This window comes from Primulina tabacum, chromosome 18 (genome assembly GCF_025594145.1).
Source record: "Primulina tabacum isolate GXHZ01 chromosome 18, ASM2559414v2, whole genome shotgun sequence".
Classification (NCBI taxonomy): Eukaryota; Viridiplantae; Streptophyta; class Magnoliopsida; order Lamiales; family Gesneriaceae; genus Primulina; species Primulina tabacum.
In genome coordinates this window covers 22,455,874-22,600,052 of record NC_134567.1, presented here as the reverse complement: position 1 = coordinate 22,600,052, position 144,179 = coordinate 22,455,874, and the positions used below count along the sequence as shown (strand labels likewise).

The window sequence follows — 144,179 nt, the reverse complement described above, 5'->3', positions numbered from 1 at the left end:
ATCAATGAGCTACGCAGCGATAACAGCAACACGTCGGTGGTCAACTCCGAAGGCAATATCAAATCCATGCCAACGAGCTTGTCCACGAGCCCAATCATCTTTAGGCCATGCTCATGGACCGAGGCCCCATCTCGCATGCGCAAAGTGATCAACTCCTTGACGGTAGCATGCCTAGGAGAACGTGTTTGCTCTCCAAAGAGCTCCTTGAGGTGCAAATGAATGTCAGCAGCACTCTTTGCATCCTCAAAACGCCTCTGCAACTCATCATTCATAGAAGCCTGCATATAACATCTGGCCTTCAAGTCATGGTCACACCAATCCTTGTAAGTCTGCAATTCCTCAGGAGTGCAGCTAGTCGGAGCCTCAGCAGGGGGCGACTCAGTCAGTGTATATGCAATCTTTTCCGAGTTCAAGACGATTTTCAGATTTCTTAGCCAACTGATGTAATTAGGTCCGGTTAATACGTGTTTTTCGAGTATGGCAGAAAGCGGATTGCGAATTGAAAACATTGTCAAATTTTGTACTGAAAAGTAAAACAGATAAATGTTAATGACTATTTTAAAATATTTAGTAAGATATAAAGTATGGACTTTTACTTTATATTTTGCTCCCACTGTTTTGACATTTTCACTACCCTCTAGTGAAAACGGGAAACTTCTTTCCTCGGTAGGTACGTAAGGTCCAATTAGCGAATTATGATCCCGAATAATATCAGCCAATCATAATCCCTAAAAGGTAGTTTCCAATTGCATCACAATGCAACCCTCTACGTAAACTTTTGTCTCACATTTGATTAGGACCCAATAATATGACGTCGTTCATCTTCACGTGTCAAGCCTTACCCATCGATGTTGAACCTTAATGGACGGTCGCCATGAGTTCCCCCAATAATATGAGCCGAAATCATGGGAGTTCCACGTAGTTCACATCACCATGTCAATGGATGTCACAGCTTTCCGGCACCCAGGGCCCCCCCAATAATATGAGCCGAGCCTCGAGCACGGGTAGCGTTCATCATGCACCCATTGTCGATGGAAGACATGGAAATTATAAACAAATTTATAATTTCCCTTTTCGGGCTTGATATCAATTTTGAATCTTATTCAAAATGAGGGTTTTTAATTTTGAAAGGTCTCATCATTAATTTTTATTTAAAAGCTCGCCATGTTTGATCATATGTTTGCCGGATTCATGCAACTTTGTTATTATCATAATAATAACGCACATACTCATTATTTATAACATATCATGCATATATTATAAACAGTAAACAAACAAGGATGATCAATCGCCCCAATACTAATGGCCCGTGTGAGCTAAACACGGGCCTAGGTCCAATCCTAGGGTAATGCAAGGGATGCAAATGCAACTATTAAATTAGCTTCCAATATTTACATGTCTTCGATCTTCATAATCATCATGGCCACCATCTTCCAAACTTGATCATCCACTATACTAATATTTACAAATAAATATCCATGGCAAATAGAGATACATTTCCAATTCCACATTCTAGACAATTGATTAATTTGATTGTTGATTTATAAGATAATCATCTCATCTAAAAGTTAGGGATTTCACCTAAAAGTTTTGGAGCCAACGTAAAAGTTTCCCCAATTAATATGTAAATATCAGTATAATATTATATATGGCTTTAGAATTGACTGAAAATATGAGTTATGTTAGCTTATTTTCCGAAAATACTTCGTTTTCTTATGAAAAACAACCAATATTTAGGTTGCATTTCGATTGATATATTTGATTTAGATAAATGGATTTGACTTGGAAAATATTTTGATGATGAATTCAATTCACTTTTTTTTAACTTTGAGAACTTGCAGCCATTATCTTTGATGTCTATGGGTAAACTCATAACATCAACGCAGTAGACTGAAAATTACACTGATCAGGCAAACCATATTGGATAAAATACAAATTCTGTGTGGAAGGTTCAAAGCTGAGATGACAGATGCAGAGAGGGCCGAACTCATGGCCTCTTGGTAGGGGTCAATTGACATTTATTTTGAATGTATTTAAAATCCATAAAATAATTGTTGGTCTCAAGTGCGTCATCTTGAGATAATAATGTGAAAATAAAGTGTAAAACTGGATACCGAGATTTATGTGAAAAATCACTAAAAATTATTAGGGTAAAACCACAGGTAAGATGAAAATAATTCTATTATAATATTTTATGGTGTACAAATACTCACCGTATTTTCAAAGAGAACGCACACTCTCTTAATACAGGAGAACAAATACATCATCAATATTATATAACTAAGAACTCAAATGTATGAGATGAGATAAATGAGCTTAGAATGAGATGCTCGGGATAGTTTGAATTATGAGAGGAAACACCTATTTATAGATGCTAGTCATTCATATTAAATTCCCTAACCGTGCCTTAAATTTTTGGACCTGATCTTTTTAAGGTCAGGATAACAGCAAAATAATAAAATCATCACCAGACCTCTTGAAATATGTACAAAGATCTGCACTAACTGTTGTATCTAAAGCTCGTGATAAAAAAATCAAATCTCTTATACCAACACCTCGGCGCCTGTTTGAGACCGTACAAAGATTTGTTCAACCTGAAAACCAAGTTTTTTTCGAATTTTTCTGCAAAACCTTATGGCTGGAGCATATAGATTTCTCCTTCAAAATCATCATGAAGAAATATCGTTTTCATATCTAGATGTTCTAGATGTAGGTCAAACACCACATACAATTCTAACATCACTTTGACCTTTGTAAGTCAAACCACGAGAGAAAATATCTCATTGAAGTCATTATTTTCTTTCCGAGCATACTTTTTTACCATCAAGCTAGCATGATATCGCTCCACTGTTTATTGTCATCACGCTTGATCTTAGATATATATATATATGTTACCAATGACTTTTCTTCATCGTGGTAGCGTAACAAGATTCCAAGATTTATTTGTGTATAATGCTTCCAATTCTTCCAGCATTGCTGTCATCCACATGGATACATCTGAGCTTCGAGTAGCCTCATGGAAATTCTATGGATCACCATCATTTGTTAATAGACAACATGTAATATTGCTTTTAGTGACATAATCTGAAAGTCAACATGATGGTCTTCTCTCTCGAGTTGACTGTCTTACTTTAGAAACCTTAGACTCAACATGTTCTTGTTCCTCATGCTCTGGTGCTGCTTCACAAGAAAATGAAAGGGATCGATTTTAGGTGCCCGAATCGCAACGGAAGCAACAAAATTTTCGAAAATCATATTTTCTAGCATAAAATTTCGAGCACCTCAATACTAGTGTGTAGCAAATACAAAAACACAAAAATATGACATTCATAGTGTGTTTAGAAATTATACCTATCAACCTCAAAGATTGATGTAATGGCTTCAACCAAGTTGTAAACAACATGGCTCTTCAAAGGCAAGACAAATCTATAAGCTCTCCTTGGACTCCTTTCTTCAAAATCAAGCCCACCACCAACTAGGTAGATTTCCTCATATTTTGCACCAGAAAAATAGGAGGATTTTTCTTTTGAGAAGAGTTTTCTTTCCTCAACTATTGAAGAAGAAAAGGGAGAAAAATTGAAGGAGAATTATTCCCCAAAATTTCGGCCAACACAAGGTAGAATCAAGGGGAGGATGACTTGTCTTGGTTGTGGGAAAAGATAAAGCAAAAGGTTGCATGCCATGCAATTTTTTAATAAAAAGTATTCCCCAACTCTTCACCTCCCAAGCATGCAATGTGACTTGGGCTTGTAACTATTACAAGGCTCATGTACTTTATTTAAATGTCTCAAACACATTTGAGTCCATTTAAAGTTTACTTGATTTTACTCAAGCCCACTAGTTTAATAATTATTTCTAATTGGGCTTTACAAGGCCCAATGTTATTTAATTAATCCAACACTTGAATTAATTTAATTATTTGGACTCTACTAGGCCCACTAGTGTTTAATTAATTCAACACTTGAATTAATTTAATTTAGTCCATAATAATGTTTATGAAAATCACAATTTTCAAATACATTATTTATTTGGCCAACTTTTAATTTAAGAACACATTCATAAATTAAAAATTACATTTCTCTCATAGAAGTCATACTTTTATTTTTCCTCAAGCTTATAAACTCCTTTATAAGCCGTTCAACACATTGAACTATTTTACTTCTCAACGGGATCTAGAAAACTAGTATTTGTGTGGCCCTCAATGGTTTATTGATACAACTAGCCGTGGGTTCACATCTCTATGTGATTCGGACTAAACATGTCCTTATATGAGCATATCTCAATTGCTCCATTCTTACTTATCAACTCTTTGATAACAAGAATGTCAGAACTCAAGTCTGATAGTACCCAACCAATCAATGTTAAACGCCTAGCAGCATCGCTTACATGATTCCCTAGGTATCAAATGATAGTGCATGCAAGAACCATTCAATTATGGTTAGCGTACAGTACGGTCCCTTCAACTCATATATCCCAACCGATTGGACAACCATTGGTTTATCGAGAGTTGTCAATGAATCGATACTATGTGTCATGTCGTAGTTGCATCGATGGTGTAATCTATGAAACCCCTTTCATAATTACCACCATACTCTGATCAGAGATTTCAACCTACATACACATGAGAACACATAGGATATCCATACCCGAAGGTAAGCGGTGAATCCCCGACTACAATGCATCGACTCCTATATGTTTCGACAGAACACCCAACCTTGCCACCTGATGACCCCATGAGAGTCAGGTAAACAAATCAAAGTGTAATTCTAGCACATAGAGTCTCAATGTTGTCCCAGGTCATAAGGACTAATGGTGTACAACCATAAACTAGGACTTTTCCACTCGATAAGTGAGAACCACTTGGAAAGTTCTTTATGGAGGGTTGTTCAGTGCACTCTACCAGGAGCACCTATCTGCATGCTCGGACATCACAATGTCCCCTACCAATGAAACATGGTACTCACATCGCAGATACTAGTCTCGAACTCGAGCGGCCTATATCCTTCTTAGTTGCGGCTGAATCGACTAGGAACTGTTTAGAATATACGGTATTCCAAATATGAGTTTCATGATACTCATCATATAAGCATCTCATATTCTTTCTACTATTTGTATATTCAAGGGCTTTATCTATGCAACTAGCATGGGTATACAGATAAAGATGTGCCAAAATAATAATTTCAAATATTATTAAAATAAAGATTGTTCATACATAGAGTTTCATTGTGAACACTCGGCCAACACTTGGCTCGACGGGCACCTACTCTAATAGAAAATTGATATTCGTCTGTCTTATTTTCCACCTGAAATAAAGTAGTTTTTGAATTTAGTGTACATTTGTCTCCTTTTACTTTATCTTCTTCGAAGATTAGTTCCCTACTGATAACAAGCTTGTGGATAATAGGATCTCACAAGCGAAACTTCTTTACTCTATCAGCATAACTCAAAAAGATATATTTTCTGGATTTTGAATCAAACTTCGATCTTTATTGCTCATTGTATAGAATGTACACAAGACTTCGAAATGTATGGAAATGATAATGATCATACGGCTTCTCAGTCCACATATCCATCGGATTCTTCAAGTCATTCGCCAACAAAGGAGAACGATTGACAATATAACAAGCGGTTTTCACTTTTTCCACCCAAAATGACTTTTCTATACTTGCAGTCCTCAACATAGCTCTTGTTCTGTCCAATAAGATTTTGTTCATCCGCTCTGCCACTCCATTATGTTGAGGTGCGTAAGCCGTCGTGAAGTGTCTTTTGATGCCCTCATATTGACAAAATATATCAAATTCGTCACTGATATATTCTCTTCCATTGTCAGTCCTTAGACACTTGATTTTATTCTCAAGATCAAGTTCAACCAGGGCTTTGACATAATTGAAGATCTAGAAAACATTTTATTTCTTCTTGATTGGATATACCCAGCATCTCCTAGAGAAATCAACAATGAGCGAGAAAAAGTACCTCGCTCCTCTTAGAGATACAACCGTGCTTGCCAAACATCTGAATGAATCAGCTCCAATATGTTTTTGCTTTTGACAGTGGAAGTATCAAACTTTAATCTCTGTTGTTTACCGACAACACAATGCTCGCAAAAGAGTAGATACACTTTTGTAAGCAGCGGCAGCTGATTCCATTCTTAAAGAATTTTCAACCCCCGTTCTAACATATGTCCGATCTTTCTATGCCATAACAGTGTTAGTTCTTCTCGTAAACCAATTGATGCAACAACTTGTTCCGGCTCTTTGTGTCTTCTCCTAAAAGTACATATAGATTTGCAGCAACATTTTCCGCCTTCATAACCACAAGTGAGGCCTTCACAATTTTCATGATCTAGTTCTTAATATGAGTTTTGCACCCAATATCATCCAATTGCCCCAAAGACAACAAATTCTTCGTCATTTCTTCCACATTGTCTGTCATTTTCCTCGGTCTATCTCCCATAACCGTCAATCAATCTCATTTCTTAAAACTGTTTGTATATTTATTTTCTACAACATAATATTGTCAACATTGAACTTTGTTATCTAATACTTGCCCACCATTATGTCTATAACAATTTAGTAGACTGAACAAAATAATATTGTATTAATAAAAAAAATCCAAAAAAACTTTTCTAATGTAGAAGATCAGTCTAGGCTACAACGATAGAGCATATTCATAATTTTAAGAAAAAATTTTAAATCAAAACTCATATATCATTTATTGGTTTCAGGTGCGGTATGTGGAGATAATAATATATAAAAAGTATAAAACTGGATATCGAAATTTACGTAAAAAAATCTATAAATATTATTATGGTAAAAACCACAGACAAAAAGAAAAGAATTTCATTATAATATTTTATGGTGTACAAACACTCACTTTGTTTCTAAAGAGAACACACACTCTCTTAATACAGAAGAACATACACCTCATAAATATTATAGAATTAAGATCTAAAATATATGAGATGAGATAAATGAGCTTATAAATGTCTGAATGCAAAAAATTATCATATCTTTCGGCCAAATTTGCAACCAAATTTGACAAATATCTTGCCAACTTATTTTGACTAAATAAATATGCTTGTCCACAGTCATCCACCATTCATAGTAATTGCATTTGAAATAGTATGATTTGGTATCAATTCGATTTGAAATTCACTTCGATTTTTTCTATTCAAGTAAATCTAAAAATTTGAAATCAATCTATCCAATCACAAATATTATTTCAAAATTTTGTTGTAAAAAAACATCTTCGTCCATTTTTTACATTCCTATATATATCTATTAGTTTAAATAAAGATAAAGACCCTTATAATAAATAATTTTGAGGTATTCGACAATACCTTTTTTTAAATTTAAAATTCCCTATTGTTTTAAATCTCTCTCCTATTTTAAATGATTAAAGATGAATACCTATTTTCATAATTCATCATTTATAATTTCCCCTTATTTCTTTATAATTTTATAGTATATGTTTTTTTTAGTAATTATCCTTTTTTTTTCAATTCATATCACATTATATTTCATCCATAATTTTTCGAGTATTTCTGTTCAGACTCTGCGTCAGGTCTCCCCAGCGTGCATTTTAGTCAACATTTGCGACTAAACAAGCTGACTCTGCGTCAGGTCTCCCCAGCATGCCTTTATTCTTTTCATGATATTTAGTGAGACAAAAAAAAAATGCTAAGAGCAACTCTCGAATTTTTGGATTCCTCCCCGATGCATCCATCACGATCAAGATTGTAAATGCAAAGTTTAGCAAACTGCAAGCAGAACCAAATCTTGAGGAGGGTGCACGCATATAACCAGATTGAACCTCAAGAGATGTGGAATCGACTTGCTTGGTATTAAAATTCCACATTTCACTCAATGCAATTGACTTCAAAGTATATGCTGCAAAGGAATGAAGGCTTTAAGATAAGTGACAAATTCTTGAAAAGGATGAATCAAGCTCCAAATTTAGTATCCACTCAAACTGGTTTCTGTGCTGTAAATTTACATTCGAAAGGTAGCTAACAAATTTAGCATTTCAAGTGTCTTTGCTGGTGCCTACTTCAGCAAACAATTCAGCTTCCAAAAATGACATCCGGGGGGGTGGGACAATCTTACCATGAGGGATGGAGACAAGACTCTGAACTGGACCCATTACAGCAGAATTTCAATACTTACAGGGACCAGACTCGTGTGATTAAAGTTAAGAATTGCGATCAGCACCTCGGCTCCTGCTTCATACATAAGATACTTGACGACCCAAACATCATGGGCTGCAGCACGAAGAGAAAACCATAAAGGGGAAAAATAGTAACTACCATTACGAATGGAGTAATAAGTAAGACAAGTTCAGCACATTTAAATATAATTCGAGATGTTCCTTGATTCGATATGATAAGGGCGAGTTCATTGTTGGCGGGACATGATATAAATTTGTATGAGAAAATGATATAACTACAAGTGCATGAACAAGAACGTTCAGAGAAGTAGATAACTTTCATTCACAGCACAAAATAAAAAGGTGCAAGGAGCTCAGCCGAGGGCACACACTTATATGCCGATCCAAGTCAAATTAATCACAGTAGCTGTATTTCCGTTCAGATACACTAGCATAAAAAACAAATGCACACGAGAATACTCTGTCTTGCCTACTTGGGGTGTCATAGAGAGATTTCAAGTTAAATCAGCTCCCATCCTTGGCAAGGATGTCAAAGTTTGCCTACACTGCAAATATGTATGAAATGAATACCAGCATCTATTACATTCCATTTCATTATAGAGATTTTATTTAAGAATTCAAAACTATGTCCATATGTTATATAGAAAAAATCTTTCAATTCTTAATCTTTAAGATATTCATAATTCAACGCCGACCTTCACCAACGGTAGCAAAGGAAGTCATATGGGACTTGGTCTCCTTGTATGTAGATTTTGACGAGGTTTAAACAAATATTTAGGTTCCTAAAGTTTCCAACTGAAATCGACTTGTGATTTCAATAGGGAACTTATTATCCATTATTATATCCATATAGAATTCCACGACATTCTTTGCACAAATCCAAAGATACATGACATTTTTATATTAAAAAAGTGAACATACCGTCAATTGCTGAAATTACTTTAGACAGAAAACAAGCCATACCTGAGACGAATGAGGGAAAACACTACTTGCAAGTTCCTCATTTAATAGCACAGGAAGAGGTGGCATTCGGCTCATAATCCCAGGCATGTTACTCATGCTATAAAAGTAAAACAGATCCACTAAATATGACATGATGAAGTGCAAAAGAAATGTCGGCTAGATTGATAACCACAACATACTCATTCAATATTGTAGTTATGTTGTTCCGTGTATGAAAAAAGAGATTAACATTCTCCTGCAACTGATAATAGAACGACAAGATCAGAAGAGGCAAATGTATGCAAAGATTAAATTAGGTAAACAAAGGGCAACAATTTGCTAAAAGAGGAAGAGATCAATGTATATATCATGTTAAACAAGGTCATCTAGTTAGACCAAGTTTCTTCCTGTGTATCATTATTGGATTTGTCTACTTCTCCAACAGTCCTTGATCAAATTTACTTATTTAACGTTGTCAACTAAAATTCTCCTTACAACAACCAATGTTGCAGTGTGATTTCAATGTAGCTCAAATGACCGTGTTTTGCCATGTCATTTAGTTTAATAAAATAAATTAAACTAAAGATCAATCAGCTTATTTCTTAGCCATAGTTTAAATATCTCTGTGAGATCAACAAACACATATAACACGTCCAATCTAAATTCTAATCTCACCATGTTGTATACTGAAAACCACATAAAGATCATTCCGTGTCAAAAAGCATTATATTGTTTATTCAGTAATAAAAGATGTTAAAAAATAATGTCAAGGTGCTTCATGTGGATCATGACTCCTCTCTAGTACGGTCATTAGGGTACTTGCAGGGTGCATTTTACAGGCACAAGATATTTCACATTACACATGCAGGGACTTCTCTCGCCTACTTCAATATTTAAGTTCCCGTGGAATATAAGTTTTATAACTTTGAAGGTTAACCACCTTCTCCATAGGAATCAAATATTCAAGATCTTGTTTTCGAAAGCAGACCACAGCGATTTCAAATCTGTTTGTGGTATCCTGATTGTTACAGAGATCTTGGTGAAACAAACTTTCGAGCCATGACATCGAGTACACAGAAAATAAGAAAATCACTTTTGAGGATTGATAAACCAAGGTCCTTACATCTTCATCAAAGATGCACACGTGCTCAATTCAGAGGGCCAGCTTTTCGAGTTCAGATATATTTGTATCTTCCCGTACTTTCAGATGGCCAATTTTTTAGTGTATATACTTGATTTCTCCGCACATACAAGAGGATAGCATGAAGTTGATTCAAAATACACTTTTTAGCAGTAACATTACTAAGGGATTGATCAAATGAAAATTATTAAAATATTCAGCTACAAGATTGTAACCACAAATATTGTTTATAATAAATTATATATTTGTTCATAACTTTTCTGGTCTTTTATACAGGGATTTGAATTGTTTTGTGTACAAACTACAATAAGAGGTGAGAAATTCCTAGCCGGTTAGAATCAGACATACCTAATTATTTGCATGGAAATTTATTTAGATTTTTCCGATAGTTAAAAGCTTTTTAATAAGCTTTCCTTTATTCCTAATACTTGACGACAATATCAGGGGATCATATCCTGCAAGTCTGCGCGTTAATTTATCTATCCCCTCTAAAATTCTTTTATTCACCTTATGCCAAAATGTTATCTTCGGAAACTCATAACTCGTGTCACCTACGAATGATACCTTATATCGAAAAGGAAGAAATGTGTGTTCACATACGTCTAAAATAATTTAGCAATTTAGAACAAGCTGGCTCTAGTTTCCTCCTGGAATTACCTTGAGAGCTGAAAGATTAGCAGAAATTTGACCGAAAGCTTGCTTGTTTTCTTCCAAGAGATGTCTGGCTGTACCACTCAGTGCTGAAAGATATATAGAATGAGTTCGCAATAGTAATATATTCCCTTAAAATCGATAAAAGGGCATCTGAATCATCCCCTCTAGACACAAAAATGAACAAGTGTGCTCAGTAGTGATTGTTAGGGAAAGAAGCAAAAGATGAAAATTTGATTAATCCAAAAAGTTAGGGAGCCAAACCTTCTGAAAACATTAAGTTACTTTGATTGTGATGGTTTGAAATGAAAGAACATGAAGCAGCATTCATTGATGAAGCTGGAGACATATTATTCCTCAAAGATGAGTCAATCAATTTATCCTGGAAAAATAGGTCAAGTGTTAGAGCGAGAGTTTTTCCAAAACAGGGAGAATAATTCTGAATTGTGGATATTCACACACAAACAAAACATCTATAAGCTTAATAACAAATATCCACGCTCTTTTGCTGGCCAGTTGATAAAACAAACATAGAATCGTTAAAACTTGATATGTAAACAATCTAGTGATTGCTCACAGCAACTTAATCATCGGCATGGCTACGTCAGAGAAGAATGAGATTCAGCACCAAGCGAGGGTAACACTTGCCAAAACAACTAAAAGGTAAGGAAAAGGTACACCAATTGATAAGACCTAGTATTTCAAGCATTGATCTTCTCTCAATCAGTGATTTGCAAAACCAAAATTTTCATTTTCCAACTGTAATGTCGCTATTTCACAAACAATTCACCTGACCAAGACCCAATCAAATCCTATCAACAACAAGATCCAACTGGGATCAAACCACTGCTACCACCACTTTGCACCCTGCTAAAGCCGCCAACTCCACCCCCTCCAAACCAGAAAAGGGGATATTACACCACCTCGCCACCATAGAACCAATAAGACATCCTACCAATAGACAATTGCAATCGTGCTAATGCTACAATCAATAAATTGTTGAGCTTCCGTAAAAGCTACAGTAAGCAACTCACTCCACATCTCCTGTGTGCTTGCCAATCGCCAGTAACACTTGATACTCTCTCTTCAGCTTCTACCAAATATTGTCTCATATATCCATCGGTAGATCCGGCTTAAACCCTCAAAGACAATCCCAGTCCCCAGACAACAGATTATAGTAAATTCAAAAGTATAATATAACCAGCATTCCTAAAGTTGATTACTACATCTGTCATGATAATAGAGCCATAAGTTTATACTGATACAGGCTGATATGAAGTCAAATATGAATATCAACTTAAACCAGCGTTGGTTATGAAACACTATATCCATTCAAGAGCATGTTTCAAAGATTCTAAAATCTGATTCAAATATTCAAAAATAGATAAATTAACTAAATCTCATACTGATCAGCTTCGATTTCAGATGGAGTGTTTAATCATCTAGTTTTAGGCAGCGGTAAATCGGATAATTGAACATACCAATTGACTAACACAGCTAAAAAAGTTCTAAACAACCTAGTTTTTCAGTGATGATTTTCAGATGCAGTGTTTAATCATCTAGTTTTAGGCAGCAGTAGATCGGCATAATTGAACACACCAATTGACTACCACGGCTAAGAAGGTTCTAAACAGCCTAGTTTTTCAGTGATGATTAATTTAATTAGATTAGAAAAACAAACTTTGCTGAAAGTTATGAAATCACACCACAGCCAATGAATGTCAAAAACTGAGTTAGTTAATGTACTGTAAGCAAACCTAAGAAAACATTACCCTCTGATCCTTCACTTTCTTCACCAAGCTCTGATCCTCATGTTTTCTTCTCTTGCTCTGACAAGAAAATGTAAAATCATCGAAAACAAGGAGGCAAACATTCTAGGGAAACATTCTTCCACATAAAATGAAGCAGAACGGTACATATTATTATTAGATGCAATCTCTACAAGAATTATGAACTCACCGCCATCCATCTACATCGAAGAGCAACGTCCCGTACAGTTTTGTCGCCAAGAGAGGCGGCAATCTTAATATACATCAGAATTTTGGGTTCATTAGCATACCTTCAAGCAGGAATCAACCATGTGAAAACAGGGTCAAGCTTTTGGAAACTAATAGCAAACAATTGGAATGCAAGATAAGCTCCAGATGTAAGATCTGGACAAGTTACACCACAAGTCACAAATTGTAAAGAAGTCCACATTACGTGGGAAGAAAATCAAGGCTGAAATAAACAATCAGGCTAACTATAAATTAATAAGAATTTTGTGACTAGGTGACTAAAATGCAATGTTGTCATAGAAGCACTACCATGAATCCATATTCTAAAGAAATGGATGAATACATGACAGTACAGGAGTTGAATGACAGATGATCAAAGGCTTTATACTCACATAAAGAAAAAGATAATGATCCCCTTGATAACTGCATAGAATTTTTTCATCAACAGCTGCCAATTGCAGTAATGATTCACGTTTAATTATCCTTTTTACACAGCCATTTAAAAGATTCACACCTTTGGATTTTAAAAGTGAAATTTACAGGCACTACAATTCCCATTTGTATTTGAGTAATAGCAACTGATGCAAAAATCTCACAAAACAAACATTGTCATACAGTGTGTTGCCTAAAAGTCTACATGCTTCTACGAGGCAACTAGATTATTGTAAATCCAGTTTCCAAACCCCAGGAAAACTTTATTTCCGTTACGAAATATGTAGACAACAAATAAAAGCCTAACTCGAACAATGAAAATGATGGATCATAAACTTCTTTAACGGTGACTTACGAAATACAAACTACCATATTGACTAAGAATGAAATGCCCCAGCATACACAAAAGACGTTAGACCAAAAGACAACGAATCAGAGGTAAAAGCACCTCAAGTACACGTTCCGAAATTGGAACAAACAGCACTCATTTCTATTCTGCTTATGCAGAAAGCTTGAGGACTCAATAATTTGGCTGTTAGTTTGAGAATCGTGTCGTGTTAGTTTAATCAATAATTTTGATTTAATAATTATATCCTTATGCTGGGAGGTTCTTTCACGTGCTATAGCAAAATAGGGGCTTTCTTGTATATTTGAGCTCTGTAATTGCAGAAAATAGCCGTACTCTTATAACCTGGTGTGGATTACCGAGTGCAGATAAAATCGGTCATTTATAGTTCTCTCTCTCAAATCCTCTATACCTATGCCTGCGTCCTCAATCTCTCTGTCACTCCAGAATATAATTAAAGCTTTAGCAACTGTTAGTTTCTTGGACCATAAACAAGCAATATGAGCACATGGTACAACAAAGTTTCCAGGATTTCACTTCCGCGATAAGCAATACGATCACAAAGTCAAATTCAAGTAAATAAACAAATATATATTTACAGATTTCCCACGATTAGAAAGAAAGTACCAACATTTGAAGCCCTTCCTCCAGCTTGTACTGCTCCTCAATGCCCCATTCGACAGCCAACCCCGTGTCGTGCTTCAAGCCCAGGAACCGAATCAAGCAGAAGCGTCGAAGAGCTCAAAGAATTCGGAGAACCCCCAGATGAGAAAACCATCCCTCCTCCCGTAGCCCCATCACTCACAGCTAAATTCATAATTCCCCCAGGATTTCCATAATAATTTCCCATGGAAATCATTTCACAACCCCCCGAACCGCTGCTGCTGCTGCTCATCACACCTCTGGGTTTGAACATTACGCCCTGCTGATGGTAATGGTGATGAAACCCGGCGTTCGATTCAGATGTCATACTTTTTATTGCTGCATAAATAGGCACAATTACATCACTTCCAGAACCAAAATTGCTTTGACTTTCCGAAAGTCTGCTGCCAGAGGCTTCGGTCTATGAAATTCTTCGCATTACTGAGCACTTGGACTTCAGCTAATAGGTGAATGAATCCAGAGGAAATTGCTGGGAGATAAAGGCGGTGAGCAGTAGAAAGACAATCGTTTGTGAATTGAAAAATATGGCGAGGAGGATGATGGTGGTGCTGTAGCTTTATAAAGTGGGAGATATTTTTATATTTTTTTGGTTTCCTTCTTTTTTTCCTTCAAGAAATAAAAATAGTCATATAAATTGATTTGTGTTGAGTTTAAATTCCGTAAAATACCAAATTTTAGGTTTCGTCAAATAACTTAGTTTTTTTTTTTTTTTTTTTGTCTAAAATCACTAAATCTATCATATGATTTATTTAGCATTGATGTTATTGTATATAATATATGTGACGAAAATATAACTCATATATTACACACACTAAAAATGATATCAATCAATAATTCAAAATTACTATCAAAAAGTTTGTGGTTTCGTTTGATTTTGTTTACATAGTTTTAATTTCTACAATAATGTTTCTCACGAAAACTTGCGGAGCGTGTCAGGTATGTGATCATACCAAATATAGAATGATCTGATTTCTTTATCAAACGTTGTGTGTTCTGATTCGAACGTTAGTTTTAATTCCCTCGGTATGGCTTCAAAGCGAAAAATATAAACTTAGGAATTTGATGTAATTGTAGAGAAAATCCATGAATAACATCAAATTTAATTACGTTATGAACATAAACAACATTTTTACAAGAAAGTTGGAGGAATATATCAAACTCTTAAGAAACTAGAACGCTGGAAATTAAAAAAATAAAGATAAAAACATTGAGAAAAATTGAATAAACTTTGTTGCTGCTTTTTGTTGAATGTTTTTCGCGTGATTTTTCTGATTCTTCATCTCGGCTTTTGTTCCACTCCACTGAACAATTTGGTCATTTTTCATGATCATTCATCGTGGATCGTGGACCAACTCCTCCTATCATAGTGTTCAACTTACTCATTCTTAGGCTTTTCTACTGGGCTTTTTTGGATGAGAACAAATGTCTTCAAATAAGATGACTATAAATAAAAACATATCAATTTACAGTACTAAAATTTTATTTTCCTATTAATCCATAATATATATATATATATATATATATATATTTATAAAATTATAGGAAAGTGGATTGGTTTTGGTTGTTAGCTACTTTAAAATTATCGAACTTGTTGTGAAAAGTAAAAATTTATGGTAAAAATTTAAAATCTCAAACTCTCAAAATTTACCAAACTACACACTTTATAATATTTTTCTCTCTACTCAATTGTGAATTTCTTCACAAATGATAGGTCTATTTATAGGAAATCTTTACAAATAATCCAAAAATAAAATACATCATTACCTACATCATCACAGACTAATTTTCAATATTTACAACTCTTATTTTCAACATTCAAATATTCAACATTCAAATATTCAATACACACATTTTAAATATTATTTTTCAACATTTAATATATTATTTTCAACACTCCCCCTTGTGATGATGATCATGATACGAAGATGTCTTCATTACGTGTTTTTGTACTGCCTCGTTAAAAACCTTACTAGGAAAAACCCATTGGGATAAAAACCACAATAAGGGAAAAAGAGTGCAGTCACGTAAGCTCCCCCTCATGTTGACACGAACAATTCTTCACAAATTTCGTAGATTGCGCATCCCAATATTATATATGTGCTTTATGAATATTGACGTAGGAAATGCCTTTGTGAAGAGATCTGATGAGTTTTCACTTGATTGAATGTGACGAACATCAATACATTTATTCTTCTCTAGCTCTTTGGTGAATGCGAAGAACTTAGGAGGAATATGTTTAGTTCTGTCGCTTTTTATGTATCCCTCTTTCATTTGAGCAACACATGCAGCATTATCTTCATATAGTATCACAGGCTTCTCGTCGAATGATAATCCGCATGAGATTTGGATATGTTGGGTCATTGATTTTAACCACACACATTCACGGCTTGCTTCATGTAGTGCAATAATCTCGGCATGATTTGATGAAGTTGTTACGAGCGTTTGTTTCTGTGAACGCCAAGAAATTGCAGTGCCTCCACGAGTAAATACATATCCAGTTTGGGAACGTGCCTTGTGTGGATCAGATAAGTATCCAGCATTGGCATAACCAATTATACTTGGATTAGCATCTTTTGAATACAAAAGTCCCAAGTCTGTCGTTCCTCGTAGATAACGGAATATATGTTTAATTCCATTCCAGTGTCTCTTTGTTGGATATGTGCTAAATCTTGCCAACAAATTTACGGCAAAAGATATATCAGGCCTTATACAATTTGTAAGATACATAAGGGCACCGATAGCACTTAGATATGATACTTTTGGACTAAGAATATCTTCATCATCTTCACATGGACGGAATGGATCCTTTTCTATGTTTAATGATCTAACAACCATTGGAGTACTTAAAGGATTTGATTTATCCATATTAAAACGTTTAAGGATCTTTTCTGTATAATTTGTCTGGTGAACAAACATTCCACATTCTTTTTGTTCAATTTGTAAACCCAGACAATACTTGGTTTTTCCAAGATCCTTCATTTCAAATTCTTCCTTCAAGTATGACACAACTTCTTGAATTTCCTTATTTGTTCCAATGATGTTTAAAGCATCAACATATACAGCAATAATTACGCATCCGGATGTTGTTTTCTTAATGAAAACACAAGGGCATATTGAATTATTTACATATCCCTTTTTCATCAAGTGATCACTTAGCCGATTATACCACATTCGACCGGATTGCTTTAACCCATATAACGATCTTTGTAATTTCACAGAATAACATTCTCTGGGTTTTGAACTTTGTGCTTCAGGCATCTTAAATCCTTCAGGGATTTTCATATATATATTACTATCAAATGATCCATATAAGTAAGCTGTAACAACATCCATAAGACGCATTTCTAAATTTTCAGATACCGCCAACCTAATCAAATACCGAAACGTAATTGCATCCATCACGGGAGAATACGTTTCTTCATAATCAATTCCAGGCCTTTGAGAAAAACCTTGTGCAACAAGTCGAGCTTTATATCTTACTATTTCATTTTTCTCATTTCGCTTTCGAATAAAAACACATTTGTATCCAACAGGTTTTACACCTTCAGGTGTAAGGACTATAGGTCCAAAAACATTACGTTTATTTAACGAATCCAATTCATCCTGGATGGCTTCTTTCTATTTTATCCAATCCTGCCGATTTTTACATTCACCAAAAGATTTTGGTTCATAATCTTCATTATCATTTATGATGTCGATTGCCACATTATAAGAAAATATATCATCAATTTCTTCTATATCTTTTCGGTTCCATATTTTTCCAGTATTAATATAATTGATAGAGATTTCATGATTCTCGTCAGTTTGTGGTTCTGACAGAACATTTTCATCATCATGTGTTTCTTCAGGAACACCATTCTCTATTTTGTGATCATCAAGTGTTTCTTCAGGAACATCATTCTTTATTTTGTGATCATCGTGTTTCTCTATGAATTTTTTTTTTCGAGGATTTTTATCCTTGGAACCGACTGGCCTTCCACGCTTCAGGCGTTTAATGACATCATGAGTATTTTCAATTTGTTTCTTCGAAATTTCAATTCGAGCAGGGGCATTTGCAGCATGTATATATGATTTAGTTACCCCTTTTGTGTCTGCAAATGCATCTGGTATTTGATTTGATATTCTTTGCAAGTGCACAATTTGTTGTACATCTTTTTCACATTGTTTTGTTCTTGGATCCAGATGTAACAATGATGATACATACCATGTAATTTTCTTTTCGGTATGTTTTTGTTCTCCCCCTAACATTGGGAAGATTTCCTCATTAAAATGACAATCAGCAAAACGTTCTGTGAACACGTCGCCTGTCTGAAGTTCAAGATATCGAATGATTGATGGACTGTCATAACCGATATAAATTCCAACCTTTCTTTGAGGTCCCATTTTCTTTCGTTGCGGCGGTGCAATAGGCACATACACCATACATCCAAAAATTCTCAGATGAAAAATGTCTGGTTCTTTACCAAATGCAAGCTGCAATGGGGAGTATTTATGATATGCACTTGGTCTGATGTGAATTAATGAAGCAGCATGTAAAATTGCATGTCCCCATATAGAAATAGGGAGCTTTGTTTTCATAATCATTGGTCTAGAAATTATTTGCAGACGTTTAATCAATGATTCAGCGAATCCATTCTGTGTATGTACATGAGCAACATGATGCTCAACAATGATTTTCATAGACATACAATAATCTTTGAAAGTTTGGGAAGTAAATTCACCAGCATTATCAAGTCTAATTTTCTTGATTGTATAATCAGAAAATTGATTCCTCAATTTTATTATTTGAGCAAGTAATCTTGCTAATGCAACATTTCGAGTTGACAATAAACATACATGTGACCATCTGCTAGAGACATCAATCAATACCATAAAGTATCTGAATGGTCCACATGGTGGATGGATTGGTCCACAAATATCACCCTGAATACGTTCAAGAAACATTGGTGATTCAGTTTGGATTTTGGCTGGCGATGGTCTTATAATAAGTTTTCCAAGAGAACATGCTTTACGTTGAAACTTATTATTCTGAAAGATCTTCTGGTCTTTCAGTGGATGACCATGTGTTTTTCTATAATTCTTCGTATCATTGTTGAACCAGGATGTCCTAATCGATCATGTCAATTGGTTAATATTGAAGAATTATCTACTACCATGTTTGATTCAATGGGACTTATATGTGTATAATGCAATCCAGTAGGGAGCATTGGTAGTTTTTCAATCACATATTTCTTTCCTGATTTATATGTGATAAGACACATATATTTCTCATTCCCTTCATTCATTGTTTGAGTATCATACACATGGGAATATATATCATTAAAACTCAACAAATTTCTTTTCGATTGTGGTGAATATAAAGCATCATTGATCAAAAATTTTGTACCATTAGGTAACAAAAATTGTGCTTTACCACATCCTTCAATCAAGTCAACAGGACCTGATATTGTATTCACCGTTGTTTTTGTTGGTTTTAGTTTCAAGAAATATCTTTTATCTCGGAGGATAGTGTGCGTTGTACCACTATCGGGTATGCAAACTTCAGCTTTGCTCATAGCATTTTCCATATTTGAACTTAAAAAAAATATGCAATGAAATAAGATTACTGACAATACATATGTAAATATAACACATATCATAATTGTACAATAAAACATTATTATATGAATACATGAAAAATAAATTATTGTACATTTCTATTCTACCATTATATTGTTCATTCTCAGAGAAATCATTGAGAAAATCAGTAGCATCAATATTGTTCATCTCTATCCCACCAACATATTGATCATTTTCAGAGAAATCATTCATAAAATCAGCAGCATCAAAATGAGTTGAATCACTCAAACGGTCACTGCGTTCAGTGAAGTTGCTATCTTTTTCTTTCCCCTTTATCGATTCTTTATAGAGCTTGCAAAGGTGCTCAGGTGCTCGACAAATACGAGACCAATGTCCTGGAGTGCCGCATCTGAAACAAGAACTTTCAAATCTTTTCGAGTGATTTTCATTAACACTCATGTTCTCATGATGCCTTTTCTGTGGGTGGTTCGTGACGCCCTTTTGAGATGAGTTATAAAAATAATTATCTCTATTGTTTTCAAAACCACGGCCTCGACCATGACCACGACCAATTCCACGTCCACGAGCACGACCACGTCCTCGACCTCGACCTCGACCAAAACCTTGTCTTTGAATTTGATTTTGGTTTCCAGGTTTAAATTCATTTTTACTCACAACATTTACTTTTGGAAATGCTGTTGATCCAGTGGGTCGGGACTGATGATTTCTCATTAATAGCTCAGTGTTCTTTTCCGCCACAAGAAGACATGCGATGAGTTCAGAATATCTCGCAAATCCACGCACTCTATATTGTTGCTGTAAAGTTATATTTGATGCGCGAAATGTGAAAAATGTTTTTTCAAGCATTTCCGATTCTGTAACCTCATGTCCACTAAATTTTAGCTGCGAGATTATTTGATACATCGCTGAATTATAATCACTGACTTTCTTAAAATCTTGGAATCTTGACATATTCCATTCATCACGGGCGGTCGGAAGTATAACTTCCCTTATATGTTCAAATCTTTCTTTCAATCCTTTCCACAGAGCCATAGGATCTTTTTCGATGAGATATTCACATTTTAAACCTTCATCGAGATGTCGACGCAAAAATATTATAGCTTTTGCTTTTTCTTGTGATGAAGATATACCATTTTCTTTAATGGTCTCGCTTAGACCCAATGACTCAAGATGCATTTCTACATCGAGAGTCCATGGCATATAATTTTTTCCCTTGATGTCGAGCGCAACAAATTCGAGCTTTGTCAAATTTGACATGGTGGTACTAAAAAATTACGATGTATTTTATTAGTTAATGAATATTGCAATACAAAATAATGGATAAACAACAATTACAAGCATTTGTAAAAATAAAGAAAACACACGAGGAGGATATTCTCCGATAAATAAAAGACTCGTGAGTATGATAACCAAAATAATTAAAAATAACCTTGAGAAAGTCATTTTCTTTTTTCTTCGAAAAATTTGATGAAGAATAATTTTTAGAGAATAGAAGAAAGTTGGAGTGATTGAAAGAGTTTGTGAGATCATATTTATAGGGCAAAAACTAGCCGTTTTGTTACCGTTTATGACCGTTGGTGTACAAAAAAATAAATTTATGTATTTGTATAATTTTATGGTAATAATATGGTGTATATAATATTAGTCATGTTAATAATTATGTATATCATATCACATTATTATAATGATGTGTCATAAGTTATTTTGTTTAAAAATCTTATAAGCTTTTATACTTGTCGTATCCCTTACCGGGAGTGTGGGATGTCGTCTTAACATCCTCCCAGGATTTATAACAAGTTTTTGAAAAATTTATTTTTATTATTTCTAATAATAACATTATATTATATATTAAATATATACACAATAAATAAATAACAGTAAAATAAATATTATTACTTTTGTTACCTTTTTCTTCTGTTTGGAGCTTGGAAAAGTATGTAGGACTTTTAGAGCTTCGTGCTGATAACGTGTTGTGAAAAGTAAAAATTTATGGTAAACAGTAAAAATCTCAAACTCTCGAAATTTACCAAACTACACACTTTATAATATTTTTCTCTCTACTCAATTGTGAATTTCTTCACAAATGATAGGTCTATTTATAGGAAATCTTTACAAATAATCCAAAAATAAAATACATCATTACCTACATCATCACACACTAATTTTCAATATTTACAACTCTTATTTTCAACATTCAAATATTCAACATTCAAATATTCAATACACACATTTTAAATATTATTTTTCAATATTTAATATATTATTTTCAACAGAACTGAGTTTTTCAAAACATCTATTCAGATTTAATTGAGATTGAAACGTCTGCTATTCGTTTTCTTAAAACGTGCTAGAAATTTTTTTTTCTTTTAAAACCTCACTTAGCATCGGCCGAACCATAAAATATTTTTGACATCTTAAAAATAAACATCCAACTGCCATTTAAAAATCCAAAGGAAAATATTTTAAAGCATAAAATCGTCAAACATTTACCAACCCAAAAACATTATTTGAAAAGTATAGCCTATACTATAACCTCTCAAAAATCTCTCATAGCATAAATAAAAGACGTAAAAATATCTTTAACATTACTTAAAATCATAAATAATAACTAGTGCGAAAAACTAGCGTCAGTCCTCGGGTTATGTGCACCTCCAGTCCAGTCAGATCAACCATCAAGACCTCCATTAACATATTATCATAATCACCTGCATCAATCACACCTAGTGAGTCTAAAGACTCAACACATCATATTCTTGATAACAAGTAATACGTAAAACAGTTAACATATAACGGTGAAAAATACTTGTACTTAAAATATCATTTTCATGAAGATGCATAAACTTAAACATTTTTTTAAACATTTTAATGATGCATAAAAACATTTTCATAAAAATATAAACATACTCATATTCATATTCGTATTCATATTCATATGCATATCCATATTCGTATCCGTATTCATATTCGTATTCATGTTCATGTTCGTGTTTGTTGAATTCAGATCGTGATTGTGACTCGTATTCTTGATCGTATTGGCCGATAGATCCATCTAAAAAACCACAGTACTGGGCGGCGGGGACACCAGCAACACTCTCACCGGTCAACTGGGCCTTGGCCTACGTATTAACATATTCGTATTCATATCACGTATTCGTATTCGTATTCGTATCAACGAAAACACGATCGTCGGGCTCCCACTGGGACCATGACCCTCACGATATTTCCAACATATTCAGTAGTCACAATCCCTTCACTTCCTTCAACATGTTATCATCACTTAATAAAAATCATGTATATGCATATCATTTTATTTTTGAAACCAAGCATGCAACATATCTTTTAAATGTCCAATTTAAATCATAAAAAAAAATCATAGACATTTAAAAATCATAACTTAACATATTAAAAATCATAAACATCCATGAACATTTTAAAAATCATATATCAACGTATAAAAATTCATAAGCATGTGAAATAATCATATTAGCATATTCAACAGCAAATAGAGCACTGCCATGACGTTTACTAATTTCTAGGTGTAAAATGACCGTTTTACCCCTGGACATAAAATTTCCCGTTTTTGAAATTTTCTTAATTTCATTGACTCTAACATGTCCTAAATAATTATTTAAGCTTACATGAATTTTTTCATAATTTTATTTGGCATAAATGTTAAACTTTTTCAATTATCTTTAATTAATTGTTTTAACGGTGTTTAATCCCGAAAAATACCAAACTTTAATATAAAATTCCTAAATTAAAAACTTAGACTTCTAATAATTATTTAAGCTTAAACTTAATTTTTCATAATTTTATAAAGCTTAAAACTAGGCTTTTCAATTAACTCGTTAATTAGCGTTTCGTGCGGCGATTAAATCCCGAATAAATCCAAAACTCGTTATTTTGATCTCAAATTTTTAACATAGCCTTTTTATTATTTATTCTACCTTTCTATGTCATGAGCCACCCCCGTGGACACATGGAATCAATTTTGGCTTAATTAATCTCGTTTTTGACCCTTCGACGAACACGTCGAGCCATCTCTCAATTTACTCGAGCCACGCCCGAGCCACTTTGAGCCAAAACCTAGCCAGCTCATCTAGGGACCCTACTGTGCAAGCCCAGCCCAAAATCATGACCCTATCCCATTCAAAAAGCCTACTGAACTTGACCCAATTTTGCACTATCATGGAACTCACGCCTATAGATTCCTAGTGCCACTAGAACACCTCCAGCCGCCTAACCACCGACCACCCATGACCATTACTGCCCCTAGACCAGCCCCAGACCCGAGCCACCCCCAGCCCGAGCCCCTGAACCACGCACCATCCTCCTGAAAAATCCAGCAGCCTGCGCGCGTCTCAAGCTATTCTCACGTTTCCAGGTTTTGATCGTGCCTCCCTGAACCATACCACACCAGCCCATGTCCCAACCCTGGTGCATCATCCTTAGACCCTAAAGAACCCACCTGGACCCCTAGAACCTAGCCCTAAGCCCCTGACCCCAGCCACGCAGCCCCCACGCTTGCTGGTCTCTTCTCACGGTTGCTTGGGGAAGAGTCCTTGTGCTCTTGGACTCTTCCCTAGCCATCTATCTCGAGTCCTAGCGTGGCTAGGACTCCTCTCCTGACCCAACCACGTCCTAGCCAAGCTTTGGTCGAGCCAAAGCCAAGCCATGCATCCCCTTTCTTTCAACCGATCACATATGCTACCAATATTATCAATTTGGTTTCCAGTTTTTTTATTACTTACGTTGCAGCTTTTGTGGTGTGTTTCAAGGACCCAAACTTGTGTAAAACAGTGTGTGATCATACCTTGAATCATGGCAGCCCTTTTTACCATACAAAAACATGATTTGGGAATCAAAACTTTGCTTGAAAATTTCACGAGACACACAAAAATGAAAATACACCATGTGTCACTTGTTTTCCATATTTTTTGATGCATAAAAACATAATATGGTGTGATGATGAGAAAAAGAAGAATATGGCGTGCCTTTGCGTTATATACGCTCGAATAAACGTTGACGACGAAGAACGGAGGGACACCTTGGCTTGAACTTGCTAGCACCTTTGAAAATCCTTCCCAAATTGCATATGTGCCGTGTGTGTGTATGAGAGAGGGGTGGGAAGAGTTTTCCTATTTTTGAAAGAGAGTGGCCGATTGTTTTTGGTTTCTAGAATAGGGTTTTTGATTAATTGATAATTTAATACTAATTAATCAACCTCAAGGCTTTTAGGCCTATTAAGCCTCCAAATTAAGCCCATTAGTCTAATTAGGATTTAAATAAAATATTAGCAAAGTTTTTTTTCTTTAATTAACTATGTGAATTTATTAGTCGGGTTGCCAAAAAGCTCGTATTTTAGTTGAAAAACCAACACCGATAAAATTTACGTCCCGGCGTATAAAATCACTTCAAAACCCTTTATTTTCAAAAATACTAAAATCATCAACCATATTTTAAATAATTAAAAATAATTATTTAATAAAAACATTTTCTATTTTTTTTCCAGCCCTCGGTCTCCGTTCCTCGATCGCAACTCGAATAACCTTTAAAAATACGTTTTAATGCAATCATGTAAACAAATATATTTTAAACATGCTAATATGCACAACATAATTAATTCAAGCAATTAAAACAATTAATTAAAATACGCAAAGAATTTAATAATTGCATGCATGTGGTTCGCGTGGACTCTTAAATTTTCAGGGCGTTACAGAGATAGACTACTAAAGCTTAGACTTGGAATAGATTTCCGAGTAGTTTTAAAATTGATAGTTTTTGTTTCCTATAAAATGTAGAATCGTAACCGATTGTTCGAATACCATTTCATCAAGCTCCGGTTCTTGTTGATTTCAGTTTTGTTTTAAACCGATTTTAAATATAAAAAAATTATTTAAAAATTAATGATCCAAAAAATAAATAAATATTTCCTAACTCCGTCAAACTAACTAAAGTTAATCTTATTTACTAAAATTTATTTTAAAAGGGATAGGTTTAGTTTGTATTTGTTAAGTTGTTTAATAATTTAAATTATGTTGTTTTATTTATGCTACTAAGTCTTTAAGGGTCCGTTTGGTACGTGTGATAAGATAAGTAAATGATTAATAATTAGAGTGATTAAAAAATAAGATATATGGATTAATAGTATGGTGAGATAAATAACATGGTGATTCGTATGATTTTAAAATGATGAATTAATTTTATAAATTTTATTGTAATGACCAAAATGCCCCAAATGCTAATTAAATATATATTCTTAAAATAATTGGATAGATAATTAAATATTTAAAATTATAATTTACATATATTAAATTAATTTAAATATATTTATTAGAAATAAATTTGTAAATATGTATTTACTTTAATAATTAAAATAACAATAATATTTTATTAATTTAAATCATTAAAAAATTAGAATTGAAAAACTATTTATTTTCATAAAAAAATTAATTAACAAGATTACAAATTTATAAAAATTTAATTTAAAATAGATTTGCATTACAATTTATTTTCTTTAAAATGATTGAAAATAATAAAAATATATGAAATTAATTTATTAAAAAATATAATAAAAATTAAATATTATATTAATTATTAAATTTTCACTAATTTTAATTTTCATATTATATTGAAGAAAATTATGGTCAATACACAATCTTATCAAAATCACTATTCAAAAATTATTAATTATCACACCCTTTGAGGAGGGATATTTAATCACACAAATAAAATGAATAGTGTGGGCTTTCAATCATAATCAAGGGCCCGTAGATTAATAAAAAACGAACCAAACGCGAAATAAGGGAATGATTATTAAATAATCATTCCCTTATCATGGCTACCAAACATAGCTTAAAAATTTAAGATTAATTTATATTTCAATCATGGTTCCACATAGATCAATTTGGCTTGTAGATGTTACATATGTAGATAGCGCTCTCTTCCACTCAACACAATGAACACATGATATGTGTGCTGAGAGTGATGAATCATAATCACTCATCCATACATCATGGTTGAATAAGCGATTATGATTTATCAATTAAGTACACGTGTCATTGTTGAATGAGTAAAGAAAATACTCATTTGATATCATGAACAAAACTGTTCAATTCACATGTTTTTATTTTTAAGAATCACGGCCATTGCAATTTATGATTCCAAAGGAGCTGTTATCGACAATCTCAAAAGTATGTCATTTTATCTAAATTAAAAACTGATTTTAACGATTCATCTCGAATTTGTAAAATCGTTAAAATCTGAAATATCAAGTGTCAACTGCTCTTCTAGATGAGACATTTTTTTAAGTGTTATGGAAACCCACGATCAATGTACATTGAGTAAATCTTCAGTCAAATCGCATGTCCTGGACATGAAGTGTGGGGACCCGGACGCTAATCAGTTCTTAATCGTCATCAGGATCAATTTACTAATCAAGTAATTAGGGTCATAAAATTTTTTTCTTTTTAATGCGGAATGTAGTGAAATCAAACTAATATACAACTCAGTATAAAATAAAGTACAAGTCCTGTACCGTCTACAAATCAGTAAAAACTAAGGTTCAACATCTAATTATCAAGTGCCAAAACCCTATATACATCAAAGTTCGAAGTCTCCACTCTATCACGATCTCTCCTCATCTCCTGGACCCTGATCCTGTCCCACCTGTTGTCATGTACACATACAAACAAGACAACAGCCGGATAATTCCGGTGAGAATATAATCCCAGTATAAATCAACGAAACATGCAATCATATAACAAATATAAAGCATGTAACAGATAACAGCAATATGTATCAAAATCTGAAACATAATCAATATCAGACTGTCGACAATGCTCGTAACTCTACAATTCAGACTAGACTCAATCCTAGTCTAGGGATCCAGGTTTCCAGAAGTTGGCATTCCATATCGATCACCAGTAATAGAGAAATTCTGATTCTATCCACATCGATATGGTATCGATCACCAGTAATGGAAGAAGCTCTGATTCTATCCACATCGATATAGTATCGATCACCAGTAATAGAAGAAACTCCGATTCTATCCACATCGACATGATATCGATCATCAGTAATAGAAGAGTTACGATTCTATCCATATCGATACAGTACCGATCACCAGTAATAGAAGAAGCCACATTTCTATCCACATCGATAGCCAATCATCCGGTGACAGACTTTGGCACTATCGCCAATACACTATCTTGTGACATCGTGCAATGTGTCCGTGGCGATCCCGCCACTATCAGGCACTTCTGTCACAAGATTACTCGTCTAGTACCTGCTATCTATAAATCAAGAGAACAAGTACGTCAATCACATCAATGCAAATATCAATGCAATAAAGTAAAGTATGTGATTTAGGGAAACTCAAGTCTAAACCGACTTAAGTCGATCTCCCAATACCACATTGACTTATACCTTTCGTTTGTAGTCTCGGTCTGAAGCAATATCAATTCTGAACTCAAGACTGTCTCTGTAAATCTGAAACGACATATTGAGAATCATAATATCAATATTCCATTCTCGATTCAACACTGACTCTGATTAATCCGGATTTAATTCAAATCACAGCATAACGGCACAATCTCAGTATCCCCGTCAATACCATATCAACATACATCAATTACAAATCATAACTCATATCCGATGCAATTTATAATCCCGTCACAATTCAAATCTGTCTGGTATAAATCAATATACCCTGAAAATTCATAACAATTCCATAATCAGTCCGTTTCTCAGTCTGACTTCGATTCTATGATGTCTAACATAACAAGAACATCATATTTGAATCCTATTCAATTATGACAATAGCATAATTTCAAAAAATGTCAAAACGTAGCAAAACTTACGTCCAGTTGTAGCCTACGTCGATAGGATTGTAGTACTGAAGTCAGATTACAATTCGGACGGACGAATTTCTCACAAAAGGCGTAGGGATTTTCTATAACTTTCCCCGGACCCTTTTCTCGGTTTTCTTGCGAAAGAATGAAGGGAATTGTATTGTATATATATATATATATACACACATCAACGATGTATGCTGAAGCCAAGTGGATCATCCTTCATAAAACACGTCTCGCGCATATGCGCGACATCACTCGGCGCATATGCGCGAGACACTCTGTCTCCGCGCTTCTCATGCACATCGCCTCGCGCATGTGCGCCCAACTCTCTGGACCTCTCGCGCATGTGCGCGTATTGAGGTCGCGCATGTGCGCCCAATGCTCGGTCTCTCATTATGGCTTCCGTACAGCTCGCGCATATGCGCGCCTACTCTTCGCGCATATGCGCGAGACCTTCGGTCCTCGCACCAACAATTCCCACATAAAATCTTCTTTTGTGTCTCGGTTAGCCCCTCTCATAATCGTCTCGATTAAAATCAATAATTGTAATTTAACACGATATTAAATCTCGGGCATTACATGAAGCAAAGCCCATGGGCCTCGCCTAAGGCCATCAAGTCTAGAGGGGCTCAAAAAATTATTATAGGGTAGTGTTAGTGTCTAACAGGGCCGGACAAATTGTGGCCCATTTTACACGTTATATGTTATTTGATGTTTTGTTTTATATTCTACATCATTTTTTATTTATAAATAAATAATTTTTTTATACATTAACTCGTTTAATCTTAGATTTTGGTAATAGGTTTTTAAAATTTGGTTTTAATAGACTAACTTTTAAATTTTTGTTATTTTGGTCTAATCACTTACGTGAAATCAGACAAGCCAGTGATTTCTCAAGTCACATTACTATTTTTCGGTGTCACATCAGAAATTTGATCAAAATGACCAAAAATTAAAAGTTTGAGTATTAAAACCAGATTTTAAAAACTTAATGTATCAAAACAAAAAATCGAACAAGCTAGTAGGCAAAAAATTATTTCCCCTTTAAAAAATAGTACAAAATAAAATATCAATCATACTTCATTTTATGAGGGGTTTAATTTTTTAAATTTGACTCATACACATAAATTATCATGGATGACCCTAATCTATTATAATAATACGCAAAACATGTTAGCTAAGTAAATCGCACTGAGAAAGTATCATACGACAGCTCATCTGATAAAGTGTTGGTTAGAAAATAAAACTTCTGATAACAGATCGAGTGATAACTTATTTTACAAACTTGGACATCCCATTGACAAATAGATGAGACGATTTTACATCCTAGCACATATAATTTTAAACAAAATGTGGTCGAGTCCAAGTAAAAAACTTATGTCTATTTAATCATGACATACAATATTCGATATCCCTTAGTTATGTCTCTCCATTCAAGAAATTTCAAGATTAAATGATCAATAAATTATGGACATCATAGTTGTATTTGTGTCGGATCTTTGTTAGACCAAACTTTTTTTCCGGTATCTGATTCACACAAAAACGTTCATGCATTCCATAGGCCCTTAATTGTTTTATTGGATGAAATTTGGTACAAAATATTAAAAATCTGGTATTAATATATGATATTCGAGTACATAATATTTCAGATCTAGAACAAAAAAATAATTTTTGAGTACTCGAACGTGTATAACGAATATTGATATTAATGACGCGTCTTTTATCGCATGAAAATCAGTACAAAATAATAAAAACATGTTACTAATATATATTCAAGTACAAAATATTCCAGATTTGGTACTAAAATATGATTTTCGAATATCTAAACATGTATAACAAATATTAATATTAATTACTCATGTATTTTTTCAGATGAAAATTGATACACAATATTTTATTATTATATAATATTTGAGTACACAAACAAGTGTAACAAATGTCTATATTAATATAGTCGTTTTAATTTCATAGTCATAAATTTTTTTTGGTGTTCGAAGTAAAACGGTTATTATTCAAATATCATATACTAGCTCCAAATTTAAATGTTTTGCACCAAATTTTATCTAAATAAACAAGTGTGATATCAGAAAGGGCCAAAACAATTTTTTTTTTGAATCAATGATTGCAGGAAAATTTTTTGTTTGAGAGAAATAAAATACAAATATAACTATGATAGAAATTGAATACAAATATAACTATATCGATGTGATTTTTAAAAAAAAAGTCTTCCAAATTTGAAGGCCTTTTTTATTCATCATTTAACCAGAAAGTTCTCTCAAAATTTTGATTTTTAGTCTATCAGATTTAATTCAGTTGGCATGCAGGATTCTTGAAAAATAAAGAACTACAATAAGATAATATAAATATCTAATATAAAAATCAAATAAGGTCAATTAATCAAAATTCTAATTAGGTGAACTAAAAATACAGAATTTAGATTAGGTAAATGCGAGTACAAATATTATGTTTTATTTCAAAAAGTAATCTTTTATTAATCTATAATATTTTATAGATGTATACAATATATCGATCGAAATATAAGTTTTTAGATCTACGCAATAATTATACGAGGAAATATCAACTCGATGTTTTGCTTCACTTTAGTTTCTTAGCCGCAACATAAACGCTTGTTTGAAAAACAACGATTGTAGTGTAAATTTTTTTAAAAAAGATCAAAGATTGTGATGCTTATTTAATTATTGAAATACGCATTTTATTGAAAAAAACTCACTTTATACTATACGTATATATATATATTTTTTTTCGTTTAACTCAAATAGAAATATACACAAACTCCGTCCCAAGCTGCAAGCGTGCATATTTGGAATCCCAAGAGGCAAACTTCAAATTCCCAGGCGGGCAGCCAGCCAGCCAGCCTCATTTTCCGATCAATCTCAGCACCCTATCGCCGCCGTATCCGTCGTGCTTCGCCTCGCAATGCGGTCACCTTTTGACATCGGCGTTGAAATTGGTAGGGTCAGCATTTCAAATTTCCTCAATGGCTACTGAAAATTTTATTTTGCTCAGGGTCCACTAACAAAATTGGAAAAAGTGAAAAAGATAGCGGCCATAAGCGTTTGTGATTAGTTCATCGGGAAACCTCAGCAACCTAAACCCCGGCGACCGTAGTTATTCGTGGGGAGCACGAAAGCAACTTCCAATTCGCGATTTCTATAAAAGAACCAGTCCAGAAACCTAAGCGTCTCTATGTCTCTGTCCAGGTTTCTCGTGTTTTATCTCTTCTCGTGCTTGTTCAATGGCATGAAATAGAATTGGAAAACAAAAAGTGGACGGGGAAAACAGAAACCATGTTTGAAGGGTTGGTGAGGCAGTTGATATTGGGATATCTGGGACTATACATCAAAGATATCCAAAAGGAGCAGCTCAAGATTACCCTCTGGAATGGTAATCTTCTTTCACTCGGTCTCTCAGTTGGTTTTTTATCGATGTATTTACTTCTGGTTTACTGGTCTATTTAGTAACAAAGACAACGTAATTTTGATCCATGGTTTCTCAGGACGGCTGCCACAGTCGCATAGGCTTCCATTCTAGCCACAATGGTTAAACATTTCTTCTTTTTAGTATTATCAATCTTAAAACTTGTGGATATTGCTAAAATTTGTCGAGTAGCCTAATCAACAAGATTTTAAACTTGAAGAGAGTGTTTCAAATAGAGGTCAGAAAGGCCACAAACGAATCTCAACTAACAGGTTGAAAACCTGAAATGTATATGGCTTCACAGTGCCACGTTTTAAAGTCAAGCTACATTGAAGAATGTATTACATAACATAAATGTATTAGAAGTCACACCACCATCGTATAAAAACCACAACTTGGCTAATATCATTTTTAAATGAAAGGAGGATCATAATTATGAAAATGTGGCTAATCCCCAGTTAATCCAATGTTTCTGCCATTCTGGCGCCACTCGAGTGTAGCAGCTGTTATACTGTTTTACTGCTGTCCCATAATTTATTTGCATAAAATTTTATCATAGATTGGAGTTACATAATGTAGCTTTTTTAGTCTGCTACCTTGCTCACAGTCCAGCTACATTGTTGTCATTTTGGCAAGCCAAGCTTGAGATCCCATAAAAATGCGTGATTTCACTTTTCTACATATGTATCTGTTACATCCAGCCTCCAGGACAAATTTTTGAATCACTTGCTACCATATAGTGATCTTCGGAGAGAAATTTTTGATATGTAGTCGGTATATGTATGCAGAGGAAGTGTTACTTGAAAATGTGGAGTTGATTCTTGAAGCTTTTGACTACCTAAGGTTGCCGCTTGTTCTCAAACAAGGTAGATATTCAAGTCAATTCACTGATAGATTACATATGTTTGGATTTTGATTTTATTCAATAGAAATCATATAGTATTGGACATAATTTCTAATGCATTTGGTATGTAGTACTTTTGTTTGTCAAGCTTCTCTTGATTGGTCAGCATGGTTGCATGACATACCTGTTGTATTAATTACATTACTGAATATTATATATTTCAAGTGTAACATAAACGAATATGTTATTTCATTCTGCTAAGAAGCGAAATATCTTACTGGCTTTGCTTGAGGAGAATATTTGTTAAAGAAGAAACAACATATCCCGAGTCGTAGTTAAAAGACGTTTCTTTGAAATGAAAAATATCTCACTGCCTTATCTCGAGGGGGAATAGTTGTTAAAAGAAGAAGGAACAAATGCAAAGCAGTAGATTTTCTGGGGCTAAATAGTCGCATATAGTAGAAATAGAATCACTTTAAAGATTTTGATTTTGAGATTGCTTCCACAAGACCATTTTCTAATTACTTTTATTTTTCCGACAAACTCTGGCCCATAATGGGATAAATTCTTATTTATATTTTATATTCGTGTTTGATTCCTCATATTTGTTGATGAATTACAAAGTGATTTGATTCCAGCTACACTTGTGCTTAGAGGCTCTGGGGTTTATGGTTTTACTATGTCGCTTCCTCTTTCGTTTTCATATGCCGGTAATAAACTAAAAACACGATCTTTCCTTAGTTTTGACTTTTGACTCTTTTCATTAGTAGCACACACTTAATTTCTAAAGCCCAGGGCTGCAGTTTTGGTTTTCTTCTCTCTGATTGAGTAATTTCAAATGGATGTTGAGCACTTTGAGTTTATTTCATTTGCTGATTCATGATGTGTTAGATGTGAATTTCCAAGTGAGAAGTATTCTAGATGCCTTGGGTTTCTCGTTCATGCATTTCTATTGGTTTAGTACACATGCTAAAACACGCAAGGGAATAAAAGTATTGTTTCCTATCAAAAAAAAAACTAAAAACTTGAGTGTTATTTGTCAGGGATAGTGTTAAAGACGTCTGCTTGACTGACATTGTGAGTCTGCTACAATTTGTGTACGAGAAGATAATTGCATACAGTACAGTCCCAATATGATCATAGTTGTCTCAATATGCATTGTAAGGGTGAAATTGGGATATATTATCAATAAAGTAAGTGAGAAAAAGGTCAAATTTAGGTGAAGATGAGAGGCCACATGGTCTAGATATGGATACAGCAATACAGAAAACTTTCGGAACTCACTGATATAGAAAACTAAAAAAGCATGATTCAGCAGTCAGTTGTGACAAGAATTTCATTATATTTAAGAACTTGGAGTTGAGTAAGAAGACTCTAAAAAATGTTTGTACGATGAACTTTAGGCGATGAAGGATGGTATAAATCTTAAACATAAGAACTATCAATACTTGAGACCACTGTTTTTAGAACCGGTCGTGACCAGCCGGTTGGACCGGGAACAGGCCATGTGTCCGGTCTAGGCAATGCCCAAAAATCGTTTTACCGGTCAAAACCTGTCGGACCGGTTCACCTTTTCTTTAAATTTTTTAGAATTCAATTACTTCTATATTTATTTTAGTAGTATTAGAGCTTATTTGAATTTTTTTTTTGTTTTAAAAATATGTATACTTATATTTGATATTTTGATTATATGTATGTATCGGTTCACCTTTTTTTTAAAATTTTTCTAGAATTCAGTTATTTCTTATATTTATTTTAGTAGTATTAAACCTTATTTGATTTATTTATTTTTGTTTAAAAAATATATGTACTTATATTTGATAGCTGGTCCGGTTGATCCACTATTTTAAGGTAGATCGCTTCAATAGCCGGTCCACTTATGAAAACATTGCTTGAGACACGCGATTTTGTCAATATGGAAAATTACATCGCATTAGGTTTTAAAGACGTGTGAAAAACCACAAAATTCAAGAAAACATACCATTTGAGTGTCCGTGTCTCCTAACTATTGATGGCATGGTCACTGACTCACTTGGAGCTTGAAACTTCTTTAATTCAACAAGAAAATGCCGGTGAAGTAAAGCTATTGACATTCCTCTTTGGAGGAAATGTTCTAATTTCTATAATGAACTAGTGTCATCAGCTGGTACTGAGAGATGTGAAATATAATAACAGAATATATTTTACCCTGTTTAAGAGAACTGAGATTGTATCAGCCCCTATGCGCTTTACAGGCTCATGGCTATTTGTAACATGACTGGGTGAAAAATCGAACATTGTTCAAGGAAGTTTTTTGAGGGTGATCTATGTAGGAAAGAGTACAAGGTCAATGGACGTGTCCATGTACGCTTTTGTGCCATGAATTGCTGTACTGGCAATGATGTAGTTTGAAGCAATGAATGATGATGGCTTCATTATCAAGGACCTTGAGGGAAATCATTAGGGAATGTATGAATTAATTTATTGTTGTGGCAGTTTGTTGATAGAACATACAACTTTTGGTGTAAAAATAGTTTATGCGATTTGGGTGATCTGGTTTATCAAGTTAAATTACAAAATTGGATTTCTCGAGATTTGAGAGATGATAAAAAACATTTTTAAAAGATAAACATTTGTACTTGGAATCCATATTATATTTTAAGAATTTATTGGGAAACTGATGTTGGTATGCTTACAGATTTGAAGTTCTGCTACATTATCCCATACACTTTGGTGAATGGCCTTGAAAATTGAGTTTGTTTACATGATTTATGCTTGCTAGCTGTGCTCTTCAAGATTGGGACATGTTTATGCTACTTTTTTCATGTTTTGAGTTGACTTTTTCATTCTATATCAGCGTTTCTAACAAGACCTCAACGAATTCGTCTTATAGGTCGGATTGGGAAGTTGAGCATCAAGATTCCATGGAAGAAACTTGGTTGGGATCCCGTCATTATCATATTAGAGGATATATATATTTGTGTCAGCCAGCGTGAAGACAAAGATGTAATTCTGTCTTAGCATCACGTATATTGAATTAGTCTATGAGACTGTTATTCCATAAATGTGTAAAATGCAATCTATCTGGTAATTGTCACATGGAAAACTTATACCCCCCCTTTTTTTAATCGTTGCCATTCTTTTACACTTTTTGACGGTCAGTAATGGGATCATAAGGTCATTAATGACTATATTTTCTGCCAGTCATTAGGCAGTTTCTTTCACTACCCTTTGGATGACCACTTCTAATTTTTTACTCTGAGTAGTGGTGCATGGATGCTGTTGAAAGAAGAGAATTTGCTAGCAAAAAGGCGCAACTTGCTGCGGCAGAACTAGCTAAGTTATCGCGACGTGTATGTGGTGAGCATTTTCATTTTTGAATTTTATGTCCCTATCTGGTATTTATTGAACATAATAATATCATTGTTGTCATTTTTGCATTGAAAGTCCATTTGACAGAGAAATATAGAATGCAGAGCATGAATGCTGCGGGAGTCATTTTGTAATTTGAGTTTTCCGTTTCTCAATAATATTTTCATCATTGAAAGACAGCCACCATCACCCCATCATCATTTTTGATTTACAAACACACGCTATTACTAGACCTTTAGAAGATGCCAAATACATTTTTTTTGATTGAAAACTATGATTTTATTATAATAATAGAGAAGTTTACAAAGATAGTGGATGAGCGATCCACAAGACACCACACAAATCAGGGAACTACAATATTGTTTGTAACAAATAAATTTCCAATCCCTAACTAGATCCGGTATTAATGGGTGATTAAACTGTGGCATCTTAGTCGTCCAACTCGCAACTCTGAAATTAATCTTCTCCCACACGTAGAATATTCACCGATATATTGGTGAATATTCTACTGTTGCACTCCAACCAAATCGACCAAAAGATACAATGAACTACGAAGTACCAAAAGTTCCAAAGCCTTTCCCGGTGAGGAATCCCGGCTCCATGAGAAACATGTCTTGTGATCTGTTTGGAAAAGTCCATTCAAAACCCAACTCTTGCATAAAATCCAAATATGAGTCGTGAAGGATCAATGCAACAATAGATGATCTTGATTCTCCTCATTTTCCCTGCATAAGCTACACCATTGTGCGCATAAGCATAGCCGGGTTAGCTTTTTGCAAAGCATCACAAGTCTGCAATTTCTCCAAAGCCACGATCCACGAGAAAACTTGAACCTTATGTGGGATAGGTACTTGCCAAATTTTATAGTAGTAAATGAATAAAGGAAAATGGGTAACCGGAAAGAACTGTATAGATAACTAACAGAAAAAACACCAGAAGGCTCCCCCAACCAAACCCGAATGTCCTCCGTGTCCAAACTCAACCTAACTGAATCTAAGACCCCTAAAAGAGTGCTGAACTCTCCCAATTCGACATCGTTTAATGTTCTTCTGTAACGCACATCCCATTGAATGCTGGAATTACCTTGAATATCGACGACAAAGAAGAATGAGCTAATCGGTTTGTTGATATTGGAGGAGTTGAGAAAAAGATATGGAAAACACTCTTTGAATGACAAAGCCCCCGCCCACATGTCCTCTCAGAAATGAATGAGATTCCCCCATTTGAGCATCGCTCTAGTCAACTGATGACAAGCCGTGTAAGAACGAGAGATAAACTTCCAAGGACTTCTAAAGGTCGAGTTCCTAGCCATCCTTACATTCCGCCCATTATCTTGAAGTCCATAAATGCTTACCAAAACTTTTTTCCACGAAGAGTCTCTTTCCACCGAGCATCTCCAGCACCATTTACCTAAAAGCGCCTTATTTCTCAGATGAATATTTCCCAATCCTAGCCCTCCCCTGTCTTTAGGTTTGCAAACTTGTTCCCAAACAACGACATGGCAATGTGCCTCCCCATCGGCTCCGTCCCACAGAAAATCCCTTATCAATTTTTCCATTTGTTTTGCCACCCGGGCTGGAACTTTAAAGAGACATAAAATATGTTGGCATCACGCTTAACACCGACTTTGTCAGTGTAAGACGACTGCCTCGTGAGAAAAATTCCTTCTTCCAACTTGCAAGTTTTGTTGACATTTTTTAAACCATGGGTTTCCAAAATTCAAGATTTCTCGGGTTGCCACTCAATGGTGTCCCGAGATACTTAATAGGCCACTGCTTTTTTTTGCACCCAACCGCTAACGCCAAACCATCGACCTCCGCATCTGAAAAATTTAATCCCAACACAACACTTTTTTCCAAGTTGATTGTCAAGCCCGAATTGATGCCGAACGATTTTATTATTTCCACCAAAGCCATCATATGCCTATCAGATTGGACAAAAAATAGGGTATCGTCTGCGAATTGAATGTGTGAAATTTCTATTTTATCTCTCCCAACTTGAAGTCCTCTCACAACATTCTCTGTCTATGATAGAGTAGATTACAAATACACCCCATCATAATTAAAATGGTGTTCTGGTACTTTTCTGTTCTTTTCTTTTTGGGATGACCTTTTTTTTCATGGTAGAATTGAAAATCTGTATGGAAACAATTAATTTGCAAATTAACTGCCAAAAAACTTCACTGATGTGAGTGGTGAACAGTGGAAATTTACAAACAGAAATATATGATTTTGATGAATCACTCTCTTTTTTTTCTTAAACTTTATTGTGTGCCTTTTTTGGATTCTTATCCTTAATCAGAGATTGAGGATAGAACAGTTGCTGGAGTGTTCTTCTATTATATTTGGTATTTACTTCAAAAGTAGTATTTGTTTTGTTCGGTGGATGATTGTTTCCATTGGGTCACGAAAGGTTTCTTTCTTGCAGATAATCAAACGGGAAAATCGTTTAGCTCATACATCACAGCCAAGGTAATGCATAGGCACAAGCTGCTCATTGTAATTCTTATGTCGATGATGAAAATACTTTAAATCTATTTGTTCCTTTTACCACTTTTTATCTGGCAAAAAGCTGAAGTTCGCTCTCTTAATAATTGTATCGCATTTGAATGAGACAATGGGGGTGTATTTAATCATTCTTGACCCTTCAAGAGAGATAATAATTACATCCGAAGATTTCAATTAGAGAATCAAAAAGCAAAAGTTAAATGGCTCAAAGAGGGAGACCAAAACACTAAGTTTTTCCACTCACTGTTGACTGGTCGAAGGAATAGAGCGATGATCGACAAGATAGAGTTGGAGGATGGGTCGATGGTTTCAGAAGAGGCAGAGATCGAGAACAAAATAGTTGGGTTTTACAAAGATTTATACAAGGCATCGGAAGGAGACGGAACGAGTATTGAGGGGTTGGAGTGGAGGCCAATAGATTCGGTTGAGGCAGAACATTTGGAGGTGAATTTTCCGGAGGATGAGATCAGAGGAGCTGTTTTTGACTGTGATGGATCCAAAGCACCGGGGCCGGATGGTTTTACATTGGCTTTCTATCAGAAAAATTGGGATACAGTTAAAACGGATCTTTTGAAAGTATTCGCTGAATTCTTTGAGGGAGGAATTATCAATGGAGCTACGAATGAGACTTATATCTGCCTTATACCAAAGAAAAAAGAAGCGCTGACCATTAAAGACTTTCGACCAATCAGTCTGACAACGAGTTTATACAAAATTTTGGCAAAAGTGTTGACAAACAGATTGAAGGTAGTAATGAGTAACACAATTGCGGAAAATCAATGCGCATTCATAAAAGGAAGACATATAACTGATTGTTGTCTAATAGCCAATGAAGTTGTGGAGGAGTATAGAAGAAAAAAGAAAAAAGGCTGGATATTGAAAGTTGATTTGGAAAAAGCTTATGATAATGTAAATTGGAGATTTGTTGATTTTGTGCTTAAAAGGAAAGGGTTTGGAGAAAAATGGAGGAAGTGGATTAAGGGATGCATCTCAAATGTCTCGTTCTTGATATTTATCAACGGAAGACTAAGAGGGAAGTTTAAAGCGGAAAGAGGACTCAGACAAGGAGACCCTTTATCTCCTTTTCTGTTTAATCTAGTGATTGATGGATTGGGACGGTTGGTAGACAAGGCCAAGGCGGATAATGTTATAAGAGGACTTGTGGTTGGGAGGGATAAAATCGAAATTTCACACATCCAGTTTGCAGATGATACGCTCTTCCTTGTACAATCTGAAAGCCATCTGATGGCAGCGGTAGCATTATTGAAAGAGTTTTGCAGCAAATCGGGACTCAAAATTAACTTCGAAAAAAGTTCAGTTCTGGGTTTGAACTACTCGGATGAGGATGTTGACAATATGGGAAGAACAATTGGGTGCAAGAAAGAGCAATGGCCAATTAAGTATCTTGGGGCACCTTTGGGAGGTAATCCGATGAAAATGGAATTCTAGGAACCCGTGGTTTCAAAAATGTCAAAGAAATTGGCGAGTTGGAAAAAGTCATTTCTATCAAGAGGAGGCCGGTTGACATTGATTAAATCGGTACTAAGTGCCATGTCAACTTACTTTATGTCCCTTTTCAAAGTACCTAGTCGAGTGGCACAGCTTATGGAAAAATTGATGAGGGATTTTTTGTGGGATGGACCCGATGGAGAGACGCATTCCCATGTTGTTAGTTGGGAACAAGTGTGCAAGCCGAAAGAGAGAGGAGGACTTGGTTTGGGTAACATACGGTTGAGAAATTTGGCCCTTTTAGGTAAATGGTGGTGGAGATGTGTAGTGGAACAAGATTCTTTGTGGAAAAAAGTTTTAGCAAGCATCTACGGGATTCAAGATAATGGTGTCGACGTTAGGTTGGCGAAAAACTCCACTTTGAGAAGCCCATGGAAGTTTATCTCTCGTTCTTACTCGACTTGTTATCACTTGATTGGCACGGTTCTTAAAGAGGGTAATGTCCTCCGTTTCTGGGAGGATAGGTGGGTGGGGGTGTTGTCCTTCAAAGAGTGTTTTCCTAATCTTTACCGTCTTTCATTGTCGATTAACAAGCCAATCAATCAATTTTATTCTATCATCGATTCTCAAGGTGTGTCTAACGTTCAGTGGGATGTGAGGTTCAGAAGAGGGTTAAACAACATAGAGTTGGGAGAGTTCGATGACATTTTAGGGGTCTTAGACTCAGCTAGGCTGTGTGTGGGGTTAGTGGATGTTCGGGTTTGGTTAGGTGATCCTTCTGGTGTTTTCTCAGTCTCATCTCTCTACGAATCTTTCTTTTTAGTTGATTCATTTCAGGTTTTCCCTTACTATTCGAACATATGGCAAGTACCGATAACACTGAAGGTAAAGGTGTTATTTTGGATTGTGGCTTTAGGAAAATTGCATACTTGTGATGTGGTGCAGAAAAGAAGGCCGGGCATTGTATTATCACCCCAGTGGTGTACTCTATGCTAGGAATCTGAGGAAAACCAAGATCATATTCTGTTGCATTGTTCATTTTCAACTAGAATCTGGAACAAAGTGATCCGTCATTTGGGATTTGAATGGATTTTCCCAAGCGGTTCGAAAGAAATGTTTCTCATGGAACCGGGATTCCTAAAGGGGAAGGGACTTCAAAAGTTTTGGTACATAGTTGTCCAGTGCATCTTTTGGTCTATATGGATGGAGCGCAACAATAGAATCTTCAGGGATAGAGATGACTCGTGGGAGGAATTATGGGAGAAGATCAAATTCCGAGTCGCTAGCTGGACGGTCGTCATACCACAGTTTCAGCATTTGACGGTCTCGGACATTGCTATTTATTGTGGGATTTTGATTTTGATTTGCATGGTGTGTGGACCGCTCATCCACTAAATTTGTAAACTCGTTTATTATTATAATAAATCTTAGTTTCTCATAAAAAAAAATAATAATTACAACTAACTTTCTCAACAAAATCCATAAAACCTTTAATGTTACATTGTTTGATTTCTTATGCAGCTTATTCATGCGACAGCTCATCATATGGGCGAGTAATATTTCTTGTCTTTGAAGCTGGTTGTTGTCTGGCTTCTTAGCTACAAGAAATCAGTTTTCAGTATCTCCTCATTATGTTATCTTATTGCAGATCTTTCAAGCCTTGGCAGTATCTGTTTAAACAAAACTGCCACGTGCTTTCTTTACTCGGTGTCATTAACTCATGACTGCTGTATGCGTTCACACATGCGCCTATCCTCACAAACATACACACGATTTCTGCCCTTAACCTTCTTTCTGTCTCGTCTTTACCTGTACACCCTCCCTCACAAAACACTACATTCTAACTCTTGCACTTGTTGTTAGTGCTGCAACTACCTCCATTTCTGAATCCGTGCACATCATATCTCCTTCTCATGGCAAATGGTTTTCTTTATTCAAGCAGTCACCTAGTCTACTCTATCACGCTTGTCGAATGTGATGCGAGCTCCTCTTCTTCAATCAGCTATATGTATCATGATATCTATTGGAGATAACTCTGTAGAGGACATTATCATTTATTTGATCATAAAGGAAAATATAAGGAAATGCTTGTATTACGAATTTTTAGTATTTCTTTTGCTAATTATACTTTTAGTTTCTTATTTTGTCCTATGTAGAAAAATATGAATAAAATCTGTTTCATTGATTTCCTTTTTCTTTTCACTTTATTTTTCGGAATGCAGAATCCAAACACGTGGCAAAGGAATTTGATTGTTTTATTAGATAAAAAAGCATAGGTTTGAATGATGATAGATGGTTATTCTTTCCAAAAAAAATTGATGCCACATTTTCTTGTGCCGATGACATCTAGATTTATAGGTAGGAACAGTAGATTGTAATTATTTTGAGTTGATCTCTTTTGATCTTGTCTTCAAAAGTTTGTTGTAGCTAGGAAGTACAAGGATTATCATGGCTTTTGCCAAATTAATAGGTACTTTGTAGTCACATATTTGTCTTTGCATGGCCTAATTTTTTAATGATGACTTGGGTATGCTTTTTGTTGTGTGATATTATGAGTTTTGTAATCAAATAGGCAGTACTTTCTTTAGGCGTTGATGAAATTTGATTTTTGCCCCACATGATTGAAATCCCTATAAATAGTGGCATCAGTCATGTCCTGCACCACTGGAAGCAGACATAGTACTTTTTGTGGGAAAGAAGATAAATTTTAATCAGTATGTATAACTAGTATAATGCAGTAGATTTTACCTAACCGGGGCTCTTTTCTCTGCTGCCTCATGCTTCCTGACCAGATTCTTGATAGCATTCAATTGTCGATCAGAAATGTTCATGTTCTCTATCTTGATTCACTAACTGCAAGGGTATGTTTGCTTCCACTCCTAAAATTTTGTTCGTGTACTTGATGTTGATGAAATTTTGTGTTATTATAAGTATTTGAAGGTTGTAACTTATACCTTTGTTGCTTCATCTATTCCCCAAACAATTATCTTTTGAACAAAAATATTTGCTTTAAAGATTACCCTATCTAGCATTTCTTCCTCGCATATTAAAAATATGAAGGGCATTGAAGTTGTTTTCCTACGGATGTGTGTTTCTTGGGTCTCTTGCTTCGGGAGTTGTTGTTATGATCTCGTCACCATGATGTTAAATTTTTTTACAAGATATTGGTGTTATGCTGTTGAATTTTTCCCAAGATTTCGGTATACTTTATTGAAAAATTAAGGAAAGTATATTTATTCTACATTCTGGATTTTTTCAGGAAGAAGTTCTATTTGGTTTGAAGTTTTCCAGTTTGACGATTATGAAACAAATTGTTAATGGGTATTGTTTCTTATGCTCTTGATCTTGTTGCCTCCTATTTTACTTGTTCAATTTTTTGTATCACGTGGCTTGTACTTTCTCCTCATTTACGGGGAAGTTAAGTTTCTAGCATATTCTGAATTGAAAAATTATTTAATGTTTTGTTACTCCTAGAAGTATATTATGAGAACCGCAAGATCATAATTTTGGAGAACAAAGCCATCGAGTAGGAAAAGAAACGATTGAAAGTTGAAGCCATAGAACTATACATAATTTGAGAAGTGTTCTCTACCTTATCTTACAAAGTCCCAACATTAATTAAAATAACGTAGCCAAATAGTCTATGAATCACCAGATGCATGAGAATATATATATATATTTTATAAGAAATGATCTTTATTAGAATATTTAATTAGTTGATAGTAAACTAGAACTATAAATGCCCACTTCATAATGCACATTTAACCATTCGAATTGTAAATATGATACCATTTATCGAGTTTTGATGCTTACCATTTTATAGAGATGTATGGCTTGATTAGACAAAAAGTTGTTAGATATATCCTCGATTATTTATCTATTGCCAAGTGGGGACCAACTTCTTTCAGATTATAGAATATGCGCTTGGAGTATTCAAAGTTTTTAAGTTTGTTTTCTAGACTGCCCAAGATGGATTATGATGAATAACTTAGGACAAGGTCTTATTTGGAAGTAAGAATCATTTCAATCTCAATAGAATCAGGTTAGAGGACATTCTTGGGAAATATCCTGTCTTTGTAGAAAAGAAGGGTTGATGGATCTTAGTTAGGAGCATGCTTGGAAAATAATCTAGTTGAAAACATAACGGAACAAACTGGTATTTAATAAAGTTGGAGCCGTGAAATCGAATTCAAGTTTAGTTTGTGTAAGGATGTAGATGCTAAATCGAAACTATTTATAATTAATAGAAAGGCCTAGACAATGATATATTAAGGTGATTACTTTAGAAGTTCTGGTAGAGTTTTACCAAATGACTATATTCCTTACGAGGTAGGAGTTTCTTAGGTGTCTAGGGCTTAAAAGAGGACCCCAACCTCCTCAATTCAAGCAGAAGAGCTGGAGAAACATTTTTTTACAAGGGGCAATATTCAATTTTATGGCAATAAGAGATTATAGCTCGGCGTGTTCACTCTTGAGATCGATCTTTCAAGAAGGTTGGGAATTGGGATCTCATAAAATGTGATCTATTGAACATAATCAGTGAATTTTATTCAGATGGACTCATCAACAAAATCACAAATTGAGACTTACCGTTAAGATCGGTAGGGGGTTAGAAAAAGGTTGATTAAACACCACTGAAAATTTTGAGATTTTGCAAACAGCAAGCTTGATTTCAGCTAGGTTAGCTATTGAAAATTTGAAATAAGGATTCTCAATTAGCTGGGCTTCATAGATAACTTTAAAATGATTTTAATGATGTGCAGAAAGAATATCAGTGAAAGGCTAAGCTGATGGGTAATCAAGTAATAATAAAAATGCTATAATGTAAATAAGTCCATATTTGTTCAAGGAAGTTTAAAGGAAATCCTTTGACACCCCTCCTTCCTTTGCAGGAAGATATCCCTAGAAATTTCGGAGAATACAACAACTTGTACATCCCACTTCAGTTGGGTCCACCTATAGTATTCACAAATCTCACAAATCTGTTCAGATATAACTATCTGATAGTTACTGTAGAGTGGAATGAGAAAAGTTATTTGATTTCTCTGATTATGAAAACAAAACAAAGGTGTTCAACATATTACATTAGACCCGTAATTATCTCCACCAACCTAGTGATATGAAAAAATACAAAAAAATATAAATCAATCCTATCTACCTATAAATAGATAAATCTCTGTTTCTACACCCTCCTCCAATATGGGGCATAGATATTGATCATGCCTATGCCCAACTTGTCAATGAATGCTTCAAATTTGGGTCTGAAATGGCCTTTTGTTAGCACATCAGTTATTTGTCATTATGAGGTAACAAATGGCATACAAATAGTTCCATTTTCAAACTTCTCTTTTATAAAATTCCAGTCAATCTCAATGTGTTTTGTATGATCATACTGGACAGGATTGTTTGCAACACTTATAGCTGATAACTTTGAGTTTCAGCTCTTCAAGAATTCCCTTTATCCATAGCACTTCACACACTCCATCTACCATGGCTCGAAACTCAGCTTCTGTACTGCTCCAGTCAATTGCATTTTGTGTCTTGCTTCGCCAAGTAACAAGGTTTCCCCACACAAAGGTGCAATAACCAGATGTTGATCTCCTATCAGAAACCGATCTTGCCCAATCCGCGTCAGTAAATGCTTCCAAGCTTATTTGATCATTTTTCTTGAATGACAAATCTTTCCCAGGAGAATTTGAGTATCTCAGGATTTTATACACTGCTCCCAAGTGTTCTTCATATGGTATATGAATGTATCAACTCACAACTCCCACAACATGTGTAATATCAAGTCTTGTATGGGACAAATAGATGAAATCCGTACAAGACGTTGATATCGACTCTTGTCCACAGGAACACCATTTGATATTTCTCTTAACTTCCGATTTGGATCCATGGGTGTATCACTGGGCCTTCAATTAATCATCCATGTCTCTTTTAAAAGATCCAACACATACTTTCTTTTTGACGCCGAAATTCCTTTTCTTGACCTGGCAACCTCCATTCCCATGAAATAGCGCAAGGGACCCAAGTCTTTTATTTCAAACTCTGATGCCAGACTTTTCTTCAACCTGCATATTTCTTTGCCATCATTCCAGTGAGTATTATGTCATCAACACATACAATCAAGAAAGCTATTTTCCCACATTTTGTTTGTCATATAAACATCATATGATCAGATTGACCTTGATTGTACCTTTTTTTTTTGATAAACTTTGTAAATCTTTCAGACCAAGCACATGGGGTTGCTTTAGTCCTTAGAGGGACTTTTTCAACTTACAAACCTTATCTTCAAAATTATTTCCAAAACCAGGAGGTGCATCCATATAAACCTCTTTTTCTAATTCTCGATTAATAAAGTCATTCTTCATGTCCAGTTGATATAGTGCATAGTTGTCAAAGGCGAGTGCCTCTCGCCTCTCTGCTCTCGCCGCCATCAGGCAAGGACCCTGATCCTAGGCGCAACGATTCAATAAGACGAGCCCAGACGCTTTCCTGGACTAGCCTTGGAAGTTCACTTAGACGCGCTTCAGCGCATATTTTTTAATTATTTGTTTAAAACAAAAAGCCCAAAGCCTAGCAACCCAACGCTCCAACGTTGGAATCAGAAGAAAAAGCGCTGAACAGAAGAACGATGTGAGGACATCTACATCTAAAACAACCAGAAAAAGACCGATTTTACATCTTTTGGATTAAGAAGAAGAAGAAACTGATGTTGATCAAGAAAATTATGAAGACCAAGAAGAATACAAGTCTGAAAGTTCTGGGGACTCTGATGACGATGGAAGAAGACGAACTTGATTTGGGGATGATTGAAAAATTTTAATAACGTCAGTAATTACTATGAACTTACTAATTATTTTTTGTCTTGAGTGACATTGTGATTTAATTATTTCATATTTTAATATATTTATTCTAACATAAATATTTTTTAAAAATTTTAAAACGTGCGCCTTGCTTCAGTAAGGTGCGCGCCTCAGGCTCCATGGCGCTTATGCGCCTTGCTAAATTTTGCAGCTAATGGGAGGAGAACACAGCTGGTGTTCAATTTTGCTATTGGTGCGAAGGTTAATTGGTACTCAACCCGAACGTCTGTGTGAACCCCTTTGCAACCAGTCAAGCTTTGTATGATTCTAATGTCCCATCTGAGTGGAACTTTACTGTAAATGCCCATTTATAGCCGACTACAACTTTTTCTTCAGGTAAGTGAACTTTTTCCCACATCCCATGTTTTTCCATAGCCTCTATTTCCTCGTAATAGCTCTTTTCCATTTAGGAACCTTTAGTGCTTCTTGTATAGACTTAGGTGCATCTACACTAGACAATTGTGAGATGAAATAATGATATGATGAGGGCAGGTTTTGGCATGACACAAAATTTGAAAAAAGATGTTGACTGCAAGATCTAATACCTTTCCTAAGGGCAATGGCGAGTAAAGATTCAGAATTGATACCTCAAGTGTCGGGCTCGGTAATTTTCAGGTTTGGCTCCGGATTAGATTCTTGACCATGCAAAGGTGGAAACAAGGTTCTAAAATTCGTTAGGCGCTAGTCGTATGCTAGACCAGCGCCTAGGCTGCCTAGGCAGGGACTAGTCGAGTTCATGATAACAAGTAATAAATATGTTATTAATGATAAATAATAGGAAATATGTTTAATATTTTAGTTATTGGGGATTAGATCCATTTATAATTCATTAATTTGGCGCAAAATTAATGAAACTGATATATTTATTTCTTGCCCTAGCCGCCACTGATTCTTGCCATTTTCATTCATCCTCTTCTTAACACATTTTCTCCCGTTTTCGTCGTTTATCATGCCTAGAATCTCATCGGCTACGGAAATTCCTGAAAACCATGACCGCCGAAATCTTTAACGTTCTTCGTCAACTAGACCGGCACAGCCGAAGTCACAACCAGAGTCCTATATCCCTGAGGCCGCTAGGCCGGCCGACTAGCACCTTCTTCCAAATTCATTGCTGGCTCCTGTACAGCAGTACTTCACCCTTGAGGTAGCCTATCTTTCCATCAATTGCGAGTTAAAAGGATTGGACCCATTTTAAAAATTTTTGCCATTCAATTTGTGAACGGAAGTGACCTGGCGAATTGTGAAACCCAGCAGGGTTTACTGGTAATGGTTGGGATATAAGGGTGGGAAGGAACTCCACTTTCAGAAGCCCTTGGAAGTTTATCTCTCGGTCTCATTCACATTGTCAGCACTTGATTGGTACAGTGCTTAAGGGAGGGAATCTCATCCGGTTTTGGGAGGATAGGTGGGTGGGTCTGTGTTCTTTCCAAGAGTGTTTTCCTCATCTTTTTCTTCTCTCTTCGTGCCCTAACAAACCAATTAACCATTTCTATTCAGTCTCTGTTAGTCAAGGTCTTTCAGTCATTCAGTGGGATGTGCGGTTCAGAAGAGGGTTGAATAACATCGAGTTGGGAGAATTCACTTCTCTTATGGGGGTATTAGAGTCATCATCTTTGAGTGTGGGTTTTGTGGACGTTAGGGTTTGGTTAAGGAGTCCCTCGGGTGTTTTTTCTGTTAATTCTCTTTACTCTTCATTTTTTCCGAGTATTAATACCCCTTCTTTCCCTTATTAAATAACATATGGAAAGTACCAATACCACAAAAGGTGAAGGTGTTTTCTTGGATAGTGGCGTTGGGAAAATTGCAAACTTGTGATAATTTGCAAAAAAGAAAGTCATGCTCTATGTCCACAGTGGTGCATTTTGTGCAAGGAATATGAGGAGTATCAAGATCATCTCTTGATACATTGTTCTATTACGAGACGTATTTGGATCAAGGTTATGCAACACTTGGGATTCGAGTGGACTTTTCCTCAAAATTCGAAAGACATGTTTCCTATGGAGCATGGATATCTCACTGGGAAGGGCCTTAGGAATTTCTGGAGCATTATTGTTCATTGTATATTTTGGTCGACATGGATGGAGCGCAATAACAGAATTTTCAACGACACGGAAGACTCTTGGGAGGATTTATGGGAGAAGATCAGATTCAGAGTAGCGAGATGGACACTTACCATACCCATGTTTCAGCATTTTCTTTTATCCGACCTAGTTAGGGATTGATGTTTTATTTGCTTATGAAGATTTGTAGTCTTATCTCATGAGGTGGATTGTGGATCACTCATCCACTTGCTTTGTAACCTAAATTATAATTATTATAATGAATTCATAGTTTCTGATAAAAAAAAAATACAAATAATGAGTGAATTAAACAACACATATGATCCTTAATGATCTGATATATCATTATATCTAATTAACAGTGCTTGATGATGGGCACATCGACTGAGCAAGTTGATGCTCAAATTGTCAAGTGTTTTAAATGCTCCTATGTTTACATCCTTAAATGCTTGAGATTTCAACGTTAAAATTCCTTAAAAATGGATGCATTACTCTGCACAAATCCGTAAAACTAATCTATCTCCCACATTCGCGTCCTGACATTGGGTTTGTCGTAAGCGTTGTCAACCAGTTCATGAACTAACCTGCAAAAAACCACATGGATGCTGTATACCGAATTATGAGATACCTATAAATGAATCCAGGTAAAGGACTTTTCTTCAAAAAATCCTCGGCACGAGAAATCAAAGTGTATTATCGATGCCGATTGGGCTGGATCTCACGCATATAGGCGGTCTACATCAGGGTATTGTACGTTCGTGTGGGAGAATTTGGTAATCTGGAGAAGTATGAAGCAACCCATGATAACACGAAGCAGCGCAAAGACTGAATATCAGGCTCTATCTCATGGAATATGCGAAGAAATATGGCTGAAAAGACTTCTCGCTGAGTTAAACTTGAGGATGGACGACCTGCAGAATTAAGTTGCGGCAATCAAGCTGCTATAAGCGTAACCAAGAATCCTCTGCACCACGGTCGCACAAAGCACAATGAAGTGGATTGACATTTATAAACGAGAAGATTGAGAATAAAGTTGTTGATATCAGCTACTTCCCCACTCGCATGCAAACAACTGATATATTGACTAAGGCACTTCACAAACTTGGCTTTGAGGACTTGTGTCGAAGTTCAAATAGTTAGATAAATCAATAATTGTATTCAAACTTTTGTTGATCCAGACTCTCGGAGAAGACTCCTTGTTCGATTGAACTAGGAAGATAAAACTCTACAAATAAGTGTCTTGTACTCTTTACTTTTAACCCTTATAAACCTGTTCTTCTAAGCCTATGGTTTTTAAGTCCAATTGATGTAGCGGCCACTCCAAATTTGTTTCCCTTGAGGCACTAATGTTATCTCTGATGTTTTATTTTTCGCTGAGGCATTCACCTCCTCAATGATAGCCTTTTACCATTCTGTAACATTTAAAGCTTCCTTTACAGTGTTAGGAATATCCACATTATTTAATTCTGAGATAAAGCTGTAATATGATTTAGATTGGCTTTTGTAAGGCACATGGTTAGACACCAGTTGTTAAAAGTACATGCCTGACAGCTTTTCAAAGAGCCATAGGAAGATCTAAAGGAGCCAGAGAATTTGATTTAATAGAAAGTGGCTCAGGAATATTACCTGGAATTGAAGAGGTTGTGGCATTTGGATCTATTATAATGTCAGACTCCTGGTCATGCGGAAGCATGGCGTTTTGTTTGCGTTGAAGTCATCATGTCCTTGCATCGACGTGCTTAATCTTTCTCTACAAGATGGCCGGCCTGTGTATTAAGTCCACAATGGTGTTGTTTGTGTCGCAGAAATGAGGAAAGTCAGGACCATTTACTACTTCATTGTTCCTTTTCATCAAACATTTGGCTAAAAACACTGGAAGAGTTGGACTTGGTATGGGCTTTCCCGGAAAAAGCGAAGGAGATGTTTATTATGGAACCAAGTTTGCAAACAGGAAGAAAGCATATGAGATTCTGGTTTATGATTGTTCATTGTATATTCTGGTCCATTTGGTTGGAAAGGAGTACAAGAATATTTGAAGAGAAGTCGGAGTCAGTAGACGAAGTCTGGGATAAAATAAATTTCAGGGTTGCGAGTTGGTCGACGATACAGCCGGAATATCAACATCTTTGTATCTCAGATTTAGTTCGGGATTGGAAATTTGTATTGTCGTGATTATGGGGTTGTAGTTTGGTTTTATTTACTTTAATTCGAGCGGATTACTTATCCGCTAATTGTAATCACTAAAATTATCAATTAATAAAATGTGCTTCCTATAAAAAAAAGAGTGTATGATGAAGTTATGAATGACATTTTTGTCTCTATTAGATTCATGGGGTGTTTTTGATTGAGATTTGATGAAATTCAGGTTTCAAAGGGGGATAATTTAAAATTGTTGACACATTCACAGGAGATGCAGTTTAACCATGCAAAGGTCTTAAAGAACCCAATTTATTACATTGCATGGTTGATGACAACCTGTAATGATCTAGATCAACAGTCAAGTTCTCTTTATGAACATATTGTACTTAAGTTGGGTGATTAGATTTTATTTTTGAAAGTATTTTGGAGGATTTTTTTAATATTTAATTTTACAACTCCAAAATTGTACCTTTTTTTATTACTGAATTTGTTTCTTATCGATGAAAACAATTTAAGTGCGAGTGGATTATTTACATTTTTTTCTAGTTAAAAGACTTGAGAATTGAAATCATTCTTTTCCTGAGTACGAAGCTTAAGTTAAGATGGCCATGTAAATGGATTGAAATACACTTGTTGTACCATCTAATTTCACTTCCTTTCAGAATTTATCGTGCAATGCATGAATTGGCATTTTGATACTTGTATAACCATTCAGATCTGCTGCTGCTGTGAAAGCTAAAAGTGGTCAAGTCAACAAATGGATTGAAATTCAAGGTTTAGAACTTTATTGCAGTACTTTTCAAGGAAATAATGATTTAAGTAGGCAGATTGTGATGGATTCCAAGAATAATGAAGGCGAAAGTTTTGATGCTCACAAGTGTTCCTCTATGTTGGCTCCGCTAAATGTGTCATTGTCCCTATCGGTGAGCATATTTCCCCTTGTTTTACTGTCCAAGATAAACCTTGCTATGCATTTTGAGCATCATTGCGTAATAATGTTGATATTGGATATTACACAAATTAATTTGAGGTGCTGCAATTTATAAATATATGATTGTTAATAAATAAGGTTAAACTTCCCACAATCCTAGTTTGAAATTGTTGCCATGTGAACTGGAACTTGTTGGTACACATATATATTTTATTATTAGAAACAATATGTTATTTATGATAAAGAAGGAAAAAGTTTACAAAAAGGCGGACAAGATATTTGCAAGTGCTAAAAGGATAAAAACGATTGGATCACAACGTCAACAAACAGAGCTCCAATCCCTAACCAAATATGAAATCGATGAATGCTTAACATCTGAAAGTTTCCTAGTCCAAACCACAGCCATAAATATGATATTTTCCCAATATTCTTCAGTCGACTCCACTCAATTATCGAAGTTCCTTCAGTTTCGCTCCAACCAGATCGACCAGAAAATACAATGTATTGCCACGTTCCAAAAAGTACCACCTCTCTTCCCAATATGACAATCTGTAATTACAACAAACATATCACGCGCATCTCAGAGCAACCCACCCGAAACCCAATTCATTCAGAGTTTTAGACCAGATACAAGCCGTCTAGGAACAATGCAAAAGCAAACGACCTCGAGTCTCCTCCTCATCCCGGCAATGGAAACAGCAATTCGGGTAGAGTGCACACCAAGGTCATCTGTTTTACAACATATCACTAGTCGGCAATTTTCCCAATGCCACATTCCATGAGAATACTCGAATCTTATGTGAGATCGGTAGTTTTCAAATAGAATGAAAGAAAGGGAACAGAGGAAAAAATTATTGATTGGGAAAAAAACATAGGAAAATTATTGACGGGGAAAAAATACTCAGAGAAAGATTTAATAGGGAAGGTCCCTGAAGAATCCCTTTCCCTAACCCTGAAGTCCATTGCACCCACCTCCAACCTAACATTATCCCAAATGTTCTCTCATATACACATTGATCTATAGAATATGTTCTCGCTGTTCATTACCTACCGTTCTTCGATAATTTTGAAGCTCTACCCAAGCTTTCATTCCCACCGCCGCTCAAACTTTGTATGGCTTTGGAACTCTATACATAAGAGAAAAAGCAAACTCACCAAAAACTGCACCGCTTCTTTGGGGTCTTCCGCGTCCCATCATCAATCAAGCTGCAAGAAGCATGATTTTAATAATATTTTATTAAAATGCCAGTCCTCTCATTTTATTTATCTCAAGTTCTCGTAGAACATATTTAACTTTTTGATTCAATTTAGATCTAGCTGTGGCGCCTTGCCGATACCGGCATCCCAAATCTGTGCATGCCTAATCTCGAGCAAGATTGAAAATACTGTATACAAAATGAAACCGACTTTTATTTATATAAACTCAACCAAATCTCTCTCAATCGAATGAGTAGCAGATACAATATGCAACACATTGAACGGAATGGTTGAGGTGCCTTTGAGCATTTTTTAAATACAAACAGTAATAAGATTTGAAATATTAGTACATAAAAATGAATCTTTGTACATCAAATGGATTATTACATAATGGGATTTGTACTCCTCCAAAATCAAGACTACTGTATGTCCAACGTTCCTTAGCACGTCGTCTCACATCTCATTGCTAAGCGATAGCTGGTGTTATCTTTGTTTTTTTTTTTTTTGACAACAAAAACAGCTTCTATTGTCAATCTCAGAACGGATGCTTTGAAGCATATTGCATTAAAGCTTATTTTTGCTTCTCTAACAACATATCTAAAATACAAACATATTTAAGGAAAGAGGTTGAGTTTCAAATTTAGAAACTCAAAATATCTGGTTGCTTAAAACTATTAGTTTTCAAAAAACAATTAGTTTTTCAAAGTACGTATTATAACGGCTTAAAACTGAATATATCAGGAAAAAAACACAACTGAGTAGAACATAAACATTGGTATACGATACTAATTTTATGTTGGCTCCTTATTTCACAATTGATAATGTCATGAATATTTGTCTCAATCTACTTATTGAGAGGGTGTATAGTGAATACGCCCTTCTTTACCATGGGTTAGACATGTGCTTGTTTTACTTGGTCTCAAAAAAAAAATATATAGACGGAATTACACTCATCACTACGAGTTTTAAATAGGCATTAAATCGCCATTGACGTTCTGAACATTTTAATTCTCTACAGAACTTATAATAATATCTGAGCACCAGACAACACCTTATTATGCAAAATATGTTTAAAACACTGCTTGGAATTGCATATATGGTTTTAAAAGTAACTAGAACTTTTCTTGTCAAAGCATAGCATTTAGGTGGTTGTTACAAAAAAAAGCTATTTTCACAAGATTTTACAGACTTTGGACTATCTGCTTAAGAAACTTTAGAAAAATAAACCCTAATGGTTTTAAGTGCTTACTTGTTATTACATTTCAAGATACTGTTCAAAACTCCGCTTGTCCATGTTTACCTGAGTTCACTTACAATCACATATTTACTCATAGAAAGCTAATGCTGTAGATGTGATGTACACACATGGTCATCACGTGCTAGTGTCGGAGTCGGTAATCTTTCTGCCGTACTTGTCCATACCATCCTCATGTCTCTACCAGCCACTTGTCTCTTTTGGCTTGCTTATTTGTTATCCTTTTCCTTATGCATCTCCTACTGGCTCCTCCGCTGGTTTTCCTATGTGAAATTGAACTTAAGATTTTGGTTAAACAAAATTTGGGTCCTCACGCAATGATTCACGTACATTATTGAAAATATATTATCAGCAATGTCGAGTGTGTAATACAAGTTCAAATGCCAATAGATTTGAGTTAATTGGAAAAAAATGAAGTACATTGAGAGGATTTTTGAGAACTAATGTGATGCATTAGAATATTATTGTTGAAACTATTCAAGATTTTATTTATATTATTATTATTTTTCTATCGTGCAAATATATTTTGGATGCTTCATGACAAATTATTTTATATATATATATTTTAGATTTTATTTATCAGTGCGCCTTGCTTCAATGAAGCGCACATCTCTCCTTGTGCCTTGCGCTTAAGCTCCAAGGCATCCATGCGCCTTAGATTGTAAGAAACAATGGTTTCTCTTATCCTCTCCAAGGCATCCATGCCCCTTAGATTGTAAGAAACAATAGTTTCTCTTATCCTGGTCTGATAGGTAGCTTTCTTATAACAAACTCTGCGAATTGATATAGCTATCATCTATATCTCAGTTACTTCAGTTTGCAGCTATCCTCATGTAGGTAAAAAGATCAGGAAAGCTATTAAAGGATGCTCCACAGTATGCTATCAATATTGAGCTTTCCAGCATGGTGAAATAAGTGTTCTACATCCTTTTTTCAGACGATAAGTTCTTACTCATCTTTGAGATAAACATGTTGATTGATGTTTTAACTGTCTTTGACAGGCAATATCAATGAATGAGGTTCAGTTGCAGCAGATCTTGTCTATCTACGATTATCTGTCTTTATGTCGATTGAGAGAGATGTAAGTTCTGTATAGTCTGTTATATTAGGTCTTGGTGCTTGATTTAGCAGAGGCTTATGATAATGCTTTGTGAAACCATAATCATGTTGAAAATTCTTTCCTTTTTTTATTGGTTAATGTCAAAATGTTTTTATGTGAAAAAAATTTGATGATGCAGATACTGTTAGCTGGCTGTGTGATGAAAATTTGGTTTCCACTATCTTAATTCCCGAATGCCTTGATGACAGTGTGGATGTGTTATTTTTTTTACTTTTTCTTTCATTTGATACTGGATCCTGTTTATTTTATCATAGTATTTGCTATGGGCAAGTTAAGCTATGACAATATTTATAAGATGTGGATGTCACTGAATGTCTTTGTTCAATTTAATTAATGTAGATATGGGCGTTATCGTCCTTGGTGGTTCCCTTTGGAGAAAAGACTCGAAGGATGGCAAAGAGCGTGGTGGTGGTATGCTCAAGAATCTGTTCTTTCTGATATTCGAAAGAAGTTGAGGAAAACTTCTTGGAAGTACTTTGGCGAGAGGCTGTAAGTTGATTTACAAAAAATCGTTTTATCCGCCAGAATGCTGAAAACTAGATAAAAACCCATCTGTATCTTTATTTAGTATTGTGTTGTTCAATCTGTGTGATTGTGCAAATTTGATTTACCTTTTGTCTTACAGATTTGTTCACTTTCCCTGCAGTTCTTTCATGTTATTTTTCATATGAAGGCCTTAAAATTGCACGCTACTTATTTCGATTTTCTCCATTCAGAATGAACCTTCTGCTTGATAACTATTTTGCCAATTAATTTTTGAATTATGCCTGTAGACTTTCTAGTTTTTTATTGACTTGCGGGGGTGATGTAGCAAGTTGACGCAAAAAGAAAGGGTCGAATTAATTGTTTCAGATGTGGACTTCGGTGATTCCACTACCAAGACTTAGAAAAATCAGTAATTTTTATAATGATGCAAACTTCACAGTTACAGAATTCATCTCACATGCAGTGTTCATTTACTCAAGACAATTTAAAGTTGGAAACATGTCCTCCATCTATTCATGAATGGATTTCAAGGTCATTCTTTGATAAAGATTAAGATACTAAGCATATCTCTTTCATCACATTTTGTAAAGTTTGACTGAATAGTATTGAATTTATTTTGATATTTGTCAGAATGGTCAGTGGGTCCCAACAGCTATAGCAGCAAATCTTCATATGCTAGCTTTCGATCAATAATTAGAAAAGTGACTCAAATAGTTGAGTTATTTGTGTTAATTTTACGCAGTCCATATCAAAGGTACTTAAATCATGGCCTACCTGGACATAAGATGCAGTTGTATCAATTATTTATCAACGTATCGTTGGTTCTATTGGTTCGATATTTGCTATTTTCTGAGGATGCCCAATGTACTTGTACAAAAGTACAAAACTCTTTTTACCTTATTTTAATGGTGTTATTCATTAAAAAAATATATATATAACGAAATATACAAAACAAGTATATTTGGACAAGCATGATATTGCAAGCTAAGACTATATTATGGCATTTGTTTTGCTAACTTATGGTGGAAGCTGGAAAACAATTGTGGAGGTGAGTGTTAGTCCAAAGGAAATGGGCCCAACAAGGGAAGATAGCAGGCCCATTATCAAACAAGTTTACTAGAAGGAATTTGAAGGCCCATGAACAGAGGGCGAAGAATATATGAGAGTGAGAGAGAGTTAATTAGGTATCCTGTTTGTTACAATCATTTTTCTTACGTAAGGACTGGCTATTAGTTCTAGCTATTAGCTAGGGAGAGTATGGGATATTTGTACAGAGGAAACTCAGGGTCTTTCTTTTTCATTCAATGCATTTCCATTTCATTATATCAATTCAATACAAATTACATTTCCTTTCTGGTTTGTTCATTTATCATTTGTGGAATTATAACAGTTACAGTTGGCTATGAAGTTGATTTAGGAGAATCTTACTTGGTTGAGGCTTCCCTTTTTGGTGCTTCTAGGGCTCTCATTCACCTACCTACATTCTTACCTATTAACATAGAAACACAAACACATTAACAGATTCCCCACAGCGTGAATTAAGTAATGCAGTTCTATGTATCAATGTGCCTATATAATATGTATATTTACATCAGGTGCCTAGTTGTTTTGATCAGTACCTCTTTTTATACTGGAAATGAACCAGAACATCGACCGTGAGAAAATAAGGTTTTATGAGTAAAAGTGAGAAACGTCAACTGGGTATATTTTCAGTAGATATATTATTTTTACTTTATTCCATTTCTTTATGTGAAGCTAAATGTGTTCATTGTATGTAAAATCCTGCCACTGTTCCGTGATAGACTGACACACGATTGCAATTATAATGTTTCTGATTTTCTTTTCTTCCTCAAGTTGGAATATTGATACTCATGTTTGACTTTGTAATGACAGCAACTCTCGCCGAAAGTATGTGAACCTGTACAAGACGAAGTTGAAAAGCCTTCGGCATGATGAGGTGAGACAGTTTCTTGTATTGGAATTTATGTCCTGTGATCTTTAGCTTATACCGAAGATTTGCAGCTACATATAGTAAATCTATAGGTAAAGATGATTCACTGTATAATAGCATTACAGGCCCTGAGTTTTACTTCTTAATCCCTCTTTTCTAATATTTACTGGTCAATAAGATTATTCCGTGTAATTCTATCCATTTAAATTCTACTTTTTTCTCATATTTTCTGTTGGGAATCGAAGGATGCCATTGAACTCTATGATTTTAAAGTTTCTTTTTTTTGATATGAAACTAAAAATTATTAAGATAGTAGGCCGGATTGCAAAGGAAAGTAATCCACAATTCATGTTTACATATTGAAATAAGAAAAACAGTTCTAAACTAATATCAGCAGCATACAAACTTCCAATCCTTAACCAAATCAGAAATAAATAAGTGGTTAAATTCCGGCAATTTCGTGGTCAAAGTCGCAACCTTGAATTTGATCTTCGCCCATACGTCGTCCAAAGACTCCGCTGAATCTGTGAGTATTCTATTGTTCATCTCCAACCATATCGACCAAAAAATGCCGTGAACTACCAGATACCAAAAGCTTTTATTCCTTTTCCCGGTGTGAAACACTGTCTCATGAGAAACAAGTCCCGGGCTTTTCTTGGAAAGGTCCAGTCCAAACCCAGCTCTTGTAGTACTTTTGTGCAAATTCCAGTCGAGAAAGAACAATGCAACAAAAGGTGGTCTTGATTCTGCTCATGTTTCCGGCATAAACTACACCATTGAGGGCATAATGCTCAGCTAGACCTTTTTTTGCAACGAATTGCAAGTGGGCAGTTTCCCCAAAGCCACTATCCACGAGAAGACTTGAACATTGTGCGGGACCGATATCTTCCAAATATTATAGTAATACATGAATAAAGGGAAAATTGAACCGGGAAGAAAGAATCATAGAAAGACCGAACAGAAAAAAACCCGAAAGAGTCCCCGATCCAAACTCTAAAATCATCCGTGCCCCGCTCCAACCTAACCGTGTCTAATACCCGTAAAAGATTACTGAATTGATCTAATTCTACCTCATTTAAATATCTCCTGAAACGCACATCCCAAAGAAAGTCAGAATTGACTCGAAGATCGTTGACATCTAAAAAGAACTGATCGGTTTATTAGTCGAGGTGGAAATGTGAAACAGAGATGGAAAACGCTCTTTAAACGACAAGACCCCTCCCCCCAAATGTCTTCCCAAAAGCGAATGATATTCCCCCTTTTAACACCGCCCTAATCAAAAGATGAAAAGTCAATTAAGAATGAGAAATAAATTTCCATGGGCTTTTAAAAGCAGCGTTCCTAGCCAACCTCACGTCCCACCCGTTCTCTTCTAGACCATAAATGCTCTTGATTACTTTATTCCACAAAGATTATTTTTCCACTGAGCATCTCCACCACCATTTCCCAACCAGCGCCTTGTTCGTCAAGCAAATATTCCCCAACCCAAGTCCTCCCCTATTCTTTGGTTTACAAACTTGATCCCACCCAACGACATGGCAATGCGTCTCCCCATCGGCTCCATCTCACAAGACATCCCTCATCATTTTTTCGATCCTTTTCGCCACCCTAATTGGCACTTGGAAGAGAGACATGTAATAGGTTGACATCGCACTTAACACTGTCTTGATCAACATAAGTCGACCTCCCCTTGAGAGAAAAGACTTCTTCCAACTCGATAATTTCTTGGACATTTTGGATACCACGGGTTCCCAAAAGTCAACAGTCTTAAGATCGCCTCCCAAAGGAGCCCCGAGATACTTGATCGGCCAATTCTCTCTTCTGCACCCAATTGCTAACGCCAAGGCATCAACTTCCTCTTCCAAAACATTTAATCCCAAAACCACGCTTTTATCCAAATTGATTCTCAATCCCGATTTAAGACTGAAGGAGTTGAGAATTTCCACCAGGGCCATTAGATGCCTTTCAGACTGGACAAAGAACAATGTATCAGCTGCGAATTGGATATGTGAAATTTCAATTTTGACTCTCCCTACTTCCAATACTCTTATTTCATTCACTGTCTTGGCCATGGGATAGTGGATCCCCTTGTCGAATGCCTCTATACCATTGATAAATATCGAAAAGGAAACATTCGAAATACACCCCTTAATCCACGACCTCCATCTTGTCCCAAACTCTTTCTTTTGCATCACAAAATCCAGAAATCTCCAATCAACGTTGTCGTACGCCTTTTCCAAGTCAACTTTAAAGACCCATCCTTTTTTTTTTTCTTCCGGCGGTGTTCCTCTACTATTTCATTCGCGATCAGGCGACAATCCAAAATTTGTCTTCCTTTAATAAATGCGCACTGACTCTCTGCAATTGTATGTCCCAAAACATTCTTCAATCTGTTCACCAAAACCTTAGCCAGAATCTTATACAAACTCGTTGTCAAACTGATTGGTTTAAAATCTTTAATCTTAATTGCTTTTGTTTCTTTGGGATTAGGCAAATGTAGGTTTCATTTGTAATAGCATTAACAATGCCACCATCAAAAAATTCAGTAAACACCTTCATTAAATCTGCTTTGACCGTATCTCAGCACTTTTGATAGAATGCCATTGTAAACCCATCCGGCCTTGGCGCTTTGTTTCCATCGCAATCGAACACCGCTTTTTTAATCCCATCCTCAGAAAATGGATTCTTCAACTCCTCTGCTTCACTCGTATCTAAAGGACTCCACTCCAACTCGTCGAACCCCCCCATCAGATTTCCTGTAAAGATGTCTGTAGAAACTGATAATGTTATCCTAAATCTGTTTCTCTTCCGTAACCACAGACCCATCTTCCAACTCCACTTTATCTATCATTGATATATTCCTTCTATTATTGAGTAATGCATGGAAAAATTTTGAGTTCTGATCTCCTTCCCTCAGCAATTTCACTTTTGCTTTTTGACTTGCCATCATAAATTTTCTAAACGACAACACTTCCAATTCAGACCTCACTTCCTTTCTTTTCTCTTGAAGATTTTCAGACCAAGATCCCCCAGCCTCTAACTCATCCAACTGCTTAATCCTATTAACCACCTCCGTGTATCTAACACCCACATCTCCGAAAACCTCTCTGTTCCATTTAGAAGCTTCAACTTTGATTCCTTTGAGTTTCATCATAAACTTATACCCTTCCTACCCCTGTGTGACCCCATTGTTCCACCATGACATAACCAAATCTTTGAACTTGTGATGGGACAGCCATGTATTCTCAAATCTGAATGGAGCAGGACCCCACTTCAACTTAACGGTATCAAGCAAGACTGGGCAGTGGTCCGAGGTGATTCTGGGTAGTACCGTTTGTCTGAATGTTGGAAAAATGTCCATCTAGCCCCTCGAAATAAGATATCTGTCTAGACGGAGCAGATCCGATCAGCCCTAAGGTTTGACCACATGTACTTCGCGTTCAACAAAGGAGGGGGGGTCATGTAATCCCAATTCCCCAATCAGATTATCGAAACATGACATACTCGTGGTATTGGAAAGGTTGTTCATCTTTTCTCCCGTATTTCTGACCACATTAAAGTCACCTCCCAAGCACCATTTGTTTCCGCAAATAGAATGCAACCCTGCTAATTCATCCCAAAAAATTTTTCTCTGTCTTGATTGAACCGGTCCATAGATGGCCGAGAAACACCATTTGATCTGATCATTCCCTCGAATTTCAATCGACACCGAAAAATCCCCTATGAAATTGTCACTGACCCCACCACTCTAGGATCCCACATCACTAAAATACCTCCAGATCTCCCTAGTGACGGCAGACTGACCCAATCCACAAATCTTGATTTCCACAAACTTGCAACGTACCGTCTGTCTACCACTTGTTGCTTAGTTTCTAAAAGTACGACGATATCCGGTTTTTCCTTTCGAATGATTGTTCGTACCAGTTCCCTCCTTGCTGCACCCCCGCCCCTAATGTTCCAAGAGCAAATTTTCATAAAACAGTCTTAGGACCCTTCGAGGTCGAACCTCTCTCGTAGTTAACCCCGAATCTCAGTCTGTGTAATTTTCTGCTCAAAAGACCTGTTGATTTCTTAACCCCTCCCCAACAATTCACTTCTGGATTTTTTTCCTGAAACTCCATTTCGGTGCCCAAATTGTCAGCCACTGCAGCCCCTTTAGAAATGTCTCACTCGGAACTCGACTTATCATCTAACCTCGTTGCCCCTCCACCTAAGAGACCAATAGACAACCCCAGGGCAGAAATCAATGCTGGAAAACTGGAATGAAGTTTGAAAGAATGGTTAAGGATCGATGAGTGAAATCCGGAAAATATTTGTTCCGCTGAAGGTATCTCATCACGATACAGAAAAGATATTCAGGTTTGGCTAATATGTTTCTCTTAACAATTTTCTTTGACCTTTTAATATTATTAATTAATAATAATAATAGTTCGTTTCTTATAAACAACATTTAGACATAGGGATGAACTTTTGTACTCAAAATTTTATGATGTGTTGAATGTCATGGGTGTCCGACACTTATCTCTTCGGATTGCTAGAAGATGGCCATTGAAGTACGTTAGAGCTGCTCCTACGGTCCTACCATTTGCGCTGTAGGGTAGTTCCTCCTCGAGGGGTAGTGCAGAAGATTATAGATAAATGAAACATTCTTATCCTTATTTGCTTGTATTTGTTCCTTGTTTACTCTCTTAACTCTCTTTCTTTGGTAAATTTAATCACAATCATCAGGTTATAGAAGTAGACGTTCTGCATGAGTTGGAGGATTTGGAGAAAGAAACCGATATAGATGACATTTTAAATTACAGATCTGTTGCTGAACGTGAACTGGAGGTAAAACTTGTGTAATACATTGAAGCTTGTACTTAGTGGATCTCTTCTGAAATTATCGTTCATCAAATTTCAATCCAGCCGTATTTACCTGCTATTATTCCTTTTTGTTCTACATTGCAGTGGCTTTAAATAATTTTTGCACTCCTAAAACCGATTGAGATATATGTGTGTGTCTCTCTACATTATTATATGTGTGTGTATAATATGTATGCGACTGATTGATTGAGAGAGGAAAATGATATTTATTATCGAATAGGATTTAGAGCATATTGCGATTTGACTACATGGTTTCTTTTGTAGGATTTCTTGGTAAACTCTTCTTCTAGCCATAGAATTAATGGTGGAAATATTGACAAGTCTATCGAGGATAATCATCCCTCTAACAAGTCGCGTGGATGGCTGAACTGGCTCTCCTATGGAATGCTTGGAGCTGGAGGAACAGATGATTCTAGTCAGTTTTCTGGTGTCATTTCAGATGATGTGATCAAGGTATCCAATTTCGTTTGATCGTAAAAATCTATTAAAGATGTTATATTCTGTAAAGTTTATATAGAATTGTATTTGAATTATTTTTGGCCCTCTTGAATTATCTTTGTGCAGGATATATATGAGGCAACAAAATTCCATCCTTCTTCCACGCTACTTGGCGATTTCTCTCTGATGGATGAAGTTTACTTTTCTTCAGTGAAGATAAACATATCTGAAATTTGTACCACTCTTCAAAGCATGTATGAGTTTTATTTATATTTTTATTAGTGAAACTAGTGACAACTTACAAAGCTTGGAGGTGTTTTTTCGCATTATTACCCGTAGAGGTTGCCATTGCATAATTTGTACGAGTTGTTTATTATTAGGATTTTTGTAGACATTGGAAAATTTTCTGAATCTTCTTTACCTTAGTGCACTGCTAACTCTAAAGTGGTTATTACCTTTTCTTAAAAAGAGCTGTTCTTGGTTTACCTTCAACTTACTGAACCCTAGTGTTACTGTAGTTAAAAAGGAAAAATATAGGCTGAGAATAGCAGATTTATTAGGGTTAAAAGTAAGGAGTACAAGACATTTATAGAATTCTATATCCCTAGTTCACTAGAACAAGAACTCCTAGTTCACTCGTACAAGGACTCTTATCCTACTAGAGACCTAATCAAATACGAATATTGATCTATCCTATCTATCTAAATATTTAAGCTCAATACTCCCCCTCCAGCTGAGTCGTAGATGTTGATCATGTCTAGCTTGAAACTCAAGTCTTCATAACACAGTCTATGAAGTGCAGTTTGCATGTGAGTGGGGATGTAGCTGAGATCAACGACTTTATTCTCAATCTTCTCGCTTATAAAATGTCGATCTACTTCCATGTGCTTTGTGCGATCATGGTGAACAAGATTCTTGGCTATACTTGTAGTTGCTTGAGTGACACATTTTACTTCCACGGGTCGTCAAACTCCAAGCTTTAATTTTGTGAGTAGTCTTTTCAGCCACATACCTTCGCGTGTCCCGTTAGCTAGAACTCGATATTCTGCTTTTGCGTTGCTGCGTGCCACCAGAAGTTGCTTTTTGCTTCTCCAGGTCACCAAATTTCCCCACAAAATGTACAATACCCTGATGTAGAACGCCTATCAGCTTGAGATTCAGTCCAGTCAACAACATTACGATGTGTGTCAATTGTCTAAAAATACACATAACTCTTTCTCACCACAACCATATAAGCCATCACAGCTCTTCTCTCTGATTCACAGTGACATCTGGGGTCTTTTCTATATGAAAAATGTTGTGGGTTGTCATTGTTTTCTGCTCCTTGTTGGTGATCATACACGAGTCTTGTGGATTTTCTAAATGAAGGATAAATCTGAAACCTCCCACTTCTTTCAACAATTCCATCTCATGATCCATATTCAGTTTTCGTCCCACATCCAAGTTTTAAAATCTGATCGCGCCAGGGACTTTTTTAATTCTGTTATGGGAGCTTACCTCCAAAGTCCAAGCATAGTCAATCAAAGTTCTTGTCTCGATACATCCCAACGGAATGGTGTCGCCGAGCGTAAGAATCGTCGTTTACTGGAGGTGGCTCTCAATCCTTACACTTTTCACTAACAGTGTTCCCTAGCATTTTTGGGGTGATGCTATCCTCTCCGCTACCTACTTGATCAACCAAATGCCTTCTTGTGTCCTCCAACATAAGACTCCCATTCAGTCCCTCCAGGAATGTTTCCCTACTTCACACATGTTTCATGATATTCCCCACAAAATTTTTGGTTGCTCGGTGTTTGTTCACATTCACCAACATCACCGCAGTAAACTTGATCCCCGTGCTATCAAGTGCAGTTTCCTTGGTTATTTTGCAAATCAAAAGGGGTATTAGTGCTACTCACTCGTCACCAAGAAAAACACTCACCCATCACCAAGGAAGTCTACTCTGTGGATGTCACTTTCCTTGAACAGGAGCCCTTCTGTCCCAATTCTTCGATTCAGAGGGAGTCAGCACTACAAGAATCTCATCCCTGGGAACTAGAAACACCTGCCTTACCACAATTGGAACCCACTGTCACTCAATGCTCTGATACCATGTAGTTAAAGACGAAAAAATATAGGCCGAGAAGTGCATATTTATTAGGGTTAAAAATAAAGACTACAAGACACTTATTTATAGAATTCTATATCCCTAGTTCACTAGAACAAGGACTCCTAGTTCACTTGTACAAGGACTCTTATCCTACTAGAGACGTAATCAAATACGAATATTGATCTATCCTATATATCTGAATATTTGAGCTTCAACAGTTGGCCTAATGTTTCTCTCTTCCCTTTCCTCATCCTAGATGCGACTTTAAGCGCCTTTGTAAATACATGGTTGGCATCTACTTGAAGCTGGTTTCTGAATAGAAACATATCTCAAGTATTACTATTCCCCTTCACAGATCTGGAATGTTTAGGAGGAGCTTAAGCTAGAAAGCTGTGAAAATTTCCCACTGAATTTGGAATTTGAGTGTCTTAAGGGCATTTTCTATACACGTGGAACTAAATGGCCAATGTTCATGCTCATAATTAGGAATGGCTGAAGGGGATACTGCGCTTAGTGCTTTTATAACCTAATCTGGCTCAATATTAAATCCATGCTCATAAGGTTTTCTCAAGATATAAATTCATTACCATGATTGACATACCTTTATCTTATGTGGCGACTTATTCTGAATCAATGCTCATTGCTCTACCATACAATTATAATTTCTGATAGTCATGGTGTACGTTAAATTTATTAACATTCTGGCCTTAACTTTAGGGAGCTGGGTAGGTCTATTGCCAATTTGATTCTCGAAGATATTTCGATCAAGGCTAAGGTCTGGGAGAAATCTGCAACCATCACTGCCTCAATCAACTCTGCCAAAATGCTTAATCCATTGAACAGTCAATTGATTTTATTGACAAAAAAGGTTTGTACATTTTACTTAAGTCAAATAAAGGACTTGTTTTGGAACTTCTTTGGTGTATGGGAACTGCTCACTGGATATTGTTTATGTAATTGTTTCTAAAATCAGGAATCTTAGTGTCTCGATTTGTATCGAAATAGATTATACTCAGATGGACTTGATTGCTTTTAGGTCAATGATGGAGATAATGTTCTTGAGAAACAGCACCCTACTCTAAATATCAAAGTTGATTGCTCCCCTCCAACCAGTGATGTTGATTTATTAGTGAAGGTCTGTGATATTTTTCATCTATTACGTTTATTTAAGTTGTCCAAACTCTGACTTCAGTGTTTTTAAGCTACAATATGGACATTTTTTACCTGGAGATTGGTCATATGCTGGTGATGGTGACTTGTAGTGTTTGCATCCAGATTATACTTAATCCGACAGAACTGTATTGTGATTCAAAATTTATGAAGAACATCGTGGAGTTTTTCCATGATTTGCACCACTTCATCTTTCAGCATCAAAGGGTAATAATACAATTCATCTGTACATTTTACATCTCACTCGTTTCACCCTTTTGATGTCTCTGTTGGTTTATCTTCTTTTGATATTTTTTTATTGTTGCTTAGCATAGTAAGAACTAATTTTCTCATGGCAGCTTCAATCATTTTCTTGCCATTATAGTTTTTTCATCTCTTACGACTTGATGTATCTTGATGGCATTCCATGTTCTGTTTATGGGATTTTTCTAACACAATGTATACTAATAGTTTATTATTTTAATATATGTTGTTTAAATCATTGTTTTCAAGCGCATGAATTCATACTTTTATTTTTGACTGACTTTAATTGTAATTCTGTCATCTCATTATTGATATTGTGTAATTTGATCGATATGATAATGGAATATAAGCGATGATCAAGTTCTATCCTGATACTTTAATAGTGGAACCATTGTTTAATGATATAGAAGTGGTTACATCAATTTTCAGAACTGTTGGTTGAAGTAATCAGACAGAATGAATGACATGCCTTAGGTGAATTGGCTTCATGTTCCCTCGCAAATAAGTTTTTATCTCATTATTTCTATAATTTTAAATCTCTTTCTGAGTGTTACCTCTCTGTTTCTCTCAAGTTCTCAGCTCTTTGTTTCTCCATAAATTAATAAGGCAACAAGTTAGTGTTAGTTTCAACTTGATTTCCCAGCTCAAGCCTGGTCTAGTCATTGTAAGAGAATTTGGTTCGAGTCATTGTAAGCTAATTTGGTTGTGCAACCCATTGAATTGTAAAATTATTAGGCAACAAGTTAATATATAATTTAGGAAGAATAATTTATTATTTTTCTGTCTAGAGTAGTCTATTTATTTTTGTATGCTGAGAAGAATTCTGTATCAATGAAAAATTTACTTATTTTCAACATAATTTGGGAGTCTAAGTCACGTTGTACAGAATTTTTTGGGTGCCATAAAGCCTTGCTAGTAATATTTTCTGCACAAGGATGGGAGAAAAAAGGCACACTGAGATGATCGATGATTGAATTAATGCTGTTCTAAAGCATATGGTATTAAACTGTAACGTGAAACTGTAAACCATCTATTATTTCTGATTTAACATTTGATCAATTAGTTGTATGCATTTAGTGAGAATAGAGGTGAAGGGATTGTGCAGTGAGTGATTTCATTTGAAGCCAAATTGTTTCTATGAGTGAGAGGACCTGAATTGGAAGTAAGCTAGTTTAAGGATGAGTTATTTCTAGGAGTTTTTAGTTTTATCTATTTTGGTTGGAGGACCTGAATTGGGAGTAAAACTAGCACACCTAGGAGTCAAACTAGAAGTATTACAGAATTCTGGCAGAAAAAAATGAGAGAGTAGCTCATGGAGTGTCTTAAAGGAGTCTACTTTTCTGTGTGTGTGTACCAATAAATTTATAATTCGCACTGTTTTTTTGTCATTATGATGCTTTGATTATTTGAGTGATGATTTGATATTGGTTATTGCAGATCCTGCTGTCTCTTAATGGCATTGGTGACCTTAAAACGCGGCTTCTGTCAAAAATTGAGTATGTTCTATGTGTCAGGATGTTTAGCGGGTCTTCTTGTCGTTCTTAATATTTGTACCTATACTGCCCCCTTATTTACCACTGTTTTTTATTCCCATCTTTGGGCTGTATAGTAAAGTATATCTACTTTTTTTTGGCAGCTATATCTTATCTAGCCGCAAGAAGACAGTGTGGGATGCCAAAATTTTCAATCTTGTCATCGTTATGCCATGGGAAAATGCACATATCGAAGAACATAATAAGATAGTATGTACCTTTCATGCAATCGCTCACATATTGCAAATTTTACTATATACTTTTTCCTTTCCCTTTTTCTTTGTGTGTATACTTTGCTAATTGTTTGTCACTGGTTCTGCAATCAGGTGAACATGTTAAATTTTTTCCTTTTCCGTGCTGCATATTTTTCGTATCTCAGTTGCAATTTCTAGCTATTCACACCACCTCGCTCCCCTCCCACAGTTCCATGTGATGCTCTCCTTATTCTAAGGAGAACAAGAGTGATGTTTCCATTTTATCCCAGCTCCATTTTCTACTTACTTGTACCTTTGCAGTTCAGTCATGAAAAAATCGTAGCCTTTTGATAAACAAGAAATAGGAAAAAAAACAATATAAAAGAAATGAAGAACAAGAGCTTGTTTAAGGACATGTTTGGACAAAGATTTTTGAAAATTGATCTTTTCATTTATTTAGTTTTTTTGTTTTCCAAATTTTCAGTGACCACATTTTCGTGAAGTTCAAGTAAACTCTTCCAAACATTTCATCTTCCCATACAAGTATCACTCAACCTCACTGTAATATAAAATCCTTCAAGTTTCAAAATCGATATCCAAATACTATTTCAAAAATATTTTAAAAAAATTGATAAAATTATTCTTACACTTTTCATGTGGAAAATAAGTGATTATTCAACCACATACCACCTAAAATTTGGTAGTTATGAGTCGAGGAGCCTCTTGCTGGAAAATTTTCTTCTATAATCTCATAGGACTTACCCACTTGAACCGTAAATCATCCAAGATTATTTTTAACCACATAAACTCTCATATCCCAACCCAAACACCATTGATCTAAATTCATACTCCACACATGACCTTGCTACTACACCCAGAAATGTGTAGTAGCCCGAGGTTGATTTTCTATCAACTAGAGAACTCGCATAGTCCACATCAGTGTAGGCTTCCAATGTCATGTTTTCCCATTTCTTGAACAAAAGTCCTTTCCCAGCTGTTCCTTTAAATATCTTAGAATTATGCGAACATATTTGATATGCATTTCCTATGGATTATGCATGAACTGGCTAGATACATTTACAACACCAGTACTGTCGGGTCTTGTGCGAGTTAAATAAATCAACCTTCCTACAAGTCTTTGGTACTAATTCTTATCCACTTTTGCTCCTTCTGGTGCATTACATAGTCCTTGCCTCGACTGGAGTCTCAAGTGGCTTACATCCCAACATCCTTGTTTCGGTCAATAAATCCACATCATATATATTTTGTGATTTAAAAATTCCGTGCTTCGAATGAGCCACCTGAATTTCCCAGAAAATACTTTAGTTTACCAAGTTCGTTGATGTCGAATTCCTTTTCTTGGCACCATAGTTGTCAATTGCTCGTAGCGCCCCGTAGCGCAAAGGTTGCCCGTGGCTATAGTGCATAGAGAATAGCGTAGCGAGATCTATTTGAAAGTAAAGCGCCACAAATATATAAATATATAATATAAAGCATATGCTAACTCAATTCAATTGTTCATGCTTAAATAATAAATATATAAGTTCAAAGAATATAAAACCTCAATTTTAGAAATAGAAAAATATAATCTAAAATTCATTTTCATCTTCTTCATCAAGATCGAGACCATATTTTTCATTTCAAATTTTTTTTTGATAGGAAACTAAACTTTATTATAATAGTAGAAGTGTTACAATAGAGCGGATGAGTAACCGCATAACGAGTTACAGATGAAATCGAAAAACACTTCCACACTATTGTCATGACCATATAAATTTCCTATCCTAACTAACTCTGAAATAGATAAGTGATTAAACTCTGTCAGCTTAGTCGTCCAATTCGCAACTCTGAATTTGATCTTCTCCTAGACGTCATCCATGGGCTCCGACAAATCTACAAATATTTTGTTGTTCTTTTCCAGCCATATTGACCAAAAAATGCAATGAATTACCAAATACCAGAAGCTCGCAAATCGTCTCCCGGTGGGAAGGCCTGGCTCCATAATGAACATGTCTTGTGCCTTACTCGGAAAAGTCCATTCAAGCCCAACTCTTGCAACACTTTTATCTATATACCACTCGAAAAAGAACAATACACCAGTAGATGGTCTTGGTTCTCCTCTTGCTTCCGACATAAGCTACACTATTGCGGGCATAAGACACAGACATACCATCTTCTTTGCACCGAGTCACAAGTGGGAAGTTTCTCCAAAGCCACAATCCACGAGAAAACTTGAAGCCTTTTGCGGGACAAGTACTTTCCAGACATTATAGTAATAGATAATGTGGAGCTAGAAATCAGAAAGAATGAATCGTAGAAAGATAGAACATAAAACAAACCGGAAGAATCTCCCAACCAAAAAATCGTCTGTGCCCAACTCTAACCTAACTGCATCTAAGACCTCTAAAAGATTAGTGAACTCACCTAGTTCGACCTCATTTAAAGTTTTTCTAAAATGCACATCCCATTTCGTTTTCATTTGAAATTGCATTGTGTTCGGCATCATTCTCTTCTTCACTTTCTTCCTCAAAGTCGAATTCATCCTCTTCATTAACAAGATTAAGTGTAGTAGACGTTCCTATTAGCCTTTTCTCTCTAGACTTAGATATGGCCGCCTTCGAGCTTCCTGCAGGTGTAGATGTTCTTATTTACCGGCGACGACGTGAGGTAAGTCCAGCGGCCGACAGCCCGATGTCCGGTGAGCTACGTTCAACAAAAGAGGAGAAACAGTGGAGAATGGTAGGGTTTAGGTAAGGATGATTGGGAGAAATGGAGAAGATTGAATTAGAAGAGGATAAGAAGGGTTGATTTCATATATTATTGGGCCTAAAAATTGCGCAAAATGAGCCTAAAAAAATTATGTATTATTTTTAAAAAATGCCTTACAACTTTTCTTTCTTATAGCGACACCATCGCCTCAAAAGCTATCGCGTTTATAGCGACGATAGCGCTCGTTACCTCGAAGTGTTGTGTGTTTAGCGGCCCTGTAGCCACGGGACTTCGCTTCGCCTCGCTATGCGCAATAGCGAGCGCTACACTCGTTATTGACAGTTATGCTAGGCATTGTTTGAATCTTTGAATTTCTTCAGCATCATTCTCTTTTACTATGATATCATCCACGTATACAAGCGAAATGTGCTTACATTAAACAAGAGGATAAATTTACTAAATTATTTCATGACTTGATCAAACAGAATAACAAGCGTAATGCCATTGTGTCCCTCATTGCTTCCGATGGGAATACTACTATAAATTCTGATGTTGTTATTACAGAATTTGTGGAGTTTTATCAACATTTGTTGGGTACTAAGGAGAATAGGGTGACTCTGAACTAGGATGCTCTCTGTCATGGCCCTCGTGTTTCGAGTGCGTATATGGAGGGGTTGACTGCACGTGTCACTGTTGATGAAATGAGGGATGCCTTATTCGATATTAACAATGATAAGGCCTCTGGCTCGGATGGTTTTGGTTCTCATTTCTTTAAATCATTTTGGAACGTTGTTGGTTTGGATGTTTATGTTGTGCATTAGCTGAATTCTTTCATAGTGGGAGGTTACTAAAGCAATGGAATCATGCGGTTATTGTTCTTGTCCCGAAATCACCGCAAACAAATTCGGTTAATGACTTCCATCCCATATCATATTGTACGGTATTTTACAAAATTATTTCGAAGGTTTTGGTCGACATGCTGAAAAACATGCTAGGGGATGTGGTGGATGTAGCGGAAACGGCCTTTATACATGGAAGGTTCATTGTGGATAAACTGCGCATTACACTCATTGCATATGCGGATTTACTTCTATTCTCAAAAAGGGATATTAGTAGTGTTTCTATGATATGATGGATTGCTTGACTTGTTTTGGTAATACGGCGAGGTTGAGAGTGAATTTGATGAAGGCGAACATATGTATGACTGGCATGATTGATGGTGCGAGGGAGTCCATTTTGGATATGACGGGTTTTAATGCTGGCCACCTTCCGTGTCGATACCTCTGTATTCCTCTTGCATCTAGGAAGCTGCACACCTCATATTTTAGCCTACTTGTGGATGCGATTGGGGCTAAAATTAGCTTTTGGCCGAGACACTATTATATGCCGGGAAGATTAAGTCGATTCGATCGGTACTTCAAGGGGTGGAATGCCTCTGGTTATTTATTCCACCACTCTCTTCTAAATTCTAATATCGTGATGACATTTACAAGATTTGTAGGAAGTTTGTGTGGCCCTTCAAGCACCCTCTTATCTTGTGAACGTGTTTTCTAGACCAAAAGAAGATAGAAGCATGAGGCTTAAAAATTCATTGGCTTGGAACAATGCTTTGATTGCGAAACGTTAGGGAAAATTCATATGAAGAAGGATAACCTGTGGGTGAAATGGGTGAACGAGATCCATGTACTGTGTGATATTGTTTGGGAAGAAAATGGAACAAAGATGAATCTCTTTGATTAAACAAATTTTGAGAATTCGATGTTATTCTACTTAGACAACCCTTGGCTGAGAGTGTAGAGATGTTGCTGGAGAGTTAGTTCGGATGTCATGGTGGTCTTGCTCGAGCTTATGATTTCTTTGTTAAAAAAAAGGGCGATGGCGATGGATATTATTTGGAAACATTGCATACCCTCCAAGCATCGTTTTTTAAACAAAATTTTATTAAAGTAGAAAACTAGCATAGAGGGAGGCATATAAGATATCCGCGAAAACCACAAGAAAGAAAAAAACTATCGCACTCTCATCAATAACATAGAAATTTTCAATCCCTCGCTAGACATGCGTAAAATCATGGGATCTGCAACATCAGTTTTGAAAGCTTTTCGAGGTGTCTATATAGGTAATTCTACATTATCCAAGTTGAGATGTATTGCAGTGGCAACATGTGTCTACAACATTTGGAATGCACGCAGTCAAGCTATTTTTGAGGAAGAAATGCCGTGGCCCAAGGATATCATTCGAAAAATCAAGATCCTTACTCTTCGATGTTCGTCAAGTCATCTGGATATAGGCTCTTGATTCTATTATTATTATTATGTTGTGTGAATATGATCATCTTTGCTTGTTTCTAGAACAGGGGTATTCCTCGTGTAGTTGGTGATTGTATCGTTGGTTCTAGTGGTTCGTTATTTGTTATCTCATGGAGATGCCCAATGTATTTGTACAAAATTCTTTTTACCTTATTTTAATGGGTGTTATTCATTAATTAAAAAAATAATGAAGTCACTCCCCCTATCTTTGAATGCTGCACAAACAATGTATGATCCCCTTGCCTTTGCTTATAACCCGGTGCAATCATTATGTTTGTAAACCTTCCAAACCAGACCCTTGGAGACATTTTAAGTCCATATAGGGCCTTGTTCAACTTGCATGCCATCCCATCTTGGATTTAAAACCTGGGGATGGAGTGAAGATTGGTAAGAAAGGCTTTATGGCTTTATGATAAATTTTGGTAGGATAGGAAAGTATGCAATGGATGTTTGGTACAAGCTCTAGCTTTCATCCTAAGTACTATTGGTAAATCATATCATTTGGCACTGTAAGTATGGGTTGGTTCCCCGGGGATTGGTGATATTACGGTTGCTTCCTTTGTAGGATTAATGGTCGGTTCTGGTTGAACTATCTTGTGGTGAATTTTAGGTGATTGAAACGTAGCTTGAATAGGAGAATATCAAACATTCTTGGGTAAAGTTTCAACTCTTGGCCTCCTTGAATAAACTTGTAGTGGCTGCGTAGTGTCTCGAGTTCCTTGATCATTTCATCAGGGTTTGGATTGTCAATGGATGTTGATGAAATAGTGATAGGGATAGATAGATTAGGAAATTCAAAGGTAAACTTTTAATGTTTTTATCTTCACCCAAAATTTCCCTATGAAGATAGGTATTTGGAAAGTAGGATGTTGATTCATCAAATGTGACATATGCGGAGACTATTTTTTTGTGGGAAAATGAAAACATTTGTACCATTTATGAGTAGAAGAATAGCCAATGAAGACACTCCTAAGAGCTCGGGCATCAAGTTTGCCCCTACTGTGTAACCAGTCAATAGTTTTGTAGATGTAGTCACTAGCAGCGTCAATTCAATTATCCAATGGGATGTCTGATTTAGGAGAAACTTTAATGAGATAGAAGAGCGTGAGTTCATTGTTCTATTAGGGGTCTTACAGGCACTCAGTTGGAGTCGGGTGTTGAGGACTTTAGATGTTGGTTGGGGGACTACTCAGGGTTGTTTACTATTAGATTGTACAAGTTTTCTCGTGGATTGTGGCTTTGAGGAAATTACAAACTTGCGATTTTGTGCAAAAAAAAGTGGCCAGCCCGTGTCTTATGCCCACAATGGTGTTGTTTGTGCTGAAAAGAAGAGGAGAATCAGGATCATTTATTACTGCATTGGTCATTCTCAACCAACATTTGGGTAAAAGCGTTAAAAGAGATGGGTTTTCTATGGGCGTTCCCGAATGAGGCAAAATACATGTTTATTGTGGAACCAAGTTTGCTAACATGGAGATTACATAAGAGGTTCTGGTATATGATAGTTCATTGTATATTTTGGTCCATATGAATGGAAAGAAATACAAGAATTTTTGAAGAGAAGTTGGAGTCAGTGGACGAAGTCTGGGAGAAAATAAAATTCAGAGTCGCGAGTTGGTCGACAATATTGCAGAGTATAAACATCTTTGTATTTCAGATTTAGTTAGGGATTGGAAATATGTATGGTCATGATTATGACGTTGTAGTTTTGGTTTTATTTCCTTTCTATCGTGCGGATTGTTTATCCACTTTTTGTACACTTTAATTAACATTATAATAAATTTTGTTTCCTATTAAAAAAGAATGTGAATAAACACAACAGTACCGAAGATCCTTGGAGTCAAATTGTTTGAGGCAGTAAAGTTGGGGAAGAATTTAATGAGAGTTTCTAAAGGGCTTTTGAAATCAAGGACTTTTGTTGGAAGTTGGTTTATGAGATAAGCTGATGCGAGGACAGCTTCTCCCCTAAATTGCTTAGGGACATTTTTCTGAAACAAGGATGCCCTCCTGACATAAAAAGGTGGCTTTTTTTCCGTTCAGCCGCCCCATTTTGTTGAGGCTATGAACACATGAAGATTCATGAATAACCTCTTGTTTTTGAAAGAAAGGAGAAAGGTTTTGATTAATGTTGTCCCTATCGTTATCGGATCAAAATTTTTTGATTCCAACTTTGAATTGAGTTTTGACCACGTGATAGAAATTTTGAAAAATGGTGCTGATTTCAGACTTAATTTTCATGAGATATATGCAACTCACTCGTATGCAATCAACAATAAAAGACACTAACCATCGTGCCACAGAAACACTAGGTATGTTTGAGGGTCACCAAATGTCGCTATGAATAAGAGAAAATGAGACAAAAGTCTTTGTATCACTGATGGAAAAGATGAATGCTTGTCTTTAGCAAGCTCACATTCGGTGCAAAAACTCATTAACCAACGTTGGAAACATAAATTTTAGAATATGAATTGACGGATGGCCTAAGCGACTGTGATTAAGCCAAACTTTATCTTTATTTGGAATGGTAGAAAAAAACGATAAAGGAGAGGAATTTGAACTCTGGCAGCATGAACACAACTTTCTTCCAGATGGTAAAGACCTTTTCTTTCACTAGCATGTCCACTCTTCGTCTTCGTGCCCGGTTCCTGAAATATACAATGTGATGGGTAGAAAATCACATCACAGTAAGAATATTTGGTGAATCTTTTTATAGAGACTAAGTTGGCAAGGAGTCTGGGAACATGAACATTCTAAGGGTGAGATTATGATTTATGTAAATATCTTCTTGGCCAGCAACTGTGATGGTGGATTCATTTGCTACTGTGATTTTCTTTGGCTAGGGCAAAGGTTATAAGTGATGAATTTGTTAGAGCAAAAGTCATATGGTCTGTGGCCCCTAAATCCATTACTCATGTGTTGAGATTTGAAGCATTAGGATGACAAGAGTGGCTTTTCAGTCGATATGTAGTGTGAATATTGCAAATCAATCATCGAAACAATGGTTGAATGCTCACTGGAGTGCACATCTGTTTTGGAATAATTTTCAGTAGTGTCCTCCATAATTGAGGGAGCAGAGAATTAAAAATTTGGATGATTCTCAAGATCAGTACGATGGCTCTGATACCTTGATGTCTTGACATTTATTTTTGTGACTTGGGATGAGAGTTTGTGCATTTTGCATGCTAATTCCTTGTATTTTGGAGTCATATTCACAATCATTGACTAGGAGGTAGGTGTACTGAGATTTGTTTCCTTCAAAACTAATAATCAGGCATATATGTTTTTCAAACAGATTGGTTTGCCTACATATATATGACATTGGATTAAGTGTTATAAAACATTGAAAATTGGAGGTGGCGACAGTCAGTGAGAACATTCAAAACCCTATATAGGTCTTGAGTGGCTTTTGTTTCCTACAGCCCGATCAATTTGCAGGTGTACACTTTGGATATAAAATTCCGTGCATTTTTTTCCCAATCACCTGCTTACATGTGTAGGGCATATTAAAATATAAAATTATTGATTATGCCGTCTTACATGTTCTCTAGCTTTTGGAACAAGTGGTCTCAACAATTTTTATGGTGACAAATTGAATTATTACTTTTGTGGTATACCGTATACCTTAAACTTAATGTTTTATATTTTACTCGTTTTGCAGGTGTTAGAAGCAGGATCTGTATCCTTTGTATCCAGAGCTGAAACAGAATTTTTCGGTTTTCACGAGGGAAATCAGTTTCATCTTCTGAAAGAAATAATGAATTCTGGCGTTGGTCCCACGAAAGATATTTTAATAGGGTTTCAGCTTCAAGATTTGTACGATTTCTTTGAAATCCAAATATGTGATATGCAGGTTAGTGAATGTCTTTTCTAAATTGATTATTTTGCCAAGGGTTACGTTAACGTGACGTCCTGCAGATGAAATTATTGATTCCTTCGGCCACAGTTCCTCTTTTTGAGAAGTTTAATGCCTCTACGAGCTTGGCATCCTGTATTTTACTCGATGAACCAGTACTCAAAACATTGGAGGTAGGTGTAAACCCTCCAGTATCTTCATTTAAAGCATATTTTCATGAAGCGTACATATGCTATTCTAAATATTATTATTGTTAAGAAATTGTGCACCGCCAGAACCACCATTTTTGCATTCCCGTTTAAGAAAATGATCAATAATTAACTAAGACTGATCTTTGTGGGAAAATATTGCTGTAAGTAATTACTTTTCAGATTTCTAAAAATAAATTAGTTTATGGATTTATTAATCTCACTAGGATCATGGGATTCATAGGTATAGGTTTGTTTACCCACTTTTTTAGTTAAGTGTATATCTTTATATTTTCCTCCGACATTTTGCCAAAAAAAAATGATATTTTGGATTTGTGCAACTATGCGTTAAATGGAAGTGTATGTTTCACGATTGTAATAAAGTGATAAAGTAAGAACATTCCCACGGTGCTTAGTTAAATAGTTAATTGCTAAAATTATATCTTCTATAACTCTATTTGAACTACAAAATAGAGTGATTAATTTCTAAAATTATATCTTCTATACGTTTATTTTAACTACAAAATGGAGCGAAGGTTTAGTTAACTAAACTAAAATAAACAGTAAGGCAATCAAGATTTGAAGATTCAATGAGATCAAGACAATTTACTTTCTTCCCTCATCAATTCACTTGTGTCTAGCCTACCCTCTCTTAGTTGATTTTGTCAATTAAAGATATATTTCATGCTGGAAAAGAAAACAACAGCCATGGAGTTATATTACTTCTATCTCATTTATAGAAAATGGTACAAGTGTCTCTTATTTGTAACCTACTGCTAGCAGACTTGAAGCTATAGGACTCTCTTTAAATCTAGAAACAAACTATCTCAATCACAGTAATCTAATCCTATAAGTTTGTTTTTACAAAACTGATAAGATAACAACAAATCATTATCATTTTGTGATACATTTTATCACTCCCCCGCAAGCTGGTGAACAGAGGTTGTTCATTCCAGCTTGGCAGTTATCCTTCCAACTGTAAGACTTAGGAGTCCCTTGGTCATAACATCAGCTAGTTGTACTTTGGTCGAAATGTAAGGTGTACAAATGAGGCCACTTTCTAGCTTCTCTTTGATAAGTTCCCACCTAAAAATATGCAAAAACCAGTTGTTGATCTCCTCTCTGATACTGATCGATCCTGCATAATCTGCGTCCATGCAAGCTTCTAAGCTTATGTTTTCTCCTCTTTTGATTAACTGCCCTCCAACCAGTGTTCTAAATGGTGGCCGCCTAGGCTTGAGGTGGCTATCGATCGCACACGCACCTTCACCTTAGGAAGTTTTGTAGGTGGTTGAAGATGAGCCGGGGTGGGCAGGAGGCAATCAAAAGTCAACAAAAATTTAAAAACCCTTAATATTAATACATTATTCACTTAATCTTTAAAACAAAATAGCCAACCCAATCACCCACAAGTGCCACAAACCCCACCGCGAACCGCCTGCAACCATTTAGAACCTCCAATCTTTATTAATTGTCTTGATAGTTGCATTTTTTTATTTATTTCCACCTTGTGTAAATTGTATTATATTTTATGAAGATTATTTATGCATAAACATAATTTAATTTATGCATGTATTGCTTGATTATATATAATTATGTATAAAAAAATAATAAAAAAGTTAAACGGCCTGACTGACCTCCCTGCCACCACCTACTGTCATTTACAACACTGCATCTACCTGGACAAGCCTTCGAATACTTCAGAAACCTATAAACTGCTAGCAAGTGAGCCTTCCTTGGATTGTGCATTGATTGACTTATGAAAAAACTTACTTCATAAGTGATGTCGGGTGAGTGTGATAGATAAATCAATCTCCCTACTAGTCTTTGATATTGTTCTTTGTCCAAGGGTGCATCCTCGATTGCTTCGCCTAATTTTTTATTGACATCTATTGGGGTGTCTACTGGTTTGCTTCCAATCTGCCTGTCTCTTCTAGTAAATCTACCACATTTCTGTTGAGACACTAAAATACCTTGTCGCACAATGCATCAAGACGCATAGAAACATCTATATCGAAGCATAGAATGATAAACTGAACAATGCCTGAATCGACTACTATTTATTCGAAACTAATCTGTGTAATAAAGAATAAAAACAGATGTCGGCATGTGCAGTTTTTCTGTTTCAATCTCTTTTACCTCTTATTTTTTATTTGTTGGTTTTTTCAGATATGTGTTCGAGTCCCATCTGTTACTGCCCACTTCTCTGCTCTCACTTGTGGGACAATTCTGGGATTAGTTGAACAGTTTAAGCTGCCTCATCCTTCATCAGACTCTACTGTTTCACTTGACCCTAGGTTAAATGGCCAGGATATCTCAATGTATTTCGGGTGGTTGTCTATCAATGCTAGTTTGGGTTTCATTAATCTGCTAGTTAATCTCGAAGATGATGTACCTGATGGCTGCACCATGAAGCTCCTTTGTCACATGCTTGATGTTCGGTAAATTGCTTTCTTCGCCTGTTCTCCATGATCAAGGAAACAAAGTAATTGATATTTGTGCAGTTTTTTCTAGCATGTGATCCATGTTTATGGTGAAACAAAAAGTAATTCTTGGTTTTTCTTCTGATGTTTCACTTGGCTTTTCATTCTTTTTAGGGATTGTACCTATGCTTGGCCATTTATAAGCATGCGTTAGTTCTCAAAAGCTTCTATTCCTGTGAAATGCTTTACTTCTCCTCAGTACATCAACCTCTGTTAATTGTTTTTATCTTCGATCTTATTCAGAATTATTATATTTGGTCAAAAGGTGGTTGCATTATTGTATTGGGTGTCAAATCTGCATGAAAGAGTGAAATTATTGAATTAGAAACAAATAACAAATGATAGCAATGCGATTAAGATAGAAGGATTTACTCGATAATTTCATTTGCTAGCACCAACTTAAATATCTATTTACTGCTTAATCATATACTCATATGCTTAATACATAATCATTAATCAATATATGAGTTTATGAAATGAAGAAAATTGTATAGTTGTTGAAGATCTGGGATATTTTAGATAAGATAATTAGGATATTTATTTAAGTCAAACTGTAGATTACGATAAATCTGATGGGAATTTAAATTGATATCAATAAGTTGTATTGATGTGATAGGATATGATAATCTTGTAAATTTGGTAGGGTAATATTTTATATTTGGTAGGGTAATATTTTCTAATATTTGTTTCTCCTTAATTGTTGGGATTTGATATATCCATTGTAACTATAAATATATGTATTATTTTCAATGAAAGATACAAGTTTTTTCTCTCAATATTTTTCTCATGGTATCAGAGCTCTAGGGTTTCAATACATCCTACACTAATATGTCTTTAACTTCATCCGTCTCCTCTGAAGAAACCATGCCAGAAAAAACTCTTGGGCCTGTCACTACTTTTTCCGGTAGTGACATTTCTTCAATCCAGATCACTACCCACAAATTAAATGGGCGTAATTACCTTCAGTGAGCTCAATCGGTAAAAATCGTTATTTGTGGGCGTGGGAAACTTGGTTACCACACAGGGGAATTAAAGCCACCAACGCAATCTGACCCAACACATAAGAATTGGTTGGCTGAAAATTCCATCGTTCTTGCTTGGCTAATCAACTCGATGGAGCCTGAAATCAGTCGGCGCTATCTATGGTTTCACACAGCCAAGGAAGTGTGGGACGCTGCTCGCCGGATGTACTCCGACCTTGGAAATGCATCCCAAATCTATGAGCTCCGATCAAAATTGAAGGATATGAAGCAAGGGGAAAAATCTGTAACGAAATATTTTTCAGACCTCCAAGATATTTGGCAAGAACTGGACCTGTTTCGTGATGATTCCTCGTCATGTGCGGACTGCAGCATCAAGATGAGGATTAATCTTGAGAAAGAACGGGTCTTTGATTTTTCTAGCTGGGCTTAATCGCAATCTTGATGATGGTCGTGGCTGGGTAGTTGCAAGAGACCCATTTCCATCTCCCGACGATGCCTTTGCGGAAGTTCGACGTGAAGAGATGCGAAGAAAAGTCATGTTTTCTGATGATTCAACAATCTCACCTTCTGCTCCTAATGTGTCTGCATTAGCCACACAAAAACTGCATTTCCTGGCCAAAATTTCCAAAAAAGGCCTTGGTGTGATCATTGTAAACGTCCAGGCCATACCAAAGACAAGTGCTGAGCGATTTATGGCAAACCAGCCAATTGGCAGCCCAAGAAAAAGAATGAACAGCATGGTTATCAAGCCCTATCTGTTAAAGAACAACCTGAAAACTCAGAAAAACAATTCCTAGTCTGTTAGTAGTTTGGGTTTCTAGTGAGAGAAAAATTTGAAAATGCTTCCTCCCTTCTCCAACGTTCAAACAACCGGTTCCTTCCTTCTTCCAACCAGCGTCTCCATCTACTGAGTCTTGTCGGTCACACTTTTTCCCAGTCACCGGCGACAGCCGTCGGCCGCCGGCGACGCTTATTCTCATATTTTTTCTGTCCTTTCTGACCAAAATGTCTTGCCCTCACATGACGTAAGTAGGCTGCCATAATCCGACGCAGTAATCCGCTGACTTTCGCCTTACTCCGCCGTCCATCACCAACCATTTCCGACCATTGTCCAACTGCGTCTACCATTCATTCCGTCACCCATCATTTACTTTTACGACGATTATTCTTCGTCCTTCGTCGAACATCTTCAAGCGATTTGTGGCTGTTTATTGTATCAACCCAACATATATACTACTCAATCCTTTCAGCATACATACTTTTCCTCAGTTATTGGTCCGAACATTGTCAACCACTTTGAATATTGAAGCCTTCACCACCATCAGAGATGTTACCAAGGAAGACTAGCAATTGCCACTTTGCTGAGGCAGTAGAGGAGGTTAGAATAGAGCAAAAATTATTTCTAATCTCACTGGGCAGAAGGGGAGACTTCATTAATATCACAGAGAGAACGCGGAATGCGAGTTATATGCTGGATATTGATCGTGACAGTGCTTATTGGATGAGGAAAATTATGGGGGATTACATTACAAATCCTAAATCACAAAATACCTTTAACATATTCAGAAGGGGGGAAGCAGTTGTTTCGGTGCAAAAGTTTGTTAACAGCCGAGGAAGCTACATTGAGGTGTCAAAATTTGAGCGATCCAGTAAGAAGCAGCGAATTATTATTCCAAGCGGAAGATATGAGGAGGGCTGGAAATGTTTGGTGTACTATATTGAAAGAATTTTGAACAACAGTAAGTTCAAAGGAACATTGAAGATCAACCAACAACATCGACAATCCTTGTTTGGTGGAAAGATTCATTCAAAACCTACTGAATCAGGGAACATTGATGTCCACAGAGAATTCCGCCAGTGCTTGACCAAAGAGTGGAACAAAGCTTTGGTAGTCACGAAGGAATGTGTTAATATTTCATGGGAGATGGTAAAGTCAGCCATTGGTAAAGCGGTTGCCAAGAAGATAGAGATATTCCCTTTCAATGCAAATAAAGCAATGTGGTGGCCGAATAGTGGAGAGGATTTCGAGTTTTATCTGAAAATCAAGAGATGCTTTTTCGAGAAGAGGATTTGCTTGACTTTTGAAAGTTGGAGGAGTGACGTCAACACTGATGAAGAAGTTTATGAATGCTGCAATAGTTGGATCAGGGTTGTTGGACTACCATGGGATATGTGGACAACAGCTGTGCTCAAAAGTGTGGGGGATAGTTGTGGGGGATAGTTGTGGGGGATTGGTGGATATTAGTCAAGATACATTTATGCTCAAGGAGTTGGCAGCTGCAAAGATTAAAGTGGTGGGGCTAGAAGGGGGTTTCATTAATAGCTCCTTGACAATTCAGACACTTAGTGGACCTTTGACTGTGCGCATTTATGTTGATTCAATCAACAAATCTGCGTATGAAATCTACGAAAAAAGATCATACGCTCAGGTAGTAGTTGATGGGGCTAGAAAGATAGCGGGTTGGGGCAGAGTGAAAAGACCTATTGAGGAAACCGCTGAAAATTTCAAACAAGCAGGAGATGCGAGGGAGGTGATGGTAACAACAGCATACAAACAGAATACAAGTGTTGGTGAAGATACACAACAAAAATTTACTGGAATAGAAAAGGTATTAGAAGGACAGGTCCATTTCAAACACAAAGCATGGGAATACAGCAATACTAAGATTGTTCGAGGGATAGAAGTCTTTGTTGGCAAAAAACAGGATGGTGATCCGACCTCAAGCAGGGACGGGGGTAAGGGTTCTAAAGTGTTGGGATCAGAACCAGCGAGAAGGAGCAAACATCTCAAAATTCTCAAAAGGGTGAGTCCGAAAGGAGTACATGGTTTCAAAAAAGGAATAGTTCAATCTCTGAGCAACAAATGGAGGGAGCATACATGGCGCTACGATCATCAACATGACATTAGTGAACAAGAAAAGGATTATCAGATTGTTTATACTAGAAGGAAATCATGGAAAAAGCTTGCTTGGTTTAATGCACAGGATGAAACAACAACAAAGATAAAGAGACAGTGGCTGGATGATGAATTATTGCATAAGGAACAGGATACCACATGGGATGACAGGGATTTCATGAAGGATCAATGCCACGGTTCTGAAGAAGATAGTGATTTCAGCGATGCCGGGACTCATATAACCATTACATCAGACACGACGACACACACCAGCTTGGGTTTGGAGGACATAGGGGATCTCTTCGCATCACCCTCGGCTAAGGTACACCACACAACTATTGCTTCCCATATTCATTCTTCCAATCATTCATCTCATTCTTCCAAACGATCTTTCAAAAACAACTCTGGGGAGGGGAGAATTACCGAGGTTGAGGGAGATTTACTGGTTGGTGATAAGTTGGGTATGTTAGGAATCAATAACCACGAGGGTGAGAGGGATAGTAGGGGGTTGATGATATTGGCAGACAAAGATGGAGATTATGGTTGTTTGAAGATGATGGAAGTTAAAAGAGTAGAGATCGGGGATGAGTTGAAGAGAAAAGGACTGCGTAATTTGGGAGAAGAGGTGGTTCCATGAAGATTTTGTCTTGGAATATAAGAGGAGGGGGGTCGGCAAAGAGGAGAGGATTCATTAGAGATATGTTACGAAAGGAGAAACCCGACTTAGTTATTCTGCAAGAAACAAAAAAGAAAGTGATTGATAGAAAATTTATATCCAGCGTGTGGAAATCAAGGTTTGTTGATTGGGTTCATTGACCTTCAATTGGATCATCGGGGGGGATTTTGGTAATGTGGGATCCGAGAGTGGTATCCATCACGGATAATATGATTGGGGAATTCACAGTTTCGGTCTGCATCGATAAAAATAATGATTTGGATATTTGGTGGTTTACGGCAGTTTATGGACCATGCACAGCAACATTGCGGAATAGATTTTGGGATGAGTTGGCGGGCTTGAGAGTTTTGTGTGGAGATAGGTGGTGTTTGGGAGGGGATTTCAATGTTGTGAGATTTTTGAATGAGAAAATTAACAGCCACTCACAAACAACAAGTATGGCTTGTTTTGATATGTTGATTCAGGAATTAGAATTGTGTGACCCACCATTGATGAATGCGAAATTTACATGGTCAAACTTGAGGGCAAATCCTATATGTAGCAGGTTAGATAGGTTTTTGTTTTTGGGAGGATGGGTGGAATTATTTCCACATCATAAGCAAATTGTTTTACCTCGCATTACTTCGGATCATTTCCCAATTGTATTGGAAACACAGAAAATTAAATGGGGGCCCTGTCCATTCAGATTTGAGAACATGTGGTTGCAAAATAAGGCTTTCAAGGATAAATTTTCTATGTGGTGGAATAGCACACAAGTTCAAGGATGGGAGGGTTATAAGTTTATGAGAAAACTTAAGTACATTAAAGAAGCGATCAAATTATGGAATGAGGAGGAATTTGGGAGGAGTGACATGAGGGAGGCAGAAATGATAAACAGAATTGGGAGATTGGATGAAAGGAGAGTGAGGGGAGGGAGAATGCGGAAGGGGTGGCTGAAAAAATTAAGTTAAAATGGGAATTGGAAGAATTGGTGTGCCGGCGAAATAGAATGCTATATCAAAAAGCAAAGATTAAATGGTTAAAACAAGGAGATCGCAACACCAAGTTCTTCCATTCATTGTTGAACCACCGAAAAACAAAGGCAATGATTACTAAGTTGGAAATGGATGACGGAGGGGTCATAGAGGATGATGGTCAAATAATTCAATTCATTGTTGATTATTTTCAGCAACTGTATAGCAAGACAGATGTGGAAAGATTTGGGATTGAAGGAGTGGAATGGACACCTATCGACGATGATATGAGGGTAGAGCTTGAACAACCTTTCTGTGAAGATGAGATCAAGAAGGCGGTGTTTGCTTGTGATAGGTGTAAAGCACCGGGGCCCGATGGTTATACTATGGCGGTCTACCAGGATTGTTGGGATGTAGTTAAAGGGGATTTGACGAAGGTATTCACAGAATTTCATGAAGGAGGCATCATTAATGGGTTGACCAATGAATCGTATATATGTTTGATACCTAAGAAACATGACTCGTTAAAGGTAAAAGATTTCAGGCCAATTAGCCTCACTACGAGCTTATACAAGATAATTGCAAAAGTTTTGGCTACAAGGATGAAAAAGGTGTTGTCACATACGTTGTCTGAATCTCAAAATGCATTTATTGAGGGCAAGCAAATTTTGGATTTTTGTTTGATTGCAAATGAGTTGGTGGAAGAAGGGAGGAAGAAAAATAAAAAAGGATGGGTTTTGAAAATTGATTTTGAAAAAGCATATGACAATGTTGAATGGGATTTTTTGGATTTCGTCTTAAAGAAGAAGGGGTTCGGGGAAAGGTGGAGACGATGGATAAGAGGATGCGTGTCTAATGTATCGTTTTCAATCATGATTAATGGGAGACCGAGGGGGAAATTTAAAGCATTTAAGGGACTTAGACAGGGAGATCCTTTATCACCTTTTTTGTTCAACATGGTTGTGGATGTTTTGGGTAGATTAGTTGACAAAGCAAAAGAAGAGAAATTCATCATAGGATACGAAATGGGCAGAGAAAAGGTGGAAGTATCTCATATACAATTTGCGGATGATACATTGTTTTTTGTTAAGAGGGAGGATCACTTGGGATTTTTGGTGAGAATTTTGAAAGAGTTTTGTGATATGTCAGGATTGAGGATCAACTGGGATAAGAGTGCTTTGCTGGGATTAAATCAAGATGAAGTAGAAGAGGGAGATTTGGCGAGGGGAATTGGTTGCCGCAGGGAACAATGGCCAATAAAATATTTGGGACTCCCTCTCGGTGGTAACCCATTACAAGCGTCTTTTTGGGAACCTATCGTCATTAAGATAAAAAGAAGATTGGCATCATGGAAAAAGGCGTTCTTGTCTAAGGGCGGAAGACTAACATTGATTGCCGCGGTGTTGACTGCCTTGCCTATATATTTTTTGTCTCTTTTCAAGGTACCAAAAGGAATAGCGGGGGCGATGGAAAAAGTAATGAGAGATTTTTTGTGGGATGGGAATGAGGGCGAATCACATTGTCATATGGTTAGATGGGAAAAAGTTTGTAGACCGAAGGAGAAAGGGGGATTAGGCATTGGGAATATTTGTTTACGAAATATAGCTTTAATGGGACAATGGTGGTGGAGGTTTAATGTTGAAAATGAGTCGTTGTGGAAAAGAATAATAAGGAGCAAGTATGGGATACAAGAAAATGGATGGGATGCGGGGTTGGCTAAGAATGTGACTTTTAGATGTCCGTGGAAGTTCATTTCAAAATCATACCCGACTTATCACCGACTAGTGAGATTAGTGGTTCGAGGGGGGACAAAAATCAGATTTTGGGAGGATAATTGGTTGGGAAATTCATCTTTCCGGGAGTTGTTCCCATCTTTGTTTCGTGTCTCCTTGGCTCATAATTTGCCTCTCTCTTATTTTGCTCACTTGATTTTTCCACAAATGCTTTTTCTTGGGACCTTCATTTCCGTCGATCACTACGACAGGAGGAGGTCACGCAGCTATCTTCACTATTAGGCATTCTAGAGGGGGTGAGATTAGAGGAAGGAGTTGAAGATTTTCAGCAGTGGCAGGGGGATCCATCCGGGAGGTTCTCGGTCAAATCTTTTTTCCAATCTTTTTTCGTGCAACATAATGGCGCTCATGATTTCAAATTTTTCAATATCATTTGGAAAGTGCCTATTCCTTCAAAGATTCAGATATTTTCATGGACGGCAATCCTTGCTAAATTACCGACAGCTGAGATGATGCAAAAGAGATATCCTAATTGTTCTCTTTGTCCAAACTGGTGTGTGTTGTGTCGTCAGGAGGTGGAAACACAAGATCATTTGTTCATTCATTGCAAATTCACTCATGCATTGTGGGCCAAGGCTTTGGTGGAATTGAGACTGATTTGGGTGGTGCCGAGGACAACTAATGATTTGTTTAATACGGATCTTGGCTATATGCTCGGTAAGAAAGGTAAGATTTTTTGGAGAATGGTAATCCACGGAGTTACATGGGAAATTTGGTTGCAGAGGAATAGAAGAATTTTCCAAGAGTTAGAAGAAACAACGGAAGATATCTGGGGGAAAGTCAAGTTCACGTTAGCCGATTGGATTGGAGCGGATAAAAACTTTTATGGAGTCTCTACATTTGACATTTTAAGGGATTGGTCCTATGTGTATTGTTAAAATTAGATGGTTTTATTTGGGTGCAGTGGATCGCTAGTCCACTTCTTGTAATGTTAAAAGAACTATATTAATAAAATTTATGTTTCTCATCAAAAAAAAAAAAAAGAAAACTCAGAAAATTCTGCTCCTTTCACCAATGAGCAGATTGCACAAATTGAAGAATATTGTCGACTCATCCGCCAGGCCTCACTTAATCCACCGCAAAGCAAAACTGTTGGTTCTTGTTCTATGACTCAAACTGGTAATATTTTCCCGGCCCTCCGCTAGTATTCCATTGGTTCTTGGATTGTTGATTCCGGGGCCTCTGACCATATGACTAGCGATTTTAATTTATTTTACACTTATAAACCCTGTTCTGCTCTTACTTCTGTGAAAATCGCTAATGGTTCAATGACTCCAGTTGCTGGTTTTGGTAGCATACGTTTATCTAAGGATGTCATCCTAAAGTCAGTTTTCCATGTTCCTACCCTAACTTGCAATCTGATCTCAGTGAGTAAATTCACACTTGACAATAATTGTATTGCTAAATTTGTTCCTTTGTCATGTCAATTTCAGGACCTACTATCGGGGAAGACGATTGACAGTGGTAGGATTCACAATGGCCTTTACTACCTAGAGATTCCTCAAGACTGTCTTCCAACTCGAGTGTCTCACGTTGCTTCTCTCTCTGATTCTAGTATTAGGACAATAATGTTATGGCATCATAGACTTGGCCATCCTGTTTCTCATATCTCAAAAAATTGTTTCCATCTTTATTCAATAATAAAAGTCTTGATTTGCTTCAGTGTGATATTTGTCATTTAGCTAAGCACACTCGTAATTTTTTTCCTCCAAAAACATATACACCAACCGCTCCATTTTCTCTTATTCATAGTGATCTTTGGGGTCCTTTACCAAGTGCTACGTCAAATGGCAAAAAATGGTTCCTCACATTCATTGATGACCATACTCGACTCACGTGGGTGTATCTTATCAATAATAAATCTGACACAAGCAAAATTTTCAAAGATTTCCACAGAATGATTCAAACTCAATTTCATACCCATATTCAAACTATTAGAACCGACAATGGTAAAGAATATTTCAATACCATTCTAGGTGATTATCTGTTGGATAACGGGATTCTTCATCAAAGCTCTTGTGTTGATACTCCTCAACAAAATGGCGTATCCGAAAGAAAGAATCATCATTTGTTGGAAGTCGCACGTGCCCTAATGTTCACCATGAATATTCCTAAGTATCTTTGGGGGGATGCCATTCTCACTGCTGCTTATCTCATCAATCGCTTACCAAGCCGCACTCTTGACTTTGAAACACCTTTATCCCTTCTTCTTAAAAAATATCCACATGTGTCTACTTCAAATAATCTTCCCTTAAAAACCTTTGGTTGTACGGCCTTCGTTCATGTCCACAATCACAACAGAAGTAAACTTGATCCTCGATCCATGAAGACTGTGTTCATTGGTTATTCTTCCACTCAAAAAGGTTATAAATGCTACTGCCCACACACAAAGAAGACCTACGTCTCTCGTGATGTCACCTTCCTTGAAAACACTCCTTACTTTCCTCCACCTTCGCTTCAAGGGCGGAACCTAGATACAGAATCTTGGTGGGATACTCCATCTCTTCCCATATGTAATCCACTCCATGAGATTCCTCGAGACACAAACTCTCCTCAAAATTCTCACACAGATTCTCAGGCACATATCCCAATACAGGAAACAGAGGAAGAATCAACACTGTCACAAGAGTTAAAAGTCTACTCAAGACGGAACAAACCTCGGGCAACTAAAGACATTGTGAATCCTAACAACAGTCAAGAGGATGAACCGGTAGTGGATCCTCAGTCAAATACTACCCTTGACCTTGATCTACCTATAGCAGTCAGAAAAGGTAAGAGATCTTGTACCCAACATCCTATCTCAAATTTTGTATCTTACTCAAATTTATCTTCATCATTTCGTGCCTTTACCTCAAGATTGTCTAGTACAATAATTCCCGGGTCTGTTCAAGAGGCACTTGTTATGCCTGAATGGAGAAATGCCGTCTTTGAGGAAATGAAGGCCTTGAAAATGAATAATACTTGGAATTTGGTCGAATTACCACAAGGAAAAACTACGGTGGGATGCAAATGGGTATTTACTATTAAATATAGGGCAGATGGCTCGATTGAAAGATACAAGGCCCGACTTGTGGCTAGAGGCTTCACTCAAACATATGGCATTGATTATACTGAAACGTTTGCTCCTGTTGCCAAAATCAATACTATTCGAATTCTGTTATCCTTGGCAGCAAATCTTGATTGGCCATTGCACCAATTGGATATAAAAAATGCATTTCTGAACGGGGATCTTGAAGAGGAAGTTTACATGAGTCAACCTCCGGGATTTGAAGAAAGGTTGGGGAGTCAGACTGTTTGCAAACTTAACAAATCTCTTTATGGGTTGAAGCAGTCACCTCGTGCCTGGTTTGAAAAATTCTCTCAAGTAATCAAAAAATTAGGATATGTTCAGGGACAAGCAGATCACACACTCTTCTTTAAACATTCTGAAAAAGGAAAAATCACCATTCTCATAGTGTATGTTGATGACATCATTGTCACTGGAGATAACAATGATGAAATGGAGATGATTAAGTTGATGATGGCAAAACAATTTGAAGTCAAAGATCTTGGAACAGTGAAGTATTTTCTAGGTATGGAAATCGCTAGGAGCAAGAAAGGAATCTCTGTCTCTCAAAGAAAATACACTATAGATCTCCTGAAAGAAACAGGTATGTTGGGGTGTAAACCAAGTCATACACCTATTGATCCAGGGAACAAAGGAAAAATGTTTGAGGGTGGACCAGTGGATAAAGAGAGTTATCAGCGTCTTGTTGGAAAACTCATTTATCTCTCACATACTCGCCCTGATATTGCCTTTGCAGTGAGCTTAGTAAGCCAATACATGCATTCACCTTGCCAAGGTCATCTTAATGCAGTATACAGAATTTTGAGATATCTTAAACAAACTCTAGGAAGAGGATTATTTCTTGAGAAAACTAATGATAGAAGGGTTACTGCATTCACTGATTCTGATTGGGCTGGATCCGTCACTGATAGAAAGTCAACTTCGGGTTATTGTACACTTGTCTGGGGAAATCTAGTGACATGGCGCAGCAAGAAACAGTCAGTTGTTGCAAGAAGTAGTGCTGAAGCCGAGTATAGAGCTATGGCCCATGGAGTATGTGAACTCATTTGGATTAAAAGAATAATGAAAGAACTAAAGATAGAGTTTGAAGGTCCTATGAGGTTCTGTGACAATAAATCAACTATCAGCATCGTTCACAATCTTGTTCACCATGATAGAACTAAACATGTTGAAGTTGATCGGCGTTTCATTAAAGAAAAACTCGAGGAAGGAATTCTAAGTGTTGAATATGTTCCCACTTCTCATCAGCTAGCTAATCTACTTATAAAAGGACTTTCAGAACAGATTCATGAACTTCTCGTTGGCAAGCTTGGTCTCATCAACATCTATAACCAAGCTTGAGGGGGAGTGTAGATTACGATAAATCTGATGGGAATTTAAATTGATATCAATAAGTTGTATTGATGTGATATGATAATCTTGTAAATTTGGTAGGGTAATATTTTCTATTTGGTAGGGTAATATTTTCTAATATTTGTTTCTTCTTAATTAATGGGATTTGATATATCCATTGTAACTATAAATATATGTATTATTTTCAATGAAAGATACAAGTTTTTTCTCTCAATATTTTTCTCACAAACTTTAAATTTAGAATAGATATATTAGATATGGTAGAGATAAGGATCTAGGTTTTCTTTATATATATATCGATTCATGTACATTCAATGATAACAAGAATTTTATTTCACCAAACTACTGGTATCAGAGCCTAGGAAAAAACCCTAGCCGCCATGACTAAATACGGCCACATGGCCTCCTTGTAGGAGTTCGATAAGCCACCATCAGCTCCGCTGCTTTCAATCATGCCTGATCTCTCTTCACTTCAATCCATCACGTGCCACGAACTCAATGGCCAGAATTATTTGCAATGGCCCGAGCCTGTCATGATGTTTATATGCGGCAAGGGAACAAAAGATCTCATCTCTGGCTCCTCCAAACGTCCGGCCATGACGGATGGAAGATTTAAATCCTGGAACGCCAAGAATAGCATGCTCATGTCTTGGCTTATCAATTTCCTGGTCCCAGACATTGGACAGAATTTCCTCCTATATTCTTCTGGCAAAGAAATATGGGATGCAGTCCAGGATGTACTCTGCTCGAGACAACACTAGGAATGACAACTTTCTCCATGGGTTCGGGTTCAGGGATTTTTCAAAATCCTCGAAGTTCTTCGGGGCGAATATGAGATTACTATCCCATCTACGAACCCATCCCGAAAATAATATTAATAAAATAAAAATATTATTAGTATTAATAATATAATTCTTCTAAATTATTCAGCGTGGAAAGCAACCTTCATGACGTCCGCCAAGGTGAGGACACGGTCACAACTTATTTCACCGCGCTAACAAAACTCTGGCAGCAGCTAGATCTGTTCGAATCACACGATTGGAAGTGTGCATTGGACCAAGGTCAATTCAGGGAAATTGTCGAGACCAAACATGTATTCAAGTTCTTTCTGGGCCTTGATACATCTCTCGATGAAGTACGTAGCCGTATCTTGGCTACTAAACTGCTGCTAGGACTCCGTGTTGCCTTCTCCAAGGTTCACCATGAGGAAAGTCGTCAAAAGTTGATCTTGGTGCGCGCCTCCTAACGATGCTTCTGCCTACCTCCTAGCGATGCGCGTCTCTCGCCCGCCTCCTAGCGATGCTTCTGCCCTTGCGACCGCTTTACCATCGTTTCCTTCCTTCTCCGAAAATGGTGCGCGCCATTCGCCACATGCGATATCCATTATCAGTCTTCATGTACGGAATGGTCGACTTCGGTGTGATAAGTTCAAAAAACCGAACCATACAGTGGACACTTGTTGGCGCATCCATGGCAGACCGGCGGATTGGAAATCAAATAGGGAACGCCGTGCTTATTCAGCTACTGTCTACGTGGCTTCTCCTATCTCGCAACAGCCGTTCACCCAACAACAACTTGATGCTCGGCAACGCCTAGTTCAGCCCAATTTCTGCTCAATCCACGACCTCTTTGAGTACGGGCAATGCAGTAAACCAAGGTGATTTTCCCATCACACTTGCCTTGAATTGGGCTTTGTCTTCTACATAGATTGTAGACTCGGTCACCTCTGATCATATGACGGGTAGTCTTTCAATCTTTAACTACTACAAGCCCTGTGCGGACTCTCGTTCTTTACGAATTGCTAATGGTTCCAGCTCAAAGATCTTGGGTGTTGGTTCTGCACAAATTTCCCGTGACATTTGCTTACACTCGGTGCTTTTCGTACCTGCTCTTACTGTTAATTTACAATCCGTGAGCAGATTAATGCCGCCCTCCATTGCACTACTAAATTCTATGGTAATTTTTGTCTCTTTCAGGAAATGGCATCGGGGAAGACGATTGACAATGCTGAACTTTGTGCTTGATTGTTTCTCTTCTAAATCGAGCCTACCTTCAAGACTGCACCATTGAGTATCCCAAGACTGCCTTTTCCAATTTCTTGTTACTTAGCAAAATTGTTTCCATTCTTATTTCGTAATAATAAATCATCTTTACTTCAGTGTGATGTTAGTCAAGTTTCCAAACACACTCATAGCACTTTCAAGCCACAACTGTCACTCATCAACGGTGACATCTTGGGCCCATCAAAAATAAAAAATGTGACAGGTACTCGTTGGTTTCTTTTGTTTGTGGATGATCACACTCACGTTTCATGGGTATTCCTCATGAAAGACAAGTCCGAAACAACTTCCTTGTTCAAATATTTTCATTCAAACTTAGTTCTCTGCTCAAATACAAGTCCTCTGCACTGATTGTGCTCGTGACTACTTTAATTTTGTGTTGGGTCATGCGATTGTCCATCAAAGTTCCTGTGTCGACATACCTCAACAAAACGGTGTTTCTGAATGGAAAAATCACTACCTTCTCGTAGTTACCCATTATCTTCTGTTTACACACAGTCCCTCGCCATTTTTGGGGTGATGCGGTACTCACTGCCACTTACCTAATTAATCGTATCCCTTACCGTGTCCTCAGCTACAAACCCTTATTGAGGTTTTTCTGGAACATCTTCCTCAAACACATGCCCTATCTCAATTCCCAAATTCTTTGGGTGTTCTGCCTTAGTACATATCCATTCCCAACATCGTGGGGAACTCGACCCGCGAGCTATCAAATGCATTTTTCTAGGGTACTCTTCCCACCAGAAAGGCTACAAATTCTATTGCCCGATCACCGAAAAGTTTTATCATTCTCTTGATGTCACTTTCTTCGAAAACAAACTCTTATATCCCTATTTATCCATTCAGGGGAGAGCAACATCAATGGTGAAAGTGGAAATGAATCTCTAAATTGGGATCCCAATTCATTTGCCGACTCAATCTCTATCAATCCAGAACCTAAACACCTATCAACTTCCTCAAACACACTCCTCAAGGTTTATTCAAGAAGGAAGTTCATCCAAATGGACAGACAACAAGACACAAAACCTAGTCAGCTAGTTCAAGACTCCTCTACGAGACCAATTCCCAATGTAAAAGACCAAGGTACTGCTGAACTTGACAGTAGTTCTCCCATAATTGATAAATGTGACATTGATGACATACCTGTTGCATTAAGAAAGGGAACTAGAACATGTGCCTAACACCCGATATGTAATTTTGTTTCATTTAAATCATTATCTCCTGCATATCGTGCGTTTGTGTCCAGTTTAGATCAAGTTCAAGTCCCAGGTTCAATCGAGGTTGCACTTAAGGATCCTAAGTGGAAGTTTGCCGCCATCGATGAAATCAAAGCACTAGAAAAGAACAATACATGGCACATTACTGAACTTCCCCCGTGAAAATAACGGTTGCAAATAGATTTTCACAGTGAAGTATAAGGCTGATGGAAGCATTGAACGATACAAAACACGACTTATTGCTAAGGGATACACTCCGTATTATAGAATAGGAAGGGTATTTACAGTGTCAAGCAGATCACACATTATTCGTCAAGCACACCGAAGGAAGGACTACCGCTCTCATTGTCTACGTCAATGACATCATTCTCACAGGGGAGAGTGAACCAGAAATGACTCGCATTAAAGGAATCCTCTCAAGGGAATTTGAAATGAAATATCTTGGAAAGCTTAAATTTTTTTGGGGATGGAAGTGGCAAGATCATCTCATGGAATTTCAATCTCACAACGAAAGTATGTTCTAGATCTACTGAGAGAGACACGAATGTTGGGGTGCAAACCAGTTGACACTCTAATGGACCCAAATGTGAAAATGGGTATGAATCAAGATCACGTGCTTGTTGACAAAAGAAGATACGAGCGATTGGTCGGAAAATTGATCTGCCTATCACACACTCGACCTGACATAGGATACATCGTAAATGTTGTCAGTCGGTACATGGCTAATTATACTGAAGAACACATGGAGACGGTATACTAAGTGCTGCAATACTTGAAGGGAACACCTGGAAAAGGATTGCTCTGTAGGAAGACTGCAATCAGAAATGTTATAGTCTACAGTGATGCCAATTGGGCAGGTTGTCCTTTTGATAGACGCTCTACTTCGGGTTACTGGTCATTTGTATGGGGTAACTTCGTGACTTGGAGAAGTAAGAAACAACCGGTTGTGTCCCGAAGCAGTGCAGAAGCAGAATTTAGAGCTTTGTCCAATGGGATTTGTGAAGACATGTGGCTTAAAATACTACTCAATGAATTGAAGATAGGAAATAATCATCCGATATAGATGATGTGCGTGCGACAACCAAACGTCCTTAAATATTGCCAAGAATCCAGTTCATTATGATCGAAACAAGCATGTGGAAATCGATGGACAATTCATAAGTGAAAAGATATAGAAGAAAATAGTTGATCTCCACTATGTTCCCTTACACGTGCAGCTGACAGATATTTTGACAAAGACACTCCATCGACCACACTTTGAAGAATTAAAAGCCAAGCTTGGCTTGACAAACGTATACCGCCAAGCTTGAGGGAGAGTGTTGAAGATCTTGGATGTTTTAGATAAGATAATTAGGATATTTATTTAAGTTAAACTTTAAATTTAGAATAGATATATCAGATATGGCAGAGATAAAAATCTAGCTTTTCTTTATATATATCGATTCATGTACATCCAATAATAATAAGAATTTATTTCACTAAACTACAATAGTATTTGTTTTGAGAGAGATTTTTCGATTAAGAATGCTGAGTATTTATGATAACATACTGGAATTAGCAATATAGGAGATTGAAGAATTGCATTAAGGAAAAGCATAAAAAGTCTACTAGTGACTCTTCCTTATCGTTCCTACTTTAGAGAAGCTAGACTTCACTTATATAAAGTCATGTATCTACTCTTTAGATTAAAATCACTAAATTTAATTGGAATGATTGTCAAAAGTGAAATAATTGTTGAAGATTACAACATAATTGAAGAATAGTGATAGAAAACTCTATGATCAAGATCATCCATTTCCTTATATGGTGTTAGGCTGTCATACTATGCCTTGTAGACAGAAATGTTGAAAGCAAAAGTGTAGTTGGTCATCCTCGTAGGGTTTGTTTCTAGTTCCATTGCAATCTCCAGCACCCTTTTGTGCTGACATCAGATGCCGAAATTATTTAAATTATTATCTTTGGACTCTGAAAACCATTTGATGCAAAGACAGCTTAGCAACTCAATGCCACAATATATGAAACTTCATTTCTTTCTATTGCAGAAGCTATTCAGCATTAGAATAAGTATTTTGCTGCAGTAGAGACACTGATTGTGTATTGAAATGCATTTTTCTTTGAGGTTTCCCCTTTCACTTCTGCCAGCCTAAAATTACCACAATCAATAAAATTAAATTTTGTAAAATTGCTACGGAGTTGATCTTGAAATCTCATTTAACATCTATTTTGATATGCCTGCTTTATGTGATAATTTTGTATTAGCAAATCCAGTATGAAGAAGATTCTTACATGATTTTAGTCATTAAGGTAAAGTTCAAATGTTCATTCAATTTATGTTTCTGAGCTTGTGGGTTTTGATTTGTGTGGCAATAACTGTGAACTTAAATGGTTGTCAACGAGTTTAATGATGCTATTTAAATACATTGCATGGAATGTTTTTAGTTCCTGAATCTACATACGTCCACACAGATAAAAAGAAATTGGATCAATCATTAATTTGATTCACGCTTGAAATTATTCAAAATGGGCTTTTAGGTGAGAGATTTTCACCTTAATGTCATGCTTCATAACTTGAGGGCTAGAGGGGTCAAATTGAAACCAAAATTATGTAAAGAGTGAATAGGTTTTTAGAATTCCTTGGAAAGATGTGCTTGAGGAAGATCCCATTTAAATAAATCTATTTTTACCATTTAAACACCCGCTGAATTTCAGGTACGATCAACGAGATTTTCCCGAGTGTTGGGTCTGTGCGAAAGCGTGTAGGATAACTACTAGGTTGATGACAGATGATTGTGAAACTAACATCCTTTGCTCAGCTGGAAGTATGGAAGGTTGTGACTCTGTGAGTCCAAACAACTTGGGTGTAAGTCTTGATGGTCAAATCGGATGTTTGGTTGATCAAAGTTCATTTGTTGATGGTTGCATTGTTCTGCATTATGAGGCTCACAGAAATGAGCACAGGTATTCAATAAGCTCAAGTGATCTTGAGATTCATTGCCATCCCTTCTTTGTCGGGCAATTGATTGGATTTATGGAAAAAATCGCAGTCAGTGGAACATCTATTGAGGATAGGACGCCAGATCCAGAAGATGCAAATGTCTCATCAAGCCAAAGTTCGAATCTTCGACACTATGGTCTTTCGAACACCTATGACAGTTCTTTTGATCCAGCACTTATCTCACTTAATCGTTCTCCTTTGCACACCATTGATAATCTTAGGCCTCTCTCTAATCTGGAGAACAGAGCTGATGGTGTGTGGCCTAAAATGAGTACAGTCCTATGTTTAGAAGACCAGAAGAATGGGGACCCAAAATTAAGTGTTACAGGCGAAGCAAAACTTCTTTCAGTTCCGCTGATGAACTGTGGGCTTGATGCTGATTGTTCACCACTAACTTCAGGTGTTGATTTACTTCTTGTCACGTTGAATCTTGGCAGTGTCACAGTGCATTTTCATGATTCCTCATGCATTGTCGGAACTATTATGGTGCCCTTAGCAAAATCTGTAATTCACATTTCTGCAAACTTTTTGGACATAGTTTGTTCTACTGATGGAATGACTCTCTCTTCGATATGGTGCTCTCAATTAATCAATGAATTTCTTTGGGGGCCCTTGTCACCTGATCTTTCTCCAATTCTTAACTTGCATCTGAATAAAGGAAATGTCAAAGCTCAAAATTCACAGCTTGAGTTAAGCTTTAACATCCAGAAAGTATCCTGCATGTTGCCACCTGAGTTTCTGGCGATAGTTATTGGCTATTTTTCACTTCCTGATTGGAGTTCTTATGCAAACAAACAGCCTGCTGTTGACACGAGTTGTGAAAACCCCAGTACAATTATGTATAAGTTTGAGATAGTAAATTGCAATGTGCTTACACCTTCTAACGGTGATTACTCCGAGTTCCTAAAGGTTAATATTTCACAACTTTGTATTATCTTTTCAGAAAACTGTGCTGGGAGTTCTGCAACAAGGGATATTCCATCTGCAAGCTGTATAAGTGCTAGCAAGTTTGCCGACAGAAATAATTGTTTAGACTTCTATGGATGTGATCTATTTTTAACACTTTTAATATTGGAAAGTGATATAAACAATTCTTCAAGTAGATATCGAACTGCGACTTTGATAGCACCACTCAGCGCAGATGTATGGATAAGAATACCTCAAAATAATGAAATTTCCGATTTCGCATCTTCTTATCCAATATGTATCATGGCTATGGTCAAAAACTGCCAGCTTGATGTTGAAGGTATGGAATTTTAGTATTTTTGTGGTAGTTAATTTTCATGTTACTTTTTGTAGCATCTCTTAATTTTTGTGCCTTTTCCTTTACAGAAGTATGTGCAGTCTCCGGAATCAAGGGATTGGGCTATGTTATCGATCAATTTTCATTGGTTGGCGAAGAATCCCAGATTTTTTCATCTGATGTTCCTCATTTTTTAAGGACGAAGAAACAACTCCATGAAACTGCTACATTCTTTTCTGAAGCATCGAGTACGACCTTAAATGAGATGCGGTTCTGTGTAAGGTCATTGTCATTAAGATTGCATCAACTGAAAAACGTCGTACCCTGTTCTGAACTCATGGCAGAGGCTGAAATGGAGTTTGTGTGTTCTATATCATTAGAGAATGGCAGACTGTATTTTTTGGATATTTCATTCTCTTCTCTAGCACTATTTTCATTGTTGAACTGTGTAATGCTTGCCAAATGCAGTTGTCCTGGCTTTGGTTCATCAGTTCTTGATTTAATCATATCAACGTCAGATGGTAGTGAAAATCATCTTGTTGTGTCCCTTCCTTGTTTGAATGTGTGGCTATACTGGTTTGACTGGAATGAGGTCATTGATCTACTTCATCTATACAACGAACAACTGGCAAAAGTGTTTAAGTCAAGCGCAGTGACAGAAATTGTGACCGACATTCCTAGTGATGCTCATAAGTATGTATTTGGTGATGGCTCAAATCATGATGCATCACTAAATATGAATAAAATTTCTGGTTTTCCTTCAGTAACGTTGGATAATATTGGCCTGGAATTTCATTTTCCTGCTCATGTTAACACAGCAGCCTACAACTCCTTTATTCATCCCTACACTCACAGTAAGCAAACTTTGGACAATCACCTCCGATTGTTATCTGAAATCCAGAATTGTTTTCTTTCCATTAGCCTGCAAAGCAGAAGCATAGAAGTGGCTGTTAATGGTAAAAATGTGATATTGACAATGAGTTCTGGAAATTTGAGTGGGATGCTGAGACTATTTGTGGATGACAATGCACAAACTTGGCCCCTTTTTCTACTGTCTAAAATTCAGATTGAGGCAGAAATTTCTGAATATGAGATGGAGAATGTGATAATCAAAATGGTTGTTCTATGCGACAATGTGGATTTTTCGCTCTCAAATAAAATATTGTACCTTTCATACTTTGCATGGTTCCAAAGATCTGAAGAAATGTCGCCACAATCTATTTTCAAGAAGATGAACATTCAAGTGCAATTAAGGAAAGTTTCTGTTCTTTTAACTGATTGGAAGGTAATCTAGTTCTTTTGAAGCGTCATTTCTTCCGTATTAGGAAGGGGCAGTAGCCTAGCCAGACATTTCCTTTACTTTTGTTTTAGCTTTGCTATGTGTGACTACGACACATTTATGAACGCCATATAAGTGATATCAAAATTTAAACAATAATCAGATGACATCATAAAGAATCAAGATTAAGTGGAATAAAGTAACCTAAGCAAGTATGTGAAGCGGACTATAATTTTTGGGCTCACATCAGCATATAATAGTTTTTTTGTTGCTATTATTTTAGTTGTGGAGATATTTTTTGTAATATGTTTGTTCCTTATTGTGTTATGTGTTGTACCTGGGTAAGGTAGATCTTCTGTTTTATTATAGGTCAGGCTAATGGCCCCTTTTATGTTTTGTTAAAATATTTTAGTTCATTAATACACTATAGGACGCACTATGCCCCTCATGCATCCTAATGGTGTTTTTTCAAAAAATGGGATAAAATAGCTTTGAGTTTTGCTTCTTGATCCACTTGGATCATTGCAAAATTCAAGGTTGAGATGATTTTCCTTCCTTTTAAAATTATAAAACTTCATATCTTGTACTTATGTTGGTTAGATCATTTGGTGTATTGGAGTTTGGGCTTGTGCTTTGTAAAAGTATTTTAGTTCATTAATACACTGTAGACGTGACATAACCCATGTATCGTGACTGTGTTTTCTCAACAGATTAGGAAATAAGCTTTTAGGTTTTCTTCTTGATCCGTTGAGATCAATTTAAATTGATGTTGAATATAGTTTCTTTTCTGGAACAGCCTATGTAAAATTCATTTCTGAAAGGGTTCAGACTAGAAAAGCTTGCTGTTTTTTAATCTTTTTCCACAGATTGTTGTAGTAGGATATTTCATGACCAAGTAATTTATGACGGATACAGAATTAAAATCCATATGAAGGTGAAACTTCTCTTTCATTCAAAAATAACATTTTCTGATACGTTTGTGTGAATAATTGATAAATTTGGTCAGTGCTTCTAACGACTTGACATTTCTGAATTTTATTATTTGTCTCTTTGTATTATCTCAGCAGACTTTTAGTGGACCATTGCTGGAATTTCTCGTGAGAAACTTTACTTTTTTGTCTAATGTTACTGAGGACGAAACTGAAGGATCAGTTATGTGTGAACTCCAAGTGAACTACTACAATATTGACAAGGTAATAATACTGAAGAAAAGATCATAATGGCTTAGCTCTTGATATGTCGTTAAACTGTGGTGCTATTTGTTTATGAAATTTTATTAGGTCTTGTGGGAGCCTTTTGTGGAACCTTGGAGTTTTCGGTTAAGCGTGATCAGAAAGCATGATGAAAGTGCTCTCTTCAATAATGCTATCATGACAGACATCAATCTCGAATCTAAAGCTCATCTCAATTTGAATATTAATGAAACACTCATTGAGGTATTCATCTTTTGATTTTGTTCGTGGGAAAAGTTTTAATTGTTTCTTTAAACTCGTGGATACATTGAGTTGTTTATAGTAGTGATTGTTCATGAAAATGTGTCATTTTAATTAGGCTTGCAAACTCAAGTTAGTCGTTGATTTACCGTCTTCTTTTGCTGCTGTTTTCCTTTTAAAGTTTTCACTCTTCAGAATGTTTAGATGTAGTAGCATTCAAGTGTTCGACTGATGCGCTCAATGTTGTCATTTAAAGGTTATCTCAAGAGCACTTGAAATGATCAAGGATGCATGGGGCCTCATTGAAATGATGGAAAGCCGAGAGCTCTCAAATTCTCAGATAAGAAAGAATCCAGAAACCGCAAGATATGCTCCATACATGCTGCAAAATTTAACCAGTCTGCCCCTAGTATTTTATGTCTGCCAATGGCAACTTGGGGCTAATGAGTTGGATGTGTCCCCATCAGAAGGTGTCCTGCAGCCTGGTTCTTCTGTTCTTGTTTACATCAATGAATCACCTGAGAAATTACTTTTGCGTTGTAGACCAACACAGTCTTCTGACAGACTTAACGACAATCAATCACTTGAAGCAGCACAGCGATATGTTATTTTCCAATTAGAGGGTACATCTATGCCATCTATGCCTATTTCAATGGACCTTGTTGGTCGCAGATACTTTGATTTAGACTTTTCAAAATCATCACATTCAGAAATTAATGGTGATGCAAATACCATGAAAAAAAACGTTCCAACAGACATGGGCACAGATGGAGTTAGAGGATTTGTTATTCCTGTAGTAGTTGATGTTTCTGTACAGCACTATACAAAGTTGATGCGATTATATTCGACGGTACGTATCAAGACTGGCATCGATTTGAATGTTTTTGGTTCATGCTAGCCTCTTAGAAACTATTTATTTTTTCAGGTTGTAATTTTGAATGCGACTTCTGTATCACTTGAACTTCGGTTTGACATTCCACTTGGTGTGTCTCCAAAGGTAATCTGACGAATTTATTTTCTCTCTCAAACACACATGCACACACACAGGTAGTTAGTGGTTGGAGGGCAGTAGGGGGAGTCCTTGTGCATTGTTGTCGGTTTAATGTTCCTAATACCTCTTTTTTATTCAGATTTTGGGTCCTATATATCCCGGTCAAGAGTTTCCTCTTCCCCTTCATTTGGCTGAAGCAGGCTGTATTCGATGGCGTCCTCTTGGTGACATGTACCTATGGAGTGAATCTTATAATATCTCAAGTATTATCTCTCAAGATGTTAGGATTGGCTTTTCGCGATCCTTTGTTTGCTATCCTTCTCACCCTAGCTGTGAGGCATTTCGCTGTTGCATTTCTGTGCATGATCAGTGCTTGCCTCCAATTGGAAAATTAAAGAGAGTTTGTAGCTCAATTGATCTTGTTTGTGGCCACCGATCTTTGAATTATCTGAGTCAATCCATGACTAATTTGGAGAGACCAAAAAATCGGTTTCTATATCAAGTGATGCTGACTAGTCCATTAGTTTTGAAAAACTATCTCATGAAGTCAATGTCTTTGACATTGGAAAATGCTGGTGTCAAGCGTAATGCCATCCTTTCAGAGGTCTGGTGCATATTTCTGCTTGAAATTATGCATTGATATAATGGAATATTGTGGTTTCTTGTGCTTTTGTAAAATTTCTACTTGGAACTTCTGTTTGACTTTAAATGTACTGGTTATTTTCAGGTTGAAACTTCTCTCTTTCATATTGATTCATCGCATGACTTATCTTTAACATTCAAAATGCGTGGATTTAGGCCTTCAGTTCTAAAGCTTCCTCGTGCTGAATCATTTAGCACCATGGCTAGGTTCGGTGGGACAAAGTTCTCTTTATCTGAAGTAATTAGATTTGATCCTGAGTTTTCAGATGGTAATGTTATTTTTATCGTTTATCAGTCAAGAAGTTTTGTATCAATAGATCTTTTGTTAAGACGCATAGTTGATTATTTTAATTTGTTAGGCCCACTATATGTTACCATGGAGAAGATGATGGACACGTTCTCTGGAGCTCGTGAAATATTAATATCTGTTCCCTTTTTGCTCTATAACTGCACTGGATTTTCTCTAGCTCTTTCAAACTCTTTCAGTGAAACAAATGGATATAGCTGCATTCCTTCATGCTATGATTTGGACGAGCAGAGGATGCTTGTCAAAAAGAAAGATGGTCTAGGTCTTATCTGTCCTAGCCAGGAATTACCTGCAACAGGTGATAGCTGGATGATTAAAAAAAATGCTGTTGAAATCACGCAACATATTTTTGACATTCGTCTACTATTTTTCCCAGGATCTACCTGTGAACCAAATTCAAGTATACCTGATTTTGTTGGAAGTGATTGTATGAAGGTCAATGCCTACTTGTTTTCTCCTGACCCCAATTCATATTCTGGAGATATTCTGGTCAAGCTAGGAAGGTGCTTTCCTCCTGTTCAGGATGGTTACCCCAAGTGTTCATGGTCTGCCCCATTTTCACTAGTCCCTCCTGCTGGTTCAACTGATGTTCTTGTTCCTCAACCCTTCTCGACATCGGGGTATGTGATATCTGTTTGCGCTGTGGCTGCACCATTTTCTGGGAGGACAAAAATTATCACTTTCCAGCCTAGGTATTTTCTTGAAATCGTTGTGTTTCAGTTGATTACGAGCTTAAGCACTTGCTTAGTTAATTTCCTGGCTCTTTGTTATTTCAAATGGCCTATTTGTTTGCTAATTTGACAGATATGTGATTGCTAATGCATGCACCAAGAATTTATGTTATAAGCAGAAGGGAACAAATTTTCCTTTCATTTTGGAAGCTGGACAGCATTCCCATATTCAGTGGATAGATACAACAAGGTTTGCTGTGTTATGCTACTCATGAAGAAACGTTTGGCCTTTCCATTTGGACGCCATTAGTTTGGAAAGCTGCATTTCAATTTTGATATCAATTACAGTTTTGGCTTTGATGGATAAATAAATTTGTGTCCGCACGAATTTACCAAGGATAAATTAATTTTCAATTCATTTTCAACGTCACAACTTCAGTTTTTCACAATTTCATAGGTTTGATCACATGGCATGATGAGTAAATTCATGTATGGTGTACGTCAAATGCTCCTCATTGGTAATCCACTTTCTGCCTTGCCTTTTAGGGAATTACTGCTGTCTGTTCGCTTTGACGACCCAGGTTGGGAATGGTCTGGATGCTTCACACCTGAGCAGTTAGGCGAGACTCAAGTTAAAGTACGCAACTATATGACAACTGCTGCGAGGATGATACGTGTGGTAGTTCGGCGTGCTGACGTTTCTGTTGGGGAAGAAACAATTGTTGGGAGCTTGAGTGGAAACTCTGACACAAACTTGATTCTTTTGTCGGATGATGGTTCAGGCTTTATGCCATATAGAATTGATAACATCTCGAGGGAGGTTAGTGATTTTTTTTTTTGGTTTTTGCGTTTGTTGGCGGTCTCTCCATATATAATTTTATTTTTGACTTTAATTGCTGAACTTAGGCTTACCATCCTAAAGGCTTGGAAAAATCTATTATTTTCTCTCCCTGGTATTTAATGTACTAAATAATAATGCTCTTGACATTTATTTATTAAGCATGGTTGTTTTATAAGTGGAAGTTGATAACTCTTTGATACCTTCAGAGGTTGCGGGTATACCAGCCCAAATGTGAATCTTTTGAGACAGTGATTCACCCTTACACATCTTCCCCTTTTGCTTGGGATGAACCTTGCTATCCACATATTCTCAATGTTGAGGTATGATTATTTTGACTGTATTAGCTAATCACTTTTAGGGGTAAATTTCTTATTGAGGTTTTGTCAGGTTCCTGGTGAACGTATTTTAGGATCATTTGCCATTGATGAGCCATCTCCAGATTCACATGTGTACCTGCCTACGACTTTAGAGGTACTATTTTTATGTGCTCTAACAATTTGCATTACCTTGTGTAAAGAAAAAGCCAATTTTAACAGAGGATAAATATTATCGTTCACACTAAATTGACATTTATGTAAATACTGCACACGTAAACAAATAACTATTATGTTTACATTTCTATTAGCTTTATTTAAACTTATCGGCAAAATGATGAATGGTTGATGTTAAGAATGCACTCAAAAGCTACTTGATCCAAATGCTTTTGGACTTAATTTTAATTTGTGAAGAAAGATCGCCATTTTGAAAGTGACAAAAAACTCTAGGAGATTACATGTTGTGTTCTGCACATATGGATTATCTATCATCCATTCGATTGAGTATAAGATATTAACATGATATCGGCAAAGCTTTATCATGGATTTCCAGGAATTTTTGCTTGAGTGTGAGATGTTAACTAAACTATGTTGCTGTTGCCGGATGGATATTTTTTGCTATCGGTCAATTTGGTGTTGTAATAAAAGAATGGATTCTATGGTCATTGAAAGAAGATTTCGGTTGGGATTAAACTAGCAAGAAAACTAGATCAAGTAATAGTAAATTATAGTAAATCCATGTTGTACCTACAAGGATTATTATGTAATTACTAGGATATAAATTGTTTAATTTAATCTATACTAAATCAATTAAGTGAACTTATCAAATTATTAATCTAATTAAAATATAATAAATTAAATTCGAATACACTTTGCAACTAAATCGATTGAAGGCAAGATTAAATTAGGGTAGAATCAAATTTCAAGAAATGACCAAGACATGCGACGGTACCAAACTTTCAGTTATTGCCACATATTAGATTCAAGCAAGCATGAATGATTCAAAGTCACGACAAAATTCTTTCTCTTATAATCAATTTCTATAACTAACAATCATTGACGTGAATAGAGCAATAAGGCAAATGAGAATGAGACAATCTTATTCCTTAACAAATGAAAAATATACGATGCAAATTTATAGAGAATTATCATACCAAACCTGCGTAAGTAAATTGTTCTATTCAAAAGACTACAAATAGAGATAACTATTCATGTGAGATAAATAAATAATATAATCAGTATTCAACAGTTTGTTAGGACAATATTAAGATTCGGACATCTACTTGGATAGGGAAGCATGTAGAATTTAAGAACTTCTCGATTTCCACGATTTCCATGCCGAAAGAGCTTTATTATTTATTTCAAGTACTTCAGAAACTTTTGCTGCACCGGGAGCCAGCTTTTTAGTTATATATAATCACTATGCCTCTTTGTTTTGATTTTTTTCAGAAGCCTGAAAGAAATTTGCTTATTACTGTCCACTCCGAAGGAGCAATCAAGGTGTGCAAATTAAATTTGTAAGAAGAATTTTAATTATGCCACAGGATTAGGTTTAACTGTTTATGTTCAATCAGGTTCTCAGCATAATTGATTCAAATTACCACGTTTTGAATGATCTGAAGAATCTACATGTACCTCTGTTGAAAGATAATAGAAAACAAACTCAGAAGGATGGCTCTTCTATTGTGTACAAGGAAAAATTATCTGTGGACATCCCCTTTATTGGAGTCTCTTTGATGAATTCTCATCCTGAGGTATCCTTGTCATAGAATATTACAATAACGAATTTTCCTTTTATTATAATCATTTTGATGTGTGGTGATATTTTTGTTTTGAAGGAGATACTGTTTGCATGTGCTAAGAACACAACCGTTAGTTTTGTACAGAGTTTGGATCAACAACAGTTTTCCTTGCAAATTGCATCATTGCAAATAGATAACCAGTTACATTCCACACCATACCCAGTCATCCTGTCTTTTAACCATGGAAACAGGATTAATATCGTTAACCATTTGAAGTCTAAAGGCAATAGCACAAATCTCATTGGTGGAAAAATAGGCCAAACCGTGTCTACAAACTTGAATGAACCAGTGTTCTTGTTAACTGTTGCCAAGTGGAGAAACAGTGATACATCATTGGTTTCATTTGAATCTATAAGTCTCAGGTTTGTAACATATTTCTTTAGAGTTCCTAAAATTCATTTTGCCAGCGCACTTCTTGATGAATTACCCTATTCTCGCAGGATTTCCAATTTTTATCTTCAGATTGAACTAGAAATCGGATTGAGGTTGTTTGAATTTTTCAAGACCGTCTCTTCAAGGTTGCAAAGCAGAGTTTTCCAACCCGTGGATTCCTTTCTGCATCAACTGATTCCTGACTCGGTCTTAACTGGGGATACCTCTGGAAGTACTCAGTTTTCTTTAAGATTGCATGAGAAACACCCCACTTTAACTAGCTCTAGTCTGCTTAACAAAAAACACACAAGCTATGTGCTACCTCACATGGTCCCGATTGGAGCTCCTTGGCAGAAAATTCACCTTTCTGACCAAAAGCAGAAGAAAATATATGTAGAACACTTTGATATGGCACCGATTAAGTTGACGTTGAGGTTAGCAACTAGCTGGGTCCTGAAATTTCTTGTGAATCTCATAATAATTTTCCTGACATGAACCATTTGCTTCTTGTTGCAGTTTTTCCAGCAGTCCACGGATACTTAGAAATGGTGTTCTTATGTCTGGAGACTCTTTTATTCATGTACGTATGCGGTCTCAAGGAAAACGGAGTAGAGTCTCTCCATGATGTGAATTATTGAACCTGTTGCCCTAAGTTTTTATCTAAACGGGCTGGGTGAAGAGGAAAGAAGATATTGGTGGTTCAGGAACAAGGGGAGAGGGCGTAGCCCCCCACTCTCTTTTTCCCAGCCTCGGAGAGTTGCTGAAATTTTTTTTCGTAAAAAAAAATCATTAGAGTCATGATACATTTAGGTGTAATGAGAAGTCAGACATAAGAATATTAGTATTTATATGAAACTTCTCCAAGTAGCCAAAAAATGTGAATCCTTTCTTTTCTTCCTTTTGTCCTTTCTTTGGGGATCTGCTTACTCTTGTATCCTCAATTGTTGTAGAGAGGGCTTATGGCTCTTGCTGATGTGGAGGGTGCAAAAATTCATTTCAAACAGTTAATCCTTTCCCACCAGATAGCTAGCTGGGAATCCATTCAAGAAATCCTTGTTAGTCACTACACCCGACAATTTCTACATGAGATGTATAAGGTAACCTTTCTGTTGATTTTTCTCACTTTATTATGTACAAATTTTTAGATTCAAAATTATATGTAAATTCAGTTTCTCAATATTTTGGCCCAGATTATTAATTCTTCAATTGAGTTTGCTACACTTCACTTATGCTATAATTTCTCATGTGTCATGAACTGGTGATATGTAAGATTATGAAATAAATGAAAAGACTGAAGGTTTAATCCATTTTTCTTTGTTTATTCTTCTCTGCGGCACAGATACCTAACTCTCCAAATTTCCTTTTCATGTGTCATTTAAGAATTTAAGATTAAGGTTTGATGGTTCTACTATTACCAGCTGTTACAGCTGATCCATATCGCATCTTTGGTCGCAATATTCATTTTATTTTCAATCTTTGGAAAATTTATGCTTTCTATGTTACAAACTCTCAAGTTCACTTTATTTTTTTGTTAATGATGATTTTCATGTTGAAAAATGCAATTTCCAGAAAATATTTATGCCCGTGTGATGTCTTCTATCAGGACGATCAAATTATGACCGATTGGTTGATATTCATATGATGACAACCTAACTAATTGTTTATTGTCACATTCTAAAAATCTTTTTGTCCATGCTATTGCCATGCTTTACTCCTAAATGTGATAAAAGTTTATGTTATTTAATCTTACAAAGTGCGCCTTTACAAATGTTTACCGCGCTTATCTTAACTAATAACCTACAACTTATGGTAAGGTGGAGTCTTCAATGCAGTTTATAGGTCTTTGCTGAACCCTCTTCTTTTTTCCTTCTGAGATTCAGGGTTTATTAGGCCCTCAATGCAGTTCTAGAAAGGTCAAGTTTATAATTTCATTTGGAAAATAACTATGCAGGTGTTTGGTTCTGCGGGCGTCATAGGAAATCCTTTGGGATTTGCACGGAGTTTAGGCCTTGGGATCAAAGATTTCTTCTCCCTTCCTATCTGGAGTGTTTTCCAGGTATACCGCCCTTGATTAATTCCCTTTGATTTTTCAGAAAAAAATTATTTAAATAATTTTATTTCCAGAGCCCTGCTGGACTTATTACCGGTATGGCCCAAGGTACTACTAGTCTTGTCAGCAACACTGTCTATGCTATAAGTGATGCTACCACTCAGTTCAGCAAAGCCGCTCATAAGGTAGTTGGTTTTCTATCAACATTACTACAAACCTCGGCCATCTTTGCTTGAACTTTAAAGTGGGTCATGACTTCCAGGGCATTGTTGCATTCACATTTGACGACCAACCTGGGACAATGATGGAAAAGCAGCAGAGAGGAGTGTCTTCACAAAATAAAGGAGTGATAAATGAATTCCTTCAGGTATTTGTTATTTTCGGATGATCTTCCTAGATCTATGTCTATATGAGTACCTATACTTGTGTGGATGGCCGCCTGTCTGATTTTTATTTTTACAGTTAAGTGAAACTCTGGGCTTTTACTTTTTTCGGTTTGCAGGGACTTACGGGTGTTCTTCAATCTCCTATAGAAGGTGCTGAAAAACATGGTCTGCCGGGAGTCCTTTCAGGTATAGCTGTGGGTGTTACAGGACTTGTTGCAAGGCCAGCGGCTAGTATCCTTGAGGTCACTGGAAAAACTGCACAGAGCATCAGAAATCGTAGTAGAATCCACCAGATGGGATATCAATGTTTTCGACTCCGTTTACCGAGGCCTCTAAGTCGTGAACTTCCCTTAAAGCCATACTCTTGGGAAGATGCTGTTGGAACACATGTACTACTCTCGCAAAGGGAAGACGAGACATTAGTCATGTGCAAATCACTTAAACAATGTGGCAAGTATGCATTGATCACTGAAAAGCTTATCTTAGTATTCAGCTGCTCCAGTTTAATAGACTTGGGTAAGCCCGAATTTGAAGGGGTTCCCGCTGATCCAAGTTGGGTCATGCAATCGGACATCAGATTGGATAGCGTAATTCTGGTTGATAATGACAGAGAGGTGGTACACATTGTTGGAAGTGATTCAGATGCTTCATTTACAAAAAACCAAAACCAACAGCAGAAAAGGAGAAATGGAGGAGCAAAGGGAAAATTGTTCCACAATTTTCACACACCGCTCCCTCTTTTCCAAACAAACTTGGAATTTATGAGTCCAGAAGATGCCGATGAGTTCTTGAAAGTGCTCATGTCTATAATTGAGCGAGGAAAAGAACGAGGCTGGAGTTCTGTACATATTTTGCATCAGAGCAACATTAAGTAGTTTTAGGAAACGAAGGAAGAAAAAAATCAAAATATTCCACATGATGTGTTAATAGAGTCTGATTTGGTGACGGTGCTTTGTTTCCTCTAGCACTCCATACATAAATAAAGTTTTTGCCTTGTAATATCTACATAAATCACTTTACTGATGACAAATATAGTGAATACCTCAATTTATATTACTCACGAATTATTGCACGTAAAAAATAATTTAATATTATGATTTTGTTAATACATAATGTTATGTACTTATTTCGCAGTTTTCAACTTTTTACTAACACCCACCGCCTCATCAAAAATCGTGAAATTTAAATTATTATTATTTTATATTAATAATAATTTGTTTTTATATATTCAGTACGTAAAATAATTTAATTTTATGAGTGTCATTTAATTAAAATTAAAAATTTATTATAAACCTAAAATAAAACGATATAACATATCATAATAAATAACACTTGCATAAAAATATTAGAAAATAAATTAAACTTAAGAGAAGATGTAAAATACTTTGGTGGATATGAATTGTAAGGATAATTTGATGGATATGGATTATGTGGATAACTTGGTTGGTATGAAAAATATGGATATTTTGGTGGAATTTTCGAATTTTGGGAAGAAGTATTTTCTTCCGGATTTTTTGGATAACTCACGAAATTTCTAAAAAACCCTCGATAATTTTCATCCATTTCGGAACAAAGTAGGATTTAAGATCAATTTCCGCACCACCTTATCAAAAAACGATTCCAAATTTGAGTTTGCTTTTATTTTTTTTAATTATAGTTTTTATCATTTTCTAATTTAGCTAAAAAAAGTGATTAAAACCGTAAGATATCAATGATTCATGGGACAAGATGTTTGGTTTGCGGTCGACAGGCCTATGACAAAGAACTTGCATTCTGGGAGGGAAACAACAAATCCAGCCGAGCAAAGGAGATTCAACACATAAAAAAAGAAGGCAGATATGATGGGGTACACGTGCGGAAGTTTAAATCACCTCTACTTCTTATCTCAAAGTCGAAACCAATAGAGCATAATATGCCAGTTCAACGCAAAGACGAAACCAATAAAGACCAGATAAGAAGCATTAAAAGCCATAAAAAGTCTTTTAATTTTCAAGAATACATGACTCCCATCTTCTTTGCAAAGTCATCGTCATCGTCGTCCAAGTATTCCCCGTCAGCATCTCCATTCTCACCATCATACATGTCAAAGCTCTCCCCACCCACTTCCTCATAATCAGATTCCCCATCTTGACCCACACCATTAATATCATCTTCAGCTTCTATCCTGCTCGAAACAGGCTGCTGGGTGGAAGAGTTGTCTTCTGTTTTGTCTACTGATACAGGCTTGTAAACATCCTTATTACTCTCAACAGGAGCTTTTGTCTTATTGTCAAATGTAGACGAAACAAAATCTGGAGTCAATGGGATTTTGGCCATGCCATTTCCTTCTTTTTCATTATTTTCTTCAGTGATACCATCAGAGTTGAATGATTTCTTTATACTCAATGTTTCAATAGTTTCACCTCTCTTCCGCTTTAAAATCTCTTCTAGGGGCATAGGCCCATCAAATGAAAGATCGTTGCCAATTTGTTGAACGCTAGCTTGTTGATTTCCATCTAGCATCAGATGTTTTCGTTTACCAAGTGATTGGTGATTGGTCACATGCTGTCCACTAGGTTGAGGATATTTTTGGTTCTTCAACTCTGCGAGACTTTTTGGACCAGTAAAATCAGTAATATCAGCAACCATGTCTCTTCTGAAGTGCGGACCACGGTGGTTCTTCACACCATTATGGAAATCTTCGTCGACCCTCCCCTTTATCCTGTCTTGGACCCTTCCCTGCTGAGAAGAGAAATTTGTCCTTGCCGGAGATAACCTACTGCGATCAGGACCCAATAGAATTGCATCCCTCTCACTCGGAGGAGATGATCCACCAGGAAGCCTAATCCTTCCTCTAAAGTGACTGCTAAGGGAATTCTCATGCAAGGGAACATACTGCTCATCTCTATTGGAACCTGGATATCTTCGCTCTTCCACGTGCCTCTCACGGGCATGTTCATGGCTAATGACAGACCTCAAACCATTTACCTTCTTACGCTTATTTAAACGATGTCTTAAATCTAAATCTTCAACCTGGTTAATGCTATCAGCTCTAGCATATGGCTTCCTATCGAAATAAGAGCCCCCTAACACCCTCTCAGATGAAGCTCTCCGCTGCTCCAAAGCACGCCGACCCTTACGGAGCTCATTTAAGTCATACCCATGAGGATCCTTAAATCTTTCACCATCATTATCAGCAATCTTATTGAAATCAGCACGATCGATGTCATATTCATTCCCCACTTCATGTTCCCCTGGCATTCCATAATGATCTTCACTGGGATAGTATTCAGAATCTCTTCGCTCATCATCTACAAGGACATCAAATCCAGGAGAGGGCTCCCTTGAAACCTCTTCTACATCCTTATTGTTCATGGCCCCAAGTTCACCTGGTAAGTGAGGACGCTCGGACCCACTGAATGGGTTTCCACTGGTGACAGAATACCCCAGTAAATCATTGACTCCTGACGTGTGGGCTATTCTCCTATTCATTGAAAACTCGTTCCTATGGGGAGTAGGTTCTGTTTCAACAGCAGGTTTTGCCTTTTCGGAAATCTTGACGGAATTAACTGTATCTATGTGTGGGACCTTTTTAGCGTGCTCAAACTTTTCATGACCAACTAAAGCCTTCTTAAAAGTTGTGGGTTCAGCAGCAGAGGCTGTTCCTGGCACCACTGAGGTTTTGTTATTCACCGAATTTGGTGTGTGGAGAAAGGGACACCAATGACCTTTTAAACAAAGCCCTTTCTGGAAAAACACACAGGGAACTGTTTGTTTGTTTGAGGCGTTTGGAATGTGTGAAGTTGATGTTGTAACATTCTGTGATTGAGTTGTGGGTTGGCCAGTGGGCGTTGGTGTCTGTGTTGACAGCAATCCATCAAGAGGCTGAACCACCAAACAAAAGATAATTGACTAAAATATGATGTGTAGACGAGCTGACAATACTTTATACTATTAAATAATAAAATAATGTGTCTTAACCAGCATCATGAAACTAAAATTTAACCAAGCTAATTAAACATGCAAGTCAACATGCTATATATCAAGACAAATATGGACTGACCGGATGCCGAAATCCACACTTCGGATTTAAGCAATTACTATGCAACCAGAACCAACAGTCCCTTGGATTTACTCGTGCAATGTCACTATGACGATATTCGCATTCACTTCCCTGAGGACAGACAACAAAATTAGAAAATAAATATCACTGGTCATAGAAATGATGAAACAAGCATCTAGAAACTGAAATTACTGCACCATATTACTAGCCATCACTGATTAATAGAGTATATGTTTGGATACAATGAATTGTAACCTTCAAATGTAATCGAAGAAAAACCAATTCAAATTCGAAAATATATAAACCAGTCTCAAAAAGCTTGAGTACCTTGATACCAAGAGCAGCAATAATAAATTCAAACATTTGGAAAGTAAAGACTTACATCATTACTAAGAACTTCAATAAAACGCTTCAAACATAGCACCAAAAAGACATCACGCACATTCTATATGCAAAGTATCTCAATTGTTTGCCGGCTCAGCAGAAATAATTCTCATCAATGGCAGTAAAATTGAACAAATATCCCATGTGATACACCAATATATAGAATACATTGAATATGCATAAATTGCCCCAAAAAATCATACGACACTAGCTTACATCACCATGTCTAGTAGCATATAATACAAAGCACTCAAAACTCACAAATGTGAACAAGGATTTTCATTAGCGGAACTTGAATATAAATTTCTCCAGGTTCCAGCTCAAAGAACATAATTAGATACAAAAATCGGCCAATGTACGAAAAGAACCCAGAAGGGTAAAAAAATTTAGCAATATATAGTGCAAAACCAAACCTTGAGATACTCTACAAATCAAAATAAATCGCAGAAAGAAATCCAAACCCTAAACTTAAAGGCAGGGAGAATACCAACACGTCTCTATGAGCATATCAAATTTCGCAATACCCTAACAGCAAAACTAATAGTAAGGGAAATAATCAAACCCCAATTCTTAAAGCTTCTAGCTGGAGAAAAAAAAAAGAGCATAATTTTTATTATCTCAAGGCTCAAATTAAATCGAAATTTCCAATCCCACATAAAGATCCGATCCCCACAGAAGCAAGATGCAAGCTAATCAAAAACAAAAAAAAAGGACCTTTTTGCAAGTTAACGGAGAAGCCAGAAAGTAAACGCAATCTGTGTTCCTCTTGACGGCTTCTTCCTCAGCAAGTGAAGGGCCCGCCATCTTCCGACGCTTCAAAAAATCGACAAAATAAACAAATATGTGTGCGGATCTAGGGATTAACAAGGATGGGAGAATTAGAGAGACGAATAAATACAGAGATTCAGAAGAGCTCGCCCAGTCACAGTGTGTGTGTATTTGTGCGTGTGTTATTGATATAATAGGGATAGATAGAGCTTGCTATATAGCCTATAGCTCTTCTCCATTTTTTTTTCCTTTAAAAAATTGATTAATTACATATGAGAACTTGTACTACCAATAATTTTCAATTTACACCCCAAGGCCCTAATATATATCATTATCATTATATATAAATATATATATATACACACACACTATATTATCAAGTGTGACACCGACACCAAAATATTTAATTCCATAATTATCCTTCTTACCCTACTAAAAATATCATCAAGTCACTCCATATTTTACATAGATAATTTCATAATTATCCTTCTTACCTTACTAAAAATCTCATCAAAGCATTCCATATTTTATATAGAAAAAATTTAGAGATAAAACTTTCCTATTAAATCGAACAACTCTTATAAATTGAAAATAATTTCATGTTAATTGTTTAGTATTATTTGAACAAACTAAAAATAATAATAACACATACAACGCGTGTGCATCTTTTACTAGTATATATATGATCTTTTAGTGAATATATAACATATAATACTTTTAGAACATTCTTTTAACTGGGAGATGTACATATAGAGATAACAATTTCGCCCACGAGTTCGGATACATTTATTGGGTACAAGTTCGGGGAAAACTCAAATTGCTCGTAGTGGGAATGAGACTGGATGGGATTGCAGGGATGAAAATTTTTTAATCCCCATGGTCGGGGATCAGGATGTTCCAACATTAGATTGGACCATGGTTGGGGAAGGGGATATAATTTGAGGATGGAAAATTCGCTCTATTGTCATCTTTAACTAACACTCAAATCAATCAAAAAGACTAATTTCGTGAATCGCGTCACGAAATAATATTACAAATAAATAACACTCAAATCAATCCAAAAGATTAACTTCGTGAATCTCATCACGAAATAATGTTAAAATTTCAGGTGAGATCTAGTAAAAACCCTCTAACACTTAAATTAACTATCACCAAAAGAAGGTTCCTAAAAAAACAAAGTACTTGAGAAAATCTCAAAATAGTTCTATGTGAAAATTAAATAGACGTTTAAACCCCTATGTGTCTTAAAAAGAAGCACAAATAATTTCAATTTCAAAATTAAGATGTATGTGCTTTTAAAACTTCCGACAATGTATAATTCATATTTTGTGTGTTTGAATGAAGGGAAATTGTCATTAAAACTGTAAGGACCGTGTATCGTGTTATCGTAAATCCTGTGTGATTATCGATAATTCATGAAATTGATATGTGATTATGTATTTGATGTATATTATGACAAGAAAATTGAGAAAATGAATATTGAATATGAATTGACGTTGTAAGAGCTCGATTAGAGAGGCCGGACGCCAATTTAGTACAAACATAAATAATTGCACAGAACGAGTGGCGCCCGGGCGGTAGAAAATGACCGCCCGAGCGCCAAGGTAGAAATTTTGAGTGTTCGGGCAGAACACTTCGCGCCCGAGCGGTAAGTTTGTGACCGCCCGAGCGCGGAGCAAGTGGTATTTGGACAGAACATGCCGCGCCCGAGCGGTAATTTTTGACCGCCCGAGCGCGGTGCATTTGAAACTCGGGGGCAGAACCTCTCGCGCTCAGGCGCGAGAATTCTACCGCCCGAGCGCCGAAGCGGTGAGTTGATAAGAATAATTCTTTCATTCATTTTCTTCATTTCATTTCAGAGACTTCGAGAGAATACGAGGGAATTTAAATTTCTTTCGTCCAAATCGACTTCAAAACGCTGTCTACACGCGAAACAAATTATATATTTGTGATCGTCGCGTCGAGAGCTTCTGACTGAGGTAATTTTCTTCTAGTTCCAGCAGCTCGAAATATCAAAGTGCTGGAATAGCATGTATTTGAAGTTGAATTTCCGATATGTAGTAGAATAACCGACAAGAAACTTGTATTCAAAGTCGGAATTGAATTATGATATGAATTTGATTTGATATGAATTTTTGAAGTTTCAAATGATATTTGAAACTCATATTAATGATTTTGGAGTATGTTATTGATTGGAATGAGTATGTTATTGATGTAGATAAAGTGTAATATCAATATCTTCAGGCTACATCAACTGGAAACGAAGAATTGAGGTATGTTGCGACCGGGTAACATACGACAGGTATCTGTATTATATGATATATGTCGGATTGATTTGATTGATTGGAATGAGATTATGTGTCTATATGCCTTATTTGTTGATTTATGTGGCATACATGACATTGAGATTGAGATATCGATGTATAAAATAAATGTTTTGTTAACACACATCATTTTATGCATACATCGATACATGACATGCACGTTGAGCTATGATCCTTGGATACCTTGATATGATTTGATTGGCTTCCGGGGTTTGTGAACACAATCGCTATGCCGGTATTATATGACCCGTAAAGCATAGACAATTGTGGCCCCATATGATTGGATATGAGATTTGAGACTTGATGGCGCTTTGCCGACACTATCATACGAGTATCCCATATTGGCCGGTGTGCCAGCTCGAGCATTGATTTGATAGCGATTCGATTGATTCTGACATGTGCTCAGTGGATGGGCATTTGACCCGATACCTCCACGACATACATGCATTGCATACCATATATCATTGCTTAGATATCTGTGGTATATATGATTGGTTGTTCCATACGGAGCTTTGCTCACCCCCAAGGGGGGCTGTTGTTGTCTTTGTGTGTGGACAATGGCAGGTACTCCAGGATATCAGGAGACCGGAGAGGGTACTTCTGGAGGGAGCCACAGCTTGGGCTGAGGTTTTATGTTTTGTCTTGTTCCCGGTATATATGTATATGTATCTATATACCGGGGCATGCCCCGAGAATGTGAGTTGTTTGTATATGATAGATTTTGATTTCGTGTTGGCATGTTTATGACGTGAGATTAAATACTATTTTTAGTATTCAAATAAAATGATTTGGGCTCATTGTAAAGAAAATTTAAACTCGTTTTCCGCTTTAATTAATTAACCCTAATCAGATTGCATTGTAATAACGATTGGGAGCTAAGGGCCCCACACAGAGTGGTATCAGAGCATAGCTGGGAATGCTCGATTGAGTTTAGTGTACACTTGAATAGGCACAAATGAATTGTGCGCTTGTGTTTGAATTATTTGTATTACTTGCTCCTACTTGATTTGATTCGAGTAAGTATCTGATGAGATTGATGATATGAGATGATGAAATTATGAAATTATGATATTCATCTTTTGATTTGTAGATGGATCCCACAAATGAAACTGCGAGTAGCAGTACTGAGAGGATTGTTGGGCAATTTGAAGGATTGTCCATGGATGTAGTGATGGCTCGATTCCAGGATCTGAAACCACCGAGGTTCTTTGGCACTGAGAGTGCTGAAAGAGCTGAGGCCTGGCTAAAGGATATCGAGCACCTGTTTAATATTGTTGAGTATTCTAAGGCTCGGAGACTGAAACTTGCTTTGTATCAGCTGAAAGACCGAGCCAAATCTTGGTGGGAAGCCGCTGAGATTGGACTGAAGGAAGCCGGGATTGAAGTCACATGGGATGTCTTCAAGGCCCAGTTTTTGGAGCAGTATTCTCCTCCATCTTATTATACTGCACAGGAGAATGAATTTAATAATCTGCAGCAGGGAACGATGTCTGTTGCAGAGTATGCTTCGAAGTTTTCTACTTTACTGAAGTATGCACCTCACGTAGCTGGGAATGCGAGGGCAAAATATAACAGGTTTGTAAATGGATTACATCCTGCTTTATATACTTATGTTGTTTCTGGATTGCCTACCAGCTACGCAGAGGCAGTTGAACGAGCCAAGGCAGCCGAGGCTGGACTTAGGAGAGGAGGTCCACAGTATACTCCTCCACCTCCGGTGTCAGCTCAGCAGCCTACTTTGAGGCCGAGAGGTAAGAAGTTTAAGAAGACTGGTTCTGTTTCTTCGTCTTCTTCGAGCTCTAGTGGATCACTGCGAGAGAGTCCTGTGATTGCACCCTATTGTAGCCATTGTGGGGGTAAACATACTATCGAGCAATGTCGAGGTATGTTTGGTACTTGTTATCAATGTGGGCAGGAAGGCCATTTCTCTCGAGTATGTCCGAACAGGGGTACGACTTCTGCTCAACCCCAGCCAGGATTTAGAGGTGGCCCTGGTATGACGAGACCTACTGTTCCTGTTCCATCATTTCAGCAGTCGAGTGTCCCACGATATCGAGGACCGGGTGGTCAGAGTACCCAAGTTCCTCCTCAAGTGAGAGTGTATGCCATGACTGAGGATCAGGCGAGAGAAGCTCCTGGAGGCGTGATTGTAGGTATTTGCACGCTTTGCGATTATCCTGCACGTGTTTTATTCGATACAGGAGCATCTCATTCATTCATATCTCATGCACTTGTTGCATCTCACGATATTGAGTGTACCCCGTTGTATGACACTTTGTCGATAGCCACGCCAGCAGAGAAGATTATTTTGTCTGAAAAAGTTGTGCATAATTGTGTATTAATATATGAGGATAATGTGATGTTCTTGAATTTGATTGTCCTCCCAATGCACGACTTTGATTGTATTGTTGGCATGGATATCTTGATGAAGAATCGAGCTACTGTTGATTGTTGTCATGGAGTGGTTCGATTTCGACCGATTGATGGACCCAAGTGGAATTTTTATGGCAAGGGTTCCCAAGCCAAAATTCCATTGGTATCTTCCTTGGAAATGTCCCGATTGTTGACTAGCGGAGATGAAGGTTATCTTATCTACGCTATTGATATTTCGAAGAAGGAGTCTTCTTTATCTGAGATTCCTGTTGCGAAAGAATTTCCAGATGTATTTCCCGATGAGATTCCTGATTTTCCTCCTCATCGAGAAGTTGAGTTTAGTATTGATCTTGTGCCGGGGATTGCGCCTATTTCGAAAGCTCCTTATCGCATGGCACCATTGGAATTGAAAGAATTGAAAGAACAATTACAGGATCTTCTCGATAAGGGATATATTCGACCGAGTGTATCACCTTGGGGAGCTCCAGTTTTACTTGTTCGAAAGAAAGATGGTACGATGCGAATGTGTATTGATTATAGGCAATTGAATCGGGCTACTGTGAAAAACAAGTACCCACTTCCTCGTATTGATGATTTGTTTGATCAGCTTCAAGGTACTTCTGTATACTCGAAGATTGATCTTCGTTCTGGGTATCATCAAGTACGAGTTCGAGACGAAGATGTGCCCAAAACTGCTTTTCATACGAGGTATGACCACTATGAATTTCTGGTTATGCCTTTCGGTCTTACGAATGCTCCTGCTATTTTTATGGACTTAATGAATCGTGTCTTCTGAGATTATCTGGACCGATTCGTTATTGTATTTATCGATGATATTCTTGTATATTCGAAATCGAAAAAGGAGCATGCTGAACATTTGAGACTGGTACTTCAAACTCTTCGTACTAGTCATTTATATGCCAAATTGTCCAAATGTGAATTTTGGATGGACAGAGTGGTATTTTTGGGCCACGTCATTTCAAGACATGACATATCTGTTGATCCTGCTAAGGTCGAAGCTGTATTGAATTGGCCGAGACCTACGAATGTTCCTGAGATCCGTAGCTTCATGGGTTTGTGAACACAATCGCTATGCCGGTATTATATGACCCGTAAAGCATAGACAATTGTGGCCCCATATGATTGGATATGAGATTTGGGACTTGATGGCGCTTTGCCGACGCTATCATACGAGTATCCCATATTGGCCGGTGTGCCAGCTCGAGCATTGATTTGATAGCGATTCGATTGATTCTGACATGTGCTCAGTGGATGGGCATTTGACCCGATACCTCCACGACATACATGCATTGCATACCATATATCATTGCTTAGATATCTGTGGTATATATGATTGGTTGTTCCATACGGAGCTTTGCTCACCCCCAAGGGGGGCTGTTGTTGTCTTTGTGTGTGGACAATGGCAGGTACTCCAGGATATCAGGAGACCGGAGAGGGTACTTCTGGAGGGAGCCACAGCTTGGGCTGAGGTTTTATGTTTTGTCTTGTTCCCGGTATATATATATATGTATCTATATACCGGGGCATGCCCCGAGAATGTGAGTTGTTTGTATATGATAGATTTTGATTTCGTGTGGGCATGTTTATGACGTGAGATTAAATACTATTTTTAGTATTCAAATAAAATAATTTGGGCTCATTGTAAAGAAAATTTAAACTCGTTTTCCGCTGTAATTAATTAACCCTAATCAGATTGCATTGTAATAACGATTAGTAGCTAAGGGCCCCACAAAAACCATACAACTAATGTTTTTATAGTTAAAATGTAATAATATTGCAACATACACTATAAATGATCAAACATAAAAATAAAATCAAAAAAATTAAAACAAGAAAAAATTAATATAATGATTTGTGTTCCATTTTAACTTATCCAGTTGGCTAAAGAATTAAATCAGGTTTGATACTCACGGAAAATTTAAGGTCCGCTCCCAGCAAGTGTCACTAGTACAGATGCAGGGTTTTGAAGTTGTCACGAGCTTGAAATCACAAATAAGATCGTTAGGAGGGGGCCAGGAGGGTGTCCTGGCGTAGTCCCTCCGACGCTTAAGTCAGAGACTGATGATATATGGGGGGAGCAACTAAGGATGCTGCTGAAAACAATATATTGAATTCATTATCATACGCTCAAACCTGGTATTTATAGGAGAATAACTGGGCCCTTAATGGGCATGTCTTCCATTTGGGCTAGAGATGAGCCAGAGGTAATGGGCCCATCCATGGAGTATCAAGGTTATTCATAGAGTTATCTTGTGAATATACAGACAGACATGCTTTAACACCTAAATAATCTTTCTACATCACTTATCTACTATGATATATTAGTGATAGAGGCACATACGTACTATATATATGGGGTAAATTTTAGTGGAGTGTATTCAAAGATGAGATTTAATGATTTTCAATTACTTTTTTTAAATGATAGATTTTCGCTGATTTGGTATATTTTTATCGATTTTTATAGAATCTAATATATTTATAAAACAGAATTTCATAAACTTTTGTAGACTTTTTTCAAGATTTTTGTAGACATCTGCAAATTTTTTTATTAATGGTACAAATTTTGTACTTTAACAAATAAATATTTTTTAAAAATTTTTTTGAGCTAGTAATTATTTGACATGAATAACATCTTCACTTCTAAATAAAATTATTCTATATGATTAAACTTTGGTTTTTTCGGTTGACTCGTTTTAGATGTACTATCCAAAATCGATCTATATAAACTTCGATTTTAACACACACACATATACACACAGACACACACACACACACATATATATATATATATGAAAGAAATCAATTTTTGGTTCGATTTGGTTTCCAATTTTTTAGGTTCGGATTTCGGGTTTATTCGGTTTAAATCAAAATTTGAACACCTGAACAACAAGATGGAACGAAAGGAAGAAAATTTCAGAAAGGTTCGACCATTTTTCAAATCCAAAGTAAAATGTGAAACGAAAGGATGTAAAAATGTGTACATCCACTTGACTGAATATATTTACTTGATTATAAACATCATTATATACGTTTTGAAACTTCTTACGATCCTAACATTTCTTGAAAATATATAAATATTTATCCTTTTATTAGAAAAAAATAAATTAAATTACATATTGTGTTCAAAGATTTCCCATTTCAATAAAAATTCCATTACGGAAGGGAAAACACATTATCAAAAGGTAAACATTTGCCCACTCAACAAATATATGTTATCAAATAAGAATGAAATATAGGAGTCTAAAAGCTAGACATCCAAGAGAACTCAATCTTATATAATCAAATACATTCAGGGAGTGCTTGAAACTCACACCAAGCCCGTAAAGACGGCTCTGTAAATGGTCGGTCTGAGCTTGCACCTAGACCCAAAAGTTGGGCGTAATGCACCTTGAGCCTAGCCACGCGTCTAGCTAAAGTCTTCTCGTAACTATGATCTTTACCAGATCAACATTATTTCAGTCTAACTTCACAGGTATGAATCAAGCATTTCGCCTGAAAACTATTTCTTCGTTCTTCGTTCTTCTTCAAGGCCATATGAGAGTCGAGAACCCTTGAACGTCATTTCATTGTCCATATGGTTCATCAACTTCAGTAGTTTCAGCTCTTTGAAACTGTGAGTGGAGGGTAAACAATTAAGAAGTATATACAAAGAGAGAGGGAGAAATCAGCGAGCATAGCTTGGAACGACTAATCAATATATATTGTAACAAAGAGTCTATTACTGGTTTCAGAGGTAAGAAAATATTTCACATCTAGTTTGAAATTTTACCAAATAAAACCAGCAATGGTTCTTTAGGCAAACCAACACGTCACAGTAGGTCGTGTTAGTACTACCATGACAAAAATACACTAAAAACGGTGAGGTGAAAAAACAAAATATATCTGAGTTCAAGATTTATAAAAAACACAGATGCACAAAACCAAAAGCACGCAAACCAGACAATTGCTTCAAACAACAATAATCAATTAATATCAGAAATTCGAGCTAGCGTGGATCAATACATGGTTGCTAGCGTTGGCAGTTTTTACAATAAAATTATGGTGGTCAGGAGTGATATGCCATGGCAGAACTCAATTATAACGGTGGTCATGATTCTTTATAGTATGATAATTGAGACGAATAAAGCATTACAACTTGAAGTTTCAAAAAAGTTTACTAGGTCAAATAAAGTGAAATTAAGTCAATAATGGCTACACAAGTGAGACCGTGCAGCGTGACAGACCAGCCTGTGTGGGTGATAGCATGTAAGTAAACCCTGGCATGCATGTAATTATTCATCGGAATAAAATGTCAAGAGCAGATACTAACTAAAACAATTTGAGAATGGCTTTAACACTACAATTTACTTTTAATTAAAATTACGTGAAATAACATAATGAACAACTAATATGTACAGAAACTGTTTCTTTACAATTTAGTCCAATTCAAATCAAAATCAAGACCTCAGCTAAGGTGGTCTGTGTTTCCCTCTGATCACTGCTGAAAAAGTAAACCATTATTTCTATATGTCCAGCCTGAAATCTTTGAAACAGTTGTTGCGTAGTACTTCTTGACGCCTTGGAAATGTAGTTCAAAATGCATAAATAGCATTTGCTCATGCTAAGGACATATAGCATTATTTATCTTTCTTTACATGACAGTAGCAGGTTAAATTAAATCTATTGGCGTGACTGTGCGGTTGTTTGAAAAAATTAAAACTATTTGCTTACTAACACCAACTGATAACGATAATGAGTTGTTCCATGAGGTAAAATAAAAACGATCGAATGGAGAGGCACAGTACAATTATGGTCTTGGCAAAATCAAGGGGTCACACATTTCCCTTTCCAACCTTAGATTATGATATGCTCACGCTAAGGACTCATATAAATGCTGGTAAATCCAAGTCCTTTGTAATACAGGACTATTTTTGTGCAGGTGAAAGAAGGTTGTTTTGCCAGAAATGCTAAAGCGAGCTTACCTGTCGAAAAAGTAAGTTCCATAGAGATCCAAGGTGGCAACTTCGCATTTTTAACCGGTGACAAGCACAATTAAACCACCATAATCGAAAAATATAACCTAGAACAAGATTACACTTCAGGATAAGAGAAATAAAATATTCATACGAGGAGATAATATTATTTATCTTTCTAGCAGGTTAAATTAAATCTATTGGCGTGACTGTGCGGTTGTTTGAAAAAATTAAAACTATTTGCTTACTAACACCAACTGATAACGATAATGAGTTGTTCCATGAGGTAAAATAAAAACGATCGAATGGAGAGGCACAGTACAATTATGGTCTTGGCAAAATCAAGGGGTCACGCATTTCCCTTTCCAACCTTAGATTATGATATGCTCACGCTAAGGACTCATATAAATGCTGGTAAATCCAAGTCCTTTGTAATACAGGACTATTTTTGTGCAGGTCAAAGAAGGTTGTTTTGTCAGAAATGCTAAAGCGAGCTTACCTGTCGAAAAAGTAAGTTCCATAGAGATTCAAGGTGGCAACTTCGCATTTTTAACCGGTGACAAGCACAATTAAACCGCCATAATCGAAAAATATAACCTAGAACAAGATTACATTTCAGGATAAGAGAAATAAAATATTCATACGAGGAGATAATATTATTTATCTTTCTAGCAGGTTAAATTAAATCTATTGGCGTGACTGTGCGGTTGTTTGAAAAAATTAAAACTATTTGCTTACTAACACCAACTGATAACGATAATGAGTTGTTCCATGAGGTAAAATAAAAACGATCGAATGGAGAGGCACAATGCAATCATGGTCTTGAGGGGTCACGCATTTCCCTTTCCAACCTTAGATTATGATATGATTCTAAACAATAATGACGGTCTAAGTGTTTTTACTGCATGCATATTATCTTTTTTTATATGAAACTAGACTCTATTAAAATAATAGATCGGATTACAAGGAGCGGATGAGTAATCCACAAAACACGTAAACAGAATTTGCAAAATAACTTCTAAAATATTATCAGCATATTATAAATTTTCAATCCCTAACCAAATTAAAAATAAACAAGTGGTTAAGCTCCCGCAAGTTAGTCATCCAAGTCGCAACTCATAATTTGATCTTCGCCCATATGTCGTCCAAAGACGACGCTGAATCTGTGAAAATTCTATTGTTCCTCTCCAACAGAGTGACCAAAAGGTGCCATGAATTACCAAATACCAAAAACTCTTTTTCCTTCACCCGATGGGGAAGCCTGGCTCCATGAGAAACAAATCACGTGCTCTTCTTGGAAAGGTCCATTCGAAACCCAACTCTTGTAGTACTTTTTGTTCATATACCACTTGAGAAAGAACAATGCAACAAAAGATTGTCTTGATTCTCTTTTTATTTTCGGCATAAACTATACCATTGCGGGCATAAGGCACAGGTAGTCCACTGTTTTTGCAACGAATCACAAGTCGGCAGTTTCCCCAAAGCCACCACCCACGAGAAAACTTGAACCTTGTGCGGGACCGATATCTTCCATATATTATAGTAATACAAGAATAACGGGGAGTTGGAAATCGGGAAAAAAGAATCGTAGAAAGAGCGAACAGAAAAAAAATATGGAAGAGTCCCCAGCCCCGCTCCAACCTAACTGTATCTAATACCCCTAAAAGAGTGCTGAATTCACTTAGTTCGACCTCATTTAAAGCTCTCATGAAACGCACATCCCAGTGAAAGTTAGAATTGACTCGAAGATCGGTAACATTTATAAAAGAACGGTTTGTTAATCGAGGTGGAAATGTGAAACAGAGATGGAAAGCGCTCTTTGAACGATAAGACCCCTCGCCCCAAATGTCTTCCCAAAAACGAATGATATTCCCCCCTTTCAGCACCGCCTTAATCAAATGATGAAAAGCCGAGTAAGAACGACATATAAATTTCCAGGGGCTTCTAAATGTTCCTAGCCAACCTCGCGTCTCACCCGTTATCTTGTAGACCATAAATGCTCTTGATTACTTTTTTCCACAATGATTTCCTTTCTTCGATCAGGTTTGCTGACAGGTTGTAACTCATAACTAAAGCTGCCAATGGAATATTTAATGGACACTTAAATACTAAATCGTTGAAGCTTATAATATTTTTACAATCCCAAGTTCAACTTGATGATAACTGGGGCGGCTAATCAGATCTCAAATGATGGTTCCAACATTGAGAAAATGTTCGATTACAAGGATGAAAGGAGGAAACACTGAAACAGTGCATAGTAAAGGTGACAAAGATTTAAACACGAGATATTATCAACTACTCCCAAGGTTTTTAGGAACAGATGACTAAATGTGACGGCATTATTAGATTGGACTTCTAATGTGATCCAATTAGCATTATCTGAACACAACTGGATTACCATCATGCTAAGCACAATGTAAATGGCATATTTATCGAATGAAACGTGATTGATGGATTATGTTTTTAGACAATTCAGATATTTTCTAACTTACAAATTTATCATCATCTCCAATTCCAGTGGCTGTAAGAAGATGATAAAAATCAGTAAAAGAATGATCTTTCTGTTTACCTATGTCAAAATACAATGCCACTGTCCAGTCTCCAAAATATACGCCTTTGAAATACAATCATCTCCATCTATTGCAGCAATATGAAAAACACTGAGCAGTTCTTCCAGTTGATATATTCTGCATCTGATAAACGGAAAATAAAAAGAGAAATGAGGTCAGCCTCGATCTGCTTTTAAATGTAAAACTAAACCATGCAGATATAAGGAGGCTATCATATATTACCAGATAAACAATAATTACATCCGCAACACGATAATAACTAAAAAACTGTGGGGAGGTGTAGGGTGTCAAATTTTTACCATTCACAGTTATTTGGGAAGTTGAGACACTTTTGTGGGGAACAACATTCAACTCTCTTGTCTCAAGCCCATGCTTCAAGTAGGAGAGGTTGGTCAATGCAGCACAATAACCACAAAATTAGGCCAACTTGGGTTCATAGTCATTAATGTGAGCATACCCTCTTTCCAACATTTCATTAAGCAAGGCATTAGCTTCTTCCCTATTTCCGAGCTCGAAATACTTGCGTATAAGGCAACCATAAACAACTTCATCAGGTTGAACACCTTTCTCAATCATCTCATAAAGCAGATCCCTGGCTCGCTGAAGTTGACCACATCTACAGAATCCATATATCAAACATGTATAGGCATAAAGATCAAACTCCACCCCATTTTGAGACATTGCATTTACCAGATCTAAGGCATCCTCAATGTTTCCATGCTTAAAGTTTCCATCAATCAAGGATGTATAAGCAATTTTATCGGGAAATAAGCCCTCGTCAAGCATCGCCAGATACAGCTTTTTTGCAGCATCGATATGATTGTTTTTCCAGAGACCGTGAATTAGTGATGTATAAATAATAACATTAGGTTGCAAACCATTGCTTTTCATCAAATTAAAATAATCAATGGCCTCTTGGACAAATCCCAATCTGCATAAACCATTAATTAACGAGCAATATGTCACAATGGTTGGAGGTGTTCCTCTTTCTTGCATTTTGTTTAGCAGATTTGTTGCCTCTCCATCTTTACCTGCCTTCAAATATGCATCAATTAGTGATGTGTATATCACATCACTGACCTTTATATCACACCCATTCATTTCATCCAACAAAACATTCACATCTTCAAACCTGCCCTGGTTGCAAAGTCCCCAGATTAGAGTTCCATAGAGTAATAAATCAGCTTGGATATTGTTCTCTTTCATTTTTCCCACAATGCCCATTGCGTCATCCATCCTGTTTGCTTTTAGATACCCATGAATAAAAGCTGTATAGATTCTCTCGTTAGGTACCACCTCATTTTCTAGCATTGCTCTAAATACTTCTTCTGCTTCTTTTATCTTCCCTTCTTCGCATAGGCCATCAACCAATGCTGTATAGGTGACAATATTTAACTTCACAGTGGCTTCCAACATCTCTTTTACAAGCTTCAATGCATTGTCAATATTTCCCACTTTAAAATTAGCATCAATTAAAGAAGTATAGGTATATTCATTAGGTGTGAGACCAACTCGCCTCATGTCTACAAAAAATTTTATTGCTTGTTCCAACATTCCTTCCTTACAAAAAGCATCTATGAATGTGCTATATGTTACAACATTAGGCTTAAGAAATCTTTCCTTCATCTCCCTAAGATAGTTGAACGCCAGAGGCATGTTCTCAAATTTACAAAAACAATTAATCAATGTATTATATGTAATTATGTCAGGATTACAACCTGCTTCTTTCATCTCCTCGTAAAAACTAACCATATGATCCAACTCACCGAGTTTTCCATGAGCGTCTATGAAAGAATTGTAAGTGACAACATCGGGAAAAATACCCATGCTCTTCATTTTGTCAAACAAGCTTTTTGCAGCTAGCAAGTTCCCCTCTTTACAAAAATAACCAATAACAATGTTATAGGTATAGACGGATTGTGCTATTCCAGCCCCGACCATATCACTAAAAAACTTCTTCACCAAAACTCCACCTGTCACCTTTGAACACTTATGCAAAAGAATATTACAAGACCTTGCTTTTGGGACAATTCTAAAGTTTCTCATCCTCAAGAAACACTCCCTAGCTTCCTCTAACAATCCCAACTCAACAAGTACACTAAATAGCGCATCAAACACCCCATAGCCTGGTCTGCAGACGTTCCTTGTCAACCACAAAACATCCAATATACTACTACAAGGAGATTGTTTGTTACCATTTTCACCAAGCTTCTTCACCCTAACCAATTGTGTAAGAACATCGTGGGCATCATGGTACATTCTCGAACAGAACAAAATGTGAGCAGCTACGCAGTAATTCTCCACCGTATGCAAAAACCCATTTTGTGATTGAGCCCACTTAAACCACTTCAAAGCTAATAAAGGATCTTGCTTCAGTTCAAGCAATATTTTCGACACCCAATTGGGGGCTAAAGCTGACTCAAAGAATCCAACTAACCTACAATCATCCCATCTCCCTTCACTCACAATTTTCTTTATCGTTCCTCTATCGAACAGTCCATCAAATCTACTGAAATCTGGAGTTGTAGAAAAGGGGTATCGACAAACACAAGAAAAATGAGTAGCCCAAATGAACGCCTTTCCTGAAAACACATAATATGAAGAAATCGGTAGAGATGTTCTACAAGCAGCATCATAGCGACATCTTGTGATCCCGCGGAACAGAAAAAACATGGCTAGACCAACAGCAAGGATACATGAGACGAATTTGAAACTCAGCTCCATTTGAAATCAGAAACCGATTCAATCATTGCTATCTCATGAAACAACGAAAATATTTGCTGAAGATTGTTGTTTGAGCGGAGTGATGTGTTCCGAAGGAGGATTTGTGTAGGGTTTTTGGCAGAGGTTTAGAAATGCCACCCATTTCATTTTTCTGACTGGCTCCATTTTTTTTTAATTAAAAAAGGGTCTTGAATAATTAATAAAATTTAATATATTTTTTTTAAAAAAATATTTCCCAAATTTTTTTATGGAAGTTGGATCGTGATTTTGTGCTATATATTTCTCTAGCGGAAATTATTATTATTTTTAAAAAAAATCGTTGCAGCTAAAGGAATATAATCTGAAATAATGGTTCGTTGCGAGGTACATCGGCCGTAGATAAGATTTAAAATAGAAAGTTATTGATATTTGAATTTGAAATGACAAAAAAAAAGACATTATAAAAAAATGAACGGGAAATAATTTTTGGAATCATAAAAATTTCCACCAACTTAACAAAGTTAGTTACTTTATATATTTATTTTTAGTTAATCATTGTTGAACATTTAAGTTTTGACGATTGAAGAATAATTAAAGAACCTAACCAAATTAAATTCAATTAGGAAAATTGAACTAAGAAGTCTAACTGATTACAAAGTCAGACTGATAAAACATAAAAATGATACTGACAGCCAAATCGATTCTAGGTCGACCGATGAAGCCCAGCTGACAGTCTATTTAGTTGATCAGTCAGACCAAATCCATGTATTCCCTAAAGAATCATTATGATCATTAATTAAGGATCAAAGCCGAGCTAAAATATCGGATAAAGCTTTTTATACTAACAATCACTAAACCTTAAACAGAATTTCAGGTTTCGGCGCACTATCAGAACACGTCAGAAAGGACGATGACATGTCAACAACGACATCTGCATTTGCAAACATATATATTTTGAAAAGATTATTGCTACAGATTAAAGATATAAATAGATCAATTGAACAAACTCTAAATTAAACAGTTACATCATCTATCTTTGGAATATAAAAGCAAGCCGATCTTCTCCGTAAAAGCTTTTCGAGAGTCAAACTGAAATAGTCAGCACACGCTGATATATCATTATCTGATCATTTTGATCATCAAATTTGTGCTTAAAATTTCTCTGTCAAACATGTGTAAGTGAGAGTAAGAAGTCTTATTGCTCAAAGTATTTAGATTCAAGTTTTACTAAGAATTTTAATTAGACATTATTAAGTGTTACTAAAGTGGATGATTTCAAATTACTTATAATTATCAAAATCTTTTAATCCAAACCTTCTGTGAGCAAGAAAGAGTAATGTAAGAGTTTTGAATGAAGCTGTGTCCAGCAGCTGCAACCCCCACAAGCTCATCAGTTAAGCTTGATAAAGATGAATTGGCAATATCAGTCGAGATAACATTGTATCGAGGTTTGATAGGTTTACCATTATACTTAACTGTCAGTCGACCAGATATCATGTTTGCAGTTTGTATGTGTACACGTTTTCAGTTTGATCCAAAACAATCTCATTACTCAGCCGCTAAAAGAATTCTTAAATTTCTTAAACGAACTCAAAATGTTGGATTATGGTATGCTAAAACTCATCGTTCAACCTAGTGGATATTCTAATGCAGACTATGCAGGGTATAAGCTTGGCAAGAAAAATACAAGCGGATCATGTCAGTTTCTTGGAGACCCAATAATTTCTTAGTTCATTAAAAAGAAACATCAATTTCCACTTCTATTGCAGAAGCTGAATACCTAGTCGCTGGGAGCTTTGTGCTCAACTGTTGTGGATTCAACAACTGAAAGAATATGGAATTGATGCCAATGAGTCACCAATTTTCTGTAACAATACAAGTGCAATAATCATCACGATCTCCAATTTTACACTCTCGGACTAAACATATTGATATTTGTCATCACTTCATTCGAGATCATGTAATGAAGAAGGATATTAGATTGGAATATGTTTCAACTGAATAACAAGCATCAGATATTTTCACCAAACCACTCTTAGAAAACAAGTTTTCTTATTTCATATATATTTTAGGAATTATTGATTTATCATAAATGCATGAATTTAGGGGTGGATACTGAATCATAAAGTCCTACTGATAATACAGTTGTCAGTTAGTCTTTTAATATTAAACTAACATTTAGTCTCACAACATAACTGATAGAAAGTGCTCTCAATCTAGCTGATCTTATCATCTAGCTGATCTTATCATTTAGTAGTGTAATTCATCTAAATTTGAAAAATTCTCATTAACAGCGTGAAATGTGTCTCATTTATTACCAGATCAAAAGTCGCACATGTTAAATAATTGAAATCCATAAATTTTTTAGTTTACCTTTGCATCTTCTTATTCAAAGCATATCTGCTCTCAAACTCCTTACTCCCTTTCACCTCAAAAATCATCTAATTTCTATATCTAAGAACTTATTTTAGATATGGCTGCTCCAACAACTTCTTCAAATATCATAAAAGCTCTTGGAGTCGATTTCGAATCAATTTATTATATGGAAGATGCTGATGTCTCTCAAGTATTCAAAGCCGTTGAGTCATCTAGACTTAAGACTTTTCTCACTTCTTCGTTGGACATCTAAGTGGAAGAGCTGAAAATTTTCTACGTAAGAAGGATAGTAGCTGAAGATGAGAAGATATTGATGCCTATAGGAAAGGATTGTCTGTTAATCGACCATGATTATTTCTCTGCACTATTTCAATTGTCTACTGAAAGGTTAATTGACTTCTCTCTAGTACCTCAGTAAGTAGCTGAGGATATGAAGCTGAAGTTTCTGCATCTAGTGATAGTTTCAAGACCTCTGAAAAGAACAAAAAAATGACATTTGAGTATCAGCTTCTGGCTGACGTTGTGGCCAAGCCAATTCTAGATAAGGTAGGCTCTTTTGATGCGTACACTACATAGAAATTTTTGGTGATGACAACCATTGCCACATGAATCAAAGTTAACTAGTCTGTCATCATGTTACATATTCTCAAAGCAATGATTCTAAATGAGAAGCAATTGATAAGGCCAAATCTTACAAAGATTTTAGGAATTTGATTTGATAATATTTGCCCTTATCTAAACTTTTTATCCCTAATTATGTGCTTAATTGAATAATAATTGTAGATTTGAATAAAATGTGAAAAGTATTTAAATTGAGAGATAATATAAATTTACTAGATTTCAAATAGAACAAAATATCAGAAGAAAGGAAATTAAATACTCTTATATTCTATTCCTTGATGATATTGAAATCTTGAAAAAATCTATGTAAATCTGTATAAATATCTTATCTACACTTTCTTTTACAGAGATGGGCTTAAAAAAGAAAGGAAGGAGGAGGCCCATTAAGAAGAATAAAAGGGCAGAAGCGTACAGAAGAAAAAAAGAGAGCAGCCGATAACTGAAGCACAGGAGCAGCAGACGGAATAGCAGAACAAGCGCGGAAGAAGGAAAAGAAGAGAGGAAGACAGAAGACTTTTGTTGGAGGAATTCCTCACACATGCTACAAATCACAGATAATCTTTTTCCTTCCTTCTTAATCATGTTTTCTGCATTAAATTTAAACACTGATTTTGACTTTTGTTTTAAGTTTATGGAGTAGATTTTTATAGACTAAGGCTGTTGAGGATCGAAGTTGAGTTTAGAGGGGGGGTGAATAAACTCTACTCGTTTTTCCTTTCTTTTGATGAGGTACTAAAATCCTGTTAGAGATAGTAGTTTATCTTGTTGCGTATACCTTCACCTAGATTACAATTATAGGTGCGGAAACAATCTGATGAAGTAAGTGAAAGACAATAATAACAGTAGGCAGTAGTTGTTTATGGAAGTTCGAAGATGAAATCTTCTACGTCTCCCCTTCTCCTGTTTCCAGAAGGTATAACTAAAAGACTTTGGATATTACAGTACAACTCTTGTACACACCCACTTCAGAAGGACTTACACCTTTGCCTACTGAAACTCTTAGTTACTCGACTCAAAAAAGAACGTGATACAAAAGGTTCTGAAAAGACTCTTTTCAGATTACAAGCTCTTCCTGTTAAAGTATAAGTGTTGTAAAAGATTGTGAAGAGTGTAAGAATCAGTTAGCACAAGATGATCTTCAAAAGATCAGATATTTGCTATGAAGCGTGTGCTACTTTTCTTTGTGTTGAACTCAAAGTTATCAAAGAATTTCGAGGTTGTCTCGTTGAGTGAAATAGCGTTGATCCTTGAAAAGATATTATGCGTAGAGTTCTCTTTCTGTAAAGGTTTGTTCCATGTATATATAAGCGACTGAGTTCAACGTTTATGATCAGAAGATGTCTTCAGATTTCTGATAGAGTCAGCTTTATTACCAAAAAAAGTTCCTGCAGAAAAGCTATAAAACAATCAGTCATGTTTTATACTAAACTCGATAAAGTGAATTAAATGACCCCGTATAGTATTTAATGCTACAATTAATACTAGTACTTGGTAACTTTAACGGCAACATTTAAAGTAGTCACGTTAGGCAACATCTTCTACTGATTCTGTTTTTCTATCATTTCTACTGCTTTTGTTTTACTAGACCAGTAACTTCTGATTTTCTTTTTGTCTACTGTTTTCTTAAAGAGTGCTGCTGGTCTGCTGGTTTTTATTTTCATCGCCACAATTAATTCATGTATATCAATTTTCCCCCTTTGTGGTGATGCCAAAACCTAAACAGTAGGAAAGCGTTAAATAACAGATAATCAGTTAGCAAAAGAATAATATCAATGAAATTAACACAGTAAATTGTCAATCAGTTCCAATGTCCTTGTAAATGACTTCTTCATCTTGAGGATCCTGAAATCTTCTATCTGAAGGTTCAGCTTCTGATTGCCTTAGTTCTGCTTCAGATGGATCTCTTCGTTTTTCTTCCCCCTTTTTGGCATCAGCGGCAATCACATGGGCCATAAGATCATTCATTCTTCCAGACAAGTTTTGAATGCCATTGGTTAACATCTCCAGATACGGAGCTTGAGTAGAGATACGATCATTGAGAGTAGTGAGAGATTGAGTTTGAGAATCAATCTTGGCATCCATTACTTCCATGGAGGTGGAAAATGATCGAATGAGATCATCATGCTCGGTGAGTCGATTCAGTATATCAGTTTGAGCAAGCACGATGTGACTATAATTTCTCGATACAGCTTGTCTGAAAACAATGGTTTCAGCATGCATTTTCTCCACGGATTCCGCCGTTTTATATATTTGTTTGCTCATTCGTTCTCTGAAGAGCTGAGCACCACTAAATTCTGATATGCTTTCACAGGACATCCGCTTGACTAAATCAGACAGGTTATTGAGTTCCTTTTGCAGAACGTCAATCTGAAACTCCAAATTGAATGATTCTGATTCAGGTGAGGGGGTTCGCGCAAGCATGCGTTGCCTCATTTCAGCAGCGCGAGTGTTCGTGAGAGTTTGAACAGGATCAGTGACAATCAGTGCAGTAGAGACTTGATTGGTGGTGAGGGAAGTGGTGTCCATCACAGCAGTAGAAGGACCAGGGTCAGCAGAGGTTTCATCTGGAATAGCAGAGACATTTGGTTCGGCAGCAATTATGGTAGGAACAATCTCTTCATCAGGAGCAACCAAGTTGGAGACCAAGTTCTCTTCTGTTGGAGCAACGGCAATAGGTGAAGCTGATTGTTCTGCAGTTATGGGTTCAGATTGCTGGTTCAGAAGAAGTTTCATTTCAGCTTGATGAGCAGCAGAAAATTTCTCTAGATTTGGCAAAAGAGATACATCATCTGATTCTGCCATATGTTGTTCTGCGGTTGGAGAGGGTGATTGTGGCAATGAAGTAGCTGGAACTTCTTCCTGAGTAGTAGGGGACGTGGGAACAATTGACTCAATGACTTCTTCAACGGAAGCCAGTTCATGCACAGACAAAAGAGATGATGACTGAAGAGGCCTTGTTGGTGATGCAGGAGTACTGAGAATAGAAGCTTTTGGTGAAGCTGTAGTCCGTTCCTCAACTGTCTGGATATGTGGAAAGTCTGGAACAAGGCCGACTTGATATTCAATTGGCTTGCCAAAGCCCTTTTCTTGATCAAGAAGTTGCTCACTCATCTGTTTCAATTTGTCAGTTAGAATCAGAATGACGTTTTGATCCTGAACAGCAGTAGGAATTGTAGGATCAAAATTTGATTTAAGAATTTTCAGAACCGATTCCAACTTCTGACATTTCAGCTGTTCGAGGATGTAGCTTCTTCTACGCAAGGCCTCGATTACATTTTCTGTTTTGGCAAGCTGAAAGACCCTCTTCTCAGCGTTCATTATTTTCCCATAGGATCCTTTCTTCTTGAAGTAAGCAAAAGAATGAAAAATTCGGACTTTGTGCCACTCGTCAAAGAAATTCATGTCATCATTGGTAGAGCTTTCTATTTCTACCAAATGAAGATCAACACCTATGGTCACAGTTGTTCTGAGTCCAAAAAGTTGTGGTTCTTCAATCATCTTTCCTTTGCCTTTGTCGGTTGATGAAATAGGCAAAATGGGTCGAAATGCAGAAGACCCCCTTGTTGGTTCTCTAATCACTATTCCAGACATTGGTCTGAAAGTAGAAGCAGTAGATGTTGCTGGAACAGATGCAGCAGCTTGCACTGAAGTAGGAGCATTAGATCGTGCAGATGGAACCACTTCTGGAAACACCTGTCTGATTGGCACTTTCTCAATTTCAGAAATTGCTGTTGTCTTCTTGATTTTAAGAACAGTCCGTGCTTTCTTTTTGATTGGAGTTGGTAGGGATGGTTGAACATCAGCAGCAGACTCTTCTGATACTGTTTTATCAGAATCAGTAGAGACGATCACTCTTTTCCTTTTAATCTTTCGTTGAGGTTTCTGAGTCTCAGAAAGAGTCTCTCCAATCTCCTTTTTCAAGGCAACAAATTTAGCCACGGTTGGCTTGGGCCTTAAAGCGAGTACATTCTCAGCATCAATCATTGTTACCGAAACAGCATCCTGTTCACTTGTAAAAGCGAAACCAGCATCCTTGAGCATTGTGCTGATCTGAACAGCAAATCCAGAACTTTTCTTGATGACCATGTCTTTCATGATTCTGAATATGAAATGATTCCAATCCACTTTAGTTCCCTTAGTGATGGCAGCCATCAATTGAATTTTCTCCTTTGTTAACTTGTCGAACGTGCCATCTTTGACTAATATAGCCTTCGCCACAATATCAGCCAGAATTTGATATTCCATTTTGAGTAACTTTTTGTGGCAAGAAGGAGACAATTCTTCTCCAGTGGCTGAGAAAGTGCTAAGAGCAATAGACATTTCTAGCTTGGAAATATCAGATAGTTCAGAAGTACCTGAAAGTGGGAAGAGAAAAGTCGCGCCCAATAGTGCGGCATCAATGGAGATGGATGCATCTCCTTGAGAGTAGACGATCTTTCCTTCATGCACAGTTGCCTTAGCGTAGAAATCCAGAAGACCATTTTTGTATATCACAGCTGGTGCTTCCAAGAAGTTTCGAAGTCCTGATTTCTCAAGGTCTTGAAACATTTTAACAAGATTCTTATCTTTGACATTGAGAACTGAAGCAAAGTTGACTTGATATGCATTAAGAGTGTATGCTCCGGCCATTTCTCTACGATGAAATGATCAGATAAAATTTGCAGTAGATAGAAGATGATTAAGAGAAAGCAGTAGCTGAGTAGCAACAGTTTTGAAACGGTAAAAGTGAAAAATGAGAAGGTGATATTTTAAAATGAATGTACAACCGTAAAGTAAACATAAGGACACGTGTCAGTATGTTTATGGTTGAATGTTTGAAAAGACTTGCAAAGTTTGTCAGAGACGCGAATGATTTAAAAATTTGAAATAGGCGGGCTGTCCAGACGATTACTAAAAATAATCAGAAGAAGATTTGTCGTTTTATGATAACGTCTGCTGGAAGTTTCAGAGTGCTGAAATATTTGAGCACTGTGACAAAACCAGCAGACTTGTTGTTTTATCGAAAAGACAAATACTCTATCTGTTTTCTGAAAAAGGTATAAAAATCTTGGTCTGACTAAGATACTGTTCCCCCTCGGTAAATGCAACTAATAAGTGGATATTAAACACCAAACGACTTTTGGCAATCTTTCAATCTGAACCGTTGAAAATGAACAGTCGCAAGAGTCTTTGTGTCTTCCGAAGATTACTATAAATGCATGCACAACTTAAACGAAGTTAAACATTCATAATCTAAAATGAAAGCTCAAGTTAAAGAAGAGTTAGAGTCTGATCCAGGAGCCGAAGCAAAAATGTTCAGAAGGAAGTTTGAAGATGTCATTCTTTACGTAATGATCCTTGGATCAAACTCCTGGAGTTGTAATGTCAACAATCAAAAAGATTTGTTGCTTCCATTTAGTCGGAGATGTAGCATCGATCTTTTCCAGAGGCTTTCTAATGCAATAAGAGAGTGCTGGTTGATCGATGAAGCTGATGCCCTGTAAAGTATCTGATTATACATTAGTGCTAACAAGACCCAAGCTTGCTAGATTCTTACTAGACCCAAGCTTGCTGGAATCTTTTCGAAGCAGATCATCCTTTTCCTGCTGAAGATACTACGAACTGCTGATATTACTGAATGCAAAAAGTTTAATGTAAAGCTTCTTGTTAAAGAGCATTTGTTGATCTACTGCTTTTACTTCTGCATCGTTTAATGTACTGGAATGGTTTCTAATAAAATTTCAGTTTAAGTACATGATATTCCCTTCTGCTTTCCTGCAAATAACTTACTGTTGGCTAAATAAGATAAATAACTGATGAATGATGAATAAAATTCAGAAGAAGAGAAGTCGTCTTGATAGCTTCTACTGGAAGATAAAATAAGCCTTGTTTTGTTAATGAGACAAATACCTTTTGCTTTCTGACACAGAATCACAGAATATCAGAATAAAGTTTTTTCCTAAATTAGTGCAATATATGGTAACAAATCCGATGAGAGCTAGATATGGGATGTTTCATATATCTACTATAGTCAAGACTTTCTCGAGCTTTGGTCCCTGGTTTTCATCTATAAATATGAACATGGGTTAAACCAGATAGTCATTCTTAAGAAAAAAATGGCAAGAGATAATAGTCCTGATTTGATATGTTGAGATTGTTCTCGACGGAACCAGTAGTAGGTTCTTGAGTGTCTTCTGCTGGTATTGGCAGATCTAATGTCTGTACCTCTGGTTCCACTATCGGAATGTCTGGTTCTGGATTTTGAAGATCCTTGATGTTTGCTTCTACATCATCTTCACTGTCCAGTTCCAAGTGGATCCTGTCTAACCTGTTACTTAAATCTGACGTGTTAGATATTTCAGGAGCACTGCTGTCTTCATCGAAGACAACATGAATCGACTCTTCAACATTAAGAGTTCTATTGTTGAAAATTCTAAAGGCTTTGCTTACAGCAGAGTAACCAAGAAATAGTCCAGCATCTGATTTTGAGTCAAATGCAGTTAAGTGATTTTTGCCATTATTTAGTACAAAACATTTGCAACCAAACACATGAAAATAAGATACGTTGGGTTTATTTCCTTTCCATATTTCATACGGAGTTTGATTGTGCCTTTTGTTGACCATAGTTCTGTTTTGCGTGTAACAAGCAGTGTTAATTGCTTCAGCCCAGAAGCGCTGAGAGATGTCTGTATCTGCTAGCATTGTTCTAGCTGCTTCTTTTAGAGTTCTATTTCTCCTCTCAGCTATCCGTTTTGTTGAGGTGTTCTGGCAGCTGAATATTCATGATGAATCCCCTGTTCATCCAAATATAACTCAAGATTTTTGTTAGTGAACTCAGTACCCCGATCACTTCTGATTTTAATGATGGAAGAAGATTTTTTCATTTTGAATCCTTTTCAGAAGCTTGATCAGGAGGCTACTGGTTTGATCTTTTCCTGCGAGAAATATTACCCAGGTGAATCTAGAAAAATCATCAATAACAACAAGAGTATATTTCATTCCCCCTAAGCTCATGATAGGAATTTGACCAAATAGATCCATATGCAGTAATTCCAGACATCTTGAAGTTGACTTGCTATCTTTGTTCTTGAAACTAGATCTTATCTGTTTCCCAAGCTGACAAGCAGAACAAACATGATTTTTAACAAAATTAATATCAGGTAGGCCATCAACTATATTCTGCTTTTTGAGATGATTGATTGACTTAAAATTCAGATGATTCAATTTCTTGTGCCATAGCCAGTGTTTATTACTAAGCGAGGCAACTAAGCATGTATGAGTGTTGACATGATTTGAGTTCCAAGAGACACTGTAGGTGTTGTCTTCTCTCTTTCCAGTTAATACAGTAGTTTCAGTAGAATCTCTAACTACACATGAGTGCTTCTGAAAAGCTACAGAATAACAATTATCACGAAAAGCTACAGAATAACCATTATCACATAGTTGACTAGTGCTAATTAGATTGTAACAAAGGTTGTCAACTAATAACACATAATTAATGGTTATGTTACCATGGATAATCTTACCTTTACCCACGGTTTTACCTTTTGAGTTGTCTCCAAAAGTTATCTTTGGTCCAGTGCAACTCATTATCTCGGAGAGTAGGTTTTTCTGTCAAGTCATGTGTCTGGAACATCCACTGTCCAGATACCATGTAGAGTTACTGATTTCTGTTTTCTTCTGCTGTTCCTGCAAACACAAATTTTAGTATCTGGTACCCAAATCTATTTGGGTCCAAGCCTTATCAGTCCTTTGGGGACCCACTTTTGTACAATTTTTGTACTTCGGGTATCCATGGAAGTGTGTGCAACAAAGGGTCTGTTGTTTTTAACATTGTGCATCCTAGTATGTTGTTCTTCCCTTCTGTTTCTGTTGTCCAGCCTGTATCTCTTCTGAACAGGTTTAGAATTATAGTACTGGCAGTTTTTAACCTTCATAGGAGGTTGTCTTCCTGAGTTGAATCCACTCATGATTCTAGAACTCTGGTCAACTTTTTCCTTAGGTTTAACATAACCCAGACCATAGTGCATTCTTCTGTTCATCTGATTTACATTCCTTTCTACTAAAACAGTAGGTACTTCTGGTTTCTGTACCACGCTGGATTTCACTAAGTGAATATACTTCCCTTTGCACATATCCAGTTTTGGCTTAGTATTTGTTTCAGAGGTGCCTTCATTATTACAAAATCCGAGACCACTCCTGTCTCCAGATTGTTTTTGTAACTCTTGCATCTTTTCCAGTGAAATAGAAGACTTGTTCCAAGCATTTACCAGTAGTGATAACTTCTGGTTTTCAGAAAGCATCTTCTGGTAATCTGCTTTTGCTCTTTCATTCTCCGTTTTTAATTTACTCATCTCAACTTGTAAATCATTACAAGCTGTCTACTTGCAAGCAAGTTAACTTACTGTTCTGATCCTTTAAGTTCTGATTTTCGATCTTAACTTCTTCGAATGATTGAGAAAGTCTAGAATACTCTTCTACCATGTCATGTAATGCATTAACCATATCAGTTCGTGTGAATTCGTTAGAATATAAATCAAATACCTCTCCAGATGTCGAGGTTGAATCAGTGTTTGCCATGAGACATTTAACTTCTTCTGCATCACTGTCACTGGAATGACTTTCTGAATCAGATGACTCAGAACTGGAGTCCGCCCATTTCGATTTGCTTTCTTCAGCAATCATTGCTTTTCGATCTCTTCTGGACTTTTTGTCATTCCTCTTGTGATCCTTTCTCTTCTGGTCATCCTTCTTTGGTTTAGGACAATCAGCAATGAAGTGACCTATTTTTCCGCAGTTAAAGCATCCCGTATCACCAGATGGTGAATCTTTCTTGAAGTTGCGATTGGGACCCTGATAAGTTCGATGGTTCTTTTTCATGAACCTGGAGAATTTCTTTACAAACAAGGACATAACATCACTACTGATTTGTTCAGCAGTCTTCTCCAATGTACTGTCAATGATCACAGTAGGTAATGCTTGAGGTACAGCTGTAGCAGCAGTAGAAGAGGTAGTAGCAGTAGCAGTAGCAGCAAGAGCCTTGGTAGGTAGACTTGAGGGCTCTTCTCCACTTCTTACCTCCAGTTCGAACTCGTATGCTTTCATGTCTGCAAACAAGTCGTGCAGTTCCAACTTGTTTAGATCTTTGGACACTCTCATAGCCATTGTTTTTTTATCCCATTCTCTGGGTAAGGCTCTCATCACCTTGAGAGCTATTTCTCTGTTGCTATGCTCTTTACCCAGAGCTGTTAGCTCATTTACCAAGCTACTGAATCTTTCATCGAACTCATTTAGAGTTTCACCAGCTTTCATTTTTAGATTTTTGAACTTCTGCATTGCTACAGACAGTTTGTTTTCTTTCGTTTGCTCATTTCCCTCACATATCTGGATGAGCTTTTCCCAAATATCTTTTGCAGTAGAACACATTTTAATCTTGCTAAAGGTATTCTTGTCGAGAGTTTTATATAATATATCCTTTGCAACATTATCAAGGTTGGCCTTCTTCTTATCTTCGCTGGTCCATTCACTTCTTGATTTTTCAACCATCTGCGGTGCACCCTCAGTAACAACAACAACTGTGTTAGGCTTTAATATTTTCAATGGACCATCTGTGATGACATACCACATGTCATCATCTTGTGCTGCAAGATGAGCTTGCATTCTAATCTTCCAATCATCAAAATCTTCCTTCAGAGAACATAGGGATCTTTCTAAAGTGTGCCATCTGTTGTAGTTTTTCACGAACAAGAATAACCTGCTCTGATACCAATTGTTGAGGATCAAAGTTGAGTTTAGAGGGGGGTGAATAAACTCTACTCGTTTTTCCTTTCTTTTGATGAGGTACTAAAATCCTGTTAGAGATAGTAGTTTATCTTGTTGCGTATACCTTCACCTAGATTACAATTATAGGTGCGGAAACAATCTGATGAAGTAAGTGAAAGACAATAATAACAGTAGGCAGTAGTTGTTTATGGAAGTTCGAAGATGAAATCTTCTACGTCTCCCCTTCTCCTGTTTCCAGAAGGTATAACTAAAAGACTTTGGATACTACAGTACAACTCTTGTACACACCCACTTCAGAAGGACTTAAACCTTTGCCTACTGAAACTCTTAGTTACTCGACTCAAAAAAGAACGTGATACAAAAGGTTCTGAAAAGATTCTTTTCAGATTACAAGCTCTTCCTGATAAAGTATAAGTGTTGTAAAAGATTGTGCAGAGTGTAAGAATTAGTAGCACAAGATGATCTTCAAAAGATCAGATATTTGCTATGAAGCGTGTGCTACTTTTCTTTGTGTTGAA

At 36.5% G+C, this 144,179-nt stretch overlaps 4 protein-coding genes across 12 annotated transcripts; 1 reads left to right on the top strand and 3 right to left on the bottom strand.

Annotated features, from left to right (window-relative positions):
* Window positions 1–7,914: 7,914 nt before the first annotated feature.
* LOC142532730 (uncharacterized) lies at window positions 7,915–14,914 on the bottom strand. 2 transcript variants are annotated; one of them, XM_075639147.1, is made up of 8 exons: window positions 14,307–14,910; window positions 12,860–12,959; window positions 12,673–12,729; window positions 11,165–11,282; window positions 10,907–10,989; window positions 9,309–9,370; window positions 9,130–9,226; window positions 7,915–8,260 (listed from the first exon to the last, which is right to left on the bottom strand). In XM_075639147.1, coding segments are annotated over exons 1-8 (576 nt in total). In that variant the 5' UTR covers window positions 14,309–14,910; the 3' UTR covers window positions 7,915–8,203. The 2 variants fall into 2 exon arrangements, with proteins under 2 accessions (XP_075495262.1, XP_075495263.1); XM_075639148.1 differs by lacking the exon at window positions 7,915–8,260 and adding an exon at window positions 8,469–8,706 and having other exon boundaries at window positions 14,307–14,914.
* Window positions 14,915–31,566: 16,652 nt separating this feature from the next.
* Window positions 31,567–111,821, top strand: LOC142533035 (intermembrane lipid transfer protein VPS13). The gene is made up of 48 exons (XM_075639625.1): window positions 31,567–31,744; window positions 31,995–32,178; window positions 33,000–33,077; window positions 35,928–36,040; window positions 36,301–36,394; window positions 38,834–38,877; window positions 43,155–43,223; window positions 43,622–43,683; window positions 52,143–52,350; window positions 55,648–55,716; window positions 55,812–55,891; window positions 56,270–56,419; window positions 58,310–58,373; window positions 63,096–63,197; window positions 63,498–63,686; window positions 63,798–63,925; window positions 66,478–66,628; window positions 66,797–66,895; window positions 67,036–67,137; window positions 68,611–68,669; window positions 68,810–68,915; window positions 77,576–77,767; window positions 77,833–77,943; window positions 80,128–80,399; window positions 98,149–99,680; window positions 99,767–100,962; window positions 102,021–102,149; window positions 102,237–102,392; window positions 102,646–103,239; window positions 103,315–103,386; window positions 103,520–103,984; window positions 104,108–104,291; window positions 104,382–104,627; window positions 104,706–105,021; window positions 105,134–105,250; window positions 105,547–105,820; window positions 106,048–106,161; window positions 106,229–106,312; window positions 107,605–107,655; window positions 107,730–107,909; window positions 107,994–108,319; window positions 108,398–108,763; window positions 108,846–108,909; window positions 109,280–109,426; window positions 110,281–110,385; window positions 110,454–110,564; window positions 110,642–110,746; window positions 110,882–111,821. Exons 2-48 carry the CDS (start codon window positions 32,082–32,084, stop codon window positions 111,638–111,640), a joined length of 10,332 nt encoding a protein of 3,443 aa, XP_075495740.1. The 5' UTR covers window positions 31,567–31,744; window positions 31,995–32,081; the 3' UTR covers window positions 111,641–111,821.
* A 736-nt stretch (window positions 111,822–112,557) lies between these two features.
* Window positions 112,558–116,177, bottom strand: LOC142532535 (zinc finger CCCH domain-containing protein 17-like). Of its 2 annotated transcripts, XM_075638815.1 has the most exons (4): window positions 116,090–116,177; window positions 115,906–116,004; window positions 114,808–114,918; window positions 112,558–114,629 (listed from the first exon to the last, which is right to left on the bottom strand). In XM_075638815.1, exons 2-4 carry the CDS (start codon window positions 115,993–115,995, stop codon window positions 112,755–112,757), a joined length of 2,076 nt encoding a protein of 691 aa, XP_075494930.1. In that variant the 5' UTR covers window positions 115,996–116,004; window positions 116,090–116,177; the 3' UTR covers window positions 112,558–112,754. The 2 variants fall into 2 exon arrangements, with proteins under 2 accessions (XP_075494930.1, XP_075494931.1); XM_075638816.1 differs by having other exon boundaries at window positions 112,558–114,602; window positions 115,906–116,160.
* Window positions 116,178–123,787: 7,610 nt separating this feature from the next.
* On the bottom strand, window positions 123,788–131,073 carry LOC142532835 (uncharacterized). Of its 7 annotated transcripts, none has more exons than XM_075639343.1 (5): window positions 128,499–131,073; window positions 128,122–128,322; window positions 126,129–126,226; window positions 125,639–125,736; window positions 123,788–124,288 (listed from the first exon to the last, which is right to left on the bottom strand). In XM_075639343.1, the coding sequence occupies exon 1, from the start codon at window positions 130,921–130,923 to the stop codon at window positions 128,617–128,619; it is 2,307 nt and encodes a 768-aa protein (XP_075495458.1). In that variant the 5' UTR covers window positions 130,924–131,073; the 3' UTR covers window positions 123,788–124,288; window positions 125,639–125,736; window positions 126,129–126,226; window positions 128,122–128,322; window positions 128,499–128,616. The 7 variants fall into 7 exon arrangements, with proteins under 7 accessions (XP_075495458.1, XP_075495457.1, XP_075495459.1 ...); XM_075639342.1 differs by having other exon boundaries at window positions 123,789–124,288; window positions 128,199–128,322; XM_075639344.1 differs by lacking the exon at window positions 126,129–126,226 and having other exon boundaries at window positions 123,789–124,288; window positions 128,199–128,322.
* Between the last annotated feature and the right edge of the window lie 13,106 nt (window positions 131,074–144,179).

Excerpts from the sequence above, each read along its gene's own strand:
- LOC142532535 (XM_075638815.1), bottom strand. The coding sequence starts at position 115,995 with ATGGCGGGCCCTTCACTTGCTGAGGAAGAAGCCGTCAAGAGGAACACA. Across the intron at positions 114,919-115,905 it reads CTCCGTTAACTTGCAAAAAG|GGAAGTGAATGCGAATATCG; the intron begins GTCCTTTTTTTT and ends GTCTGTCCTCAG. Across the intron at positions 114,630-114,807 it reads AGTGTGGATTTCGGCATCCG|CCTCTTGATGGATTGCTGTC; the intron begins GTCAGTCCATAT and ends TTGGTGGTTCAG.
- LOC142533035 (XM_075639625.1), top strand. The coding sequence starts at position 32,082 with ATGTTTGAAGGGTTGGTGAGGCAGTTGATATTGGGATATCTGGGACTA. Across the intron at positions 68,916-77,575 it reads TCGAAGAACATAATAAGATA|GTGTTAGAAGCAGGATCTGT; the intron begins GTATGTACCTTT and ends CTCGTTTTGCAG. Across the intron at positions 77,768-77,832 it reads TCCAAATATGTGATATGCAG|ATGAAATTATTGATTCCTTC; the intron begins GTTAGTGAATGT and ends GACGTCCTGCAG.
- LOC142532835 (XM_075639343.1), bottom strand. The coding sequence starts at position 130,923 with ATGGAGCTGAGTTTCAAATTCGTCTCATGTATCCTTGCTGTTGGTCTA.
- LOC142532730 (XM_075639147.1), bottom strand. Across the intron at positions 10,990-11,164 it reads TAACTTAATGTTTTCAGAAG|CACTGAGTGGTACAGCCAGA; the intron begins GTTTGGCTCCCT and ends TATATCTTTCAG. Across the intron at positions 8,261-9,129 it reads TTTTCCCTCATTCGTCTCAG|CCCATGATGTTTGGGTCGTC; the intron begins GTATGGCTTGTT and ends TTCGTGCTGCAG.